The 115892-nt window shown below is 64.1% G+C and overlaps 4 protein-coding genes and 1 long non-coding RNA gene across 20 annotated transcripts; 4 read left to right on the top strand and 1 right to left on the bottom strand.

The window, feature by feature from the left end:
* Nucleotides 1-3783: 3783 nt before the first annotated feature.
* On the top strand, nucleotides 3784-14453 carry LOC131822744 (uncharacterized). The gene is made up of 3 exons (XR_009350303.1): nucleotides 3784-3962; nucleotides 13818-13945; nucleotides 14185-14453. It is a non-coding gene; the product is annotated as an uncharacterized LOC131822744 (long non-coding RNA).
* A 23419-nt stretch (nucleotides 14454-37872) lies between these two features.
* Nucleotides 37873-47313, top strand: TNNI2 (troponin I2, fast skeletal type). 12 transcript variants are annotated; one of them, XM_059151390.1, is made up of 15 exons: nucleotides 37873-38026; nucleotides 40790-40899; nucleotides 41010-41176; nucleotides 41292-41405; nucleotides 41594-41692; nucleotides 41813-41980; nucleotides 42055-42222; nucleotides 42306-42411; nucleotides 42501-42634; nucleotides 45095-45124; nucleotides 45818-45859; nucleotides 45966-46094; nucleotides 46214-46303; nucleotides 46832-47008; nucleotides 47118-47313. In XM_059151390.1, exons 2-15 carry the CDS (start codon nucleotides 40806-40808, stop codon nucleotides 47211-47213), a joined length of 1614 nt encoding a protein of 537 aa, XP_059007373.1. In that variant the 5' UTR covers nucleotides 37873-38026; nucleotides 40790-40805; the 3' UTR covers nucleotides 47214-47313. The 12 variants fall into 12 exon arrangements, with proteins under 12 accessions (XP_059007373.1, XP_059007365.1, XP_059007443.1 ...); XM_059151382.1 differs by having other exon boundaries at nucleotides 37907-38026; nucleotides 40676-40899; XM_059151432.1 differs by having other exon boundaries at nucleotides 38017-38026; nucleotides 41110-41176.
* Nucleotides 47314-55758: 8445 nt separating this feature from the next.
* On the top strand, nucleotides 55759-91100 carry LSP1 (lymphocyte specific protein 1). The gene is made up of 11 exons (XM_059142477.1): nucleotides 55759-55915; nucleotides 79959-80096; nucleotides 81913-82147; nucleotides 83764-84000; nucleotides 84330-84422; nucleotides 84693-84736; nucleotides 84888-84969; nucleotides 85865-85999; nucleotides 86259-86336; nucleotides 86484-86586; nucleotides 90598-91100. Exons 1-10 carry the CDS (start codon nucleotides 55848-55850, stop codon nucleotides 86571-86573), a joined length of 1200 nt encoding a protein of 399 aa, XP_058998460.1. The 5' UTR covers nucleotides 55759-55847; the 3' UTR covers nucleotides 86574-86586; nucleotides 90598-91100.
* Nucleotides 86992-93142, bottom strand: PRR33 (proline rich 33). Its single transcript, XM_059151350.1, has 2 exons — nucleotides 93066-93142; nucleotides 86992-89315 (listed from the first exon to the last, which is right to left on the bottom strand). Exon 2 carries the CDS (start codon nucleotides 89304-89306, stop codon nucleotides 87957-87959), a length of 1350 nt encoding a protein of 449 aa, XP_059007333.1. The 5' UTR covers nucleotides 89307-89315; nucleotides 93066-93142; the 3' UTR covers nucleotides 86992-87956.
* A 2065-nt stretch (nucleotides 93143-95207) lies between these two features.
* Nucleotides 95208-111897, top strand: TNNT3 (troponin T3, fast skeletal type). 5 transcript variants are annotated; one of them, XM_059151309.1, is made up of 17 exons: nucleotides 95208-95330; nucleotides 98289-98320; nucleotides 98487-98500; nucleotides 98955-98972; nucleotides 100207-100224; nucleotides 100377-100391; nucleotides 101332-101343; nucleotides 101572-101586; nucleotides 104140-104158; nucleotides 106646-106691; nucleotides 107329-107445; nucleotides 107566-107643; nucleotides 107882-107995; nucleotides 108072-108181; nucleotides 108304-108394; nucleotides 109416-109456; nucleotides 111682-111897. In XM_059151309.1, the coding sequence occupies exons 2-17, from the start codon at nucleotides 98304-98306 to the stop codon at nucleotides 111734-111736; spliced, it is 780 nt and encodes a 259-aa protein (XP_059007292.1). In that variant the 5' UTR covers nucleotides 95208-95330; nucleotides 98289-98303; the 3' UTR covers nucleotides 111737-111897. The 5 variants fall into 5 exon arrangements, with proteins under 5 accessions (XP_059007292.1, XP_059007319.1, XP_059007283.1 ...); XM_059151300.1 differs by lacking the exon at nucleotides 109416-109456 and adding an exon at nucleotides 110025-110065 and having other exon boundaries at nucleotides 95215-95330; XM_059151316.1 differs by lacking the exons at nucleotides 100377-100391; nucleotides 109416-109456 and adding an exon at nucleotides 110025-110065 and having other exon boundaries at nucleotides 95216-95330.
* The last annotated feature ends 3995 nt before the right edge of the window (nucleotides 111898-115892 follow it).

Genomic DNA, 115892 nt, shown 5'->3' with positions numbered 1-115892 from the left:
GGGGAGCAGCGCCGGAGGGTCGGCCTCGACGGCCCCCGGGGAGAGACGTCCACAGCGCGGGAACCGTGCGTGTAGGAAGGATGGGCTTGGGACACGTCTGCCATCAGCCAGTCTTTCCGTAAACATAAACCCGATTTAGAAATTAAAGTCTCCTAATGGCAAAAGAGGAGCGTCAATGTCTCTTGGGGGAAAAGGATCCATTCGACTACAGGAAAATTAGCAACTTCTGGTCCTTAAAACACACCCTGAGAAGAGCCAAGCCACAGCGAGAGGAAACGGACCCTCACTGCACCTGTGTGGCGGCCGCTAGTGCCTGAGACCCAGGGACCGCGAGCCTAGAAGGCGGGCCACCCAGCAGAGAAGGAAGCGCTCCCCGTGACGACAGGCACGTTGCACCCACACAGAGGAAACCCATGACCCCGTGCTTGTCCTCATGCCCGGCAGCAAAGTGCAGACGCGAGCCCAGGTCTGCACCCTGCACGCCTGTGGGGAAAGCTACGGAGGAGACACCGGAGAACCCCAGCCGGGGTCGGGACCGCGGGGCACTTGGCCCTTGCCAGCTTGCGGGATGGCACTCGGTACCTGCACCAACTCCCAGTGGCCTGTCCACTGAAGCCGGCCCCGAGTTGTCCTTGGCCAGTGGCATGTTTTCTAGGCCCCCAGCCACCCCGTCAGGGACAGGAACGCACATGCGCACGGCTGACAAGAGCTCCCCACCGGAAAGCTCCCCAAAGCCGGGAGAAGCTTGTCCCCAAGGCCCGAGAAGGAATAAAGGATTTGGGACATAAGAGTAGGCTCGCAGCCTTGAGAATGAATGAATGAGCCCCTGGCGCCCCGCCAGGAACCCCGCAAACACGGAGCTGGGCGTCGCGCCCACCTCAGTTCAAGGGGGAGGAGGGTGGGGGCTTCTGGCTGGCCCTGCGCTGCCCTGGTCTCCCTGCCCAGGCCTGGGTGTCGCTCGAGGCTGAGACCCCGACAGCCCTCAGTGGGAAGCTGCCCTGCCTGTCCCTCCCTCTCCTGGCGCTGTGCACCTGCGGCTTCCCGGGTGCCCCAGACGGAGAAGGGGGGTCTGCAGGTCCTGAGCGCGGAGCTCAGAGGGGGACCCAGAGCTGAGGGGGCTCGCCAAAGGGCAGAACCCCAGGAGAGGATGAGGCAGGAAGTGGTTTCTCGCCAGGCCCTCCCACGGAGCCGCAAGAGAGCAGCTGAGCCGCTGCTGAGTCATGCCTGCCCCCACTCCTCCTGCCCCGCCCTCCGCCTGGGCCTGAGTCACCCCAACCCTCAGAGGGAAGGTGGGGGTGCAGTGCCCCGGGGCCCCAGCCACAGGCCCAGCCTGTTAGCTCTGCCAGGGTGCACAGGAGGCCAGGAGAGGAAACTAGCTCCTGGTCAGCTGACCTGGGACAGTGGTGGTGGGGGCCGGGAGCGGCTGGCACAGAGGTGATGGGGGAGGGGTGCCCAGGCACAGGTGGAAGCAGCGGGCTGGGGGTGCCGGGCCCCGGAAGAAGGGCGGGATGTGCCTGGGCACCGTTAGGGTCCCGATGGCTCAGAAGCCCATTGCAGTAGACCCTCCAGCCCCAGGGTGGAGCCCGAGTCATGGTCTTCATCATGACCGCCCCAGGAGGTGGGTAGTGGGCTGGCAGCCACATGAGACCCTAGGGGCCCCCAGGGGCCCAAGGGTCCGGGACCTTCCTCGGGAGCCCAGTACAGGGCTGGTCGTGTCCCTGACCTGGAATGACTGTGTGCTGACTCTCTGGTCCCCAAGCTTGGCTGGGGGCCCCTCTCTTTATTCTTTCTCAAAAGCCGCCGAACCAGAGGGCACCAGACACTGCGCTACACACGGGGTGAGCAGGACAGCCGCGGACCTGCCTTCCTGGGGCAGCTAGACCCAAACCAAGTCCTCAACCAACAGAGAGCCTAGTTACGGACGAGGGCATGGGTTGCGTGACCGTTGGGGCCACTGCTCCAGGATGAGGGGGCAGGCACTGGTTGATGGACAGGAGCCACCCCAGGAACAGCAGTGGGCTGGGGGTTGGAGGCTGGGGAAGGTAGGAAAGGCTTTTAGGTTGGGGACAGCATGTGCAAAGACCCCATATGGGACCGAGCCCAGCAAGCTCCAAAGATGGAGAGAAGCCCCCTGTGGCTGGGGGAGGCAGGGAGCAGGCGTGAGGTAGGGCCAGAGGGATGACAGGGACCTGGTCAGCTGGTGTGCCCGAGGGGGCGCGTGCTGTGGCCAGGCCCCGGGAGCACACGGCTGGCCCAGCTCTGACTCGCAGGGGAGACTCGCCACCCACGGAAGGATGGGGGTCTGCAGGTGTTGAACTCCCCCTGGTGACCCAGGTCCTGGACGGGCCTTGTGGCAGGGGGTGGGGGTGTGTGCTGGGGTGCAGGGACACGGGGGGCCGTCTGTGGGTGACCCGAGATGTTCAAGTGGGTGTCTGGGTTTGGGGTTCCATACAGTGGTGCTCCCTGGGGCTCATTTAGGGCTTTGCCTGTCGGCGCGGAGATGAGGCAGCCCGCCCTTGGGACCTGCCAGCCAGGGAGGCTGTCTGCGTCCTGCGCTTTCTGAGCTCCACTTGGAGACAAGCTGGGGTGTGAATCTGGGAGCGTGAGGATGGAGACCGTCCTGCCCTTTGCAGACCTGCCACCCCAGAAGGATACCAGGGGGCGGATGTGCAGGGCAGTCCGGAGAGCCTCTGTTGGCACAGGCAGAGGAGATAGAAGCCCTGCTCTCGATGGGGCAGTGCAAGGGGTGACTCGTATCAACTTGGCCGGGTCACGGTGCCCAGAGCTTTGGTCCACAACATTTCACATGTTCCCCTGAAGGTATTTTTGGGAGGTGATTCACGTTTCCAGTCAGACATTTGGTAAAGCAGATCACCCTCCACGATATGGGTGGGCCGCATCCAATCAGTTGAAGGCCCTCAGAACCCAGGCTGGGTGGGCCACATCCAATCAGTTGAAGGCCTTCAGAACCCAGGATGAGCACCCCCCTCCCAGGAGGAGGGAATTCTGGCTGCAGATGACCTTGGTCTGGAGCAGCAGTGTGGGCTCTTCCCTGGGCTCCAGCCTGCAGGCCACAGACTCAGCCCTGTGACGGTGAGAGAAACACGTCCTCTTGGTTTTGTTTCTCTGGAGAGCGGGGTTCAGGCGAGCCTTCCTGGGGACGGTGCCCCTGAGATGAGTAGCGAGCCAGGCTGGGGGCGGTGACCGGACTGTGTGTGCAGGGGGAGGCCCCCCACCTGCAGGGGCGGAGGTGACGGGAAGTCTGGTCCACAGTCTCCGGGCAAGGGCCATCAAGAGCAGCGGGTGATGTGGAAGGAGGCAGCGATCAGCTGGCGTTACGGCAGCGGCTGGGGGGCTCTTGGGGGGCAGGTCGGGGTCCTCAGTCAAGTGCTAGGAGGTGAGGGAGAGGAGGGGGACGGGGTTCGCTGTGGCCCTCCTGAAAATAAGGAAGTCAGCCTGGTTGCGGCATGAGTCACCGGAGAAACAGAGCTGCCTGTAGTGGCCCGTGGCCTGCAGCAAGGAACCACGGCATGCGTGACTTCCGACAGCGCCGAGTATTCTCTCCCAGCTCCCGAGGCCCTAGAATCCGTCTGAAGCCAGCCTCGCTGGGTTGACTCGGAGGGGAGGTGTGGCAGGGCTAGTTCCTGCGAATGCGGGGGAGGGGGCCGCATTCTTTGGCTCTGCCTCCACCCTCCCCGCCAGGAGCCTCGCCAGGAGCCTCGCCGGTTCCCTGTGCCGTGACCCTCCCACCGTCCCCTGAGAAGCACCCGCCCAGGTGATGCAAGATAGTCCTGGGATGGAGATGGCTTGGGGGGGCCTTATTCCCTCCACATACGGACACCTGTCAAAATGGGGAACCCCACGGTGCAAGTGGCTCCGTTCGGGGCCCAGAGAGTGATGCTGCTGGCGGGCTGGACCTGTGGGGAGCCGCGTCCCTGAGGTACCTGGACGTGAGGGCCAAGGTCAGAGCTTGGGCAGGGGAGGGACAGTGGTGGGGGTAGGCTGACGGGGGCAGGGCGCTGGTACGGGCACAGGCGTCAAAGGTGCAGGTAAGAGGAGGGACAGAGCCTGAATCCTGGAGCGCCGGCGCCTGAGCGGTCCAGGACGGACCCGGGGGCAGGAGGATGGACACTAGAGGGAGGCTGAGCTGAGGGGTGGGGCTGGCTCGGGTGGGGGCTGGACTTGGGGGGTGGAGCAGGGCTGTGAGAAGGTGGGCCGCGGGGCTGGGCGGGGTGGGGTGGGCGGCTTGCTTGTGGGTGCGGGCTTTGCGAGTGTCAGGAAGAACCTGGCAATGCCTGTGGCTTCCCCTAAGTATCCTTGGCCCCTAAGTGTCCCACAGAACAAAGGTGCGACTTGTGGCCCAGCAGCTGGAGGCTGATGCCCTGGGGGGAGGGGGGCACTGCCCAAACACGGCAGCCGGCCCCACCCCACGGGACCAGAAACTACTTCCAGCAGTTGGCTGCCGCTGACCTCTCTCCGGAGGAGGTCGCGCTGGGCCAGCTGTCCGGTGGGGGGGTGGCCCTCCAGAGATGTCCTTGCAGCAGAGCAGCGGGGGGTGTCCACAGGGGACCACCAGCTGGTGGGTGCACAGGTGGGTGGGGGCCGGAGCCCAGCTCGCTTCCACGGCCGGGAGAACCTGCTCTGCCCCCGCCTGACCGGGAAACAGGCGGGATCACCGCAGCAGCCCTCCGCCCTCTGCCCACGGCCAGCAGGGCCACCCGCCTCGTTCCCAGGGCTGGCTGTCAACTCCTGCCCGCTCCGGGGGATGCCGGCTCCCCTGCGGCACCCAGCCCTTCCCAGGCAGCCGGACGGACGGGTCTGGGGCTGCAGCGCCCCATCCCTGGGGAGCAGTGACTCAGAAGGGCAGGGAGGGTGGGCGGGGGCAGGTGGCCCCCGTGTCCCGTGAACAATGGCCCAATTCTTCCTCCGTGAACCCCCAGCCGGGACGGGGGCACAATGTTCTGGAGACTGGCCCAGAAGGTCCGTGAGCTGCGGGGGCCGAGAGGATGGGCCCCTGCCACCCTGGTCAGTGCTGGAGGGACAGGGACGCGAACCCCCACCCTGCAGGGGACCCAGGGCTGGCCCACACACTTCCCACCACGGCTGCAGGGACACACGCGTTCCCACCCCGCACCCCCTCCGGCAAGAGCTCGGGCAGACCCTCGGCTTCGCTAAGCCTTGGCCTCCTATCTGGGAAATGGGACCGTGACGCAGACCGCCCCCAGCGCCAGGCGCGGCCCACCCCCGTGTCCGAACGAGGACGGGGTCCCCCCTTCCCGCCCCACTCTGTGCTTTCTAGCTAATGAAGCTCCTCGTTCCGGCTCCTCCCGGAACACGGGCAGAGACCCCCGGGGAAGCGTGCCCTGATGGGAACCGCAATGTGCCCTCCAGCCCAAGGACGGCCGAGTCAGCGGGACGCCCGTGCGACTGCCCCCGAGGCGGTGACCACCCTCGACTGGCCACCTGCACAGACCCCCAGCTTCACCATTATATATATATATAATTCACATTACATATATATATTACATATAATATATAATATTATAATATGATATAATATTAATATGTAATAGAATATAGTATAGAATATAATATAATCTATATAATCACCCCACGTTCTCCTCACGTAAAACTGCCGGTGTTTTCAGTGCTCCGGAGGGTTTGAGGGGCCGGTCCGCGGTCCTCCCAGGAGGGGCCTCGCGGGAAAGGAGCCCTGTCTTGTGTCGCCGCCGCTCGTCTGTTTGCCTCTGGGTTCCGTGAGGGGCGAGCCGCTGACCCACGCACTTTGGAGGGCCTGGAGCCGGGGGCCTCTGCAGCCCGCATCCCGGCTTCTCGTCCGCGCTGGCCGCAGGCTGAAGGGAGGACCCAGAGCGGGAGAGAAGTGTGGGGACCGCACTCGGGGGCTCAGAGGCCCGGGAGGTTGGCATCCAGGGAAGGGCAGCGGAGGCGGAAGGGGCTTTGCTGGTGAGAGCAGGCCCCGGAGGGGGCACACCTGGTCGGGGGCGCCGCGAGGGCAGGCAGGTGAATTCTGTGCGGCTCCTGCTGGCTGGGCTGGGGGGGAGCGTGCACCGAGGGAGGGGGCTGCCTACCTGGAGGCTGGGGGGGCGGGTCACGTGGCACTGCGAGGCGCCTGGAGGGCTGAAGTCAGGGGCTGAGTCCGTTTACAGGCGATGCGGGCAGGAAGCAGACCCCCTCTCCCCGCCCCTGCCCACCACTCACCGGTCTGCCCTGAGGTTCCCAGGACAGCGGCCCTCCCTGGGGTGCTCTCAGAGGAGACTCAGGCCCTGGACAGAGGCCTCCGGGGGTCCCCGGGGAGCACCTGCTCCTCCTCCCTCTGGCTGGGCTGTAGGGATCCACCACAGTAGTGCCCTCGGGAAGACCTGGGTCCCGAGAATCTCCACAGGGGCGGCCACAAAGGGGAGAGGGCCTGCGGCGTCCAGGCGGGGGCTGGGGACGCGCCCTCCCTGCGCGGATGGCCTGGGCCGGGGCCGGGGTGAGAGGGATGAACGTCTGAGTCGGGAGGGCACTGCGACTTCAGGGACCACGGAGGGAGGGCACAGGGCTCCGGCCGGGGAGAAAGCAAGCCTCCTGACCGCTGGGGACAAGTGTCCTGGCCGAGGGACATGGCAGCAAGCGGGAAGGCCCACAGTGTTGGGCCTGGGGGCCTGGGGGCCGCCCTGAGGTGCTGGAGCTGCTCCTGGGGCGGCAGGGGTGGCGCCAACCCCAGGGAGGGTGGCGAGGAGGGGACAGAGGAGGGGCAGTGGCAAGGGCTCACTTGTGGTCCCTGGAAGGACGCAGCCCACAGGGATGTGAGCACGAGGCCAGGGACATGGGAGAAGTGTCCCCAGGGAGAGCCCTACAGGGGAAGAGCGAGTCAGAGAGAAGGAGGCAGGTCACCGGGGTGATTGCGGGGTCCCTGGGTGTCTGGCACAGGGCCGCTGGAAAGGCCCTGGGCCCTGCTGACCCTGAGCTCGTGATGAGAGGCCTTCGTGCCGTCGGCTCAGCCGGCAACTTCCTTCCCTTTCCCAGGCGGCGTCTGCTCTCGGGGTGTGTGTTTGGGGGGTGGGGCCGTCCCGGGAGACCAGTCTGGGCCCCAGGGCCCCCTCTGCCCTGCCCGATCCATGGCCGTGTGGCACCGCCTGGGGGAGGCAGCCGGTGCCCTGACCCCAGGGGCCTGTGCCTTTCCGCCGGACAGAGGCTCCCGAGGGCCCTTCAAACAGGCCTTGGCCCATGAGCCCTGCGGCCCCCATCTGGGCCTGCAGCTCCCCTGACAGGCCACGGCCTCCTGGGTGGCCCCGCCTGTCCTCCCCCCTGCTGGGCCCTCGGACATCTGCCCACCCGGCCCCCACCACCGAAGGTCTCAGGACCTGCCCCACAGCACGCAGAGTCCAGCCCTGTACCCCTGGGGGGCAGAGCAAGAGTGCTGCCTCGCCCCGTCCCTGAGCCTCCGACTGTGCAGCCTGCTCTGCCCCTTCCTGCTGCCTAGTCCCTGTGGCCTTGTGCTGGGCTGACGAGTTCTCCCGACCCCCACTGAGAGATGCTCAGGTCTGGAAGGGTCGGGTATGTGGGTCAGCGGCGCTGGGCGCCAGGGAGCCCAGCCATTGGGTCCAGCGTGATTCTGGGTGTGTCTGTGCAGGTGTTTCTGGATGAGAGTCACATGTGGTGGGTGGACTGAGGGAAGCAGATGTGCTGGCCAGAGGGTGGGTGGGCCTTGTCCAATCAGTCGAAGGGTGACTAGGTCAAAAGGCGACCACCCCTGAGTAAGAGGGAACTCCTGCCCGATGGCTTTTCCCAGCCTTCGGACCGGAACTGCAACGCTGGCTCTCCTGGGGCACCGGCTCGGTGACTTGGAGTTCTTGGGACTTGGCAGCCTCTGGAATCATGGGACCCAATTCCTTGTAAGATGGTGGATGGATAGATGGACAGATAGACGGGGAGACAGACATCCTGTTGGTGGTCTCCCTGGAGAACCCTGACTGGCACAGCGCACCAATCCCCAGAACGAGAGCACGTGGCCCCTGGGGCGGAGGAACTTGGCAGGGGAGCCCGAGTGAGGACCGTCCCGGACGGCTTCAGAGGGTCCTCGCCGCAGTCCCTAAGGGTCCCGACGAGAGGGAGGCAGGAAGGCCAGAGACAGGGAGAGTCGGAGGACACTGGCCGCTGCCCTGTGTTTGGGGGATGGGGCCACGTGGCACCGAGTGCGGCGCCCCCAGAAGCTGGCCAAGGCTGGGAACGGGCTGTGGCCCGAGCCTGCAGGCGAGCCAGCCCTGGGGCCACCCATTTCAGTCCAGTGAGACCCACGTCGGATTCCCCGCCCCCAGACTGTCCGGGGCGGCCGGAGTGGCGTTGAGCCCGGACGCCGGCCGAGGGAAGAGGGCGCAGGCCTGCTTGAGGCGACCCCTCCCGGCCGGCCCGGGGCCCCCCGTTTCCACAGGGACCGTCCTCATCGGCGGGGCAGCCAGGGCGGCTGGTCGGGCTCCTCGTCCCTCTGGCGTGCTGACCCCTGACTCGCCGCGGAGAGACGATGGTGCGCACATGCCCTTGCACAACAGCCGATCCCGTCGTCCCCAGAGAGCGGCCCACTGGACGGGGCGGACACCCAGGCACGGACGGGTCAGGCAGCCCCTCGGCAGCAGAGTCGGGGGTCTTGCCCGGGGAGCCTGCCGCCGAGCCTGAGCCCCACGACCCCGAGGGGGCCCACGGAGAGAAGCCTGCCCTCCAGTGTCCCCCCAGGCCTCCGACACTGCCAGGCCCCCGCCACACGTCCTGCTGACCTTGCTCGGTCACCAGTCGCAGCCCCGGGGGAGACACGGGGGGGCCTCTGGGGTCGGTGCAGGGAGCACCCAGTCCCCGCCAGCGGCAGGTGAACCCAGGCAGGGGGGTGTGACAGCAGCCCGCTCCGCCCTCCTCCTGCCCTCCCCTCCCCCGCAGGCCAGTAACGAAGGGTGAGGCACTGTGGCCTCTGCCTTGTGAAGCCCCCCCAGCATCGACCTGCCCCCCCCCTCCTCCGGAACCCGCCTCTGCTGTATCCGTGAACCCTCTTCCTGCGGCGGGCGAACAGCTCTCGGACCCTCGTGTAGAAGGTCTGTGCCCACGTTAGCTCAGAGCCACGTCTGCAAACGCCACGCGTGGGGCTCACACGACAGACGCTCAGTGTCCCTCCGCGCCCCTCACACTGTCCTGGAGGTGAACGCCCAGGATGCAGTTGTGGGCAGGGCAGGGTCCCCCCGAGGGCTCTCTCCTCATGTGCAGACAGGCCTGCTCCCCCTGTGTCCTCACGGGGTCACCCCTCTCTTCCTGGGTCCTGATCCTCTCTTCCCGTAAGGACCCCGGTCACATGAACAGAGCCACCGCAGGGACCCCGCGTCCTCTTAAACACTATAAAGACACCATCTCCACATGTGGTCATGCTCTGAAGTACTGGGGACCAGGACTCCAGCACACGAACTTGGGGGACACAATCCAGCCGCCCCGGCACCCCCTGCTCCCCACCTCCTCGCGTACTTCCCGCGGCACCTGCCCCTCCGTACCCCCACTGCGCGGTGCAGAGCCACAGCTTTCTCCAGTCACACCCAGGGTCCCCAGCTTCCGAGCCCTCTGCGGCCCAGCCCAGGCTGCCAGTCCCCTATTCTCTGCACCCTGGAGCCCTCAGACTCCTGTGCTGCCTGTAGCAGAGGCACTGAGGGGGCTTGTCAGAGGCCATTCCCCTCCCCTGAACACTTGCCCATTGTCCCCAGCGCTCCTGGACGCAGGACCGGGTCTGTGGGGTTCTCCCCCGGCCCCCACACCCCATAGCCTTGCTGAGCTCGCCTGCAGACCGTTCCCCGAGCGGCCCTGCAGGCACCGGCGCTGGCACTGGCTTGCCATCTGTGCCCTCTGTCCTTCTGTCCTGAGGTCCTGCCCCCCGTGCAGAGAAGCCCCCCAGCCCCCGACACCGTCTTCAGGGCCCCTGCTGGGGAGCGGTCACGTGCTGCTGCCTCCGAGTTCCCATTGTCCGCGCCTTCATCAGCGGCGGCTTGCTGTGGCCGCCGTGACCTGTGACCATGCACTCAGGGCCTCGGAACACAAACATGTCACTGCACAATCCCGGGGTCAGAAACCTGGATGGTTCTCACTGGGCCAAACTCCGGGGGGTCACCGGACCGGGCTCCCTTGGGAGGCTCCAGGCTCCAGGGACACCCCAGCTCCTTGTCCCTTTTGGCTGCCCGAGGCCCCACATTCCGTGGCTCATGGCCCTCTCTGTCTTCAGGGCCAGCCACGGCAGCCAGTCCTGGTCCCGTGGCGTCCCTCCCGCCCTCTGCGAAGGCACAGGTCCCACTCCCCCCCACCCCCGAGCACCCGGTGATCACAGGGCTCGGCAGGGTAAGCCAGGGTCATCTCCGCACGGCAGGGCCGGCTGTCGAGCCACCATATTTCCACCCGCAGCCTCGTGTCCCCTCCTGGGGCAGCAGAACCTGGATGCGGTTCCGAGGGTGGGCGCGTGCCCGTCTTCAGGGACACTGTTCTGCCCACCACAATCGCTGTCACGTAGCTTTCCCTGATGACGAGTGTCCCAGCACATGCGTGCGCCACACCTGACCATCCATTTCGTCATGGACACGTGTGTAGGTAGCCAGGCTTTGTGTGCGTGTGCGCTTGTGACTGCCCTGCGTGGCCACCTGGGACCGCTGGGTCCTATGGGAGGCGGGGGGTTTGTGAAGACGCGTCCAGACCGTGTCTGCAGGACGCGTGGGCCCCACGCTGCCCCGTGCCCTCCCCGAGGGCCTGGTTCCCGTCTGAGCTGCTCCACAGGACTCGCGTGGCCTCTCGCTGTGGGTTTCTTCTGCGTTTCCCGAATGATTTATGAACGTGGGTGTCTTCTCCTGCGCTCCTCGGCCGCTGGAGAATCTCCGTGGAGTGGAGTGTGCCTTCAAGCCTTTCCCCCGGTTCTTTATCGGGGCGTGTTTGTTCTGTTACCGGGCGGGGAAAGCTCTTTCCGTATTCTAGCTACACATCCTTCATTTTTTTGCAAAAACTCTGTGTTTTGCAAATATTTTCTCCCCGCTAGTGGTATGTGTCTGCGATCTTTTGACAGTGTCTTTCGAAGAGAAGTTCAAAAAAAAAAAAAAAACCAAACATTTTTGATGATGTCAAGTGTATGATTTTCTCTACCGTCTTTCCGAGTGCTGTTCGGTAAGTCTCTGCCAGACTCAAGGCCAGCGAGGTTTTCATCAGCGCTTCCTTCCGGAAGCTTCGCGGTGCGGCCCCTGCCCCGAGATCTCTCCTCCCTTTGAATGAAGCCTTGTTGGCTGCGGGAGGTAAGGGTTGCGTCCCGACACCTTCTGTTCACAAGGTAATGGTTGCCCCGTGGATTCGCTGTGGCAGTGTGGCCCAACACCGGCCGGCCAGCGTGGGCGGGTCCGGCTCCGGACGCTGTTCTGACACCACGGTCTGGGCTTGGAGGGCGCTCGGACACGAGGCTCCGCGGCGTGTCTCTGAGGCCCCGGCGTTCCTCTTCTTCGTCCTTGTGTTTTTGTATGAAGTCTGGAGTCCGCTTGTTACCTGCTGCAGAAACCCCCCAGTTCTCCCGGTTCTGATGCAGATCGGGACTGACCGTGAGTCCCGCGGGGCCCTCCTGTCCCTGACCCTCGGGGAATTGGGAAGGCTTCACTCCCCTTGTCCAGCCTTACGGTTCTCAGAGAACACGTCTCAGACAGCGTCTCGCAAACGTGCCTGCCGGCGTGTTCTATTGTTTATTCTTCCGTCAAAGGCATTTTGAAACCTCGGTCTCCGAACGCGTGTGCGTAGGGTCAGAAATACAGGTGAAGTGTGCGGGCGACCTCCTGCGCTACCACCTGCGAGACTCATGGGCGGGGGCTCCTGCACCTCGGACATCTTGCAGGGTCTCAGCCAAGACGCGTGTGTCTTCCTCAGTAAGGGAGACAGCATCTACTTCCCTCCTGTTCGGGTGCGTTGTTTTCCTTTCCCGGCTGGCGCTGGCGAAGCCTCAGGTGCCCTGTGGGAAAGCAGGGGTGGGGCCAGGCGTCCGCTGGCTCTCCACTCCCTCCCCCTGCGCTCAGGACAACATCAGTGGGCTTTTTCCTACACTCCTGTCATCAGGGTGTGGGACTTCCCTGTTATGCGCTGTCTTCTGGGAACGAGGAATTAGGGCAAGTCTTTCTAAAATGCTTTTTCTGGGGGCGCCTGGGTGGCTCAGTGGGTTAAAGCCTCTGCCTTCGGCTCAGGTCATGGTCTCAGGGTCCTGGGATGGAGCCCCACATCGGGCTCTCTGCTCAGCGGGGAGCCTGCTTCCTCCTCTCTCTCTGCCTGCCTCTCTGCCTACTTGTGATCTCTGTCTGCCAAATAAATAAATAAAATCTTTAAAACAAATAAATAAAATAAAATGCGCTTTTGGAGCTGATCACATGCTTTTTCTTCTTTTAGTCTGTTAATATGATGAGCTAAATTCACTAATTTTCAAACGTTTAAATAACCTGCCATTCCCGGGAGAAGCCCCACTTGGCCACGTATTATCCGTTTTATGCATTTGGGGATTTGATTTGCTAAATGTTTGTTAAGAATTTTTGCATTTCTCTTTGTGGTGTTTCTTATCTGTGCCCAGTTATGGGATTGGAGCATTGCTGGCCTCAGAGAATGAGCAGAAAACGCTTCGTCCTCTCCAAACCCCCGTACACGAGGACGTCGCTCCTGGACGCCGTGAGGCTTTTCTCAGCAGCAATCTCCATTTCCGCCGCTGGCTGGAGGTTGGTGGGCCTCCTCGGGCGGGCTGCGGGGTCTGTCGTCTCGGCAGGAAGGCGGCCACCACCGTCCCTCCTCTGCGCTGCTTTAGCCGCGTCTGCAGTGCGGGCCGCTGTCCTGCTCCCGACGCAGATGGCCGGGGTCCTGCCCCTGCTGTTTTCGGATCAGTCGGACGCTCTGGAATTGATTAGTTTGTTTGATTTCTAAAAGGATGACGTTGGCTTCACAGATATTCTGTTCCGTACACTTCTGCTCTCGTGATGCTTACTCCCTTTCTTCTGCCGACCAGACGTTTCTTTTTTCTTTTTTTCTGGTTTCTTCAAGTGGAGGCTGAGGTCATTGATTTGGGACCTCGCTTTTCACGTGACGTAGCCAAATCCGATAAATTTTTTAAAAAACAATTTATTTTTCGAAGTCCGGTGCAGTTAACTAACGGTGTTTATTAGCCTCGGGTGTGCAACCTGGTGATCTGCTCATCCCTGCGCAGCTTCTCCGCGCCGGTCACACCCTCATTTCCGCCCCCAGCCCCTCCTGTCTCTGGTTTCTTTGCTCGTTTTGTTTCTAGATTCTTAGATAAGGGTGAGATCACAGGGTAGTTCCTCTCTCTGACTTAGTTCCCCCAGTGCTACACCCTCTAGGTCCGGCCACAAGGTCATTTTCAGGCATTTCCCTGTTGTGTTCCCATTTTCACTCTTTTCGAAACACTCTCATTCTCCTTTTGAGTTCTCTGACGCACGTCGCTTAATTTCTATATTGTTTTCGTTTTCTGTTGCTGCATGAGCAAGTACACATGTGGCGGTTTCCAGCGACACCCCCTGCTCGTCACCGGTGCCAGGGGCCAGGACCCGGCCGGGCGGTGCTGAAACCAGGGGACTGGCGGCCGGCCCCCTGTCTGGAGCCCAGGGTCCTCTCGGCTCATGCCGGTGGCTGGCCGAACTCAGGCCCCTGCAGCTGGAGGACTGACGTCCGAGCGTCCCAGCCCACGGCCAGCGAGGCGTCACTCTCAGGTCCCCTCAGCCCCTCTCAGGCCTGCGGTCCTCCTCCCTGTGGTGACCGAGCTCCTCTCTCTCCTGCTTCAGATCTCTGACCGGGACACTCTGATGAGGTCGGGCCCCACCCCTGAAAAAATCTCCCTATCTTGAAGTCAGCGGAACAGTAACCTTCATGGCAGACGCCGAGCTCCCTTCATCTGGTTGACGTGAAACAGGTGAGGCCAGGGGGAAAGGCCGGGCGTCTGTCTGGGAATTCGGCTCACAGCGCACGGATTTGGGGATTTTCCCCCTACTGTTCTCTTTGACGTTTGGAATTCAGTTCTGTGGTGGCCTTGCTCTGTACGATTTGAATCCTTTTAGAAGTACTAAGAACAGTTTCATGGCCCCAAATATGGTTTCCCTCGGTAAACGCTTCATGTGTAGTTGAAAAGAATGTGAATTCGGCTGTTTTCAGGGTCGTTGATTGGATCGGCGGCGCCGTTGGACGCTCCGCGGTCTTCCTGCCTTTCTACTTCCTTCTCTCCTTGTCCGACAGAGACGTGCTGAAATCCTCCCAGAACTGTGGGTTTGGGGGCACCTGGATGGCTCAGTAGGTCAAGTGATGGCCTTTGGCTCAGGTCATGATCCTGGGGTCCTGGGATTAAGCCTCGGGTCAGGCTCGTTGGGGAGTTTGCTTGTGCACAAGGGTGCGCCGGCTTTTGAATAAATAAATAAAATCTTTAGAAAAGTAGTTGTGGAGTTGTCTATTTCTCCTTCAGTGACAACAATTTTTCTGTGTTGTAAAGCACTCTCATTAGGTGTGCTAACCCAATTGTTCCATTCTCTTGATGAACTGACCCACTCATCATTATGAAATGACCTTTTCATGCCTGGGAGTCTACTTTGCTCAAAATGTACTCTGTCTGAAGTTTTGTTTTTTAATTTTTTAAAAGATTTTATTTGAAAGAGAGAGAGCATGAGCAAGGGGGAAGGGTGGAGGGGGAAAGAAAAGGAGGGAGAAGCTCAGGCTCCCCGTGCTGAGCAGGGAGCCCCACGAGGGGCCTGATCTTGTGGCCTTGAGATCGTGACCTGAGCTGAACCCAAGAGTTAGATGCTTAACCGACGAAGCCACCCAGATGCCCCTGCCTGAAGTTAATGTGAGCAGCTTTTTTCTTTTGATGAGTGTTACCATAGTATATCTATTCCTATCCATTTACTTTTAACCTATTCATGTCTTCAGGTTTAAGCAACTTTATTAAATGTCGCGAATATCTGAGACTTGCTTTCTTAAAAAAAAAAAAAATCCAATCTGACAATTTCTGCCTTTTTAATTGGGATTTTAGATCATTTACATTTAATGTAATTATTGATAAGGTTGGATTTAAGTCCATCGTCTTGCTCTTGGTTTTCTCTTTGCCCCATAGGTTCTTGTTTCTTTTATTTTCTCTCCTTTTTCTTCTTCCAATTGAGTATTTTAATGATTCCACTTTTCCTTTGACGGTTTGTTAGCTGTAACTCTTTGTTTTGTTATTTTGCTCATCAGCTCAGGACTTACACTGTGGCTCTTTAACTTAGCACTCTACACCTCCAAGCAATAGTACGCTACTTCATGCATGGTGTGCAGAGCTCATAACAGCTCATTCTACTCACCTTGCCTTCCTGGCCTCAGTGCTAGGGTCGTCGTACTTCTTACTTAGATCACATTATAAACCTCACAACACACTATTGTAATTTTTACTTTTTTTAAAAAGATTTTATTTATTTATTTGACAGAGATCACAAGTAGGCAGAGAGGCAGGTGGGTGGTGGGGAGAAGCGGGCTCCCTGCTCAGCAGAGAGCCCGATGCGGGGCTTGATCCCAGGACCCTGAGATCATGACCTGAGCCGAAGGCAAAAGCTTAACCCACTGAGCCATGCAGGTGCCCTCGTAATTTTTTACTTTGAATAGCAAATCATCTTTTAAAGACATTTTTCTTTTCTTTTTAATTTTTTTTTAATTTTACTTATTTGAGAGAAAAAGAGAGACCACAAGCAGGGGGAGCCGCAGAGGGAGAGGGAGAAGCAGACCCTCCCCTGAGCAGGGAGCCCGATGTGGGGCTCAGTCCCAGGAGCCTGAGATCGTGACCTGAGCTGAAGGCAGAGGCTCAACCCGCTGAGCCACCCAGGGACCCCACCTACTCATTTTATATTTTAGTTTATTTTCTTTTTGGGTGTCACAGGGCTAGCTCACTAACCTGCCAGTATTCTCGTTTGCTGTTACTTTTGTCTCAGACTAAAATGTCCTTTCTTCCACCTCCAAAGAGAGGCCTTTGGGTCTTTTCATGTCTTTCCTGTCACTTCCACATGTTTATGTTTACACCTTTACACTCCTGAACCGATTGAGCACAAGCACGGTAAGTGTGGGAATAGCCCGGGTACAAATTCTTTCACTTTGCCATTGACGTCTGTTTCTAGAGATTGATTTTTTTCTCCTGATATCCTCCTGCCTGTTTGCATTCTGGTAGTTCTTGATTTGATGCCAGGTCTTGTGAGTTTTAGATGTTGGGTGCTGGGTCGTCCTGCGCTCTCACAAACAGTCATGAGCTTTCTTCTGGGATACCATTGTGTTCGGTCCTCTTGGATCCCAGTCAAAAGCCTTGTTAGACAGAACCAGAGTGGCCTTAGTTTAGAGCTAATTCTGCTCTGCCATTGAGGCAGGACCTTTCTGGATGCTCCACCCAGGTTCCTGCTGACCAGGGTGTTGACGCCGCTGCTCTGGCCGGGGAGGCACTAGCCGTTCCCCGCGCCGTGAGCACCGAGGACGGTTCTTCCCTCGTTGCTGCATGGTTTCCCCAAGTACCGCAACAATCGCCGCTGAGAACTTGGTCGCCCTCCTTCCGGGCTTTGCCATGTACGCTCCGGGGCTCGTGACCCCCCTCGACTCCGGTGGCCGGGCTCCACCGGGGCCCCCAGCACTCCCATGGCCTGAAAGCTCTTTCCAGGCAGGTGGGTGGTGCAACCCTCGCTCTCACCCGTCGGTTTCCTCTCTCAAGGACCCCTGCCCTGTAACTGTCACGCATCCAATGCCCAAGACACATTTTCCCCTTATTTTTAGAAATTTTTGTTTGTTTCAGGATGGAGGGTGAACCTGGTCCCTGCCACTTTGTCTCAGCAGGGACAGTCTCCCCGATGGGCAGTTGCTCTGTTTCTGTTCTCATTTTTATTTCCTTAGAAGGGTCCGACATGTAGGCCACAACTATTTCTAGAGCAGTGAAGCCAGTTTTTGCTGGGGTCTGGGTTGGGTTCTAATTGCGACTTGCAGCAAGAGAACACACAGAGATGAGATTTTGTAGATCAAACGAGGACAATTGTTCCGGGAGATGATGGCGTGTTTCCGATAAGCAGGAAGGGGACACCCGGCGCTCCCTTTGTGCTCAGAGAGGGTTTAGCCTACTGGTGGCCAGCCCTTGAAGCATGTCCTGCCTTCCGGGCCCCAAGTTCACCTCCTGATGTACACCCCCCCAACATAAACCCAGGGCACTCTTGACCCACAGGAACACAAGCATGAGGGGGTCACATCTCTGCCTTTGGGCACTAGATCTGAATTAGTCTGAGAACCAGAGCAGGACTTCAAGGGCCCCTGCTCTCGGGGGCGGGGGGGGGGGGGGCTGAGAGCTAGAAGCAGAACTGACCCGGTCACAGTGACCCTCCTGTCTCCGGAATGTCCCTCAATACGGACACTAGACTTACAGACAAAAGGAGCGGAGGCGCCAGCGAGGCCCAGCACGGGCGGTGAAGGGCTCCTAGCAGCCCCTGCTCAGACACCTGGAGGGAACTAAGGCACAGATCCCGATTCCTGCCCCGATAGAATCCGTGTGCTTCGAGTGCAAGCGGGTTTTGCTGATGGACGCAGAGTGGGGTAGGAAGCGGGGTGGGGGGCGGGGGCTAGGGTGCGTGGCCCGAGCCCCGAGGGAACAGCGCTTCCTTTTGCCAGCCGGGCACAGGAGAGGAAGCGGGTTGGGAAGACAGCAGGCTTGCGGGCCGCACGCAGGCCGCGGAGCGGAGCGAGGGATTCAGGAGTTCAGGCCAGATGTCCGCACTGAGGCTCTGTGGACACGTGGAGTTGAAGGCCACGGGGACCCGGTCGGCTCCCTGGCGACGCAGCACAGCCCAAGGAGAGACGGCGTGGACGCCGAGTCATGAGGCATTTCGAACTGGGGGAAGGTGGAGCGTCGCGGCCAGTGGCAGCGGCCCACGGCTTCCCCGCAGCAGAGGGGGAGCGCGTGTCCCCTGCGCAGAAACAAACCCCAGACGGACGGTTTCCCGGTGGAGAGGGGACCCCGGTGAGGGCCCTGCCCGCGGCGGGCGGCGGCGGCAGAGGCGAGCGGGAGCCAGTCGTCTGGAGGCCGAGGGGCGGGTCCCCATCCTGGCTGGGCCAGCTGTGACCTCTGGGACCCTGCAAAGGTCACGAGCCTCAGGGCCTCCCCTTCCTCAGCTGCGGGTCGGAACAAAGGCAGAGTCACCTCCCAGAAGGGACGGCTGGGCACAGACGCGGCACTACGTGGGAGTCAGTCATTGTCCCCCTCATCGTGGCTCTGTGTTTGTGGCTTTAGCGTCTCGGGGTCGGGGGGGCAGCCTTTCCAAGTGCGATGCTAAAACCCAGAAACCAGAACCCGGGGAGACTCCTGAATGTGGTCACGTACATTTGTTCTTTCATGTTTCATTCGGTTAGAAATTGTGAAGTGTTTCATGAGGTAAAGCCCTGAAGAGGCGAGTCAGAAGGGCACTGGCAGACGCCGCGCGAGTCCCGCTCACGGAAGCTTCGTTTCCCTGACACATGAGGGTCTCCTATAAATCCTCTCTTTAACGAGAATCCGATGGAAACGTTGACAACCGAGATAAGCAAACATTCCGAGGAGAGGAAATACGGTTGGCCCAAGTATTTGCGCACTATAAAAGACAGGTGGACGAGCGCGAGATAGCCTCGCTTTCTCATCAGACGAGAACAAAGCGAAACAAAGCCGTTAACGTGCGCGCGGGTCTGGTAAACCGGCAGGAAGTCAACTTCTGCAAAGACAATTTGACAAAATGCACTGAGTTTCAGGCATACCTAACCTTTGACACAGTTTGCATTCCGCGATTTGTCACGCACACATCCTTGCACACGTGCAGGCAGAGTGTGGACGTCGGTGCAGGACCGTGCGTGTGAGCGGGACCCGCCAGACCAAGTGTGCAGGAACACCCGTGCCACCAACACCACGTGGCCACAGTAGAAGAATGAAGACGGTCCCTGTATATACTCTGGGGAATGATCTCTGGGACATTTGTTAAGCAAAATCCGAAACTATGGCACAGAAAGGTATCGTATGCATAAAGAAGAGGGATCCCATAATATTTTTAAATGTTCCTTTATTGTACGGGATATCTCAGGATGGACACTAATGCATCTGGGGACACGGGCATCTTCTAGGGCGAAGGGGGTGTGGAGAGGGGGGGAGGGGGAATTGTCCATCGAGAGTTTGGGCCGTAAACCCCTCTGAGCTTAGAGCCATGTGAACATATTAGTTAGTCAAAAACAATAAATTGAATTCTACATGTGTTCCCAAAAAATCCATTAACAGGAAAAGAAGGAAAACCATACGATCATCTAACAGGCTGTGAAAATATTTCGTTATAAAATTCAACATCTGATCATTATTTTTTTCAAAAGATTTTATATATTTATTTGACAGACAGAGATCACAAGTAGGCAGAGAGGCAGGCAGAGAGAGAGGAGGCAGCAGGCTCCCCGCTGAGCAGAGAGCCCGATGCGGGGCTCGATCCCAGGACCCCGAGATCATGACCTGAGCCACCCAGGCGCTCTGATACTATTTTTTTTAATGAATGTCATAGCCAGTCAGAAACCAAAGGGAATTTCTTTGAGTTGATAACAATTAGCTACCAGGAATCTACGGCGAATACTATATGGTGAAATGTTAAGTGTCCCTTTCAAACCGAGAATATACCAAGAACACGTGCGGCCCCCTGCGCTCGAGCGCGGCGGAGAGCCCGGCCAGCCTAGAGACTAAGCAAACCGACAAGGAAGAGAGGACGGGAGACGGATGTGGAAGGAGGAACGTTCTGGTCATTCTCAGACGATGTCACTACTAAAACCTAGAGAATCTACAGGAAGTAAAAAGAAATTTAGCAAGGCTCCTGGGTAAAAAAACCACAAAAACGACATGCCTTTGTACAACGTATCAGAACGTACACTTAAAAATGACACACGCCATTTACATTAGTAACAAGAACGTTCCTGACAAACACATTTATGACATTCGTGGGGATAATTATAAACAATGTGTCAAACGACCGAAAGGAAACTGAGTCGCAGAGGGACAGAGCTCTGCGCTAGGATGGCTTGACCCTCTGGGCTTGACCCTCTGCAGACTCATCTGTAACCCGCCTAATGCTGTTCGGCTTCAGGACAGTTTCCCGCGAGGCTAGAGAAGCTGGTTCTAAAATTTATAAGAAAGAGCAGCGTTGTCCCAAGTACCTTGTACTTAGTAACAGGAGAGAGACAGAGGCGGAGAGAGTGTGGGATTGGGATTGGGACCTGCTCCCTGATTCTCTTTCCTCCTTACAGTGCGTCCTACGTCAGAATTCACGTCTTCCAAGCTACAGGTACGCTTGGGTTTTATTGCTCTTTAATTGGTTTAATGTTCTTTTTCTGGGAGCTCGTCCATTCAAACACAACTTCAAATTACTTTGTACGCAGTTTTGACAGCGTTCTGTCCTTCTGAAAAATTCCGGGTGCGCCCGTGTTTGTCTCCTCCTCACGGCGATGAGGCAGGACCCCAGCGCCCCCCACCCCCGGCTGCCCCCTTCATCTCTCTCTCCCTCTGTCCATTTTTCTCTCCATCTCTCTCTCTCTCTCTGTCTCTCTCGGGCCTTGTGAGCACTTCTAATACGTCTTTGTTTTCAATGTCATCAACTCCTACAGCATTTTTGAAAATGTGTTTCTCTCGAATTCTGGGAGGGTGCTTATTCCTGTCTTCTCCTTCCCACGCACCACGACCACCCCTCTGAGGGCAGCCCGGTGTCCTCTCCAGGGGAGAGATCTTGGTTGTCAGAGCCCAGCGCCGGCCACAGGACCGAGGCTCTGCTCCCTAGTGTTTCCTGTTACCATAACTGCTTTGTGCCAAGCTCGAGCTAATTTCCATCATGAGTTTCTCTCTGCTCTCCGGCTATTTTAGAATGTCTATTTATTTCAGACTCAAAAATGCATCTTAGATGCTCCGTTGTTTAATTTTCTAACTTCCTTGTCATATCATCAGAGGCTGGGGTCAAGGAGATGAAATTCACAGAGACAGCTGGGATGGACTCGGGGGGCTCACCTGTCCCCCATTGTCACAAACACATGGCTGTGGGCCAGGGTGATTCTCTGTCGGATACAGGGAACTGCATCGGTCTGTTAGATGGGGCTTGTCAACTGTGTCGCTGAGTCCTTCGTGCAGCTGGGGCTCCAGGAACGGTGAGTAGCTTGAATCAGACCAGCTCTCCGCAGACGACACACGTTATCTTTCCAACTTCCTCAAGGAACCTGGCAGAACCACAAGCAGGCGGAAGCCTGATGGGATTCAAGGCAAGGACAAACCTGGGGGCTCTGATCCTGAAGGTCTCCAGCCCCTGCAGCCGGGCGGCCCCAGTGCCAACAGCAGGCTCCGTCCTGGTGGGCTCAAGGGTCAGAGGGCAGAGTTTGGGGAGAGGGAGGAAACCCCAGGTAGGAAAGAGCCACAGAGATGGGAACAATCTGCATTACCTCCCCCGGATCCAGGGTTCCTGACCCCCTAACCCAAGCGTGTGCAGGAGGAAATCCAGGAGCCCGGATGAGGCGACGGCAGGGGCCCTGAATGAGCTGGGAGCTTTCAGAAGAGGCTCACCAGAGCGTCACCAGAGCCTGGAGTCTGCACCCCAGCAAAGCAGGGGTCTGGTACGCACCTCGGGCATTCATCACAACCCCAGAAGGGCCATGGCCTCAGAGCACAGACTGTGCCCCAAGACGAAGTCTCAGGACAAAGCAAGGTGTGAGTCAAAGGCTTTGCCTGTTCCGGAAGCGTGGGCAGTGAGTAAAGGGTCTGCTCCAACGAAAGCCGTGCCAGAACACCGAGGGCTGCTTGGTCCCCGCAGACTTGACAGATGAGCAGAAGTGGACCCACTCCCCACAGCCCACAGACTACTTGTATTCAGCTGAGACAGAATAGATCATATGAATGTCCCTAAAACTACTGGAATTGAAACTTATTTTACGAAGCCAATATTGTCTCGATATCAAAACCAAAGACAGTGCAAATCCGTTTCAAAACCTTCAGAAGGTGTAAGTCTTCTAGAATTTTTTTATTTGGACCTAAATGGAAATTAGAAAAAAAAAATTAAAAATACGTAGAAAAGTCTCCAGATATTTGATATTTACCCCCAACCGCAAAATAGGACTTATAAGGGAAATCAGAAAACATGGGAGTTAAAGAAAAATGAAAATAAAAACACACCATCATGGGGTGCGGTTGCTGTTTATAAGGAAATGATTCGCTTAGAGGGACTATTTTAGCAAAGAACAGGATTTAAAATACATTCCCACCTAACGACTTCAGTAAGAAAGTCAGAACGGAGAGCAGATGCCGGTGCAGTACAAGCCACAAAAGTAATAGAGGAGATTAGCAAGCGCGCGCAGAGTCCCCGCCAGCGTGACCGAGTGACCGAGGGGAAGGACGCACAGCTCGGGGCCGCCTGCTGCTGGCGGCCCACGGGGACGGCGCCGAGCTCATGGCCTGAGAAGGTCCTTAAGGCCCCCGAGGGGCAGAGGGTGGACTGTTGGCAGCAGCGGGGATCACATCTCCCTCCAGGTGGGTGGGCTTGCTGGAAGCCCCTTACCATGTACCAGGGTGCCCTAAGTTGGGGAGGTGGGGTGCTCTGCTGGGATGCAAAGCCTTGGCACCCAGGAGCCTGGGTCCGCGGGGGAGGAGGAGGGCGAAGTCTGAAGAAAATAAAGACCGAAGGACGTGGAGGGACCGATGCGCTTTGGGGGTTAGGGTGCGGTTGGTGAGAGGGTCCGCCTCACCGCAGGGGCGCCGGGCGGCAGAGGAGGCGGGGAGCACGGGGAACCTGGGTGAGGCCCGAAGCAGCCCTTGTCTTCATCAGCAAATGCTGTAGACGGTCCCAGGAACTTCGGCGTGGGAGTGGACAGCACCCCGAGGTTCGTCCGCGGGCACCCACGGGAGCCGGCCGCCCACCCTGCGGTCCATGGGCGCGTCTCGACTCGGCGGCATCAGGCCCACGGGGGAAGGCTGTTTCCCACCAAGGCCGCACCACATCGCGCCCGCAGCAGCCGGGCTCCAGGGCTCGCGCTGCCTCACCCCTTCTCCTTCCCGACTGTAACCGCCCGGTCAGGTGCCGCGTGTTCCTCCCTGAGGCTCCGACCTGCTGAGGGCGTGAGCTTGCTGGCCATGCTTGCGTCCTCTGCGGAGAAACGTCCAGGACAAGTTCAAGTTTCATCTGCATTCCCTGATCGCACGTGGGGAGAAGAGCTTCTTCATGCCTTTCCTGCCGTCTGAGTTCCGCGCTGGCCCAGGGCTCGCCCTTTCTCCCGCGCCTCTGTTCTGTTTGCTTCCTGGCTTTCTCACCGACTCTGTGCACCGCGTCTTTGCTATTCAAGGGGTTCCAAACCCATTGTCCAGTGTGTGGCTTTTCCTTGAACCCGTTTTTATGACGCCTTTTGACGAAGGGACCCTGCAGAGGTCACTAGATTGAACCGCGGTAAAATTCGTCAATTCTGCTTGCCTTTCAGGTTCGGTTTCAGAGATCTTTTCCTGCCTTAGGTCATGAAAACACTCTCCTATGGTCTCTTTTAAATGTTTGCGACACGGATGCACACGAGGGCCGCGCACATTTCCTTCCGGCCGCGCGGAGACCCTCTTGTCCCTGCACCACGGTCTCCGGTGCCTGGGCTGTGGCCGCGTGGCCCCATGTCCCCTGTTCAAACAGTATGGCCTGGCCTCTGCAGTCCCCCCGACCTCATCAGTCACCCCGCATGCAACTCCCGTGCAGTCCTCGTTGCGACAGCTCCGTGCGATCTCACGGCCGCTTGGGGACGTCCTGGCGCCCTCCGCTCCCACAGCGCCTTGGCCCTCCGTCCCTTTCGGTTGCTGCCCAGATTGCAGAGTCGGCTTCTCAGTTCCCACCAAACACAGGTGCGAATTTTGATCCAACCTGCCTTTAGTCTTTGGGGAAGAGCGGGCATCTCTAGGGCATGGAGGACGCAAACAATAGAGGTGCCTCCATCCGGCCGCACGTCCCTCCGACCGTCGCGATGAACACGGCGCGGTGGAGGACACGGACCGCTGCCCGCGCTCAGGCCGAGTCACAGGCCGCGGCCTTGCGGGTCCCCGTCCCCGCACGCCGCAGCCTCTCCTTGCTTACCAGTAGCCGCTCACCACGGAGGGGGTGATTCTGGTACTCCCCGCGCTGCGTTTGCCGCGACCCTGGTGAGCACGTCACACCCACCGCACCGGAGCAGGTCATCACGTGCGGACGTTCCCGCGGTGAGGAGCGCACGGCGAGGAGCCCCGGGACCCACAGAGGCGCACGGCCGGAAGGTCGCGAGCAAGCACGCGGGGCCCAGGCGGGGGCGTGCGGCAAGCACACGCGCATGCAGTGACAGGGCTGCACACCCGCTGTCCCGCGTGCACACAGCGCCCGCCTGCGAGTGTCTCCGACTATGTTACTTGCAATTTGCCTCTCCCCATCTGCCGATAGGCCCCTTTTTGTGTAACTATTGGAGACTTAGAAATGCAGTTTTGTGCGGAGCGGGTTTCGGTCACTTGCTGACGTTGGGTCGAACCGCCCGCTCTCTCCTCGCTGAGCTCCAGGAGCCCCTTCGCTCGGGGCAGCAGGGGCTGTGCAGCGGCGCGTTCTCTCCTCACTGCGCGCCGGGCCACTCCTCGCCAGCCGGATCGGGGTACGGTCAGCGCAGTCCCGTGCACAGACCTGCGGTGTGCGGCGCCCAGCGGCCCACAGGCACCTCGCGGAAGCCCGACTGCCCTCGGGCAGGAAGCCTCCCCGCCCCTCCATGGCGCCCACTCGGGTCCCTCCGCGGTTGTCACGCCGGGCCGCCTGCCCCCACGCTCCCACGGGTCTGTCCCCAGCTGCCCAATCCGAGTTCCGTCAACAGGAAGTGCAAATGAGTTTCCTTTGCTCTGAATTTCGCGGATGCTCATTTTCACCTGGCTTCGTGCACCCAGAATAACGAGCCCTGGTGTCGGTGGGCACTGCGGCCGGTGATCGGTGGCCAGCACTGGAATTGGGGCGGCACAGTTTGTTCCATCAACAGCCCGGGAACATCTGCGTTGTTCCCCACGTCCGGCCGCTGGGACTCAGCTGCCCTGCCTGTCCGCGGAGGAGGTCAGGAGGACGCGTGTGCACGCATTTCTCCCGTAAGTTTCTAGGATATGCGGCCACGGGAGAGGCGAGCGTGTGACCTCACGGAGAAGGCAAGACCGCTTTCCCGTCTGGTTGCACCGGTCGTGAGTTATTTACTCACTGATTTTCCCCAGCTGCGTCCCGTGTGACATTTTCAGAAGCAGAAAACACGGGTACAGAATGTCCTGGTTCAACTTCTGGAGCTTCTTAGGCAGAGCTTTCCTCCTGCGCACCAAGCTGCGGACACTGAAAGCGTGTGGTTGGCTCACGGGCGACACACCCCGCGCGCGGTCCCCACATGGAGCCTGCCCACCGGCCCAGCGTGTCTCTACGCCCGCGCGGCGCCCACGCCTCCCTCCCAGCCCGTCCCAAAGCGACACCCGGTCTTCTCCGCGTGCGCCGCGGAGGTTCTCGCTGATGTTTTCTCGTGTCCTTGAGGACCATCTGGTGTCTCTCCTCGTGCAGCTCTGTGGCCGGTAAGTCCTCCCAACCTTCATCCGGAAGCTCTGAGTTCACTCCCGGTTTCGAAGGCTGCTTTCGCCGGGCGCAGCATTCTGGTTGGAGACGTCCTTCCAGTGTCTTCTGGCCTCCGTGGTTCAGGTGAGTAGTTGCACGTAGTCTGTACCGTTGGCCCCACGATGCCCTGTATCATTAGATATGATTTCCTTTGTATATATCCTGACTGACATTCACTGACCTTGAACTTCAAAGTCAATGTGTTTCTGTCCGATTGGTGACATTTTCACCCATTTTTCTTTGGCTTTCTCATCTCTTTTCTCTTGAGGACTCCAACGGCTCACACCGGACTGTGCGATGTGTCCTGATGCGTCTTTCTCTCTCCCGATCGTCGTTGCTGGTCTGTCTCTGGCTGCACAGACTCGTCTTCTGTCGTCGTGAAACTGCCAGTAAGGCCATTCGGGAACTGATTCCTTCCGGGTCATGGTTCTTTTGAGTTCTAGAATTTCCACGTGGTCCTTTCCAGTCTTAATCCCTCTTTGGTATTTTCCTTACGTCCTCGTATCAAGACCCCACTTCCCGTCGTGACCGTATTTGTGATAGTTGCTCCAAGTGTGTAAATCCGAAATCTGGCTCATTCTGGACTCTATTCCCATTAGCCGCTCTTTTTATGGACCCTGGGTCAAATTTAAAGTTAGAAAATTTTGAATTTGAGGTCTTGCCTGCCCGAACAATTTTACCGTATACGAGCCTGCGACAGTTGGCGCGAGACGGTTCAACTCCGTTTCTGTGGCGCTGGCTCCGTTGGATCCCCTTCTACGTGAGGTCCGACTGCTCGTTCAGGGTCTGGCTCATTTAATGGAGCGTAACGTCCTCCAGGCTCATCCGTCTCGCCATGAGCAGAAGGACTGCCTGCCTTTTCACAGCTAAACAGTATTCGACTGTGTCCCCGTGTCACGTGTTCTTTCTCCATTCATCCGCCAGTGGACGGTTGGGTTGTTTCCCTGTCTCGGCGGTCGCGGGTAACGCGGCCATGAAGGTGGACGTGCAGATCTCTCCGACATCCTGTTTTTGTTTCCTTTGGGAAAGTACCCGGAAGTAGAACGGGGATCACGTGGTATTTCTGTCTTTAAATTCTTTGAGGACCCTGCGTGCTGGCTTCCGCAGTGGCTGCACCAGCTTGCACCCCCCACCCCCGAGGTGCGCGAGGCTCCGTCCGCACGCCCTGCCCACACGCTGCTCATCGTCTGGGCTCTAGCCGCTCTCCCAGGGGCCGTGAGTCTCAGCACGGCCACGCTGTGAACCTCCTGGGGGCGAATGACGTCCGGGAGACTTGCATCACCCGCTGGCCATCTTCATGCTCCCTTTGGAGGAACGTTCACTCAGGTCCTCGTCCGTTCTGAAATCACGTCCTGCGTTTTCTTGGCGTTGAGTTTTTGCTGTATTTGTAAAGGATACTTTCCGGGAGTATAGGATTCTGGGCCAGGAGATTTTGCTTCAGTCTTTGATGAGATCCCTGCATTTTTGTGGGGTTTGTTCGTGTTTCTGTTTGTTCGCATCCCTGTTGCTCCCATGCTGGTGATCGGCCTTTTCCAGTCGGCCTCTCGAAGGTTTTCTCTGTCGTCGGTAATTGTAATATGTCTACCTGCCACGGTTTGCTCCTTTCTTTCTTTCCTTTTTTTTTTTTTTTTTTTTTTTTTTTTTGACTTTGTAGGGCTTCCTCAGTCTCTGGTCGGGTGCCGAGGTCCGTTTTGCAGAGTCTCGGCCGCCGCCCCTTCGACCGTTGCCTGGACTCTGTCCGCGCGCTTGCACGTTCGACGTCCATCACGTCCCATGTCCGTCCCGTCCAGCTGTTCTGTTCTTTTCTGTGCGCCTTATAGCCATTTCGTCTTTCTTCGACTGTATGAATTCCCACTGAAGCTGCGTCTAACTGCTGTTGGGTTCGTCCAACCACCACTGAGCGGTCTGCGCTCTCTAATTCTAGAAATCCCATTAGAGCCTTTTTCACAACTTCTCCTTTTCTGCTGAATGTCTCCCCTGGTTCCTTAATGTTCTTGAATCTCACAACCTGAGAGTTATCAGTCATATTAGAGACACCTCCAGCGTCTGCTCTCTCACGGGTCTGTTCCGACGGTTCTTCCTCGGCAGGTGGACCCCACAATCGTCCACGAGCGCTCCCTTCCGACCGCGTTCCAGGCCCGCTGCCCGGAACATCCAGCGGGAGACGAGGAGCTCTGGGGACAGCCCCACCTCCGGAGGGGATTTTCTTCTGCAACTGCTGGCGACCGAACTAAAGACGATCACTTTCGTTCAAGCAAGAGCTGAACCGGCGCCCCGTGAGACCGACTCGGGGCGGTCTGCTTCAGCGCATCTCCGTCCCTGTGGGTGACTCTCCAGGGTCCCAACCAAAACCTGCGCTTCTCACTGGGGTCTCTGAGATGCATCTGTCCCTCCCGCCGGGGGCGACAACTCACAGCCCTCCTCAACTTCTCAACGTTCCAGCTGCGGACACCGCCGTCGGAATGCGGAGTCTCCCGGAGCAAAAACGTGGTCCCAGAGTCGACTCACCTGCTTCATCTTCCCTCTTTGGCTCTAGCTTGGACAGATAAATGAATGTGATGAGCCTCCGGTGTCTTGCAAAGGTCATTGAGGGCGTCCCCACCGCCCCCACCGCCAGTTTTTCTAGTCGTTCTCAGCAGCAGAGTTGGTCAGAACGATTTACGTGGCCATTTCCAGATGCCGAGTTCCTCCTTTATTATTATTATTATTTTTAAAATCCTCTGCAGACTGCTCTTGTTTCTGGAAAGCCCAGCTGTCACGTTCGAAAGAGTCATAGTTCCCACGTGTGGCCGTTTTGCGTGGGGAGTACTTACGCCGGCTGTTCTGCATTTTGTTAGGGTAAATGTTTCAGGCGCCGCAGGCTCTGGCGGACCAGCGAGTGAGCCTCAGCCCCATCCAGAAGGTTCCGCCAGGCTTGCTGGTTTAAGGCCTTGCGGGTGGGAAGCAGGGAGGGCCCCTCCCTGCAGGTTCAGGACAGAAACCCCCGCCCCCGAGCCCAGTGGGCCTGTCGGCAGCATTCGGCCCCTCGTAGGCACAGGACCGAGGGCACTGTTTGCCGGCCGGCTGTGAGTGGGGGGGCCTCTCTCAGCCTTGGGGAGGGGCTCCCCCCACCCGCAGTCGTGTCCGGTCTCTCACCACGAACTACTCTGACGTCCTCTTCTGGCACCGGCTGACGAACAACTCTCTGCCGTTAGAGGTCTCGTGGGAGTAGCCTGAGTCCACCTGGGGAATCTCTATTTTTAAGTCGAACTGATTGGCAGCCTAACCATGTTTGCAAAATCCTTTTTGCCAAATAACAGAACACCAGCATAGTAATGATTTTGTGTGTGTGTGGTGGGGGGGTATTCACAGTTCTGGGAATTAGGGCAGGAAATCTAGGCAGTGCGGCCAGGGGGTGGGGGAGGGATCTTAGGGCCCAGCCCACTGCTGCCACTGTACCGCGGAAGAAGCCACAGATGGCGTGTGAACAAATGTGCAGGGGCCCTATTCCAATAAAACTTTATTTACAAAACCAGTGGTGAGCAGGATCTGGCCAACGGCTGCTCTGCCTCGCTGACTCCTGGTCCCAAAAGTGTCACCAGCAGCTGCTAAAACCATGAGAACCCGTGATGGGGGACCTGAGGACAGGCGGCTCTACCTGGCCACACCGCGCCCACTGACAGTGGAGGGGACACACCAGCCCTCAAGTGCCTTCCACCTCTGAAGCAGTCTTGCCGAAAAACTTGACCTCAAACCCAACGGGTCTAATGAGAAACACAGAGCGTGGGAAGACATCCATGAAGTCTGGGATGCTAGAAACTCTGTAAGACCCGCGAGCTTGTTCCTTCAACAAATTAATGGCAAGAATGACGGGGGGGGGGGTGTCTTATTGACCAAAAGGGGGGCCCAGAGACAGAGCAGCTGTGCCCACGCGAGTTCTGCGGGGGTCTAGATGTAAAGCCGCCCTAACCCAGCCGGTGGCCACGTGGGAAAGTGTGATGACGTGTCTGCAGGCAGGATGGTGTGATTCGGGGCTTGCCTGAAAGTCCCCTGGACAGTGAGTCGAGGGGTATAGCTGGGACCAGACTGGCCGCAAGAGGACAGTGGCTGAGTCGGGGTGAGGGTCCTCATGTCGGTGCTCTGGTCTGTGTGCGAGATTCTCTAGCTGCAGCAAGTGGTCTTAGCGGGCCGGCCGGGGGTGGGGTTGTGGCGGCGCTGGGAGTATTGGGGAAGCCAGGCCCACTCTGTTAGAGGAGCCCACGGGAACAAGGGTCAGTGTCGGGGCCGGGAGCTCCCCTGGACCGCCAAGTGTTTATGAGTCTCGGGGACCCCTTCCATCCGTATTGGCCCAAGCTGTTCCCACCCTAGGGATGTCCACGGGCTCCTGAAGCTAGTGACCATCACTGGGGCCTGTGCGGTGGGCCTCTCGGCCCCTCACTGGCTGCGGGCGCCATGGCAGTCCCTGCTCCGCCCGGTGCTGGGGTCCGGGGCAGGCTCACCGCCAGCGCTGTAGCCTCCCGCAGCCTCTGCTCTTCTGGGAATGGCCTGGATGCTTGTGGGACCTTGTCACATCGCACCTGAGTCACCCTGGGCACAAAGCCCCAGCCCAGCCTGGGTCAGAGCCCGGCCTGTGGGCAGAGCCGCTGTGGCCCGTGGATGCTTCCGCGTCCCCCCCGTCCCATGGTGTCCTCTGCAAGGGCAGGTGCTTCCTGCATCCCCTGCGTCTCTCTTGCTGAGTGGGCCAGGGTCTCAGGCTGGTCAGGGGTATTCCCAAATCTCCTGCCTGGCCCTCAGGCCCACACCCCATTCTGCCAGGGTAGAGATATGTCCAAGGGCCTCAGAGCTCTCCTGGTTCTTGGTGAGTCGGGCAGCTGGGCTAGCCAGAACGTGCCCCCCGCAGATGAGGTCCTGCGTCTGCACCTGGCGGAGTCACGGGGGACCGGCTTCGGGAGCCCCCATTCCACAGGGCAGAAGGCCCTGGGAGAACAGCTTGGCAGGGGTCCCTTTTGTCGGGACCCCGAGACCAGAGTCTGTGGGCACAGACTGCCACGCTCTGCTCCCGAGCGGGCCTCAGGCACGTCCACCCTCACCCCTCCTCTGGGCCTCAGGCCTCCAAAACCTCTGGCCTCAGGAGTCGGGCCCTCATGAGACTTGGTTAAGGCTGCAGGGACTCAGACACAGGGGGCGGACTCGGGAAGCAAGGGGAGGCTGGCACAGGCGATGGGGTCTGAGGTCAGCCCTCCCAGGCCTGGCCCCGGTCCCTGTCCTGTGACCCATGGCCTCCCAAACCTGCAGCCTCAGCAGGAACCGGCCCTTGGCTCGTTTGGGTTAAGCTCATCCGAGGCCATCTCTAGGCAAAGCCAGCACAGGGACGAGCAGTGGGGTAGATGGGGAGGGGAGCCAGGCACCCGTCGGGGGCTCCCATGGCCAGACGCAGCCCTGTGGGTCTGCACTGCTGCCTCTAGCTGGGCACCTCCTGGCCCCCCGGCCTGCGGCCCCACCTTCTCCCCTTCACCTGCTCTCCCGTCCGTCCTCTGGGCCCCATCCAGGGCAGGCCAGGCCTCTCCGAGAGCAGGGTCCCCTGCCCATGGGCAGGCTGGGCCCCCGATCGGCTGCCGTGTGGGCCTGGGCCCCAGGTTGATGGGCTATACTGTGGGGTGGGCCTGGTTGGACCCCGGGAGTTCCTTTCCCCAAGGTCAGGGTCAACATAGCAGTCTCTTGACCCTGGAGAAAAGCAGGCAGCTGGGTTCCCATCGCGCCCGGCTGGAGGGCCGCCTGCTCACGGCCGGGGCAGCAGCCGGCGTCTGTGTGTGACCTGCAGCCGGGCAGCGCGCTGGGCCCGAGCCGGAGGCCTTTGTGGGGTCAGGACTCCTGCCGCCCAGAGCAGGGGCGTGTGTCCGAGGCGGTGAGAAGGCAGAAGGGCCCTGGGGGCCGGCACAGGCTTCCGAGCATCAGCTCCCTTGAGAGAGCATGTGCCTGTGAACAGCAGTTCCCCCGTGCCCAGGCTCCGCGGCCCCCGGCCGGCCGCAAGGGGACTCCTCATACCTGAGGGAAGGGGCCCGGAGTGTCTTCCCCTGGTCCTCACGGCTTCCCCAGCCCGGCTGCCCCAGTCGGCCCACCACCGTCCTCACGGCCTCTGCCCCAGGCCACTCTCCGCCTCATGACCCCGCCTGCACCCCCAGAAGCTGTTCCTCCATCTGTGAGCTGATGGGATCCCATCCTGGCTGGTCCGCAGGTCTGGGCCCGGAGAGCATCCCCGCGCCTCCCTGGCTCCTTCCTCCTTCCCTCCCAGCCGCAGAGGGACTCCAGCCCTGGCCCGCGATGCCTCCGTGTCCAGGACATAAGTGGCCCTCGGGCTGGGAGTCTGGAGGGAGGGCCTGAGATCAGGAAATCAAACCTCTTTCCACGGCGACCCAACTCTCCCGGGGTCCCAGCCGGCCGGGCCCTGAGCTCGTCGGGGGGCAGGAGAGGTCTCAGGGTGAAGGGAGGCTTAGGCAGGCTCCGGTCAAAGCTTTCTGTTCAGACCAGGCCCCCAGGGGGTCTGTGATCCGGGAAGAGGGTCCCTGAATGGCTCCTCTACGGGGACGGCCCCTAGGATGAAGAGTTTTGGAGGCTCAGGGTCCCAGGACGGGCCTCTGGGAAGAGGGTCAGGCGCGGCCTGTGCTGAAGGGGCCCAGCGAGAGTCGTGCGTACGGAAGGGGGCGCCCACACGCCTGCCAGGGCGGCCAGGCCAGGGCCGGGAGGCAGGCGGAGTCAGGCTGGGCGGGCAGGGAGGCAGCACAGGGTCGGGCGGGAGCGGGAGGTCAGGCCGCCTCCAGGAGCGGCCATCGGACAGCAGGGGGAGCTTGGAACCTGACTGATCTGGCCCTGCCGGGCCACCGCGCCACCTAAGCCCTGGCCCGACCTCATGGACTAGGGCGCACCGAGGAGGCCAGCATTCTGGGGACTCCGGCTACCCTGGGGGCGCAACTGACAGGCCCGGAGAGGCCCAGGAGGGGGGACCCGTGGGGAGGGTCCCAGGCCAAGCAGCATTCCCCACGCTCACCTGCAGAACGCCAGCCGCGTGCTGGGAGGGAGACCAGGGAGCCCCCGACACGTCTCCCGGACAGCCCAAAGCTGGGTGAGGGCTGGGTGGGGAGAGCTGCTGGCGGGGAAGCAGACGCTCCAGGTCTGGAACGGGCTGTGCGGGGACTCGGGCGGCCGTGGGGGGTTGGGGTCCCCGGCTCATGCCCTGCGTCTGTAACAAGGCGTCACAGTGCTTGCCACGGTCCACATGGCGGAGCTTCCACGAGTGCTAAGGTGTGCAAGCCACTGGAGGTCAGTGTCCCCACCACATGGCGGAGGTCAGTGTCACTATACCCAGCCCACAGGGGTGTCCCAGCAGCCCACAACCCCGGGAGATGGTCCAGAAAGGGGTACACCTGCTGTCAACGTGTCCATAAGCCCCCCCAGGGCCCACGGCTGGCACTGCCCTAGGCTTGGGTCCCCGTGGCCCGGGCCCCCCCTGCCATCTCCCCAAACATTCTTGAGAGTGGGGTTCTGTGCTTCTAGCCAGAAACCCGGGTGGGCCTGCCACAGCCCTGGGGGCTGGGGGGTGTCAGTGGTGGTGGGAACAGGGCAGGTGGCCTGGCTTTAAGCTCCGAGGGAGTGGGAAGGGGCAGGCTGGGACCCACAGAGAGTGAGCGAGGCAGGTGAGGACGGCAGGTGAGAGCCAGCATGCTCCATCCTGGACCCGTGGGGTCCCAAGAGAAGGGTCCACCCAGAGATGCCCCAGAGACTACAAAGCATCCTCCTGCCCCTACTCCCCCAACCCTGGAAACCCGAACCAGAAAGCCAGGACAAAGCTGGCTCACACCCGGAGAACACAGGCCTGTGGGCTCCCCTGCTGACCCCAGGGAGCCTGCACGTCCCAGACCCGGTCTCTCCCACACAGGGCCCCAGGGGGTCTGTCTGCGTCCTGGCTCACACGGGGAGCCCAGAGAAGCGGGGAACCCTCTGGGCAAGAAGAGGTCACATGCACACTCCCTTCCTGCTCCTGACACGCACAGGGAGACAATGAAGGCAGAGCGAGCCCCCCCCCCCCCCGAGACAGCCTAATGAGGACGGGGCTCTGCAGCAAGGGGCCCATCTTCCCGGGGACCCCACAGCCCCGAGGTGGGGAGGTGGCTGACCAGGTGGCCAGGGTTCTGCGGCCTCCAGAGATGATCCCCACCTCTGCCCGAGCAGCCTCGGCTCCCAGCCCTGGCCTGGGACACCGGGCCCCTGCCCCGTGCAGAGGGGGACAAGCCTGGCAGCCAGATTGCCCCCACCCTTCCCGGCAGGAAACGGTGGGCTCGGTGGAGGGGTCTGGAACGTGCATGCCGCCCCTCCTGCTGGCAGCCTGTCCGGGACATGCCCCATGTACGGAAGGCTTTGATCGCACGCTCCCAAACCGAGGGTCCCCACTCTCCCCTCCCCACGGCCACCCCCCGCCTCTGGCCCGCGGGCGGCCAGTGCCAGCAAGACCAGCGTTTGCGTTGGCCTTCGGCCAAACCCTGGAATGTGCCTGCCGGCTGCACGCGGCTGTTCTTGGAACAGGCACGACAAAGCACAGACTGTCTTTGAGACATGGGTGGGCGGGGGCCCAGAGCCACGCATGAATAGGGCACAGACGTGCCGGGACAAGATGAATGGGCTCACACAGGACGGACACCCATGAATGGGCCGCAGGCGTCCAAAGACGCGGTGGAACTTGGACCTGGCTGGTGGGGCCCGGGACCCGGGGACACGAGCCTACGTGAGGTGTGGGGTGTAGGCCGCTGAGGGTACATGCTGCCCAGATCCGCAGGGACAGGGGAGCAGAGCATCCCGACACCCAGCGTCACGAGTGCACAGGATTCGGGCACTCAGCAGCGGGGTGTGACGGCCCGCAGCGCCGTGAGCATCTAGGTATCCATGGTCAAAGGGTCAGTCTCCCGTTCCTGGATCCATGGGGTCCCGGCATCGGCCATGCATGGTCATGGGGGGCCAGGACCCAGACCCTTGCACGGTCAGGGTTGGGCCCCTCAGATACTCCAGGATGTGGGGGCTTCAGACCCCCAAGGAAGGGGCACAGAACCATCAGGGATTCTGCGTGGAGCCACGCAGGAGCCCGGCACGGAGACCCGGCACGGGATGGGGCTGAACGGGATCCTGCAGGCCAGACGCCCATGACGGGCCCCAGACGTCTGGAGATGGGGTCTGAGCCCCAGGATGTGGGCATACATTGAGAGGCAGATGGTGAGGGGCTAGGCTGCCTGAGACCCTGATAACTTTGGGGTTCAGGGAGCCGCAGGAGGGAGCATGTGGCCCAGCACCCCGCCAACCTCCAACTGGGGGTGACGGCCCCAAGGCCCTGGAAATGGCAGAGCTCTGTCAGGTTGACGGTCGAAGTCTCGTTGCTGAGAGGTTCAGAGGAGTGGGGTACAGGCTGCCCAGGACCTGGGCCTTCAGGGGACAGTGCAGCTGGATCGGGAGATTGGGGGACAGAGGGCCAGGCCCATGTTCAGAGTCGGGAGCTGGGGTCCAGAGATTCAGGGTGGCAGGCCCTCATCTGTGTGGACAAGCAGGCTGCAACACGGGCAGCTCCCCAGAGCCACACAGACCCAGGGGGCCGCCGGCTGCCACATGCCCGGATGACCCAGACTGGGGTTGACAGAGCCAGAGGCAGCCGCCTCCGTGAGCCCGCCGTGGCGCTCCTGGAGCCCGAGGCGCCCGGATGCGGGACTCGTGGGATTCCAGGTCTGTTGTCCCCCAGCCTGACCCAGCTCAGAAAGGCTGGGGGGCTTGGACGGCAGAGAAGTCGCCCCGACTCTCCAGGGAACGGGAACAGACCCCCAAGCCACAAGAACAGAATCCACGAGGACAGGCAACAAGCGGCCAGCTGTAGAGGCTAAGGCACGTGGGGTGGGCCGTCCAGCTTTTGGGGGGCTGAGGGGACACAGGAACCCGGATGCTCCAGCGGAGGGCGCTCAGGACCCACATACTGGGTGTGGGACCCAGGTTCTCAGACTAATGGGCTCCAGAGCCCGGGCACTCCATGTAATGGGGCCAGGACCCCCTGTTGAGGCTGAAGGGGTTCAGGACCCCAGGCTCGTCGGGTGGGGGCCCAGCTCCCAAAGCCCTGGGCGGCAGGGCAGACAGACAGCCCAGCACACAGAGGAACAGCACAAGTACCCAGAAACAAGGGTGACATGCACAGGCTGGGGGCGGATGGAACCCAGGGCTCTGTCCAAGCCACAGGAATGAGGCCACCGGGCCTGGCCTGGCGCTCCGGCCTACGGGAGACGTGTCAGTGGGGAATCCAGGCACCCAAGGGGCCAACGAGGGGGTACAGGCTGTCCAGGCACCTGGCGACTGCAGGCCGGAGAGTCCTGAGCCGAAAGCAGTCGTCCAACCAAGTGAGCCACCCAGGTGTCCCAAGGAACCTCAGTTTTCTGACACGGGTCCACATGCAGCCACACAGTGAGAAAGACACGCGCTGACAGGACCTAACTGACCGAGATCTGCCACGGTGTGGGGTCCACGTCCCCCAGAAACCGGGCTTGCTGACAGCACGGGGACTCCCGGGAGAAGACATGGAGGTCTGGAACCAGCACCGGGGCGTCAGCGTTCAGACGCGTGAGGCAGAGCGGGCTACAGGCTCCCGGAGGCTCGGGTGTGGGGTTCGGGCGCCCTCGATGAAGAAGGCATGGGCAGCCGGCCTCTCAGCTCTGGGACACACGCCCGCGGAGAGCCAGCAAACGGGCGCAGGGCACCCCACGTTGCCCAGGGCCACACCGAGGCGAGCACCCCGAGGCCCGGAGGAGTGGGGGGCGGCCGCGGGGTCAGCTTGGGCAGGGTGCGCACGTGCTGTCCTGGCACGTCCCACGGTTCTGGGCCAGCGGCTCCTGGCTACCCCGAGCCAGCGTTTGCCGTGAGTTCCAACCTCAAACATTCCCCAGGCGACCTCAAAGGAAGCTCCCCCGGCCAGGAGCCCCGCCAGGGCCTCCATGTGGCCGCTGGCTGCCAAGCCGCCGTCTCGGGGGCCGCGGGGCTGGCCGGGAGCTGCCAGCTCTGTTTGGTTTTCCCCTTCCCGCCCTGGAGCCTCAGACGCCCGTCTCGCCAAGGAGGCGCCGTATCCTGAGAAAGGCACAAAGACCCTACAGTAGGGCTGGGGAGGGCCGCACGCAGGGGCCATGTGCTCGCTGCACACCAGGACCCCACAGCATGTGCGGCCCCCGCGCTGCGTCCTCCCCCCAAAGTACGGGCCCCGGCCTGCCCCCCGAGCACCCTGAGCACAGCCGGGGCTGCTCCTGGTCCCCGAGGGCCTAGCTCCTTCTGGCAAACCCTCTCACTGGGAAGGACTTGGAGAAAGAGCCAAGCCCCGCACAGGGGGACGCATCCTCAGAGCCCTGCGATGCCTGACCCGCATGCTGTGTCCCCGCAGCAGCCTCCGGGAAGCCCTGCCCGACCAGCCCGGCCTGCCGCCCCGGTGCCACCGGCTGTCCTGTTAAGCATTAACCGACTCCGTGTCCCCCCCCCCCCCCACTGCAGCAGGAACTGGTTCAGAGAGACACCCTGGCCTGGGAGGGCCACTCGGGGCTGGGTGCAGGCAGGGATTGGAGCCGGGGTGACCAGACCAGCTGAGCTGGCCTGAGCCGTGTGGGAGCTGAGCTCACGGCCCCGCTGGCTCTACCGGAGCAAGGGGCACAGGGCAAGGGGAGCCAGGACTTCTGGCCCGCTGGCCCGACAGGAGCCGAGACCTCTGGGGATGGGGCGGGCCCGATGTGGGGGTAAAGTGACCTCCGGAAGGTCTGGAAGCCCAGGCGCTGGTGGGACCAGGCAGGCTCAGACAGTCACTGATGATGGTGCCGCCCGGCCGGGTCCCTGTCCCGCATGCGCTTTACTGTCCTGGCCACACCGTGCGCTCCCGGTGCCTGGTTTCAGCGGCTCCAGAAAGCCGCGCTCCTCCAGACCCAGAGTCCCCATGACTCGGGGCACCCTCGGGTGCAGAACCTTCCCGGGCCACGTCCAGCCTGACTTCCCTGCAGCCGCCTCTCCTCACGTTCAGCCCAGACAGGCCGTCACCCCCTCCCGCAGGGCCTCTGGGAGGGAGAGAGCCCAGCGTCCCCGGAGGGACCCCTGTGGGTGGCCTGGCACCCAGGTCTCGGGGAGGACCCTCCTCCCAAGGGAGTTCCCCAGTTCCTGAGGGCCAGCAGTTCCGGCTCTGAGGTGGGGCTCCCCGAAGCCCGGCCTCTCACCCCCTCCCCCACCAAGACAACGGTCTCTTTCCTGGAGGCCTGGCCACGGCACCCAGCACGGTCCCCACATCCCCAGGGTAGAGAGAAAGGCCTGGAGGCCAGGCCAGCCACAGGAAGAGCGGGAAGCAGGTGAGAATGAGACACACCTGGGGGTCTGCCCCCCCATCCGGCACCTGGGGGGGCTTCCTTTTCCCCAGGAGGAGGGCCCACAGGACAGACAATTCCAGTCAGACTGAAGGTGGAGGGGGTGGCTGGCTTGGCTTTCAAGGGTGCCAGGCTCCAGGCCACCACGGAGCCCCCTCTGCTCCTGCGTCGATGAGGCAGGCTAGGTCCAGCACAACCCCCAGGCAGGTCAGGTCGGAGGGCGGGGAGTGACCAGGAGGGCTTCCTGGAGGAGGTGGGGCTCACGCAGGCCTTGAAGGGTGAGTGGGCGGGGGATGGGAGGGAAGGGCCGTGGGAGCAGAGCCGGGACCATGCAGGGAGGCGGCCAGGAGGCTGTGCGGTCCCCAGGGAGCCACGGGGTTGTGTCTGCATGTGCAGGAGGGAGCGTCCCTGTCCCGCGTCTGGGGCCGGGATTCCATTCAGGAAGGACACCCTGCGGCTCCCTTTCTGGGCGGGAGAGGGACCTCCCCGCGGGGCCACCGGTGCCTGAGCAGAGGGCGACCCGGGGAGCTGCGGTGGGAAGGCGGCCCCAGGCGCTGGTGCAGGAGAGCCCTCAGCCAGGCAGGCCCCCGAGTCGCCGCGGCTTCCCCCCACCCCGCACCCCCGCCCAGGGCGCCCCGCTTCCCCGAGTCGCGGTCTGGGTCCCACGGAGCCCGCGGCGCCACCTGGTGGCTGCGCGTCTGCCCGAACCTTCACCTCCGTGAGGACCTGGAGGTCCTGAGGGACCCTGTGCCCTTCCCCCGGCCTGGGGGTCCCCAAGCGCCTGTGACCGGCACCCCCCCGTGTCCCAGGACCCTCAGGGGCCAGCTCCAGACATGGCCCATGGTCCAGGGGTCCATCTTCCCTGGGGTGGCCGGAGAATTCTGCCAGGCCCCCGGAGTCCGTGCCCACGCTGCCCCGCCGCGGGCACAGGCAGAGGCACGCACACGCGGGCACCCCACCGACCTGTCCACTCTCTCTCTCTCTCTCACACACACACACACACACACACACACACACACACACATTCCGTGCTAACGTGGCTCCTGGAATTCTCAGCCATGAATGTCTCCCATGAAGCGACTTTAATTCCAGAAGACACGTGGGCTCTGGCATTCCAGAAAGTCTCACTGACTGTCGGTTCCATGGGGGAGCTGGGGGCTCTGGGTTGGGCCTCTGGCGTCCTGCTCCGAGGACCCCGCAGGACCCCCACGAGCCCACAGGCCGCCCGCCGCCCCCCGGGGCCCTCCGGCAGCCACCCTGGGAAGCGGAGCCCCCTGCGGCATCCTTCAGAGGACAGAGGCTGGGGGAGGCCTATGGGCCGCCCTGAGCACCCGCACCCCACAGCAGAGGCTCCCCCAAAGGAACCAGAATCAGCTCCTTCACTTGTGGGGCCCATAAAACACGCAGCCTTTGGTTCGAAATGGTTAGAATTTCAAGACAGCCACGGCGGGCGTTAAACCAGGCCCGGGCCCGTCTGAGCCCGGTTCCCTGCCGCGCGGGGCCCGCCTCCTCATTCCTTCTCGGGGCTGCGGCTCCCTGGCCGTCCGCTCCTCTTCTCAGCTGCCTCCTCCCTATCCGTACAAGACCCCATGGGAACAACACACACAGCCCTCCCGGTGACACGGCTAGGCCTGGGACGGGGGACACCTGGGGCCTGGGCACTCTCAGGGCCAAAACTCCCTCCACTGAACTCTGAAGGCTCAGGTTGGTGCTGGGAGTAGGGTGGCCCCTGCCCGACCTGCTGGGGAGGGAGCGTTGGTGCTGTGTGCATGGGTGTCATGGCCACGTCCGGGTCCCTGGGTTGGGGGGTGGCAGGCTCCAACCTTGGCTGCTGGAGGAGGCCAGGAGGAGCTAAGCCGGTGGGGGGAAGGTGCCCGTGGGCCTGGGGTCTCAGTGGGCACCATCGTGGCCTCCAGCACCCCCAACTCTGCGTCCCCGGTCCCTGGTGTGGGTGGGAGCAGCCAGCCCCGGCTGGCCAGGTGTGCTCCCGCCCCGGGCCCCCGGCAGGTAGGCTGCGCCGCGCCCCCTCCCCCCCACCGGCAAGAAGGGTGGCAGGTCGGCAGGTGGGCAGGTCTGGGCAGTGGCTGCTGAGTCAGTCTGCAAGGAATGTTCTGGCCGCTCCCGGCTTCACCCTGTCCCTGCCTGCCCTCACCTCTCCCTGCTCCCCAGGCGCTGCTGGCACCCAGCCCATGCCGGGAATGCATCTCCAGCCCAGGCTTGCTTGGACAAGCTCTCCCCGGCAGCCGACCCCCACTCCTCCCCCATGTGCCCCCGTGACCCCAGCAGAGCCCTGGCCCCCCAGAGTCCCCATCTCCTTGCTCCCTGAGCACTCCAAGGCTGGGGCGGTCCACCTGTGTGACCGAAAAACCAGAGTGGGCCTGAGGTCAGGGCCAGGGATGAGTCAGGACCCCGACAACAGCCCCCAGGCAGGGACCAGGGCCCAAAGGAGGGAGCCCCGGAAAGAATGGGCTTTCCTGGAGGAGGGGGCTCTGTCAGGAGGACACCTGGCCTCCTCGGCTGGGGCTGGGGGCTGGGGGCTGGGGGCTGGGGAGGTGGCCAGGAGGCTGGGCCTGTGGCAGCCAAGCTGGCACTTTGGCCAGAGCCCAATGCCTCCCTCCCCTTGGCTCTACTCAGAGCCCTTGCCCAGGCAGACCCCAGGCTCGCTGCTGCTGGGCAGTGCAGCAGTGGGCCGGGGGCTGAGGGGCCAGCCCCAGAGGTGAGCCAGCCACCCCTGCTGTCTGCTCCCAGCCAGCAGGGAGGGAATATGGGGCCCCCCCTGGGCCCCCACAGCACCCCGGCCCCGGCTGGCACCACGGCTATACCCGGGCTCATTCCGGACCTCATCGCCAGGCTCCCTTGTGAGTTGTGGGATTCCCCAGAGGTGCATGGGGACGGTGGGCCTGGCGGGGTCAGGTGCTGTCCGGGGGGGCATCTCCGCTCCATTCCCGCACCCCCCCACCCCGCCCAGGGCCCCGCTGGGCAATCATTGTCATTGCTGTGGCTGCCGGCATCCTCATGGTCTCCTGCCTCCTCTGTGCTGTCTGCTGCTGCTGCCGCCGTGGCCACAGGAAGAAGCCCAGGGACAGGGAGGCTGTGGGCCTGGGCAGTCCTCAAGGGACCACCAGCTCCCACCTGGTGAGGACACCCGCGCTCCTGGAGCCCTCTGCTCTGGGCTGGGCCATCCCCGAGAGCAGCTCAAGGCCCAGCTTCAGGGCAGGCTCTGGCCCCAGCGATGGTCTGGTCTCCGTAGGAGCAGAGGCAGGGAGGGCCCCCCACCCCCGCCCCCGTAGTAGAAGCGGCGAGCCACGGTATTAGGGAGGCACGTGGGACTAAGGCCTGGAGGCCCCGAATGCCGGCCCCAGAGGTTGGTCCCGGGCCCCAGGGAGCCACGGGAAGGTCTGGGGAAAGGCAGTGGTGCTCGAGGTGGCTCTGGAGGAGACCAGTCCACTAAGCCCCATCTCACAGATGGGGTACGCGCTGAGGGTATGAGCCCTTGCGTGGCCTGGCCTGGGCGTCCCAGCAGCACCGGTCGCCTGTCCCTACTTTCTCCAGGTGCAACCGGATGTGGACACCTCAGAGACTGCCCCGGAGGATGCCCAGCACTGGGGGCGCCTGCAGCTCTCCCTGGAGTACGACTTCTCAAGGCAGGAGGTGTGCGGCCCCGGGCAGGCCCCGAGGGTCTGCGGGTTCAGGGAGGGCTTGGGTGTCAGGCTGGTGCTGGGTGCGGGGCTGACCAGGGAGGGGCCCAGGCTGAGTCCCCTCGACTCGCAGATCAAGGTGGGCCTCAAGCAGGCCGCGGACCTGAGGGCCTGTGGGCCGGGTGGCACGGCGGACCCCTACGCCCGCGTCAGCCTCTCCACCCAGGCAGGGCACAGCCATGAGACGAGGGTGCACCGCGGCACACTCTGCCCCGCGTTTCAGGAGACCTGCTGCTTCCACGTGCGTCGGGGCTGGGGGGGCGCGGGGGGGCGCAGGCTGGGGGAGGGGTGCCCGGCTCACACCCGGGTTCACAGATACCGCAGGAAGAGCTGGCTGGGGCCACGCTGCGGGTGCAGGTGCTGGGCTCCAAGCGCTTCTCTGCCCCCGAGCCGCTGGGGGAGCTCAGCCTGCCGCTGGGCGCCGTCGACCTGCAGCACGTCCTGGAGCAGTGGTACCAGCTGGGCCCGCCGGGCGCTGCGGAGGTGAGGCCACGCGCTGCGGGGCTCCAGCCTGTCCCTGCCCTGGCTGCCTCGGCGAGACTGAGGTCCCCTCTCACCACCCGTAGCCCGAGCCGTCGGGAGAGCTGTGTCTCTCGCTCCGCTACGTCCCCAGCTCGGGTCGGATGACCATAGTTGTGCTGGAGGCGCGAGGTCTGAGCCCGGGCCTGGCAGGTGAGAGCCGTGCGTGTCCTTCTGCGCGGAGAGGGGGCCCTGGGCTCGGCCCTCAGACCTGGGACACCTCGGATCCCTTTCCTGCCCAGACCCCTATGTGAAGGTCCAGCTCATGCTGAACCAGCGAAAGTGGCGGAAGAGAAAGACGTCGGCCCGCAAGGGCACCGCCTCCCCCTACTTCAACGAGGCCTTCACATTCCTTGTGCCCTTCAGCCAGATCCAGGTGGGCTGCCTGGAGGAAGGGTGGGGGGGGCCCTTGGGGCCAAACCGACTGCTGACTTTCTCTTCCCCCATGCACCTCGGCGGGCCTCCGCCCAGAGCGTGGACCTGGTGCTGGCTGTCTGGGCCCGGGGCCCACAGTTTCGGGCTGAGCCGGTGGGCAAGGTGCTGCTTGGTGCCCGGGCCTCTGGTCAGCCCCTGCAGCACTGGGCAGACATGCTGGCCCACGCCCGGCGGCCCGTCGCCCAGTGGCACCCACTGCGTCCGGCCAGGGAGGTGGACCGTGCTCTGGGCCTGAAGCCCCGCCTGCATCTGACCTTGCCTGGCTCCTGGGACTGAGGTGGGGGTGCTGTCCTGGCTTCCCCGGGGGACACCGTAATAAATCCCTGTTCTTGCCGTGGCCGAGTGTCCTTTCTGAGCCCACAGACACTGTGGGGCCAAGGGCTCCTCCAGCACTGCTGCCGGAGAGGACTCCTTCCAGGGTCCTGGGGCCCTGAGGCCTCTGACCCGTGCCTGACCCCTCGGTGGGGTGACGGGGTCCCCTCTGGGGCCGGCAGGGAAGGTGCAAAGAGGAAGGCAGCCCTCGCTGGCAGTGGGGCTGCAGGGTCTGGGAGGGAGGCTGCAGCCGGCCCCATGGGGACACAAGAGGAAATCAGGAGGCAGTTGGAGGTGGTCACAGCCGAGGAAAAGGACCCCAACCCAAGGGGCCGCTTTAGCCGCCCGCAGGGCCCCCCCACTTTCCGACGGCGGCTGCCACGGGCCTCCCCATCCAGACGGCAGGGGGCGGTAGATGTCTTCAGAAGCCGCGGGCCTCGGGGGCTCAGCCCTGGCCAGGAATGCAGCTCTAATCCCCACACATCTGGACGGCTTTAGCTCCCCCTGACCCTCCCCACGGCCCGTGAGGCCGGCGGGGCTGGGGCCACGCGCCCCCAGCTCAGAGGATTCCAAGTCATGGTCCTCCGGATGTCTCTGCTGGGTGGGGGGCCTGGGTGGGGGGCGCAGGCGCGGCCGGGGTGAGAAGGGCAGCAGTCCGGGCCTGCCCAGGCAGCCAGGCGGGCCCCAGGCCCCGCGGGTCAGGGAGAGGTTCCCAGGCGGGTGGTGCCGCCATCCTGGGGTTGAAGGACAGGTTCCGAGGGAGCCAGGAACCACCCCAGGGCCGGGCGTTCCGGCGGCTGCACGGCCAGCACCCGCCCTCCCTCCTGTTCCTGGCTGGGGGGACAGGATCGCAGCCGGGGGAGGGCAGCCCCCACCCAGAAGGCCCTGGCCATGGCTGTGGGCCACATTTGGGGGTCCAGGCCTTGCCCCCAAGCTGGAGCCAGCTTGGAGGAAGGAAGGGACGTGGCTAGCTCATGCCGGGGACCCCTGGCCCAGCTCAAAGCCCCGTGGGAGCTGCAGGGGAGCTGCTCCGGGCCCAGGAAGCCTGCCCCCCAGGGGAAGCGGAGGGGAAACTGAGGCGCACGCCCTGGCTTAGGGCCTGAGTGATCTCTCAGCTGACCCTGAGCCTGTGACCTGTGGTGGCCCAGCCAGGCCGCAGACAGCTGACCAGCAGTTCCTTGTAGGAACAAGGGAGGCTTCTCGAACTTGTCACCGAGCTCTAAATAGAGCAACCCAACCTCGCCACCCCCCCCCCCCCCCCCACCAAGACTTCTTGGACTGGACGACAGCACGCGGCTGGGCCGGGCCAGGCGGCCTGGGCAGGTGGGGAGGCCCCTGTGCCCCCATTGGTCTGAGGAGGGCTCCATGCCCTTTCTGAGCAGGGGCCCAGCCTGGGGGAGGCCATTTATACCCCTCCCCCTGGGCCCACCAGCCCAGCTTGCCGCTGCTGGCCTGACCTCGCTCCCAGTGCTGCTGCCCAGACGCTAGGTGAGGCCAGCCTGGCCAGCTTAGGCCGAGGACACGCGCTTCTTGAGCTGGCTTGCAGGATAACTTCCCAGGGTGGGGGTCCTGGGGGTTGGGGTCTCCAGCAGCCTCTCTGGGGGAGCTCCATGGAGTTGGGAGCCAGGCAGAGATGCATCCGGAGGGGGCGGGGGGTTCAGGGGTCACAGACAGCCCCCGGATCACGGGGCCTCACTTCTGGGCGGGACATGAGGAGGGGATCTGATGGGCCGAGGGACCCCAGCCCCAGGCAGGAGCAGTTTCTTGCATGCACTTGGGCCCAGAGCCGAAGGAACAGAACTAAAAATAGCTGGGTGGCTCTGGTGGCCACCTGCGAGGGCCCGCCCCCCCCCCCCCACGAGCTCAGGGACAGCTGCAGCAGTCCGGGCCCCGCCCAGGACATTTTGGGAACACTTTCTCCTCTTCTCACCCTGGGAATCCCAAGACAGCGCCTCCAAGGAGGCCAGAGCTGGGCAGGGCGACAGGGGGCAGGGTTGGTGTGAGGCCTGGCCCCCCCCACGTGGGCAGCGGGTGTCCACGGAGGGATGGGGACCGTGGCCCTCATGCCCAGACCTTTTCTCTCCCACAGGCTCTAAGCACAGGACATCAGGATGGGGGAGTAAGTCAGCCCCAAACCCAGGGCCCCTGCTGCCCTCCCCCACCTGGGGGGGTCTCTGAAGCTCCCCCAGCCCCCTCTGGCCACCTTCACTAGCAGCGACCCCACCCCACGGCCCCATCCATGTCCCTAACTTCTCTCTTCTCTTCCCCCCACTCTCGCCCCCTCCCTGGGACAGTGAGGAGGTGAGTACCTGCTTGGGGTGCCGGGGGAGGGCATGAAACACAGAGCGGATGGGACCCCCTACCTGGGGCAGGTCAGAGGTCGAAGCTTAAGGGAAGCTGACCAGCCCGCCCCTTGAACGCGCCCCACCCAGCCACCTAGCCACGCAGAGACAGAGGAAGTGGTCTCAGCGCCTCCCAGGGGAGGGGAAGTGAGGCCGTGGCTGGTTTCCAGAATCGCTTCTCCTTTTCCACTGCACCCCCCCCCCCCGGGCCCTGCTGGGTTCCCTTGCCTCTCCCGCTGCTCCGGAGGCATCAACCTTCTCCACCCCGCACCCCGAGCCTTCGGACCTCACCTGCCACGTGGGCACAGGTGTTCTGGGCCCGGGGCCCCCAAGCAGGCCTCAGGAGCCCCAGGTCCAGCTGCCTCCTAGACGGGTCCCACCGGCCCCCCCGGGAGACAAGTGCGGAGGGATGTGGGGGTGCTGGGCACCCAGACGGGCCCTGACTCTGCTTCTTCCCTCCAACCCTTCAGAAACGCAACAGGGCCATCACGGCCCGGAGACAGCACCTGAAGGTAGGTGCTGTCCCCCGAGAGGGCCATCCTGGGTCCTGGGGTGTGTGCGGGGCTGGGCCCCCACCGTCCCTCACTGGTCTGCCCCCTGCGCCCCTGCCCCCTACAGAGTGTCATGCTCCAGATTGCGGCCACGGAGCTGGAGAAGGAGGAGGGTCGCCGGGAGTCGGAGAAGCAGAACTACCTGTCCGAGCACTGCCCCCCCCTGCACCTCCCCAGCTCCATGTCCGAAGTGCAGGTACCCCACCCCAGCAGCACTCCGGCCTGCTGCCTCGGTTTCCCTGTCAGTGCAGAAGGTGGTTAGGGCAGGTGGAGGTGAACCACTGCCCCCCTCCCACCGGCCGCCCCCTCCCCCAGGAGCTCTGCAAACAGCTGCACGCCAAGATCGACGCTGCGGAGGAGGAGAAGTATGACATGGAAGTGAGGGTCCAGAAGAGCACCAAGGAGGTGAGCGGGCGAGGGGCGGGGCCGGGCGAGGGGCGGGGCCGGGCCGGGCGAGGGGCGGGGCCGGGCCGGGCCGGGGCGAGGGGCGCTCCAGCCCGCGGGGGTAGGGCCCTGGCGAGGGGCGCTCCAGCCCGCGGGGGTAGGGGGCCCTGGCGAGGGGCGCTCCAGCCCGCGGGGGTAGGGGCCCTGGCGAGGGGCGCTCCAGCCCGCGGGGGTAGGGGACCCTAGCGAGGGGCGCTCCAGCCCGCGGGGGTAGGGGGCCCTGGCGAGGGGCGCTCCAGCCCGCGGGGGTAGGGGACCCTGGCGAGGGGCGCTCCAGCCCGCGGGGGTAGGGGGCCCTGGCGAGGGGCGCTCCAGCCCGCGGGGGTAGGGCCCTGGCGAGGGGCGCTCCAGCCCGCGGGGGTAGGGGGCCCTGGCGAGGGGCGCTCCAGCCCGCGGGGGTAGGGGGCCCTGGCGAGGGGCGCTCCAGCCCGCGGGGGTAGGGGCCCTGGCCGCCGCTGGCTCCCACTCTGCCGTGCCCGCGCCTCGCAGCTGGAGGACATGAACCAGAAGCTGTTCGACCTGAGAGGCAAGTTCAAGAGGCCTCCGCTGAGGAGGGTGCGCATGTCGGCCGACGCCATGCTCAAGGCGCTGCTGGGCTCCAAGCACAAGGTGTGCATGGACCTGCGGGCCAACCTGAAGCAGGTCAAGAAGGAAGACACGGAGAAGGTAGGCGCAAGCCCTGCGCCCCGCGGGGCTGCCCAGCGCCCGCCTCCCGGGGGAGACGACGGGCCCGCGGGCTCTGCCGCCGGCTCAGCTCCCACCGCCCCCTCCCCAGGAGCGGGACCTGCGCGACGTGGGCGACTGGCGGAAGAACATCGAGGAGAAGTCGGGCATGGAGGGCCGCAAGAAGATGTTCGAGACCGAGTCCTAGGCCGCCCGCCGGCCCCGCCCCCGGCCTGGCGCTGCCCGCGGAGGGGACGAGGAGGACACAGCCCGTCTCAGGGATCAATAAAGGATTCCAATCCCCGTGACTGGTCTGGTCTGGTCCCGCCCGGCCTCGTGGCCCGCGGGGGCGGCAGGGGGGCCCCCGAAGGGCTGCCGGGTCTTCGGGGTGGTGCTGGTGGCCAGGCGCTGGCAGCCACCCAGCCTGCACCCTAGAGCTGTGCGTTGTGGTCAGTGGTGACCCCTCAGCCCCTGGGGTACCGGGAGGCTTGCCCTGGACACGCCCTACCCTGTGGCCTGAGTCCTGTGTGAGCCAGGATTCTGGAGAGCAGAGCATCTGTCCCCTGCGTGGTCCTCTGGGGGAACCTGCCGGGCCCAGAGATCCTGTCCATTCGGCATGATTCCAGGCCGGGGGCCACACAGGCGGGCCCTCCCGGTGCAAGGTGGGCAGCTCCCGTTCTTCCCGCGGGGGACACATGGGCACAGCCCTGGGTCAGAAGCTCCCAGGGTGGCTTCTGCCCACGGAATAGGGACACACCCAAGCTGCAGTCCACGCTCACGCCTGGGAACTGATGTCAGGCCAGCCCAGCCCCACAGCAGGCCCAGGGGGAGGGCTTGTCTTGCCTTCTGCCCCTCCCCAAGACCACGGGCCTCCTCACACATCCAGGAATGATGCCCCAGACAGGCCCCGAGGAGGACCATCCCAGCAAGGTCACACTGTCCCACGTCCTCTGCAGGGAATGACAGATGACCCCCCCAAGGTCCCTCCACTCAGGTCATCGGAGGGGTGCCCAGGAAGGACAGGCTGCCACCATGCCCTTGCCCTCTGGACGTGCCAGCAGCCAGACACGGGGGAAGGGTTATGCCCTTGACCTCGGGCTACCTCAAGGGACCACGTTGGCCTGCCCTGCAGCCTCGCCTGAGTTCAGCTCCGGGGCCCTGCTGCAGCCCCACGGTCTGGGTCCGTCCTGACAGCCCCTCCTCAGAGAGCCTGCAGCCTGGGGCCCTGCCTAATCAACCCTTGGGCCCCTGCGCCTGTCGGCAGGGTGGAGAGGACCCAGGGGTGTTCCGGCCTGGTTCACGGAGCAGGTTTTGGCTGGATAGGGCGAGAGAGGCAGTGCCCTACCACGGACCTAACAGAGTGACCTGGGCAGCTGTCCAGGGCCCGTGTCCACCAGGAGAGGGAGGCAGGGGCGCCGGGGACCTGGCTCCCACAAGACTCCGCTCACTGGGTTTGAGAAGACTCACTGTGTGGGGAAATGAGTTTTTGTTTTTTGTTTAAGTCAAGGAAATGTCAAACACAAAATTCTGGGTAGTGATTCCCCCCGGGGGACCTGAGCAGGAGCGCCCGGAGGGGAAGCATGTAGGTTTGGGGGATGTTGCAATTCTCAGACGGGGAAGCGGATTTGTGGGTGTTTATCACACTCTCTAATGACCCCATGAGTGAGTGGATGAGGGAACAGAGGATGCGGAAAACCAGACCAGACCCTGGAGCAAACACCGAGTCCAGCTCCGCACCAGGCCCCCGTGCCGGCGCCCCATGCCTCTCCCCCGCCTGCCCGGCCGTCCTGGTGCACCCCAGGCAGAAGGGCCTGCAGACCCATAGCCTTTTGGGATTTCTGCCAAGCCTGTGGACCAGCCCCCAGCACGTGGGTGGGGAGGGCTCTGCATTCTGGAACCATCTTTGCGGGGCTGGAGTGGGAGAGGAAACATGGCCGCCCCCCGGGAGGGAGGGCCGTGGCAGAGGGGAGGTGTATGAGAGGACTTGGTGGACAGGGCAGACGGGATGCCCAGGCCGTGCTGAGGAGGACCAGGCTGGGGGCCTCCAGAGAAGGGGGTCAGAGCAGGTGGGGGCTGGCTCTGGGCTGTGGGCTTGCTGGGTGCGGGGGCCCAGGCTGGAGATGGGGGTCTGGGCGTTCTCGGAAGTGAGTGATGCCCAGACAATGGGCAGGCGGGGACGGAAGGAGGACGCCACTCCCGGAGTCCCCAGCCACGCGCTGCCCAGGGAGGACCCCGAAGGGCGGAGGAGGGCAGCCTCGGTGCAGGGGATGGGCCTGCGCAGTGGGTGATGCTGGAGGTCAGGGTGGACACACAGCCCCGGGGGGACCTCAGCTGGGGTGTGGCGGGGGAGGGTGCAGTCTGGAATCCACGTGCTGGAGGTTAAGGACAGGAGGGCGCGGGTGGGTGAGCTGGGCGTGTGTGCAGGTGTCGGGGAAGGGGTGCCCCGGGGGGGGCAGGTTCGTGCCCACAGCCATTTCCCTGTCTCCAGGCCACAAGGCCAAGAGGTGCAGAGCACCCCAGCGCCCAGGCCTTGGTCCCCGACGACACCTGCATGGAGAGCCTTGTGGAGGAGGGGCTGAGCACTGGGCCAGCGGGCGCGGGGGGGGGGGAGGCAGTGACAGAAGAGAGGCAGCAGGTGACAAGGACGCTGTGTGGCAGGGGCAACAGAAGTGGGGTTTCGTGCAGAACGGACTGCGTCCAGGTCTGCGCCTTGGGCAGGCAGGACACCCACGCCCCGTCTCCAGGAAGCAGGTCGCACGGCGCCCGGGCCCCGAGGAGCCGGGGCGGACGGTCGGGGATGTGCGAGTCTCCTCTGTGTTCTCCTTCTTACAATATTTTATTTACCTGTTTGACGGCGAGAGAGGGAGCACAAGCAGGGGGCGTGGGAGACGGCGAGGCAGGCTCCCCGCGGGGCAGGGAACCCGATGCGGGGCTCCACCCCGGGACCTGAGCCGAAGGCAGCTGCGCCGCCCGCAGAGCCCCCGGGTGCCCCTCATCGCCTTCTTCTTCCTGAAGTAGCTTCTCCGACGTGGGACTGCTCTTTGCCCAGCGAAACGATGAAGTTCTTGAGCAAACGTGAAAACAGGTCACGAGGGATGTGGCCATGTCGGGCAAGCCCTGGGGCCAGGACCACAGCGCCAGGCACCCCTCCCTGGACGAGGCGGAGGTGAGGGGGTGAGTGGGGGCGGGCCCAGGAGACAGGGCAGGGGGGCCGTGCCACCTGGGAGCCGGGGGCCTGGGATGGGCGTGGTGCAGGGGCTTTCCGGATACGACCGGACTTGGAGGGGTTTCCCGACCCTCTTCACCTCCACCCCTGCTGGCCCAGGGGAAGCCTGAGGGGGGCCCTGGAGCCAGAGTCCCTCTGTGAGTGAGCGTCCGCCCACCGCGGCCCAGCCTCCCCCCCCCCCCCCGGCCTGCCTCACCCCTGCACACTGCCCTTTCCTTGGGCCCTGAGCACCAGCTCTGTCTGGGCCCTGACCTGCCTTTGCCCCTCATGGGGCCTCCCTGTCCCCCACTGTCCTGTTTCCGTGTCCCTGACTCCTCCAGACGGGCCGCTGGGCCTCAGTCTCCCCCACTGTAAAATCGGACACGGGAGCATCTCATCATTGGCTGGCCGGGTTGGGGGGGCTCCGGAGGCTCACCCCAGCCTCACCCACCTCAGCCCCCGGCCTAGAAACATCTCTGGGCTGTCCCGCGGCCGCCTCCACCCCACCCTCCAATTCACCTCCTCCAAGAAGGCTTCCATGAGCCCTCAGCCCCAAGGGCTGGACAACCATCACTGGAGGGGAGGCAGGCCCCTGTGGGGGACACAAGAGTTTCGGTGTCCACTGTCCAAACTGGCCTCCAGAGTGCACTGGCTTCCTCGCTTCTCTGGCTGCCTGAGGCCCTCTGACATCCGCTAGCGTCCCCCACGGCTCCCCATCTCCCAACCACCCAGATCACCAGCGCCCTTGCTGGACTCAAAGCCTTCATCCTTGGAGGAGGCCCAGCCCATGGGAAGACCCTCCAGACAGCTTCTGCCACCCCCCGGGTCCACCCACGGTCACCTGAGACCCCAGCCTTGGGGAGGGGGCCCTCCTGCCCTGCACCCACCCCCTTGCTCCGGAGGGGGTTTCTGGCAACTCCGGGGACAGACGGGTACCAGTCCACGCCCATGCCGACCCCTACCTCTGCCCCAGCAGGCCCCCCCAGGACCCTCTCACACATCAGTGACCTCAGCCCTCATCCTCCAGATCAGAGGCTGCAGAGCACAACCCAAGGCCTGCCACCCTTCCCACAAGTGACCGCACCCCTCCCCTCCGCTCGGCTGTCCCTTCCGTCCTCACGGGCCCCGGCTCCGGATCTAGTTTCTCCTTCCCCATCTGTAAAATGGGAGAAGAGAACACCTCCTCTGCTGGGCTTCCCCAACGTGTCTGCCCCGGCTCCCTTTCAGACATCCTGTCCCCACCCGTCCCCAGGCAGCCCAGGGGGCCTCCTCCTCACGCTCCTCACACCCAGACTCCGGGACCCAGCTCACCGTGATGGAGGAGGGGGACCCCACAGCAAACCCGCCCAGCGTCTGTGGTGCCCGTGGAGGGACCGGGCCCCAGGACCCTGCACCGTGTGAAAGACACCTCGTGCACCCCAGCCCGGGCGAGCTCAGCGCGCTCACACTGCCGCCCCGGACACATTCGCTTGGCCCTCCCTTGTGCCTCCAGCCCGGGGCATCCGCGTCCGGAGTTGTGTCCCACCCAGGCTCTCCCTGTCTCGTGCCTGGGCTTCCTGACCAGCCCACCCGGACCCCCGGAGCACCCTGGGCACCCTGACCCCTCACCGCCGCACCCCCATATCTCGCCCAGGGGGCTGAGACAGGAGCCACCCTCCCCCTCCGAGGCACGTACCTCGCGGATAGGTGAGGCCCCGACCCTGAGCTCTCGCTGCTGTGTGTCCAGCCTGGCCCCTGGAACCCCCAGCCTTCCTCCCGGGCTTCCGGCCCCTCCCCTGCCTGCCGGGGACCTGAGGTCCTCAGGGAGCAGAAGCCTGGGGTCCTGGAACAGCTGCAGAGCCCCCTCTGATCCCACAGTGGCCCCAGGCCTGCACTGGAGAGAGGACGGAGCCCCTGAGCGCCGTCTTCCCTGAGTGACAGCTCCCCACGGCAGGGTCCCGGGGCAGCGTGAGGCAGGACCACGGACCGGGTGACTCAATTCAGACACTCTCTGTCCCGCGGTCCCGGAGGCCGATGTCCAGGATGCAGGTGCAGCAGGGCGGGGCCCCCGACCCCAGGCCTCTCTTCTCGTGTGTGGACGGCTGTGCTCTTCCCTTGTCCTCACGGGGCTGTCCCGCCACGTGTCCCGATCCCCTCTTCCTGAAAGGATCCCCATCACACGGGGTCAGGGCCCAGGGACCCCGTCTGCCCTCCAGCCCCCACAAAGCCCCCAGCTCCTGTATGGCCAGCCATGCCCCCAGGCCTGGACCCCTGAGGGCGCCGCTGGGCCCACAGCAGTCTGCGCACAGTCACGGTCTCGGTCTTCACATGCTCAGTGCGCCTCCTGCGCCCTCAGAACCCCCTGCCCGTTGCCCCAGGCTCTCACCCGCGGTGCCAGCCGCCCCATCCGCCCCCAATCCCCAGCCTTTCCACATGGCCCGTGCTGGGACTTCTGCCACCCACCCCCCGATCCTGGACACTGGCCCGTGGTGACACCCCCTCCACGAATGGTGGCTTGAGCTCAGGCCTCCGCAGGCCTCATCACACCCCGTGCTCTGCCAGGTCACCCATCCCGACCTGCCTCCGTCCTGCCTGCCTGCCCCAGCCCCGCCCCACGTGCTGACCACGCCCCGGTTCTTCATCTCTGCTCACTCACTCTGCCCACCCTTCCAGCCCCTGTCTCCTGCCTTGTCACCTGATGTCACTGAGCGTGTGGTCCTGGTGCCTCCTTCCCTGGGAAACCCATCCCATCCGGGCCTTTGAGGCCACCTAGCCCACGGATCCCACTGCCCTACGACAGTGGCCTTGGTGTCCCGCCGACAGCTCGGAGTCTGTGTCACCCGCGCCGGACTTCCGTGCTGCCCGCCCTGCACAGACCTCCTCCTGGCCTGGCCCTCGGGGCCCTGGGCTCCCCGGCTCAGCACGTCCGGTGTCGGAAGCCCGCCCAGCTTCCACCGGCTGCCGGCAGAGCTCGCTCCAGCGCGACCTGGGACCCACTTGTGGCTTCCCTCGGCCACTCCGAGTCACTGGACGTGGCCTGGGTGGAGGGTTTGGGCGCACGAGGACAGATGAGACAACGTCTCCTCCCTCCCCTACGCCGTCCTCCTGCACTTTGAACTACGAACAACGAGGGACAGGGAGGCACGGGGGGTCCAGCGGCCAGGGCTGGACAACTCGGGGGCCCCGGGGGGGGGGGTGCTGCAGGGCAGGGAGCAGAGCAGATCTCGGGGCCGGAGCCGGAGCTCGGGACGCGGGGCCAGATGAGTCCCACCCGCGCTGACGTCCATGTCCCCTGTGCAACGTGGGGTGATGGGGGGCCTAGGTGACTCTGCGGGGGGGGGGGCGGCGGCAGTGTCTGAGCCCCTCCCTTCCGGACACCTCACTGGGTGGCCAGGCGCACCCTGAGTATCCCCAGGCTCCACAGAGCATCCCTGGGCCTTGGGGCCCCACCTGGCACCCCCAGAGAAGGGGACCACCTCCTGCCCTTGCGCCCCAGCAGGTGCTGGGGAGGCAGGGGGCGGGGGCGGGGGCGGGGTGGGGAGGGCAGAATCCCACATCCAGTGCGGCTTAGATCGCGGAAATGTCTCGTCCCTCCCTGTCCCGGAGGCTGGAAGGCCCAGCTCTAGGTGTGGGCGGGTGGGTCCCTTCTGAGGCCAGGAGAGACCATTCTGGGTCCGTCCTGCGCTGCTGGTGGTTTCCTGGCTTCTTTGAAGTTCCCTGTCTTGTAGACAAACCCCCCCTCCACCACCCCACCGGCCTCCGCCTCCATCCTCACGTGGCCTCTCCCTTGAGCGAGTCCAACTCAAGTTTCTCTTTCCATAAGGACACAGTCGTATCAGATGAGGGGCGCGCCCCAAGGACCCCACCTGCAAGAACCCTATTCCCAAATCAGGTCCTGTTCTGAGATCCTGGAGGTCAGGACTCCCCCGAGGAATTTGGAATTGGGCTGCCTTTGGGCCTTCGGGGCTGGGGGTAGGCTAAGGGGGAGGGCAGCACAGTCTGGAAGGCCCTGGTCTCTGGGGAGCACACGTGCCAGGCTTGGAGAGGGGACTAAGCAGGTGGGCTGGGCACACGAGGCCAGGCCTTCAAGGCCGGTCGTGGCAGAACCAGCCTCGTGGGCCTGGGAGGAACCAACACTTGGTTTCCAGCGCCGCTGTTTCCCTTTCCAAATTCTTAATAGTTTTTGTTCCGAGGCCCCGCGTTTGCACTTCGTACTGGGCCCCTCGCAGCAGGGCTCTGGCCTGGCCTTCAGGCAGCCAGGAGCAGGGTAGGGAAGCCATGTGTCAGGGGGCGCCCGGCCTCCATCTGTCCCAGCTGTGAAGCTGGGACCAACCTCATGGCAGGCCAGAGGAAGGGACCCCAGGGCCGGGTTGGCCCAGGGGTCGCAGCCACTGACAAGGTGCTGGAAGGGCCTGGGTCCCTGAGGGTACCGCGGGCCAGCCCCCTGCGGACGGACAGCCGGCCTCGCATCCTAGTCCATGCTTGGACAGTGAGCGACCCTCAGAAACCACAGAGCGGCAGGAGAGGCCTGAGGCTGAGGGGTTCCTGGGGGCCCTGGGGGTTCCCCCATGCAGCCCCTGCGCCTAGTCCGAGTCAGGCCCTGTCCCACAACCCCTGGTGCAGGGCCCCGTCCTATGCCTCCCCTCACAGGGGGAGTGGAAGGCTACTTGGTGTGTGTGCGGGGGTGGGAATTGCGGCCTCCCCCCTGGCTTGTCCCTCAGGCGGGCCCATCCTGCCCACCAAACACGCTGGGGGCCCTATCACCCGCCCCGCCTCCCTCTGCCTTGGGAATCTCTGCAGGTCCCGTCCAGCTGGATGGCGAGGCCCATGGCAGAGCAGCGAGACGGCCCCGCACTCCCTGCTTTCCCTCTCAAGGCCCGGGGGCGTCAGCCCTGCTTGCCAGGGCATTCTCTGACGCCTCCATGGTCAATTCTGGGTCCTGGCCCTCAGTCACCCGCCACTCCTCCCTGGTTTCTGAGATCCTGGTCTGGTGACCCCCAGCAGCCGAGGACCATGAAAGGTAGACGTGGCCTCAGTCCGTCCCCTTGTCCAGCCAGTGCCTCCCGGGGGAGCCCCTGAGCCCCCTGCCTCCAGAGCTTGGTGACGCTGGCCGGGCGCGGTCAGCTCCAAGCTCGCCGAGTCTGGAGGTCAGGGGGCTGGGGGGAAGGGCAGCGTGGAAAGTGGAAAGAGCCGGCGGGGCTCTGCGCGGGCCCTTGAGGCTTGAGAACCTCAAGCAGGTGCATCTGTGCTCAGCTCAGCAAACACCCAGGAGAGCTGCGTTCAGAGGCCACGGGGTCTCCCTGGAGGCCCAGCACTAAGAGATTTTGAGGCCAGGCCTGCAGGGGATTCGTGAGGAGTGTGGGGGGCTCCCGGGCAGGCGTGCGGACCCTGCACCCACCTCTGCCTTCCCAGGCCCCCTCTCTCTCACCCCTGCCCTTGCAACTTGCCTAACACTTCCTGATGGCTCGCTTTTTTCCTCCTCTTGCATCAACCGATTAAAAAACAACACCCCAACACCAGCCCCAGTGTGCTTCAAACCTCAACCTGCAGCCGGAAGGGGACGTGAAACCGGCTGGGGGAGGGGTTCTGGGGCCGCCAGAGGAAGCACCCAGAACCACAGCGCAGACACACGGCCCGGATCGGCCCGACGCCAGCCCGATGGCGGAGGCTCCCAGCCACCCCGGCTCTGAGGAGCAGGAAGAGCTCCTGGCCGAGAAAGACTTGGGGTAAGGGTCCGCTCCGAGACACAGAGGTCTCTGCGTTTACGTGGGGGGTGGGAGCGTTTGACCTGGTGCCGGACAGGGCTGTGGGGGTCTCAGGGCAGCAGAGGGGGGCGGCACGGAACTTTCCTGGGACCCCGTCTCACCGCATGGCGACTGGACGCCTCTGGGGCCGGCTGCAGGAAGAGAGGACACCTGATGCACGGGCTCAGACGTGGCCCGGGCAGCCTGGCAGTTGACGGGCCTCGGTCAGCGAGCCCGAGCTCCGAGGGCGGGAGGCGGGGGCGTGGGCGGTGGCAGGGACGGGCCTGGCCAGAAGGACCCGCCGATGGGGGCAGCACGCGAGGCCGGGCCGGGCGCCCCTCCCGAGGCTGCGCCTCTGCCTCGAGGTGATGGAGGAGGCTGAGGGCGCCACTAGGGCCTCTTCTGAGGTGGAAGACCGGATGAGAGAGGGGCACGGCAGAGGCCGCGTGCTGGCCCAAAGACCCACTGCGCCGCGGCCGCCAGAACCGGGCAGCGAGCCCGCGGAGCCATCGGCGCCAGCCCGAGCAGGGGCGGGGACAGGGGCTGCTGGAGGCCGGGCATCCAGGCCGAGCCAGGCCGCGGGGTCCGACGGCTCTAGACACAGCTGACCCGCGTTCTAGCAGGCCAGGGATGGCTGCCAGTGGGGAGAGAGGCCCCCGCGCGCAGGAGGACTGTGGGTGGGGGCTGCTCACCGGGGCGAGCAGAAGGCAAGGAGCTGGCGTCCCAGGCCAGAGGGAGAGGCGGCGAGACACCCAGGAGCACAAGCCTGGAGACGGGAGCGCCGTCAGGGCCACGGTCACCTGCCCCAGGGCAGCTGCTGGGTGGGGCTGGGTGGGGTCCCCAGGCCTGGCCTCTGCAGCCCCAGGGCACGGGGTTCCCCACAGCCCCAGGACCCATTGCTGGCGGCTGGTGGCTGGAGGCTGATCCTGTGATCATAACGAGGGGCTGATCGAAACATGTGCTGTGAGTCTACGTGTGTGAGCGTGTGTGTGAGTGTGTGTGAGCGCATGTGAGTGCGTGTGAGCGCGTGTGAACCTGTGTGTGTGTGAGTGTGTGTGAGTGTGGGCACATGTGTGCACGTGGATGAGGGACGGTTGCCTGCTCCTTGCTCTGTCCCACAGGGCCCTGGTTTGGGGGCTTTGTGGGCCGGCGCCCCGGGACAAGGTATGAGGCTGAGTAGCGTCTGGAAAGAGTGGTCAGGGTCAGGGCGAGTGACCCCGTGAGGCCACATGGCCCCTTGAAGATCGCCAGGGGACCCGTCGCCAGGGCGGGGGCCGTGGGGCTCCTGGTGTTCTTCTACCCTGTGGCAACTGGCGGACAGCTGGGCCCCGCTCAGAAACAGCCCCTTGCGTCAGCACTGTCCTCGTGCTCCTGCGGCCACTGTGTGCCCATAGAAGGGCACGGCTTGAGTGTCCGGCCGCGTCCCCGGCCTCCCTCCTTGGCCCATCCTCGGCCCCCCCAGCTGTCCCGCAGACGGAGGAGAGGGAGGACAGTGTGGCCCCAGCCCAGGCCTGGGCAGGCAGGAGGCAGGGGGCGGGGCTGCACCTGTGCGGCCTCGGCCAGGCGCTCCGGCTGGCTGCCCCCCCCTCAGGGCCTGGGAACCCGCAAACGTCGACCCCCCCAATGTGGTGTCAGAATGAAACCGAGCCCCACGGTGAGGCAGGTTCCCATTTCACAAGGTGACTAAGAGAACTGGGGACTTTCCTGTCCAGGGTGATGAGAAGGCCTGGAACCCAGGGTGGGGATGTGCGGTCTGGGAAGCCCCCACCTGGGAGCCCCCAGGACAGCCAAGGCTGGGCCAGGTCTGCTGGGGCTGGGGCACTGCAGCCAAGACCTGCCACCAGGCCCCACACCCACTGCCTGCGCCAGGACATCACCCCTCCTGCCCAGCCAGGTCACGCTGCACCTCTCCAACTGGGCAATAGGGGGTCCACTCAGATGCCCCAGGATGGGGCCTCCCCCTTCAGACTGTCCCAGGACAGGGCACCCCCTTCAGACTTCCAGGATAGGCTGTCTCCCCTCAGATTGTCCCGGGATGGTGCCAGCCCCTCAGAACCTCACACTGGGGCCCAGGACTGGCGCGACCCCAGCAGCGAGCCCCAGGCAGGGCGTTGGTCCTTCCTCTGTGTCACCTGCAGGCCAGGACAAGATGCTCTCTCCTTGCCCCGGCTGCCCAGCTGTAGGGTTGGCCACGGGGCTGGCCAGGGCCACGGGGGGCTCACATGGCTCTGCAGGGCCTCCCTGGAGGAGCTGAGGTGTGGCCGAGCACCGCACCCTGTGGGGAGGGATGGACCCAGGCCCCTGAAGAGTGCAGGGCAGATCCTCCATACCGGTGCCCGGAGAGAGGGCTGTCAGGACGTCCCAGGGATCCTGGATTTAACAGGTCCAAATCCTGGGACCTCAACCCCTGGGAGGTCCCGAGTGCACCCCAAACTTCACCAGGGCCAGACCATGCTGTGCTGGGTCCTCCCTGCGTCCACACGGCAGAAGAACTGCCCCTCACCAGCAGACAGGCCTCACCCCTGCCACAGCCCAGCCTGCTGCCTAACATGGCAAGATGTCCTCCCCTGGTGGTCTCCAGACCCTTGCCCACCATGCTCTTTCCCCACGAATCCACTAGACCCCACGTGTGGAGCCACTGACCACTGGCCAGCAAACCATCCTCCGGGCCGCCGCTGCGGGCCTGCCCTGGTCATGCCGACCTCACTTCCCCTCCGAGGTCTGACCCATCTGCCACCCCCAGTTCCCGCAGGGACCAGACCACTGCAGACTTTGGGTGCATCCTTCCTGGCTCCACAAGGCTGTCCTGGCCCCTCTCCAGCTTTCCAGAGGCTCACCTGATCTGTCTTGGGTGATGACGGCCCTAGGTTCCCTATGGTCGGCACTGCCCAAGGTCGGGGGCACCCCAGGGAACCCTGGTTTGTCCTGGGAGCGCTGGCTCCATCGCAGGAAACCTGGTTTTATCCTAGGAATCCTGGTTCAGTCCTGAAACTCTGCTTCTGTCCTGGGAACCCTAGTTCTGTCCTGGGAACCCTAGTTTAGTCCTGGGAACCCTGGTTCTGCCTGGGAATCCTGGTTTTCTCCCTGGGAAGCCTAGTTCTGTCCTGGAACCCTGGATCTATCCCAGGAAGGCTCGTCCTGCCTGGGAGTCCTGTTCTAACCTCCCCCACCCCGCCCTGCCCCAGGCTTATTGGGCTGCTCTGGCCCTGGATGACCCTGAATGACCCTGGGGGGGGCAGCAGTTGGGTGAGCAGTAGTCTCCTTACCCCGTTAGGCTTCTGACCCCCTCTACCCTTGGGCAAGGCATGGCTCCTGGTCCCCGGTGAGTCTGCCACGCTGCCTTCCTCACGTCTCCCTGTGCCGAGCTAAGAGGCAGGAGAGGGGAGGGTCGACCAGTGGAGCCGCCCTGTGCAGAGTCCCTTTCCGAGCTCTTTGTCCCTATAGACTCTTTTGGCCTTGCCCTCTGGCTTCAGGGTCTTTAAGAGAGAGGACACAGGTCCCCTCAGAGCTACAGGTGGGTGGCAGCCGAAGTGGGGCCTGAGCTAGCTTGAAGGCCATGAGCAACTTGGGCTCCATCTTCCTGTCCAGCTAAGAGAGCCCGGGTGGGAGGGAGCCTAGACCACTGGAGGGCCGGGACTCCACAGGTCAGATCTCCCCACGCAGCCAGAATGCTGGCAGTCCTTGCACGCACTTGCCCTCCCAGGGAGGTTGGACACCACCTGGTAGAGCCAGGACGCACAGCACTGGGGCAGCAGGCCGTGTCAAAGGCCACTAAGGAGGGAGCCTGGGACCAGGACCCTGCCTTGGTGGCAGGCTGAAGGGCGATGCATTGAGGGTGGCCCTGCCCAGGGTCCACACCTGAAGAAGGCAGCCAGAGCTGGGCCAGGCCTAGGGATGCCCAGATGGGCCTCTCTCTTCCTCCCTCCAGGTCAGGGGTCTCTGGCGCCCGGTAGTTTCCCGGAGAGGGGGGAGGCTGAGCTCAGCCCGGATGATGGATGCCTCCTCCCGTGCTGGGGCTGGCGGGTGTCACTGGCTTCCTCCTGCTTTCCATCTGGGTCCTGTCACATTCCTTCCCTAGGTGGGGGACAGGGAGAAGACACCACCCCACACTTGGGGACAGGGCAGGCCCCCGGCCTGCTGATTCAGGAAACCAGAAATCCTGCCCTGCAGCCTGGCCCCTCCCAGGTCCCCCACCTGCCTTCTCCCGAAAACAATGCTGGAGCCACGTGGGGGCAGTGCCAGGAGGGTCCCAGGGAACAGAATGGGGCAGGCTGCAGACAGGGTGGTGCTGCAGACCCCACCAGCCTGCCTCTGCCTCAGTTTCTCTGGGAGGGTGTCGAGTGGCAGGTGAGCCCTCGGTCAGGAAGATGAGAGTTCCAGACGCTTGGCTGAGAGCTTGGGCTCTGCGCTCCTAGGGCCTGGGCCTGGGTGAGGAGCATGGGGACACAGGGTCCCGGAGACATATCCAGCACCTTTTTCTGGAACCAGGAAGCCCTGCCCCCCGAGGCCTCAGTTTCCCCATGTGCCAGCCCCATCAAGCTCTTCATACAGAGGTTCTCACTTCCTGGCCAGTGAGGCCCTTCACAGGGAGAAACCAAAGCTTCAAAGGACTGAGTGTGCTGTTAAGAGACACTGGTCAGAGCCTGGAGGGATGTGGCTGGCCCTCCCTTGGAGACCTGTCTCCTAGGGTTACTCCCCTGCAGGGACCCTCTCTGGGGAGTCTGTTTACCCTGAGGGCACAAAGTTGGGGTGTTGGGGACCTGACAAGGCCTTGGGGACCCAGGGTGTCTGGGTTGCCCCTTGGAGGCACTTGCTAAAGCCATGCAGCTTGGCCGGATGGCTCTGAACCTGCGGGTTCCCATCAGGGCGAGGGTGGTGATTCCTGGGGCCCCCTCCAGAATAGGCTACGAAGACACCCCCAGAGACCTCCCCAAAGGCAGAAAAAGGATATGGTACTGTCAGAACAAGCTTTTTCCTTCTAGAGACATCTCTCCCAGGCCCCAGCCCGTTCCTACCAAGGAATCTTTCCAGGGGCTCTAACACCTTCTTGGAGACTGGGGATCTGGGACAACCAGCAAAGGGAGTTCTCACACCTCTCCTAGTGGGTGGTAGTGCACAGCCACAGGTCCCCATGAGGCTGGAGAGACGACCCAGGGCCTATGTGGTGTATGGGGTGAGCAGGTGACCAGGGAATTGAAAAAAATCAGGCCTCCTAATCCTGCTGGCCAACACAGCTCTGTGGTGCCAAACACAGGCGACGAGAGGTGATGGTGGGAGGTGAGGAAGAAAGCCCCTCATCCTTTCCTGGGGTCAGGCCAGTCCTGCCCAAACTCCATCTGCTAACCGCCTCCAAGCTGGGAAGTCCTAGTAGGTCCTAGTAGGACCACTATCTGGTCCCGCCGGCTGGCAGGGAGGGGCTCTCTGGGAACACGGAGTCTGCCTACGGCCCCCTCTGAGGCACCCATGTCCCCCAGCAGGTGTGGGAGAGACTTGGGTGTTGGAACCTGCAACAAGGCAGCTGTGTGGATGTGCAGAAGACAGCAGGGGCGTGTGGTGTGCCAGTAATGGAGGGGAGTGGCAGGTAGGGTCACTGCCCTGCTCTGTGCCTGCAGGCAGGATCTCACGTGCAGCTGCTTCCCTGCTTCCCACAGGTGTCTGTACCCCATTCCTGAATGTAACTGGATGTTCTGAGGGTTTTGCTTCTGAGGTTAACAGGCTGTCTTCTCCTCCCCCATCCTCCCCCCACTACCTTGCCTCAACAAAGAAATGGGACACAGGACAAATGGATCTATCCAGTGGATTCTGGAGGAACCTAGAAAGAAAGCGTCAGTCCTTATCTTGGTCTCATTCCCAAAGCAATCCCAGCTTCCTCACAACCCCCGCCACCCCACCACCTTGGGTCCTCTGCCTTTGCTGGGCTGAGCCACACGAAGCAGATGGGGACTCAAGGCATTTGGAGGCTACCTTCTCTGTAAGTCAGAACAGTTCTCTAGGCGTGGTCACCAGGAGCCATGGAGGCCAGCTTCTCTGTAAGTCAGAACAGATCTCTAGGCGTGGTCACCAGGAGCCATGGAGGCCAGCTTCTCTGTAAGTCAGAACAGTTCTCTAGGCGTGGTCACCAGGAGCCATGGAGGCCACCTTCTCTGTAAGTCAGAACAGTTCTCTAGGCGTGGTCACCAGGAGCCATGGAGGCCAGCTTCTCTGTAAGTCAGAACAGTTCTCTAGGCGTGGTCACCAGGAGCCATGGAGGCCACCTTCTCTGTAAGTCAGAACAGTTCTCTAGGCGTGGTCACCAGGAGCCATGGAGGCTACCCCTTACCCTTTCTCCCCACCCCGACCTGGGCCCCACTGCCTATTGCACATTTCATCAAGATACCACTCTGTGAGTGTGTGCATGTGTGTGTGCGTGTGTGTGTGCGTGTGTGTGTGTGTGTGTGTGTTGAGAATGTTTGAACAAGAGGACAGATTCCTACTTATTCAGCCTATTGGGCCATGAGAGTTTTCTCTTTCATGTTCTTGGACTACAAGCTTATGAACCATGAAGGGAGAAAAGACTGAAAGACTTAAAAGGAAATTAGGATACTTCATGATGGAGAAACGTACTAATGAAAGAAAAGTAAATGTAGAAAAGTAGGAAGAAGGAACAGCTGGGTGGATGGATGATGGATGGATGGACGAGTGGGTGGATGGGTGGATAGATGGATGCTGACTAGATTGATGGGTACGTGGATGGAGGGATGGACGGGTGGGCACATGGATGGGTGGCTGGGTGATGGATGCATGGGTGGGTGGGCAGATGGGTAGATGAAGAGATGGACGGATGATGGATGGGTGGGTGTACTGCTGAATGAAGGATGGATGGTTGGGTGGGTGGATGGGTGGGTGGATGGGTGGATGGACGGATGGATGGTTGGATGGGTGGATGGATGGATGGATGCATGAATGGATGGACAGATGGATGGATGGACAGATGGATGGTTGGATGGATGGACGGATGGATGGTTGGATGGGTGGATGGATGGATGGATGCATGAATGGATGGACAGATGGATGGATGGACAGATGGATGGTTGGATGGATGGATGGATGGATGGACGGATGGATGGATGGACAGATGGATGGATGGACAGATGGATGGATGGATGGATGGATGGATGGTTGGATGGATGGATGGATGGATGGGTGGATGGATGGATGGACTGGTCAATGGTCACATGGAATGGAAGTATAGGTAGGTTGATGGATAAATGGGTGGAATACTGACAGATAAATGATCGGATAGACTAATAGAATGTTATCAAGACATATGGGTGGAGACAGATAATGGATTGATTTTTAAATTGACAGATCAGGAAATATTGGAAGTGAGAGATGAAAGGAAAGATGGATAGTGTGTAAATAGACATATGATTGATGCTGGATGAATTACCAAACAGATAGATTGGTGAACAGAAGCACTTAAGTTAGGAATTTTTCACTCACTGTTCTCTCTTTTTACAGCACTTTCTCCCACAAATGTATATAGCCATCTCTAATCCTTCTCAAGTCTTTTTTCAAATAAGGAAAAGATTATTCCTTTCTATGAGGTTTTCTTTGACTATCATATATAAAATATCAATCTCCTCCAAGACTCCATGTCCTCCCACCATGAATTATTTCCTACGGTATTTGCTGCCGTTGGATATATTACAGAATACACTTACTGTTTATTTTTGTTGTTGCTCCCTCTGAAATGTCAGTCTTGTGAGAGCATGGGCTTTGTTAATGCCAAATCCCAGCGCCTGAACAAATGGATACAGTAAGTCTGTTGAAAACCATATGGATAGATGAACAAACATGAAGATAAATGGAGTTATGGATAAATCAATGGTTGGTTGGATGAGGGAATGTATGGATAAAAATAGTATCCCCTATGGGAGGGTTACTAGGTTGCCGCACTATTGTAAGTTTTAACTTATTTGGATGGCTTAATGGGCAATATGTATATGGAAGTATGAACATATATGCATTTATACACATATGTGTGACTTTCTAGATAAGAATATGGGTGGACATATTGGTCAGATAGATATGTGAGTGGGTGTATAAATGAGATTGATCAATAATAAAATATTTGGAGAACTGAATGGAAGTAAGGACAAAAATATCTGCAGAGATAAAAGGATATATGGAAGAATGAATAGATAGTTCACTTGTAGGGTAGCTGGTCAAAAAGATACACAAACGGGTGGCTGAATATGTACCTAATGGTAATTAACATATATTGAGGGGCTCTTGTGTTCCCAGTGGATGGATGACTACCTGAATAGTTCTTCTAAGTGTTTCATATGTATTATAACATTTCGATAAATGGTTGGGTGGGTGGGTGGGGGTGGATGGATGGATGACTGGAGGGATGCGTGAGTGTGTGGATGGAGAGATGGGTGGGTACTTGCTCAGTAAAGGGATGTAACGAGAGATGACTAGACATCGGTATATATGCATTGAAAAATACTTGAATGGATTGATGGAAGGATATACTGTGTTTATATGGATAATTGAATGGATCAAAATCCTGCAAACTTGATGGATTGATAATGATGCGTGGGGAGACAGATAACTATATAAAGAGGATAGATGGATGACTGGGTGGACGGATAGATGGATGATAGATGGATGATGGATGGATGGACGGACGGACAGATAGTGGGTGGATGGGTGGATAATGGGTAGGGGACGGACGGACGGATGGGTGAGTGGACGGACGGATGATAGAGGTAGTTGGATACTGGATGGATAGGCATGTGGATGCATGACTGGGAGGATGGATGGATTGACTGGTGGTTGGATAGATGGGTGGGTAGGTGAATGGTGGTGGGTGGGTGATGAGTGATAGAATGAATGAATGACAGAGGAGGGAGACGGATTGATGCACATATGCATGGGTGAGTAACAGTAGAGTTGGGGACAAACACCCTGCCCTATTGCTCCTGGCAGGGCGTGCCCTAATCATGAAGCCGTGGATGCTGGCCTCTGCATTTAAAGGTCTGTCTTTGCCACCTCCTACGCATCAGCATTTCTGATAGATAATCAAGTAATTGTGTTTTAAGTTCTTAGTGACAGAGAACTCCTGCCATTCCAAGGCAGCCTTCTCCCCATGGGAATATTTTTCCTTCTTTTGAACCAAAATATGTCTTGGCACATTTCCTTCCTGGCTGTCTGTGACTGGGATTCCAGAACCAAGAGCAGGAGGCAAGGGGAGATGGGTGCATTGCAACGGGAATGAGGCACAGGCGCACTTCCCTTGGGCGATCTGGCCCCGCCTGAGGGCCGGCCCCACGGCCCGCACACCTTTCCCTTCTCCACATGCCTCGAGAACCTTGACGCATCTGCAGCTCTGTCTGGATTCTGGGGACGGATGGTGGGCCCAGCTGCTTCCGGGGCACACCCCCACATTCTCTGGCTCCCCCGCGGCTGTGGGAGGAGAGAGCTGGGAACTCCTCTCCAGGGCTGGTCATAGGACACAGCCTGGTGTGTGTGGGTAGAGGCAGGGGGACAAACCAGAGCCAGACTTCATGACGCCCACAAAGTCTGCACCAGCCAGCCACCACCTGAGTCACCACAGACCAGAGCTCGGGCCACGTGGCTGCCGTGACAGGCTTGCAAGTGCACTGCTTGCCCGTCTGATCTTAGCCGCACCCCCATCCAGCCTCACGTCCCCCAGGTCCTCTCGGCACGGGCCCCCTGGCCCAGCCGAGGCCAGGCCAGCCGGGGAAGCGAGAGGGGCCATTCCTCCGTGCTCCGGGGACGGAGGGCAGTGGGGGCGGGCGGTCAGCCCACCGCTCACGGTTCTGGCTCTGCCGGCCCCAGCTCTGCATACTTGGACACGCGTCTGAGCCTCGGTTTCCCCAGGCGGAGCCTGGGTGCAGCGGCTGTGAGGGTGGGTAGCTGGGCCACGCTGCTGGACGTGACTGCTGGGCACTGAGCTGGGCTCGGGGACGCCCCGCAGACACGAGTCCCGTACCCGCCTCGTCCGGTCACTCGCCCGCGAGCCTTCTCAAGTGAGTCACGGCGACTAAGCCCAACCAGAGGAACAGTGGGCTGGGCTGGGCCTCCCGGGCCTTGGCCGGAGCATGAGGGGCAGGGGACCCGCAGGCCAGGGCACCGTGCTGACCTGGTGCCCACCGGTCCCCCTGGGAGCATGCTTTCCGCCACCAGCCGGGGCGGGCCGTGTTTGTCCCTGCCTCTGGGGTCTCCCTGCTCTGACCTCCCAGTGCAGTGTGGCGGGGGCGGGGGGGCGGCAACCTCCCCATTTGGGGAGCAGAGAGGATTCCCCCTCGAGGTGATGCGTGCAGCAGAGAGCTGGGCATAAACAAGGGGAAAACTGGAGAACCAAGAGGGAGGAAGGGAGGGAGGGGAGAGGAGGGGGAGGGGGAGGGAGGGGGAGGGAGGGGAGCAGAGATAGGGGCAGAGACAGAGGGAGAGGAGAGGAGACGGGGTCCGAGTGCGGAAGCAGGGAGGCCGGGGCCGGCGGGGAAGGGGCAGCGGGCCCAGGCCGGAGCGTGCAGGGCAGCGGAGAGGGGCAGGGCAGGGGGGCCTGACCCCAAAGACCCATCAAGGCGAGGACAAGAGGAGGGCCAAAGGGTGGGCCAGGCCAGGCCCAGAGCGAGGGGAGAGGCACAGAGGGACGCCGAGGCCGAGGGGGGTGCCCCGACGCCCCGCCACTGGTGGGGATGAGCCGGCGGGCGGCAGAGTGAGGCCGGAGCGGCCGCCAAGGTGGCCGAAGGGGGACCGTGCCCACCCCAGGCCGCTGAGGTCCTGCTGAGCCCCGGGGCTGCTGGGCTGGAGGGTTTTCCTCTGACATTTTTACTAGTCTCGGAAGGAGGGGGAGGGGGAGGAGGCCGAGGGGGGAGAGGGGGCTGGGGGGGAACAAAACGGAAGCAGCTGCTCAACGTCCTGCAGGAGAGACCCACAGAGTCCGTGAGGCCGCACAGACGGGGACAGACAGACGGGCACCCCGCGGCCCGGGGCGGCCAACGGGGAGTCAGCCCTGGGGACCCCCAGGACGAGAGGGCCCCGGGTGGACAGACGCAGGCCACAGACGGGGAGGGGTGCGGACGTCAGAGAGCCCAGACGGCCAGCCGGACGGAGACGGCTTGGACCGGGGACAGGGACAAGGGGACGAAGGAGGAGACGGGAGGAGGAAGGGGGGGCGGGAGGGGTCCAAGCGGCAGGGGGAGCGGCGGGGGGGCGGCAGGGGCGCGGCAGACAGAGGCTGGCGGCCTTTGAAGAAGGAGCTGCCGCGTCCCCAGGGCCGGGGTCAGGCCAGGTCGCCGGCCCGCGGGCGGCCGCCAGCAGCATGAGCGGCTCAGCCCTCCTGAGGAGTTCCAGCAAATGGGGCCTGGACAAGCTGGTGAGGTAGGTGCCCCCCGGCCCAGGCTGGGGCAGGGCGGGCAGGGCCGGGCCACAGGGCCAGGAGCCCGGGCACCCAGGCCAGGGTGAGGGGTGCACACGTGCGCCGGGTGTGTGCACTCGGCCCGCGCTCTTCCCCACCTGCGTGCCTGCCTGGCCGGCGCAGGACCGCTGTCCTTCCGGATGCCTTCCCCTGACCCCGGGGCCTCTGGCCTGGTCTGCTGCTCCCAGGACGCGCAGGGTGTCCTCGGCACGCTTCCAAGGCCTCGCCTGGGCTCCCCCGGCTCCTGGGGACTGTTCTGTCACCCTTCTTTTTCAGATGATGACGCCAGACCTTGTGGCCGCACTCACCACCCCCCTTAGCACACCAGCCCTGCGTGGGAAGCACCACAGGGCTGTGGTGAGTGCTTGGGTCTCGGAGTCCGATTTTCTCTGGGCTGGAGTCCTGGTTCCCACGTCTCAGGTTTCGGGCCAGGACCATGTCCTCTCTGGGCCTCAGTGTCCTCCTTTATGAAATGGTGGCGTGGTGTCACCCACCTCAAAGGGGAGTAGAGAGAGCAGAAACAAGGGTCCAGAGGCGGGCCCGGAGCCACCGCTCCATACCACCGGCTGCTCGACACGTTACTCTGAGCCGCCCGCAGTGCCCTTCCTCCTCCTCTACCCTTCCAGGCACCTAAGGCCCAGCTGAAACGCTGCCTCCTCCATGCAGCCTGCTTTGCTTCTCCTCCAATGGCGAGGAGCGTGCTGGCAGACTGCAGGCTCCTGGACGGAGGGACACAGGCGTCTCAGCCTCCTCAGCTCCACCCACACCTCGACTCTGGGAGGGAGGAGAGTCAGGGCGTGCAGGTTGGCAGAGAGCCACCCCAGACCCCTCCAGCTCCCGCCAGTCGGGTCCTTCAGAGTGACGGCTCTCTCCCGGCCCCACCCAGGCATGGCCCAGGGGCCACCACTCAAGTCCGGAGCAGCTACAGGGTCTGGGGGAGATCCCTGCTGGCCATGGCCCCCGAACCCCTCCCTGACCACTCGTAAGGTGGACCCCGCTCCTGGGCTTCACCCCTGTTCTTTCCTGGCTCGGCCAGGCCCACCCTGGTGCTGCTGGCTAGGGGACCCCCAGCCGAGGCTCTTCCTCCCTGCCCAGCCGGGATGTGTCCTCCAGGGGGTACAGCTCCTGTCCCTCTGCAGAAAGCCCGAGGACTCACAGGTGCCTGGGGTCAATACCGGAGGCTCACGACTTAACAAATGGGGAAACTGAGGCCTAAGAGGGCAGTCATATGGTCTGCTGGGGATTGACAGGAAGAGTCCCCAGGTGGGCTGCACTCACACTCCTCGCCCCAGGAGAAGCTGGGTCACAAATGTCTGTCCAACAGTGGCTTTGGCTCTGCTCCCGAGCCCAGCGTCAGCTGCTCCCCTGGTGGGGGCCGTGGAGGCACCGACGGGGCATCGAACGTGCAGCCCCAGCTCTGCTGAGGGCGGGGACAGCCTGGGGAGAGAGCCCCGAGCCCCTGGGGGACCTGCAGAGGCAAAACAGAGACAGAAGGACGTGCCTCTCCGAGCTCTGTGCACCGTCTTGCTGCTGGGGACCGGGTGGGGAGCAGGGAGAGTCTCTCCCGAGGCAGCGGGGGGGTCTGCGTCCAGCCCAGGTGGGCGGTCACTCAGCTCGCACAGAAACGCTCGCAGGCGCGGACCAGCCCTGGGCCTGGTGTTCTGCTCCTGCCTGTGGACTCCAGGCCCGGGCGGCTCGTGGCACTCCCGCCCCCTCACGGACGTCCCCACCTGTCTTGCCTCCCACGGGCAGGTGGCCCCGGTCCCTATTGGACAGGCAGAACACCAGGCTCACAGAGGCTAGCGACTTGCCCCGGGGTCACTCGGGGGCTGAGGGGGTCCTGTCAGCCATGCCCTGGGCATCACCTTACTCTTCACCAGGTCCCGCCCAGGTGCAGGGTGAGGCCCCTCCCTGTGACGGGCTCAGGAAGTCAGCAGGGGTGGTGGGGGCGCAAACTGGGTCCAGTTTCAGTAGATTAAAAATGGGCCTGGGCGGGGGCACTTGTCCCCGTGCCCACCTGTGTCCCCATCTCAGCTCGGCACCATCCCTGGGGCTGCCACGCAGGTCCTTGCCGGCTGTCACTGCCCAGGAGGAGGCTTTAGGTGGCCGGCCGGGCTGACTCTTCTCGCTGTATCCCCAGGCCTGGCTCCGTCCCTCTGTCTGCTCCTACGGCGCCTGGCCGTCTGAAGCTCAGCCTGGGCCAGGCCGGCGTTCAGGACGAGCAGGGGGCAGCTTGCGGTCCCCTGGGCTCCCTGGGCTCCGGCTGCCTGCCTGGTCCAAGGCTCTCTGGGGGCCCGGCTTTGGGAAGGGAGGCTTTGTCTGGCACAGACCAGAGGGGCTGGCTGGGTCCCCTGCTGGTGTCTCTCTTGGCATTTGGGCTCCTGGTCCCCCCCAGGGAGCCTTTGGGAGCTGGAGGAGCCCTGAGGCAAACCCCCTCTGCCCGCTGCTCCGGGCGCACGTCCACCATAGGCACCCGGCAATCCCTGTGCCCGGCCTCCCACCCTGGGCAGCCAGGTCTGGGAGGCCTCCGGGGACCCCAGTGTGGCCAGCAGGGCCAGGGACGGGCCAGCCTGAGGAGGCGGTGGGGGGTGGGGCGGGGGAAGCCAGGCCTCCAAACCAGTGTCCAAAGGGGCGTGGCTGCCTCGGGCCCACCCAGGGCCCCAGAGGGGAGGGGGGCTGGCCCTGGCCCTGGCAGAGCCTGGGCGTCTGGTGGGTGGTGCTGCCCTGGGACCAGGCGGTCCGTCCGCCGGAGCTGCCCCAGGAGCCCGGGCGAGCTGGCATCGCGGGGGCGCGAGGACTGAGTGGCCCAACCCCCTGGGCAGGGCGTCAGGGCCGGAGCCCAGAGCCCTGAGGTTCAGGCTCCAGTCCTGTCCCGCCAACAGAGCAGGACAGGGCGGTGAGCAGGCGGCAGCCCGGGGGCACTGGGCACCTGAGGGCTCGCTTCCCTCCCCGTGCCCCTGCCAGAGCCTCGAGAAGGTGGCCCGTGGCCCCCCCGGGCCCCGAGGGGTGGCTGGAGCGGGCAGGGCTCCCCGGAACAGCTCGGGGAGCGCGGAGTGGCTCAGCACAGGTGGGTGGCCCGGGGCCAGCTCGCGCAGGTGTCGGGAGCACAGGTGGGAGCCGGGTGTGGGGGAGGCCTCGGCGGCCCCTCGGGGCAGGGGGCGTGCGGGATCAGACCGCGGGCCACCCCGGAAGGCGAGGGCGCGGCTGGGAGGGGTGCTGTCTACCTGGGAAGGGGGAGGTCCTGAGGTGGCCTTGTGGTGAGGTGGGGGCCAGGGGTTTGGTCCCCAGTGGGCTGCGAGGCTCTCCCAAAGTGTGTTCTGCAGGTAGAGGCGAAGCAAGAGGGAACGGAAGGGAGAGACGGAGGACAGAGAGGGGCGCGGCGGGGTCCCCGTGACGGTCAAAGGAGGGTGCGCGGGGACGGGGAAGGTATGGGACAGGGTCAGGATGGGGACAGGGCAGGGACAGGGTGGGGGCGGGGCAGGATGGGGTCGGGTAGGACAGGGACAGTGATGGGGACAAAGTGGGGACAGGATGGATCGGACGGGACAGGACAGGATGGGGGTGAGGCGGGGGCAGGAGGGGACAGGCAGGACAGGATGCGGACAGGACAGGACGGTGGCCACGGGGAGGGAGAGGCTGAGCGAAGACAACAAAGAGAAGGGACAGGGCAGGACATCGGGGTCGGCTGGGGGCGACGGGCGCTGTGGACACTCAGCAGCCCCGCCCACAGGGTCCCCCCCACAGGGTCCCGCCCACCCTATGTCCCTCACGCCGTCTGCCCCACGCCGTCCCCAGCAGCAGAGGGACGGAGGCCCCAAGGGCGAGGTGCCGTGGGTGCTGAGTGTGGGCGGTGCGAGGGCCCCGTCCACTGCCTGCTCCGGCTCCCCAGGAAGATGGCAGGAGGCCGCGGGGACCCGCAAGAAAGGAGGGAGGGACACCAGTGAGGCCAAGAGAGGGGCAGAGGAGAGAAAACCCAACCCCTGTGGGGACGGGGAAGGGGACCGGGGGGGGGGAGGATGCCCGCGTCTGGACGGGGGGTGGGGGAATGCCCGCGTCTGGACCGGGGTGGGGGGGATGCCCGCGTCTGGACGGGGGGAGGATGCCCGTGTCCGGACTGGGGGGGGATGCCCGCGTCTGGACGGGGGGGGGGGGAATGCCCGCGTCTGGACGGGGGGGGGGGGGATGCCCGTGTCTGGACAGGGGGGGGATGCCCGCGTCTGGACTGGGGCCCATGCGTGGGGCCAGGCTCTCCCGCCCCGGGCCTCCTGCTGTCCAGCACCAGCCTGCGGGAGCTGTGGGGCCGGAACCCTGGCGTACCTTCCTTGTGGCTGGAGGGGGAGCCCCAGGTCGGGCCCCTTCCTGCTAGGCTCCGCTTCGCCTCCTGTGATGGGGTGGCGCACCGCATGCTGGCTGTAGAGGGACCAGGTAGCCCCCAGCTCCCGGCGGGGTCCTCAGGGACAGAGGCCCGAGCCAGCAGACCGTCCCGGGCTGGCCCCGCGTACCCATTTGTGTGCACAGGGAAGCTGAGGCTCAGGCAGTCTGTGGCGTGTCGGGCGCTCAGGGGGAGGCATCGCCCCGAGCCCCTGATGCTCCGTGCAGAGGGGAGGCGGGCAGGGGAGGGGGACAGGGCAGCAGAGGGCAGGGAGGGGCCAGGCTGGGCCCCAGGCTCCTGCGCAGAAACGGACAGCAGTGTCAGGCAGGGGGTGGAGTGGCTCCGCGCACTTGGGGGCCGGGTCTGGAGACCCCAGGATGGGCCGAGAAGGAGAGCCGTGCGAGGGACCCTGCCTGGGCTGTCGGGAAAACCCGGGTGCCCCCCCGCCCAGCCCTGGGCACGATGAAAGTGGGGAGGAATGGCCGAGGCGGCGGCCGGTGCCAGCCACCAGCCGCGTGTCGCGGAACGTGCCGGAGCCTGGCCTCGTGGGCGCAGCGGGGGCTGCCAGGCAGCCCCAGCCTGGCTTGGGAGGGACGGGCTCCCCTGGAGGGCCGGCCAGCGCCAAGAGAGCCTGGGCTGGGCCCGGAGGCGAGGCGGGGGCTGCTAGCATCCGGGGTGCCCTGTGGTCAGCCCCCCGCGCGGTCCCAGAGGGGGTCCTCGGTGCGGCACAGGCGTGGCGGCGGGTGGGGTGCCCGGCGGGCTCCTGGGCAGCCGCGACACTTGGCCCAGAACCCTGCGGCGCTGTGGTCAGGGACCCAGAGCAGGGACAGCGGCGATTGCCGTGCGCGGGGCGGAGACCGGAGCAGCCACGCCAGCGTCCAACGGGCAGGTCGGACCTGAAGAGGGAAGGGGCTTGACCTCTGACCCCAGGCCCAGAGAGGCAAGGAAAGGAGGCTGACCGGGGAGCACGTCCCAGGACGTAGGACCCCCAGCCACAGGCAGGCGATGGGCCAGCCGGCCGGACGTCAGGCTCGGTTCCGCGTCCCACTCTAGGGCAGAGGGGACGGTCCGGGAGCCGGCCTCTGGGGGGATCCTGGGAGAGAGGGCTTGGGGGCCCAAAGCTCTTTGTGGGACCACGGTGCGGGGCTCTGTGGAGCCAGACGGGAAAGGGGACCCCTGACCGGGCAAAGCCCCTCTAGGTAGGTTTTGGGGGCACTGCCACCTTCTCCCTCGGGCTGCAGCTGTCCCCGGTGGGTGGGCACCAGGGGAGCAGGGACCCCACTCCCCCCGCCCCCCGCATGGCCCTCTCCCTGTCGGGCCATCAGAGGAGACGACCAGGGTCTGCCCGCCTGGCCTGGACAACTTCGGGGCCTGCGGTATGATGGGCCGGCCTGGCCTGGGGCTGCCCTGACCAGCATTTGGAGGCTGGTCCCCACAGGGCCTTCACGGGTCCAGGAAGCCAGGACACTGCAGGTCTGGGGATACAGTTGTGGCAGGAAACTGGGGGCCGAGCTGCACAGGGGCTATCAAGGGAGGGACCCATCTGGCCCAGAGCCCTACGGCTGGCGCAGCTCCCACCTGCGTGGATGGCGGGCGGGCCGGCCACCTACAGAGCCGCTCAGCGTGGGGCAGGGAGCAGGCTGGGACTGGGTGCGTCTGGAATGGGATGTGGGGCGAAGGGGACATGTGCCCTCCGCGCGACTCTGTCCCTGAGGGTGCCTGCGTGGGATGGGCCGGGACTGTGGGTCACCCGGGAGGAGCGTGGGGACAGAGAGGAGGGGCGACACGCTGGCTTGCTGCCCTGTCCTTTCTGACAGGTGTCACCGTCCACATCCCCCATCCTTCCAGGCCGGGCACAGGCACAGGCATAGGCACAGGTGCCCTTCCTCTGAGGGGGCTTCCCCAGGCATTCCCCACCCCCTGGCTCCAAACAGGGGCTCTCCTGGGGTCCCTGAGCCTCGCCTAGTGGTCAGCACTGGCTTTCCTGGCAGCCCCGAAGGTCCCGGACCCCACTGTGGGCCCCGGCTCCCGGAGGGATGGAGAGCTGGCTTGGGGGAGGGGGCCGGAGCCCGGGGCGGAGGGGAGGGGCGAATCGGGGGACAGGCCTGCCCAGGCCTGCTAGCGAGGGGCTGGAACAGGAGGGACTTGGGCTGCCTGGGAGGTGATGGAGCAGGTGACACATACGGGACTGTCACTGAGGGGGCCCTGGCCCAGGAAGGGAGGCTGAGGACGGTGGCACCATGGCTGTGGTCTCCTGGTTCCCCTTCCCAAGGGAGACCTCCCGACCCCATTCTTTAGCTGTAAACTGGGGTGACAGTCCCCCCTGAATGGGGTGACAACCAGGTGGCATTTTGAGCCCGCGGTGGGGCCGTCTTGGGCTGAACAGGGCCTGCCCTCACTGCCCCTGGGGGGTCCCTGGTGACCTGAGGTCAGAGGCAGGGGCCACACTCCCCAGTCCGCTCCTGGGGCCGGCCAGGAAAGGGGGCTGAAGGGGGATTCCTTGGCTTTGGGGGCTGTGTGGGGCAGCTGGGGGCTCCCCCCACCAGGGCTGCCCCGCTGTGCACTGGATGAAGAGGCCAGGGGAGGGTCCCACAGAGATGACGCTGATTGAGGACGGGCCGGCCTCGGCTGCGAGAAGGGCCTGCCCGGGCGGAAGGTGCCCCTGGCTGGGGTCCCAGGGCTCCCGTGGAAGGAGAGATGCCAGCACGCCGGCTGCCTGGCCCTTCCCACCTGAGGGACAAGCCCAGAGCCCCTGCCCAGGCCACAGGGCTCTGTTCCCCTGCCCGGGGCCGGGAAGGAGCTAGAGTGTGGGTGGAGTTACCTTAGGATGGCCTGGCCTGGGGCTTAAGGCTCGAGAGCACATTGTCCGGCCAGCTGTGGGCTCCCGGAGGCAGCAGCTGTGCCCCATGTCCCCCAGCACCAGCCCCTTGGGGCCTCACTCCCTCCCCACACCTGAGGGCCAGCCTGTGACTTTTGGGGAGCCAGCCCCTCTGTGGGAGGGGGAAGCCAGCTCTGCCGGCAGATGTCCCCTCCTCCGGGGAGGCTTCTCAGATGAGACCTGCCACCAGAACCAGGAGGGGGGCAGTGAGGGGTGCGGGCCAGGCCCTGCCCCGTGGCACCCCAGCTTCCTCTTGGGGGGCCAGGTCTGCCAATAGCACCAGTCAAGAGGCAGTTGGAGCTAGGGCAGCCCGGGGAGGCGTCTTGTTTGCACCTGGCTGAGTGAGGTCTGGGCCCCGGGGAGCTGGGGAGCTGAGGCTGGGCCCGGCGTCTCACCTGCTGAGGAAGGGGTCAGAGGGACTGAAGCCACAGCCCCACTCCGGGGCGACCTCCTATGTTTCCCTCCACTCAGCCCCATCCTCGTGTCCCCCCACCTCGTGTCCCCTCCAACTGCCTTCCACCGAGCTCCTTCCTGCTTAGAACCTCCCAGAGTCCCCAGGGTCCCCAGCTGCCCTGCCCTGGGTCTCCCAGGGACCCAACATCACCCCCAGGCCGCTGGGGGCTGCCCCACCCGTGCTGCCATTCCGGGAGTGACTGCAGAGGGGAGGGTCGGGGGGGCTGCGCTCCCGCCCCGCAGGGGCAGAGCCAAGTGCTCTGCGGGGACACCAAGGCCCTGGGGTGGGGGTGCAGGCCCAGGCTGTCCCCACCCCTGCAGCGCTAACCCCTGTGAGGCGCCCAGCCTGGAGGAGGAGGGGCGGAGACCGGAAGGGGCCGAGGGGCTTGTACCCCAGGCCTTTCCCTGCAGCCGCGGCCGCTCCCTGGTCCCCCCCGAACCCTGGTGCCCCACGGCTGCCCCTCAGCTCCCTGAGGGGTGACTCGTCCCCTGGGCTCTTCCCTGCCTGGGTCCCTCCTCACCTGCAGTCCCTCCTGACCTTCTCCCCAGGAGCTCCCATGGCCCCCTCACTCTGCTGGCCCAAGCGCAACTTGGGGCCTCCCCCAATCCACCCACCCCCGGAACCCCCCTTCCCTCCTGGGCGGCTGCTGCCCCTTTGCCTGCACCACCTTCCCGGCTGGTAGCTCCCCTCCAGCCCACTTGCGCCCACAGGGGCCTCAGAGACCCTCCTGTCCGTCTCCCCACAGCTGCCCCTCTCTGGCCATGACTGCACCAAGCACTCTGGCCACCGCCTTCATGGCTCTGCTCTCACTGTACCCCCTCCCTGGCCCACGAACCCCAGCTCATCTTTCAGAACCAAGTTCAAGGTCGCCTCCTGGGCTCTCCGGGCAGTGGGGTTGGGCTGCCCAGGGTGCTATCTCCCTGGCCTGCTGACGGCCTGTGCCGTCGAGGAAAGGGGTCATCTCTCCCCATGCGCAGCAGGACACAGGCGCACCCAGAAAGGTGCTGCTGGACGAGGGATGGCCAGGAGCGTGGGCTGGACCCGCGCCAGGGCAGGCGGGTGGGGCATGGGGGAGCGAGGTTCCCGGCAGCTCCCCTGTCCTCACCCCGGGCCTGGGGCGGCAGCGTGTGCCTCCTCCTCGCCCCTCCCGCCAGCTCATCTCCTCCGGCCCCTCCTGCCTCCCCCCTGCCCACCTGCCCCTTTGGCGCTGCCTTCGTACTCCGGACTCACCCCCACAGGGGCACCCTGTGCCTCTCTGCAAGGACACGTGACAGCCGGTCCCCAGGCCATGCCACACCCACAGAACCCTCCCACACAGCCTGGGGCAGGACCCTGCCTTGTATGAGCCGTTGGGGGCACCCTCGTGGTAGCCCAGCCACCACTGCCTTCCCCGGAACTCCCTGACGGGGCCACTGACCTCTGCCCTTGGGGGACCGGCTCTCTGGTAGTTGGGGATCCCCGGAAGCCAACACTAAGAAGGCCTCTCCGTGGGCTCCTTCTTCCCCACACTGTGCCTTCCCTCATGGGCTCTGTGGTCACTTGGAGGACCAGTCGCTCTGCAAGTGTCCACCCCGGGAGACAGTAGGGAGGCAGGGCATGGGGGGACAGAGACCTTGGTGGTCTGCGGGGAGACCTGTGTTCCCTGCTCCTGGCGGGGTGTCTGGTCCCACTCCCCAGGCCTCTCGGGCAGCTCTCAACCACTGTGTTCAGGTCCCCTGTAGCCAAGAGGGTCCCCTGCAAGCCTAAAAGAAGAATTCTCCTAAGTCAGGTGCCCTGCCTGGCCCCCAAGCCCAGCCCCCAAGCTCTCCCCATGACTCTGAGCCCGGCTTTGGGCACCAGAGACAGGTGGGTGCCCCAAAGCCGCCTGCAGGGGGCAGAGTCAAGCAGGGACGGAGCCCACCAGGGCAGGGGGACGGGGGCAGGACAGCTGGCCAGGCTGGCTCAGACCCTATCCCCCATCATCCGACCCGGCCGGGGCGGGGGGAACCACGAGGGGGTGCTGCAGAGGAGAGAGGGGGCTGGCACCTCGAGTCGGGGCTGGGAGACAGTGGACATGGCCAGCAGGGGCAGACCCTGGGCTGGGGGTCCCTCCCCGACCGAGGATGGGGAGCTCTGAGCCTTCCCGGGGCCCGTTGGGGTCTGCCCACACTGCTGCCCCGGATGTGGCGAGGCCCCGTGGCGGACCCCGATGCAGGACCGCGCTCCACGGCCCCGGGGCTGAACCGATGGCCGCATGAGAGCCAGAACAGACACAGGAAACAGCCTAATTGCATTTGCTAAGGAACACCAAATCCCTTACAGCTGCGCTCAGGCCGAGCCAGGGGCCACGGGGCGGGGAGGGGGGCGGCCATGGCCGGCATCCTGACAGCTCCGCGGAGCCTGCCAAGGGGTCTGGGCTGCTGGCCGGGGAAGGGGGGCGCCTTTCCCAGGCCAGAGGCCCCCACCCCACCCCAGGAGAGCCGCCCCCTCTCAGTTTCCAGAACGGAGCCCAGCTGCGGAACAGTGAGGGGCTCACAGGAGGGGCTGCATGACTCACATCCTGGGGCTGGCGGGAGGGAGGAGGGGGAGGGCTCCCTGTCCTCAGGCCGCTGGGTCTCCCCGCGCGGGGCTTTGGGGAGACAGCAGAAGACCCCTGCCCCGCACCCCGTCTCTGCTCCCCCCATGCTCCTGCCTGTGGGCGCCTGGGGACCCCATGCCAGTGGCAGGCCATGAAGGGTGACCCTCGGGGGGGCCACCTCCCCGGGATGCTGCTCTGGGTCTCCCTCCTGGGCCGCTGTCAAGGCGCTGGCAGGGGTGCTGGGCAGGGTGCTGGGCAGGGGGGCTGGGCAGGGGGGCTGGGCAGGGGGGCTGGGCAGGGGGGCTGGGCAGGGGGGCTGGGCCTGCGCATTTGCCCTCACCTTGTTCCCACTTCCGCGTCTGCGTGTGCAGAGGGACGCCCGCCTGTGTGCCGGGGGGTGTTCGGGGCCACGCACGGAGGGCGGGCGTGGGTGCCGACGTTGGCCTGAGTGGCGCTAGAGCCCACAGAGGGACTCTGCGTGTGTGTGCATGCGTGTGTCTGTGTGTGCAAGGGAGGCCCAGCCAGGCACTGCGTGCCCGTGCATGGGGCCCTGCCGAGTGTGGGCCCGCACAGGGCTCTCGTGGCCGGGACCCATCACCGTAAGGGCAGACCCCGGGGGCTCAGCCCCTGCCTGGGTCAGGAGTGACGGGACACATTGGGTTTTGCACTCAGATCTAGTGGGAGGGTCTGGGGAGCAGGAGCTATGGCCATGTTGGGGAGAGGCCCTATGGGAGTTCCAGACAGCAGGCCTGAGGGGGACCTGAGGCTCTGGCTCCAGCCTCGGGCCACCCACGCCCCACCTGAGCCCACGTGTGCGCACCTGTGCACCGTCCATGGGCTGGGACGCGACAACGTCCCAACACAGATGCGGCCACGGGCGTGTGCAGCTGGGACACGGGATCGAGGGGAACAAGATGGCCAGTCCCGACAGGAACGGCCGGGAATTCCTCCTGGGTTGTCCCCAGGGGCCACCCCACAAGAAGGTTGGGGGACCCATGCTCTGGCCCACGGCTGGGATCCAGCACCGACTCCCGCGGCACATGGGCTCCCACCCTCCACCAGGAGGGCCCGTGGGTGTGAATGGCGGGGAAGGACCCCAGAGCCCAGGTCCCCAACAGCCCGAGCGCTCCATGGCCCTGGGGCTTCCGAGCAGGATGGGAGCCGGGTGCGGGCCAGGAAGGGCTCGCTGGGGCCCTGGGGGGGGGGGGTCGATGACACCGCGGAGGAGTGAGGGTAGGCGGACGCGGGTGCTGAGGTCTGAGCACGGCTGAGGTCCCTGGGGGCTGCCACGGTGGGGGGGTGCAGAGCGGGGGCTGCATGGGGCCTGGCTTTTGTCTGGGAGGCTCTGGGAGGACTGAAGGGAGGTTAGATCACGGCCAGCAGGGCTGCCGAGACCATGGAGCCGGCCAGCCTGGCCAAGGGTGGAGGCTCCGAAGGAGAGGGCTGCGGGGTCAGGCAGCGGACACCAGCAGGAAGGACCGGAGACCCCGGCCTGGGGCAGTGGGACCCCTGCAGAAGCAAAGACCAGGACTCCCCTCCCGGGGTCCAGGGGAATTGGGGGAGGCAGGGCCATGTCGGTGGCCAAGGCCTGGGGTGTCTGCTCGCCCCCCCACCCCGCCGGACACCAATAGTCTGAGACCTACCGGGCCAGGGTCAGGGGAAATGGGCCATGGGCCCCCGGTCCCAGGCCCACCTTGTGAGGCCCCAAGGGAGGGACCCTGAGAAGCTGTGGGGTCAATGTGCACTGAGCGAGGGGCTCTGCAGGGGGTCTCAGATCCTCGTCTGTGAAACAGCTCAGAGAGGGGTCAGGCTGGGGCTGGATGCAGCCTCTTCTGCAGGTCTTGGGCCCTCTTGGGGGGCTGCCTTCTTCCAACACACCGGATCCCTGGGGAGCAGGAGGGAGCACCCCAGCTGGGGGGGAGGTGTTGGCTTGGGAGGCAGCTGCCTCACCAGGTCTACCCCGGACCTGACCCCAGCCCAGCCTGGCCGTACTTGATGGGCTGTGGCTGGACCCCCAGATCAGGTAGGCCCCTGACACCTCCCGCCGCCTCTCCCCATGCCCTCTGTGGCCCGGCTCTGGGTGGGCCAAGGAAGCCCAGCTGGTGGAGGGGACCCAGAGGTTGCTGCAGGCCTGGCTGGACCCTGGAGCCCCTCCATCCCCAGGCCTGGAGAGCCCTGGGAGCTCCCCCGGGGCCCTGAGGGCACCTCGGTGACCAGCTCCCGTGACGTCCGCTCTATGCACAAGGAAACCGAGGCCCGGACACGAGGCCTGCTGGGACTGCAGCGGGAGGGCGCAGGCTGCGGTATGACCGTCTCTCGGTGTCCCCCAGGCTCACCACTCAGTGGAGCGTGGAAGATGAGGAAGAGGCTGCCCGGGAGCGGCGCCGTCGGGAGAGGGACAGCAAGCTGCGGGCCCAGGACAAGGACGGGGGCAGCCGGGCCCCCCAGCTGCCTGAGCAGGAGACCCTGTAAGCTGCTTGCCCAGCCCGGCCCCATAACCCCGGGCAGAGGGGTGTGCTGGCAGTCAGGCCCTGGGCGAGGGGTCCCAGAGTAGGAGAGACCACGCAGGAGCTCAGCCCAGCAGCAGAGGCAGGAGTAGGTAGAGTTCTCAGGGTGGGGGTCCCCACAGCCCCCAGCGCCAGCAGAGCCTGCTGGCTGGCCGGCCGGCCGGACTCACGTGCGGCCACCCCTCCCAGCCAGCCTCCCAGAGCGCTGACTCAGGCTCTGGCCGCCCCGCGCCGTCCTGGCCCCTGCTTGGACCGACACTGACCCCAGCTGCGCGGCCCTGGCCCCAGAGCCCCCCGCCCAAGCTCCCCGCTGCCGGTGACTCATGGAGGCCACGTCCAACTTGGCGGGCCGCAGGCCTGCTCGTTTCCTCCCTGGGCCCAGGAGGCCTCCGCGGCCGGGCTGGGCTGTTTTTACAATAATGCCCCCCTTCCTCCCGCCGCTGTTTTGTTCCATTTTCTCCGAGTCAGCAGCTCCGGGCAGGGTGGGGTGCCGCGGCGGTCATGGCCCCTCCAGCCGGGGCCTCCATCTAGATGGCAGGGGCTGGGGGTGGAGGGGGAGCCCACTAGCACCCGATCCAAGGCCTGCCTGGGGGCACGGGGTGCATGGGCTTCCTGGGGAAGGAGCAAGTCACCAGAGCCCTGGGGGCACAGCTGAGGGGGCAGAGGGAGACAACCCCACACACGGGGACCCTAGGGTGACAGACGGGGCATGGCTCAGCAATTGGGGGAGCACAGCCCAGCTCTTGGGGGGCCTTAGACTGATGAGGGAGCCATAACTCATCTCTTGAGAGACCCTAGACTGAGGGGAGAAACATAGTCCAGCTCTCAGGGGACCCTAAACGGATGGGGGAGTCATAGCCCAGTTCTCAGAAGGCTCTAGATTTTGAGGGGAGCACAGGCCAGCTCTTAGGGAGCCCTGGACTGGTGGAGGAAGCATAGCCCAGCTCTCAGGGGACCCTAGACTAATGGGGGAGGCATAGTCCATTCTCAGAAGACCCTAGGCTGATGGAGGAACACAGCCCAGCTCTCAAGAGACCCTAGACCAATGGGGGAGGCATAGCTCAGTTCTCAGAAGGCCCTAAACTAATGGTGGAGGCACACCCCAGCTCTCAGAGGACATTAGACCAATGGGGAAGGCACAGCCCAGCTCTCAGGGGACGCTTGACTGATGAAGGAGGCACAGCTCAGTCTTCAGAGGCCCTAGACGGATGGGGAGATACGCCCCAGCCCTGGGGGAACACTGAACTGATGGAGGAAGCATTGCCTAGCTCTCGGGGGACCCTAGACTAATGGGGGAGGCACAGCCCAGGTCTTAACAGGCCCTAGACTAAGGGGAGAAACATAGCTCACCTCTCAGGGGACCCCAGACTGATAGGAGAGGCACAGCCCAGGTCTCAGAAGGCCCCAGACTGATGGAGGAAGCACAGCCCAGCTCTCAGGGAACCCTGGACTGATGGGGAGGCCCAGCCCAGCTCTTGGGGAACCTTAGACTCATGAAAGAGACAGAGCCTGTTCTTGGGGGGCCCCGGTTTAATAGGGTGAGACACAACCTTGGCCCCAGGCAGCTCCAAACTCTGAGGGAGACACAGTCCTGCCCTCAGGGACTCTCTGACCATGAGGAGGCTCAGCCCAGCCGTGGGGTGCTGCCTCGGCAGACAGGGCCTCCCAGCCCTGGAGCCGGGGTCTGAGGAAGAGAGGAGGAATGTGGGTAGCATGTCTGTGGCCCTGGCGGCCCGGCTCTGAGCGGGGTGGCGGGTGCCCTGTGCCACTCTTTCAGCCTCAGCCTGAAGCCCGCAGAGGCTCCGGAACCGGATGAGGATGAGGGTTTCAGCGACTGGTCCCAGAAGCCTGAGCAGCAGCAGCAGCAGCAGCAGCAGCACCGGGGGGCTGGGGAGGCCCCTTGGGGCGAGAATCCAGAGGGCCCGCAAGAGGAAGAAGACAGGCAAGTGCCGGCCGACGTCTGCAGGCGGGGCTGCCAGACAGGGGCTCTCTCCGAGCCCCCGACCCGCGCCTGAGAACCCGCCGCGGCCCCGCAAAGCGGCCCGGAGCGGCGGCAGGAGGAAGGGAGGAAGAGAGCGAGACGGCGGGCGGCGGGCCGAGGGGCGGCGGGCCGAGGGGCCGCGGGGAGGGCTGGGAGGGAATCTCATTCCTGGGCTCCCCAGGGCCCCTGGGCCCCGTCCAGACCAGCTGCAGCCCCGGCCGGGGTGTCGCCACATCAGCACACATGTGCGGCCGCTGACGTAATGGAGGCCCTGCACCCCTTCCTCCCTCGGGGCTGGCTGATCTCCATTCCCACGGAGGGGAGCAGGTATTTCCAGATGTGCGGGCCTGTGAGCCGGCCGGGAGGGACAAGCTTTCCAGATGTGCAGACGTGTTTGCTGGTCTGAACGGGGCCGGCGGGGCCGGGGGCCGAGGCGCCCCCGGGGGCCCAGGAATGGGATGGGGGGCTGCTCCCGGAGCCTCACCCCCGCCTCAGCTCAGGGGTCTGAGGGCGCCCCACACCGAGCCGTGGATAGGGTGCCAGCTCTGCTCAGGGACCTCAGGCTTGGGGGGCAGGCGCCCCGCACCTGGAGTGTCTCCAGACCCACGCCACTCCCCTCTCCGGGTCACCTCGCGGCCCTTCACGGCCCCTCGGGAGGCTCGAGCTCCAGCTAGCACCCCTCCGGTGGTCCCACCACCCCTTCTTCACCCTGTAAGCCAGCTCCCACACCCCAGGAGCCAGCGGCTTTGCTGGGGCCCTGGTCCTGGCCGGCCCCCTGCCTGCCAGCGCCCCCTCTGGGCCTCAGTTTCCCCCATCTGCCTTTGGGAGTCAGTGCCCACTCTGCATTTCTAGGATGGGTCTGGGGTCAGCAGGGCTGGCCTGTGCACGAGTCTGGGGGCTCAGCCCCGCGGGCTCCCTCCTCTCTCCCGGCAGCCACAGGCCGCGGCTGTTCCCAACAGCAGGGGGCACTTTGGCTCTTCGGTCGGACCCTCGTGCTCCCAAGCAGGCCTCCTCCTGCCCCACACCGGCCTCGTCCCGGACCCGCAGCCGCTGAATGGGCCCTCTGTGTGCTGGCCACTGGCTGGGACCCACCCACCTTGGGCGGTGGGTCTGGGCGGCCCCGGCACCAAGGGGCGTGAAATCATGGAAACTACGAGAAATTCCCATCTTACCTAGGTTCGGTCCTGCTCAACTGCAGAGCCACGCTGGCTGCCAGCAGGCATGGCCAGTGCAGGCCGCCCCTCTCCTCGGGGCCACGAGCCTTGCTGTGGCCTCTACACGCGCCTTGTCCTCCAGCGGAGCAGCCCCCAAACCACCCACAGACCCTGCCCCCTCCTGGGCCTACTTGCCCTCCTCTCAGAGCAGGGCAGGAACAAGTGGGGGCCGAGGCCGGCCGGACGGACACAGACAAGCACGACCTGGACTGGGTCCTACCTGGAAAGCCTGGAGACTGGGTCTGGCCTCAGAGTGTGGGTGGTGGGCGGCCCCCGGTCAGAGCCAGCAGGGATGGGGGCTGGCTCGGAGGTCCTCGGACCCCTTTCCCCAGGGAGGCTGGGGTCAGGACGCCTTGGCCCTCAACCGGGCCGACTGCCCTCGTCTTTCAGATGAGAAACTGAGGTTTGGAAATAGGAAGGGCCTTGAGGCAAGCAACTGAATGACCTTCCGTGGGCCTTCCTCTACCTCCCCAGGCCCCACCAGCACACCTGCGGGAGCCAGGATGGAGACGAGCAGAGCCCGGCCAGCGTCTGCCTGGAGGAGCTGCGTCTGAGCCCCAGCTCCGAGCTCCAGGCAAGGCCGGGAGCAGAGGAGACCCAGTCCAGGAGCCCGGAGGGGACTGTCCAGGGCAGCCTGGGGCCAGGAGACGCTGGAGAGACAGAAGAGCAGGTGGTGGTTCCACCGGGGGTGGGCGCTGTCCGAGCCCCGGGCAGGGTCTCTGCTGACTGCGTGTTCTGCTAGCCTTGCTGGTCTGGCTTCGAGTGGGACCCGCCCCCACTCCCCAGACTCTAGCACCCACATTCTAGGAGGGTGGAGGGCCTCACTGACCCGGGGATCAAGTGAGAACTGCGGAGAGTTTGAGAACCAGAGCATGTCAGGGCTGGAACGGGCCTGGGGCCCAGGGAGGGGAAAGTGTTTGCTCCAACAAGTCCTGGATGGGGCAGGAGGGGTGCAAAGGGGGTGCACTCATCGTGTAACCTCAGATGCTCTCTTTCTAGCACCACAATAGCCAGCAGCCCAGGACACCCAGCCCCCTGGCCTTGGAGGACGCTACCGAACAGAGCTCACCTCCCCTGAGCCCCAGCACCAAAGTAGGTCAAGGCCCAGAGCCTGCTGCCTTCTCTTTCCCAGAATCACGACCGAATGGCAGCCCCAGAGAGGCAGCCACACGTCACCTCCAGGAATAGGGAGCACATCCTGCCCTTCCTGCGCTATTCCCCCAAGCCCAGCACTCAGCCCAACCCTGAGAAATGAATCCGTGGAAGGCTGGACTGGTGGACAGGAGCCACGGGGGCAGTGCGGGGGGGGGGGGGGGGGGGGGGCTCTGGCTGACGGCTCACGTCTCTGCTCGCTCTCTCCAGCTCATCGACAGAACCGAGTCCCTGAACCGCGCCATCAAGAAGAGGTGTGTCTGCTGTTTTCCAGACTAGGACTCGGGGCTCCCCAGGAGAGGGTTGAAGAGAGGGGTCTGGGGGCCAGAGATCCAGGGGCCTGAGGGGTGGGCTGCACCCGCCAAGGGAGCGAGCATGGGGCGTGACCCTCCTCCCGCCCTCCAGTAACAGCGTGAAGAAGTCCCAGGCAGCCCTGCCCATCTCCAAGATCGACGAGCGGCTGGAGCAGTACACTCAGGCCGTCGAGGTACGCTGAGGCCTCGCCTTTTCTGCTGGGTCCTTCTTCCGTCCACACACCATGGTGCCATCCAACCGAGACCCTCTGTCCAGGACCTCTCCGTCCAGCTGGGACCCCTCCACCCAGTCACGACCCCTTCATCCAAACAATGCGCCTCCATTCAACCAACACCCACCAGCCAGTGCCCGTGGGCCGGCCAGGGCTCCTCCGTCCAACCTGCGCCCTCCGACGCGAACGCCCCCCCCGCCCCCCCGTCCAGCCAGCCTGCAGCCCTCCAGCCAGCCAACGCCCACTCATCCAACCTATATTCTTTTAAAAAAAAAAAAAGATTTTACTGATTTCCTTGGGGGAAAGAGAGTGAATGAGGGAGTGGATGAGTGGGGGCAGGGGCCGAGGGAGAAGCAGAGGCCGACGCCCGCTGGGCAGGGAGCCCGACTCGGGGGCTCACCCAGGACTCGGACACCCTGACCTGGGCTGCAGGCACACCTCACCGCCTGAGCCACCAGGCGCCCCAGCCTATACTCTCGTGTCCAGCCGTGCCCCCTCCCTCAGCCGCCGTCACTCCGGTCCCCGCGCCCCACCGCGCAGCGCTCTTCTCTCCCGCCCACACCCACACCCTCCACCCGACCTGGCTCCTCCAGCCCGGCGTGGCAGCTCCCTCTCTGTCCCGACTGCCCCGCGTCCCCTGTGCTCTTCGGGTTGAGAGGCTGTTTCCCAAGGACACCGAGTGGAGGACCGTGCCCGTTTCGTCCCAGCACTCTGCTCCAGCCCTTCGCGGGGAAGGCGCCCCGGCAGAGACGCAAAGACGTGGAGGGAATCGTCTGTCTGTCGGACGGTCTCACGCGGGCCTCGCTGACGCGGCTCCTGCGGCCGCTCACTCACGCAGGCTCCTTCTGCTCCGCAGACCGCCGGCCGGGCCTCCAGGCTAGTGCGCCAGCCCTCCATCGAGCTGCCCAGCATGGCCGTGGCCAGCACCAAGAGCCGGTGGGAGACGGGAGAGGTGCAGGCCCAGTCCACGACCAAGGCCCCCTCCTGCAAGGTAGGGCTCATCCCGGGGCGAGGCTTACCCCTCGGCAAGGCGAGTGTGAGACCATCCAGGCTGAAGTGTGGGGAGCACTGGGACGTTTGTGGGGTGGCCGTCACTGGGCTGGCCCCAGAGTGGAAGGTCATGCGGGACAATGGGTTGGCCCAGGGCAGGTGGACGGGGCCGTCTTCGCCTAGGCCCCAGTCTGGTAAGGAGAGAGAGTTCTCTGTGGTGTAGGGTCTGCACCTGTGACATGTCCTTCCTGTGCCCCCAGGATATTGTAGCTGGAGACATGAGCAAGAAAAGCCTCTGGGAGCAGAAAGGAGGCTCCAAGACACCATCAACAATGAAGGTAGTGTGCAAACGTGCCTGACAGAGGGACCGCAGGTCCGGCAGTCGAGAGCAAAGAGGAGCCGTCCTTGGTGCACCCGGAGGGCTCCCCAGAGGCAACATCGTGGCCCTTCTGCGGCTCTCACCTTTGCTCCTCCTTCCCCAGCAGAGCACCCCATCTGGAAAGAGGTACAAGTTCGTGGCCACTGGACACGGGAAGTATGAGAAGGTGCTCGTGGACGAGGGCTCGGGGCCCTAGGCGGCCCTTCCTGGTAAGTCCCGGGCAGTGGCCCTAGCACAAAGCGTCATGTGTGGGAACGTGGTGGCGTGGACAGGGCCCGCGTGTTACAAGCTGCCAGGGCAGCCTCAGAGCTCCCCGGAACCCGGGCGTGGCTCCGTCTCTCCACCGTGCAGACTCCCCAAACCAAGCCGCATCTTACGCAGATGCTGCTCTCCCGCAGCCGGCTTCAGCTTTTTCCAGCTCCGCGCTGCAGGGGAGCTCGGACCTCCTTCCGGAAGGCCGGTGAGCTCATCCTGGCCACTCACGGGAATGTCCTGGGAGTTGGGTCTGGGTCTTCAAGGAGCAAGAACCTTGGTCTCACTCCCCTGATGGGGGTCCACTCGAGTCTCCACCCCCCGCCCATCCCCTGGTGAAGCAATTCGGCCCAGTGCCACAATGAGACACACTTTATTAGTGGCCCGAGTCTCGGGGTCCACGGACAGTTCCCATCACACCTCGGGTGACACAGCGGGCCGCCTACTGGCTGCGGGTTCCCTTTCTGTGTCCTGCTCCCAGTCACCTCCATGGCCCTCTCCCATCACTGCTGGCCCCATCGGGGCCCTGACCCTCGCCCTGGCTGCACACCAGGGCCTGAAAGCTGCCGGAGGCCTGGGGTCTCCTTCACGGCGCCACCCACCCCGCTGGGGTGTTCTCCTGCCCCAGCCCTGAGGGCACCCTCCTCCCCTGGCCAGCGAAGCTGGCTCCTGACTGACGGTGAGACCGTCCCCCACCTCCCAGCAGCCCGCTCATGCGTTGGCCCCTCGGTGAGAGAATCCGAGGGGGCACCAGAAGGCCTGGGGTCTGGCTCCCTGAAATGCGGAGCCCCTGCCTCAGCTCCTGGTGCCCACCGACGGCTGACTCCCCCGACCGGTCCCACTCTGCACAGCAAATGTCAATCTGTCCCCAGACTTCGGCGGTGGGTGGGGGGCGGGGGGCGCCGCGGAGCTCGCCCCAGAATCCTCCCCGCCCTGACGAGCCTCAGAGATCATGTCAGGCTCAGAGACCCTCCCCGCCTGCCTGCAGCCCCTCGGGAGCCCCTGTTTGCCCCAGGCCCAAGCCTAGGGCCGGCCACGCGGTTCGACCCCACCCCCGCACGGCATGGTACGCTTTCCTTCTCACAGGAGCCTTTCCCCCGCCAGCCCCCACACTCTGCCCCACACGGACCCCTCCCCCTCCCCCCCGCCCCCAACCTCATCGCCCTTCCTCTGCTCTCCTTCAGGCCACCTACCCGCCCTGCCCCCTCCTGGCTACCAGCGTCCGTCCGGCCCCAGTGTCCTCTTCAGGGGCCGTGGCCTCCCCCTGGACCCCCTGTCCCTCTTCAGTCCGCACCATGGTCCTGGACCCTGGGGCCCCCCGGGCCAATCACTGGAGCCTCCAGCCGGCCGCCGTCCGGTTGAAGTTCTTGGGCTTGGGGCTCAGGTCCAGGACGGGGCGGACGGTGGGAGGGGGCCGGGTGGCCGCCTCCTGCAGCTTCCGGGCGTTGAACCGCGGCCTGCACAGGAAAGGCAGGCGGCCCAGGCCAGCCAGGGCACCAGCCCTGTCCTCGGACCCAGCCGGGCCGCTTTGGGTCTTGGCCACCGACATACGATACAGCACCGCGTCCCACATCCTGGAGGCCCGGGAGGCCGGGGGCCGGGACGCTGGGCCCACGGGGGCTGTCACCGCCTGCTCCCTGCACTCCGGGCTCTGCTCCGGCCCCAGCAATAGGGGTGCCTCCGCCTCCTCCACCAGCTGCTTCTTGAGGTGCATCCAGCCGCTGAGCTGGGGCTTGGGAGCCACCCTGGGGACAGGGCACGGGTGCGGGCCTGACAGTGGGACGGGGGGTGAGGCCCCACGGGGTCCGGAGCCCAGCTCGGCCTCAGCGGCAGGCCCCGATGCAGGGAGACCCTCCAAGGGTTCCACAGCAGGGCCCTCGGGGGCAGGATCGTGGGGCGAGGGTCCCCAGGAACAGGAGGTAGGGGCAACAGGCAGCACAACCTGAGTGCTGGCCTCTCTGGGCCCCGAGACCTCAGAGCCCGGGGGCGGCCTGGGTGCGGGGGGCTCCTCAGGCCAGGGACTGGCTGCCTCAGTGGGCAGCGGGCGGATGTGGGCCACAGGAACCAGGGGCTGGGCCCCGGGAGGGCACGGGACTGTGTCTCGGTCCTGCCCCCCATGCCCTCCATTGGGGGCCATCTGCTGGGGCTCAGGGGTCCTGGCCTGTGGGGATGGCACTAGCCGGATGTGCAAGTGGCTGACGTGGGTGACCCCTGCCGTGGGGGCCGAGACCTGTGTGAGGCCGCTGGGGGGCCGGGAGGGGGCTGGAGCTGGGGCTGCAAGCTGGGGCCCTGTGGCCTTGAAGTGAGCGGCCAGGCTCCTGCGCTGCACCAAGCTGAAGGGGAGCGGGGATTTCTGCAGAGGTGATGCCACGTGGTGGATGACGGAGCTGCGGGCAGAGCATGGCCGGGCAGCCACGGGGCGCGAGGCCTCTGTGGGAGGTGGGGCCTCCGTGGGGCACGGGGCCGTGGGCTCCTGGTCGTGGCTGGCCTCGCTCACGGGGGACAGGGAGGTGCGGAAAGCGCCCAGTGGCACGGGAGGCCCGGCCCCCGTCATCTTCTTTCGGGCAGCTTTCCTCAGAAGCTTCTGCAGACGCACATTGTCCTTCCCCGGCTTGGGCAGCAGGGGCGGTGGGGGTCCAGAGGGCCCCTGGGGGCACAGGCCAGCCACGATGAGCATCGGCACACCCTGGGGAGGAGAGAGGCAGCCGTCAGGCTCGCCCTCCCCACGGCCAGCACCCCTCCCGCAAGGGGCACGTGGCTCCCCCATTATGTGGGAGGCCCGGAGGTTCAGGGGTTCCCCGCCTGACCGTCGGGGGCTCTGCTTTCCGACCACTTGGCACCCGCTGGGGGTGTCCCTAGCAAATCCGTCGGCGTCAGCGACTCTGTGGGGCGGCTGCCCCTCATGCTGACTTAGAAGGCCGTCCACAGAGGCCTGGGGCCCTCAGCGGGTGACGGGCGAGGATGCCCCCCGGTGCACAGGCTGGGCCGTGGGGCCTGCGGGCGCGCTCCAAGGGGAGGCACGCGCTGGGCCGGCAGCCGGCCAGGGCAGGAAGAGCGCCTGCCCGCAGACGCGTGAGGGGCGCCGCGCCGTCGCCGGTCAGACCACAGGCTCGTCCACTGCGAGCCAGCGGCGAGGGCGGCGGCCAGAGGCTGCATCATCAGAGGTAGATTGGCCGGGAGGTGGGAGCAATTTTCGCTGAGCTACGCTAAATGGGATATTCCCGCAGACATCCTGGCTGGGGTGGTCCTGGCCAAGCCGCCCGCCCTGGTTTCTGGGCACCACGTGCTTGCGAGGACATTGACAGATGGCGTCTGGGCCAAGCCGGAGGCCGCCTGTTCGTGGGGGGAAGGAGCCTGGAGCGGCCGCCCTGTGGGGCTCTGTCAGGCGAGCGCAGATCTGCCTGGGGCTTACTCTTTGCTGTGCCTGCTTCTGGGGGCCCAGGACCCCAGGAACCGCGGGAGCGCCAGGGTCCACTCTGGGGCTGTGTGGCCGGCGGGCGGGCAGGCGATGGGCAGAACCCCCTCCACCCTGAGTCCCACAGAGGCCCAGCGTCGGGGAGGCAAGCTTCCCAGGTGGGAGCAGACACAGCGTTTTGGCAGCCGGAAGAGGGAGGCTGCTGCCGGGCGGAGGGGGGAGCGTAGGCGGGCCCAGGTGGCCGGCGGGGCCAGGCTGGTGGCACAGAGGGCTGGGCAGGTCGCCCCTCCCTAGACCGCAGCCTCGTGCGCCCGCACGCCCCTGTGCTGCAGCTCTCCTGAGACCACTGGTACCTCTTGGCAGCAACCTCCATGCTCGGTGGGGGGAGTCCAGCCCAAAGCCCACCCCGGCCCTGCCGCGGGAGCTGCTGCCATGGCCCGCTTGGCCTGCCCGCCCCCTCCATCACCCACTCCAATCGCCACCTCTCCGCTCCTCGACCCCCTGACCTCTCCCCCCTCCCGCTCTCTGACGCCCACTGTGCCTCTCGTGGCAGGGGCAGGAAAGGGACTGTCACTGGTGATTGACCCAAGGAGCCACCCGTCACAGAGGCCAAGGGTTCCCAAGGAAGGCCCAGGATGGGCCGAGAGAGAGCACCTGCCGGGGGATCTCCAGGTCAAGAGACAGCACCTCCTGCACCACACGCTCGGGCCCAGCCAGCCCCCAGCCCCTGCTTGCAGCCTCCTCCTCCCAGTGCAATAAAGCCCTCGTGTGTGCCAGACGCTCATTCTGTGTTCACTAACTGGGGGAGGGACAGTGTCAGCCCAGTCGCGGAGCCCTCCCCACCCACCCTGGACAGTGGTAGCACCCAGGCCTCCGGCCTCCAGGTTCCGACACCCTGTCCTGTCCCTGCCTTCGGCAGTGTTTGACTCTGGGATCCGAGGTGTATGGTGGCTTAAGTGCGGGGCTCATGACGGTTGAGATCCGGTCCTCCTCTCCCAGAGCACCTGTGATGCTTCCCGCCTTGACTGGCCTGATTAAACTTTACTGTGCTTGAAACAGTGTGCGTTTCTGGTCTTTGTCCCTAGACCGTGCCCCCCTCCCAAAAGAACACCCCCCCTTGGGGTTATTCCCTATCCTGGCCCCGGGGTGCTGCTCAGTGAAGATTTCGTGGATGGACAGACGTAGGTGGTGGACAATGGGAGAGTGGAGATGGGTGGGTGGATGGATGGATGGATGGATGGACAGATGTATGATGGGTGAAGCAGTGGAGAATGGATGAGAGTTGGAAGGGTGGGTAGATGGACCAGTGGAAAGATGGCTGGATGGAAGGATGATGGGTAGATGGTTGGATGGTGGTTGGATGGTGGTTGGATGGTGGATGGATGGTGGTTGGATGGTGGTTGGATGGTGGTTGGATGGTGGTTGGATGGTGGTTGGATGGTGGTTGGATGGTGGTTGGATGATGGATGATGGACGACGGAGGATGGGCGGCTGGGTGGGTAAGTGAGTGGGTGGGTAGGCGGGTGAAGGGCTGAGGGGAGGAGGGTAGATGGGCTGATGTGTAAATAGAAAGACAAAATGAATAAATAGCGGGTGGACAGCAGCTGGGGGGTGGGGTGAGCGTGCTGGTCGTGAGTGTGCCGGACGCTGCCTGGACGGACAGCGGAAGGGAGGGAGGCAGCCAGTGAAGGTGAGAACGGGTGCGTGGGAACAAATGGTCGGGTGGTCGCGAGTGGACCAGAGTGTGAAGGGGGAGACAGGCTGGAGGCCGCGCTCCCATTCCTGAGCCCTGACGCCCTCACCATCTGGGGAACCCATTCGAAGGGCAGGAGGGCTACACCTCTGGCATTCTAGGCCTGGCTCTGCTCGAATGTCCATTTGTTGAGGTCTTTGGGTCGCAATCCGCCGGCCTCCCCGAGGACGGGGTAAATAGGTCCAAGTCCGGACGGTTCGGACTCTGCGGTCCACGGCCGTCGCGTCCCACCAGAGCCCACCTCAGAGACTACTCTGGGGGGGGGGGGGTCTTCCCCCAGGGGACACACCACTCTCCCTTCTCACCCAGCTGGATGGGACAAGGGCAGCAGCAGAGTTGACCATGAAAGGTCCAGGGCTGGACACAGAGCAGGGACCGGAGTGGATGACAGCACGGGACGGGAGGCAGGTGGCAGATGGTGCCAGCCACGCAGCCCTGACCCATGCGGGCCCCGCTCAACCTGCCCAGCGCCCTGAGGATGAAGACCCAGGGCTTGATGCCTCTGAGCACCGCTGACCCCGCCGCGTTCGCGATGGAGCCGCCACCTCCCAGAGACTTTGGGACAGGGCCGACCCACTAAAGGGTCCCCAGGATCGGAATGGTCTCTGCCCAAGGGGTCCCTGGCCTGGGGTGTCCTGCCTGCCTGAGAGCCCCGTCCGCCCCACCACTCCTCTGCCCCTGACATAGGAGCCAACCTGTCCTCTACAGGTCTTGAAGGAGCACCAGGGTGTGTGGGGTGGCAAGTGCCCAGGGCTGGGGAAGTGTCCCCAAAGTGCTGTGTCAGCAGCTTCTATCTGGGGCCTGGCAGAGCCCAAGCTGGTGGTGCTGGCACCAGCGAGGGCGCCCAGAACCCATTCAATTTCCCTTGGGCCCCGCCACCCCCATCCATGCAAACTGGGGCCAGGACCCAGACTGTGGGGGGCCCTGATCTCTCCCACTCCCGCCGGGGTCACCTCTGAAGACAGCCGGAGCCAAGATATTTGGGGCACCGCCTCTCGTCACAGCCTCCACCCTGCTCTGCGGCCTCAACAGCTTTGCTGGCTTCAGAAGCCCGCACCCCACCATCCCTGGGCCAAGCTTTCCCCGAGGTCCCCCTAGCCAACACCTTTCTGGGGTGGAGATCAGTCCTCCGCTCCAACCAGGGCTGGGCCACCCCTACCCCTTGCTTCCACCCCCGGCCTCCAGACCCCCTCCGGCCCCAGAGCAGGGCCCGGCCCTCTCCGCCCATGCAGACTGGGCCGGGCCCGGTGGACCGGGGTGTGGATTACCTGTCGAAGGCTCTCAGAGGCCTGCGGCCTGTCCAGCAGTGCCGGCTCAATACTGTCCCGCTGCACCACGGGCCTGGTGCCCCGAGGAGGAGGTCACGGATGCCCAAAATAAAACCTGTGCGATTCCTCTGACCTCAGCGCCCGCTCCCTGGCTCGCCCATTCACGGGAGAGCACCTGCCAGGGGCCAAGGCCACTAAGCGGGCAGCCACCCTCCTCTGCTGGCCGAGCAGGGCCACTGCAGGGTTCGGGCAGGGCCACCGCAGGTGCAGCTGCTAAGAACCACGGGCCCCAGCAACAGGGCAGCCAGCAGCTCCCAGGAGTCGGGCATCCGTGGGCTGAGCGGCGCTGGGTGCACGCAGGGCCCCCCGGGCCAGACTCCAGCAGGGCCTACAGACAAGGCCAAATGCTCCAGGATGTGCTGTCCTCACATGTGTGCCCACATCTGTCTGTGTGTATAGGTTCGGGGGCTGTGCTCAGGTCTCCGAGCAGAGCAACAAGAGCCAGTGAAAGCCCCACCATGGGGAGGAGGCTGTCACGGCGAGCCCGCAGGAGCTACCGCGGGGGCTTCCCTGGAGGGACTCTGCGGATGGTCCCACTGGGCAGAGTTGGCCAAGGGTCAAGGGCGTGTGACCCTCCAAGATCTTGCTGGTCCAAGGACCAGGACAGGTGGAGGGAACAGCACTCAGAGAAGGAGGGTAGGGCCGTCCCCAGCAGCTCGGGCCTCGGGGGCAGGTGGGAGAGGGTCTCTGTGTCCCCTCGCTGTATGGCTGTAGGTATGCCTGTCCTGTCTTGGGTCCCTGTGGCCTTATCCCCAGTTTGGGGGGACTGTATGGGGTGCTAGTGGGACCCTTCCAGAAGGCTCCAAGGACCACGGGCCGTGCGGAGCTGGGGCTGGGGCATGAGTCTCCTGCCCACCAGGCTGTCGTCCCTGACTCGAAGCCTCCAGAGGGCAGGGGCCTCGGTTGTGTCTCCCCAGGGTTCACCCTGTCCCAGGTGCTGGGTCACCAGCTGTTGCCCTGGACCAAGCTGTGCCGTGGACCCCACTGTCCGTGCTCGGCAGCCCCTTGCCCGGAGCCCTCAGGTCTAGAAGGAGGTACCCGACGGCTGTGGCCCTTCTCTCGGTTTCCCTCGCTGAGGGGCAAGCAAGGGGACCATCCGAGGCCCGGGCAAGATGTCTGCCAGCCGGACGGTGCCACCTAGAGTCCCGAGGACGGAAGGTGCCACGTGGAGTCCCACGGACAGAAAAGCCAGCCCCGGGGCGCCTGGGTGGCTCAGTTGGTTAAGCCACTGCCTTCAGCTCAGGTCATGATCCTGGAGTCCCGGGATCAAGTCCTGCATCGGGCTCCCAGCTCCACGGGGAGTCTGCGTCTCCCTCTGACCTTCTCCTCGCTCATGTTGTCTCTCACTGTCTCCCTCTCAAGTAAATAAAATCTTTTAAAAAAAAAAAAAAAGAAAAGAAAAGAAAAGCCAGCCCCCCCACCCAGCACAGAGCCGACCGTGCGGTGAGCAGCTCGTGGAGCTTGGCTGTGGGGCCAGAGGCCCTCACGGTCTGGACCCCCAGACGGGGAGCTCCCAGGCTGAGGGCAGACGTATGGCCCTGGCCTTGGGGAGGACCAGCCCCTGGGGCGACGAGGACCCTCAGTGCTCGAGCTCCTGCCTGGACCGTAACTTCTCGAGCCCGTCTGTGCCGCACGCCCCAGGTCTGGGCACTAAGCAGGGCTCGGACCTGACAGACGCCTGGCCGAGGACGTGCAGAGCCCTCCACCCCACGGGAGACCCGGGCCCTCGGGCCACGCGCTCTGACGGAGGAGCAGGTGGGCTGCGGCGAGAGACACATGCCCCCGACGCCGCAGAGGGCGGGCGGCTGAGCTGGGGGCGTCAGAGCCCCAGGCTAGGGCTGGTTGAGAGCCCTGGGCCACCCAGTCCGTCCTGTCAGCCCTCCTCAGCCCGTCAGGAATGTGCCCGCTGTGGGGGGGGGGGGGGGTAAAAATAGAAGCTGACACTTCCTTCTCCTTCTCCACATGTGTCTGCCCATCCGTGCCTCCTTGGGCCCCCTCCTCTGCTGTTCCTATACTTGGTAAGGGGCCTGCATGGGCACAGCCCCTTCCCGCCTGCCCCACGCGCCCGGCCACCCAGTCCCCGGCCAATGGGCTTCTGGGCAAGATCAAATGTCACTATAACATGAGGTGGTGAGCCGGGCGGGCAGTGTCTGAGCCGTCCTGTCCACAGGGAGCCCCAGCCCTTCTCTCCAGACTCAGCCACAGGTTGGTATGGCGCAGGGCTGGGCAGGACTGGCCGGCCACTCGAGGCGCGTCCGGGGTTCTGGGGTGCGGAGGGGCCAGGACGCCGTGATGCCACGTCTCCGCTCTGAGCACGGCAGCTCGGGGAACCCGCAAAGCCGCCCAGGGTCCCGAGGGTACTGGCGCGGAGGGTGTTGCTCTGGGATGTGAACACGGACAAGCTGTCCCAAACCACAGCTGGGCAGCCGGGGGGGCCCAGGGAGGCGGAGGGGGCCTCCCTGGAGGGAAGGGGACGGAGAAGTGGGGGTTGAGGTCAAGAGCCCCGGAAGGCCACTGCCCACAGCTCCGAGGGCCGCCCAGTGCCGGGTCCTGGCTCACCCCCGGGGCCATCTGGGCCTCTCCACGGGGCTCCAGTAAGCGCAGGGGCCCAGGCCACCTTCTCTCAGTCGCCGGGGGCTCTTGGCCTCAAGCGGTCATCGCCTCCAATGCCGCCACGTGTAGAGACCAACGCGAGGGGTCTGGTGGAATTCACCCCAGGAGCGGTTGCATGGAGAGAGCTGGCTGGTGGGGGCCTCAGGGACAGCTCCTAGAGGCCAAGGACAGGAGCAAACAGGGCCAGGCCAGGGTGGACTGGGGACCTGGGATCTATCCCACTGCCCTGGACGCGTCCCACCGCTGCCCATGGGGGAGCAGCACGTGCGCCCAGAGGCCCCGCCCAGGCTTCTCGCCCTCTGCACGGCCTCGCCCGTGCTGCCCCCCCAGCACCCTCACCGGCCAGCTCCTTCTGCACACCCTCTGCCCTCGTTGCGGGGGAAACCCGGGCGAGGTTCCCTGCAGGATAGGATGGGGGACCGAGGCTGTGCGGGGTGACGCAGCCGGGCGGGGACTCCCTCCTCCCCACCCCATCTGGTCACCTGGGAAGGAGGTGTGTGTCTCCAAGGAGGTCTGACCTCAGCGGCTATATTCCCTCTACCCCACCCCCCAACGCCAAGGGCAGAGCATGAAACGGACATCTGACTTCCTGCCCAACTGTCGAAACGCTGTCCCCTGCCCCCCAGCACGCCCCACCCCAGCCCCTCCCAACAGATGGCGAGCTTGGGGGACAGAGCCACTCTGCAGTGTGGCCTCCGGGGCTCCCCTGGACGGAGCGGCAGGATCCCAGAGAAGCCGCAGCCTCTGTGGGGTCAGTGGGGCTTTGCCGCCCTGACTCACAAGGGGCTTCCAGGCACCCCACCCGGGGATACGGAGGTCTTCCTGCGGCCCCCCCGGGCTCCAGTCCAGAAAGCAGGAGAGCAAGGTGCCGGAGCTCAGGCCGGCCTGGGACACCGGCGGGGGCCAGTGGGAGCGGGCCAGGTGGAGACCCGAGCCAGTGGCCGCCCTCAGCCCCCCTCCCTGCATCTTGGGTTTCTGGTCAGAGGCGTCTTGGCTAATTCGGGTGCCTATTTCTGGACACCTCAGCTGCCACAGGCTTCTTAAAAATAACCCACCCCAGGCTCGGGCCACCCCGCCCCCTCCTGAGGCTGCTGACAGGTGTAGGGCCCGGCCAGGGTCAGGGAGGCCAGCAGGACGAGGCCCTGGGCTGTCCCGGACCCTCCCACCCCGGAGAGTGGCCCCAGGGGAGTGGGGGGGGGGGGTGAGGGCGGGGCCCACCAGGAGGCTGAGACCCCCAGCTGTACGCAGAGGGGAGGCTGTAACTTGAGGGGGCAGCAGAGTCCTGTTTCGGGAAAGAGCCGTGTCTCAGGCTGGGGTGTGGGGAGCAGAGATCTGGGGGTTGACGCCGCATGGAGCTTCAACGGCTCTGGAAAAATTAACATTGTGGACGGAGGCTTCAGACAGCCGTTCCCACCTTAGCGGTGTGACGGACACGCATGTTTAAATGATGAGCTTGTGGTTTCCTTGTCCGGAGCTCCTGGGGGGCTGGGGGCCCAACGGTCGCGTTCCACTGGAGCTGCGCTAGGCCGGCATGAACTCTGTGTTTTGAGCCCTGGGCCAGCTGCTCTGAGCGCTCCCAGGCCCCGGGCCGCCCCAGCCGGGTGCGCAGGCCAGCTCACGGAACCGGGGTCCCTGAGCGCCCAGACGCACCTGCGCACGTGCGGCCTGGCCCAGGCACGGAGCTTCCCTGCAGACGTGGACAGATTCAAGAGCATCCACGGGGCCTGGGAAAGCAGGCGGGGGGAGGGGGCGGCCAGACGGGGCTGTCCACGCTGTCCTTTTGCTCAGGACCCTGGGCTAGGGAATGCACAGAGAAACAGCCCAGACCCAGGCCCCGTGAGCTTGGGGCCCCGTCTGCTCCGGGGCGGGGCTGGGCGGGGGGTGGGGACAAGGAGAACGGATTGTGCACCTTGTGATTTGGGGAGGGAGGGCAGCACAGGGGCCGTGGGGGACTCCCAGGGCATCCATGTAGGAGAACATGGGGTCCCTGCAAGAAACCATCAGTTGGGGAAGGGAGCTCTGGGTTCACACCAGGAGGGCTGTCAGGGCGCCGGTGAGGCCCAAAGACCCAGGAAGCTCCAGCAGGTCTACAGGGACAGGGGGGTCCCAGTAAACCCCTCAACCACCTCGGCGAAAGGCAGAGGCTGTCAAGAAATGGGCTCCAAGCCCCACCAGCACAACTTCCCTATTGTCCAAAGCAGTCTGGACCAGCACCGGGCATCCTGGATGACCCCCTCGGGGAACGCTGTAGAGAGGATGTCTGCCCTGGGTGGGGGTGGACGCCACGACCTCCCAACACCCCGTCCAGCCCCGGGATTCCCAGCTCCAGGCTGGAGCCAGGGCCGGAAGGGCGTGTGGGGCGGGGGGGATCCGAGTTTGCCGAGGAGGACGGGGGGGGGGGGCGTTCTGCAGAGGAGGCCCGCCAAGGCCAGAGTGCTGGCCTCCACCCTGTCCCTGGATGTCCCTCACACCCCCAGCCCTAGGAGCTACCCTTTCCAGCACTCCCAGACCGAGGCCATTCTGATTCTGGTCCCGTTCCTACTCCTGCAGAAACCACCCGCCACCATGTCTGACGAGGAAGTGTGAGTACCAGCCCTAGTCACCACCCGCCTCGCGTGGGGCCCCTGGACCTGGGCTGCGTGCAGAGGCCAGAGGACCCAGGGCTCTTGGGGGACACTGAGTGAAAGCCCAGTTCACCCATTTTCTCTCTCTCTCTCTCTCCTCTCCCCAACCCTCGGCCCCCGACAGTGAACAGGTCGAGGGTAAGTGTCCATTGATTTTCCCCTACATCCACACCCAGTGGACAAGTCACACATGAGACAGGCCCATCTGACCGTCGACAGCAGGGCTCTCCTCCGGAACGCCTGGCGGGAAGCCCTGGTGGGAAGCCCGAGCTTTGCTGTGTTCTGCAGTGGGCACCACTGCACACGGGCTCTGCACTCCTGCTCCCACACCCGGGGCCCTCTTCCTCCCAGGACACATCCCAAGATGTGGTTCTCTCCCAGCCTGCCCTACAGACCTGTCCGGAGCAGCCTTTGGCCTGGGGCCCCACCACCCTCTCCCAGGGGAATCTGGCCCCCCAGCCCTCGCCCCGGCAGAAATCCCAGGGTGTCCAGGGCCCAAGGCCCCCTATACCCCATCCTCGGTGGTTTGGGAGTGGGGCGGCTGGTTCCCAGGGCGGCCCGCTAACACGGCTCCTGTGTCCTATCATTGCAGAGCAGTGCGAGGAGGAAGGTAAAGCCCCTGCCCCACGCCCCTGCCCCACGCCCCACCCCAGGCCGCCCCCTCGACCCGGCTCCCAGCCTCAGCCCCACTGCGCTCTCCACTCCCGCGGCCCGTCCCCCTCGTCACACAGGGCCGCTTGCTACCGCACTCATCTCCCATGTCCGCATCCGCTAACAGACACACACTCGTCACTAATCCCCATCCCGGCAGCACCATGTGGACAGAGCTGACGTGTGCGTCACGACTCTCCCTCGTTAACCCCGAGGGCCAGGCTGTGTGGACCCCGCTTGGGTCTCTCTCTGCCTCTGTCCCTGTCTCTCTCCATCTCTATGTCCCCGTGTCTCCCAGCATCCCCGCCTTGGGGCCCCAACCTCCAGGCTCACCGGGAGACCCCTCCCTCGCACAGCCTGTCTTGGGGGGGGGGGTAACTCCCAGTCGCGCCCGGGGAAGGTGTGGGGCGCAGGGGAGCCACCGCACCTGGGAACCGCGCAGAGAGGCGGTTCTCAAGCCCGGTGGGAGGCCCTGGAAAGCCCTGGCATGCGCTCAGACCGGGAGAAGCGTCCGCGCAGCTCCGCCGGGCGCTGCTCCGCCGGGCAGGCTCAGCTGTAAGTCGGGCCGGGTGCTATGTTTTGAAAATATTTTGAAAACACTTGGCTACCCTAACAACGCGAGCAAAGCATTTCTTTTTCTGTGCTGAAAAGGTAGAAAGACTCATTTCTGAGCGGGCCACGTGGTCCTGGGGAGCCGCCCCTTCCCCGAGGGAAGGCCACGTGGTGGGCAGGAAGGGTCCCCTGCCCCCCCACTTTCCTCAAAGACCCTCAGTGTCCACGTCAGCTCGGGTACGCACAGAGACCACGTCGCCCGCCCAGGCCTTCCCCGGGCGCTTCTTACCACAGCGGGTCTCGTGCCCTGTCCTCACCCCCATCCCCCGCAGAGCAGGACTTGGGCTACACCGAAGACACGCCACGCTGGGACGGGCAGGCAGGCGGCGGGGTCCCAAGGCCCATCTGGGGGGGCCCAGTCCCCAAGGAGGGAGAAAGGAGCCAGAGCCCTGGGGTCCCAGAGGGAGTCACAGGACAGAGGTGGGGTCTCGGGCCAGGTCTTCGCAGCTCACCATCTCCGGCCCGGGCGCCAGGTGCCCCTCCTCCCAGGGCGGAGACCTCCTTCCCCGCCACCCCGCGTGAACCCCTAAATGACTGTCTTGTTTCCTCTCTCCCTCCCACGCCCGCGGCTCCCACGTCAGAGGAGGCCCAGGAGGAAGGTAAGCGGGTCCGGCCCCCGGCCCCCACAAGTACTCTCAGCGCTCTGCCTCCCCCCAGTGTGTCCCCACCCCCTAAGGACATGCTGTGTGCTCTTGGCCTAACCTCTCCTCTCTCCCCCCGCCGCCTGTGCACCCGGCCTCCTCCACCGCAGAAGTCCATGAGGAAGGTACGGGTACCTAGGACTTCTGGTCCCCATGTGGGGCCCAGGGCCTGGCTGGAGCCCACGCGGGGTGGGGGAGACGGCAGGGAGGCAGCGAGGTGCCAGCCAGCAAAGGACTCCCACATGTGGCCCTAACATCACCCACTAACCACAGCCAACGCTTGACCAAGGTGGGGGGGTCCCCCAGGGCCAGGCACCCCCTGACTCAGACTGGGCTGCAGACGGGGCTCATGCCCCCAGCACAGGGACACTGGGTCGGTGGCGGGACTGCTGGACCCAAGCTCAGGGTGGGGAACTGAGAGGCCACGGCCGAGTCTGACCCCTGGACCAGGCCAGGGCCCCGGCCAGAGGGCGGGTGAGCACAGGGTGACAGAGGTCCAGCCCATCAGCCCCCAGCAGGGACACTCTGCGACCATCCCCTCCTATCCAGCCCCGTGGGCCCCTCCTCGGGCCCCGGGGTGATGGTGGGTGGGTCGGGGCACCTGTGCTCGGATCAGTGGGCAGGGCAGCCGAGCCCGGCGCCCATGTCTGTGTGCCCCCTGAGGCTAGGACCAAAAGGACAGTGGAGGCAGGAAGTGCAGCGCCCTCTGGGGCTGCTTCCCTGGGCTGTGGGCCCTGCCCGGCCAGCTCCCGTGTCCCCTCATCAAACTGTGGCCAGAGCCCATGAGCCCCTGCCGATACCTCCTGGGGGTGAAGGACAGGCGAGACCCCAGCGTCCCCCACAGAGCCACCCTTGAGCCCTGGTTCCCCGTCAGGTCAGCGAGGCAGGGACAGGATCTGGGGACGGCCGTGCCCGCCCACACTGACCATGTCTCACCGGCTTCCCGCATGCCCCCTATCCCTTGTCCTCTGTCACTGACCCTCCCGAATGGCGACCGGTGCTCCCCTAACCTCGGATCCTCCGTCCTTTGACCTCTTGCTCTGCCGCCCTCCCTCCCCCGTGAAGTCCACGAACCAGGTACGTGCCGTGACTTCAGTCCCATGTGGGCGCCCGTGCACACGAGTGACACGTGTGGGGGTGAGCAGGGGTCTGGGCCACACAGGGACAAGAGGGGCCGTGGGACTGACGTCCAGCGTGGTTCCGCTCGGGCTCCGCGCCTCCGACTCCCACGGCCCCTGCCCTCAGCCTCCGCCTGGGCTCACCGCTGATTCTCTCTCTCCCCCGCCCCACGGTGCCGTCCCGCAGAGGAGGTCCAAGAAGGTACGTCCCGCCCCTGCGGACATCCCCGCACGTCTCCCCCTGCCTCGCTCCCTGGCTGACTCCTGCCACCTTCCCATGGGCTGGGGACGCCGTGGGAAAGGTTGGGTCTGGGCACCCTCGGGGGTGCGGGGGGAGGCCCTTCCGGGGCCGCCAGCAGGAAGGTGGGGGCGGCCGGCCCTGAGCAGGAGCTCGGAGCCCTGGGAGGTGCCGGCCTGGGGAGGAGAGTGCTGAGGTCCAGCAGGGGCTTCCGGACCACACAGGGTCGGGTGGAGAGCAGCGGCCGAGACACAGGGAAGGCGCCTCCACCCTGCCCCGATGGCATGTCAGAGAGGGCATCAGGAGGGGGCAGGGGGGAGGGAGGGGGAGGTCAAGCGGGGTGAAGGGGAAGGTCAGGCTGGGCCGAGGCAGGACTGGAGCAGCCAGGGGCCTCGCGTGCAAAGGAGCCATCGCTCAGGCCCCGCATCCCACCCACTGTCTGGGCCACAGCCGGTCTCATCCGGCGTGAGGAGGCCCCTGGGTGGGCCGTGCCAGGGCGGAGGCAGGGGACACACGGGTTCGAGTCAGGGGCCTTCCGCTCGGCGGGGCTGCGGGGCCTCCGGGCTGGGCCTGAACCGCAAGCGCAGCCCTGCGAGCGTCTTCTCTTCCCGGGGCCCAGAGAGGCCGCCCGCAGGAAGGGATGTGCCGGCCCTGGCGTGGGGTGCTGCGCGCTCGCCGTGCAGGGAGAGGCGTCTAGGACGCTGCGGGCCTGTAGGGGCACACGGTCAGCGGGGTCCCCAGAGCCCACCCTGACGCTGAGAGTCAGACAGGCAGATGGGGCGCGGGGGAAACGCCAGGCTGCCCCCGACTAGACACCGCTGCAGGAGCGCTGGCACGGGGCCCCTCCCCCAGCAGCTCTCGGCCTCCCCTCATGCACCCCTGCACACGGGGCGGCTCCAGCCGGGCCCCCAGAGAAGGCAAGCACACCTCAGTGGCACCCCTCTTCCCCACCAAGCCCTTCCTTCTGCCCCTCCGTGAGGTTTCTGCCCCCAAAGCACCCCCTTTTCTTGCTCGGTTCCCTCACGCCCACAGCCCCCCCAGGTGTGGGGGAAGGGTGCCATGAAGCCCACTTGTAAGAAGCCAAGGTGCTGTCTATGGGCATGTGGCAGGCTCCCGAGCACCCAGGGGGACCCGAGCCCAGCGGGAGACGAGGGGACGCACCCCGTGCACTCGCAGCCAGCCCCCCATCCCCTGCCTGGACGGCTGTGGGCAGAGGAGAAAGGGCAGGAGACCCACCCCGTGTTCCCGGCTGGGCTTCCTTGGGCTTGGAGAGCCGGAGGGCCCAGAGCAGAGACCAAGGGGCAAGGGCAAGACCCTGCCGGGCTGTGCCAACCCCAGGCTGTGACCCGGCCAGCCAGACACACCCCGAGAGAAAGCATCCCCACGTGAGGGCAGCCAGGTGGGGACAGAGGCTCATCTCAGGCCTGGAGGCCTGGGTGCACAGACACACGGCAGGCCCCAGGAAGTGGCCACGGGCAAGCTGGGAGGGCACATCCTAGGTCAGGAAGAGAAGGCTCTTCGTCTCCGGGGAGGTCCAGAGCCCCTTTACCTTCGAGCCGATCTAGCCTGGGCCGCAGGGACCACTCCCCCAGCTCCACAGCTCCCGTGTTAGGGAGGGTCTCAGCTTTCCCGGGGGGGCTCCGCCAGGCCCCCGTGGAAACCCTCGAAGCAGCCAGCTCCGCTGCCCACTCCCTACACAGCAGACCACTGATGGGGTCCAGGCCACTCCCCACACAGCAGACCACTGATGGGGTCCAGGCCAGTGCACACCAAGGGACGAGGGGCCCGGGGCCTGTCCCCACAGTCCCCCCAAACCCCCTCCAGTGCCCCGAGCCTGCTGGCTTCTCTCCTGTGTATGCCCTTGTGCCCACCGCCACTGTGGAGGAGCAGAGGGAGGATTGGGAAGGTCTGGGCCACGGGTCCACTGGCCACAGCCCTTCCGGACTGTGTCTGGATGGCCACGGGCTCTCGGTACCGCCACCGCCCGCCTGTCTGTGTTACTCTTCTGCTCTTCTCCCGGGGTCAGGCCTGACCGTCCCGCCATGGAGCTCCATGGGCCAGGCCTTGCACACACCCACTCAGAAGCAGGGTGCTCAGTGGGGATCGGCCCACAGGCTTGGACAGGCCAGGGGCCTGGAAGGGGCTGCATCCTGCCCTTGCACTGGGTCCCCGTGCCTGCCACCTCCCATCAGACCACCTCCCTTCCTCCTGCCCTGCTGGTCCCTGAGGGCCCTGGCCTCTGGCTGACAGTCCCTCCTTCCTCTGCATTCCCCTCCTGGGCCACATTCTGGGCCACACACCCGGAGCTCTCCGCCTGGGACCCCACAGGCACCTTCTCTTGTCACTGGCAGGACAGGAGCTTGGGCAGTAGGTTCCGCTGGAGAGGGAGAAGCGGGCGGGCGCGAGGCAGGAAGCCCAGCCCCCAGGCGAGGGTGCCCCCAGGGGTCTCTGGGTGGGAGTGGGCCACCCCACTTACACGCTTCTCTTCCCTTTCCCCATGCCCGCTGTGGTGGCCAGAAGAGAAGCCGAGACCCAGGTGAGTGAGGGCCCAAGCAGGGCCGGATGCCAGGTGTGGGAGGCCTGGAGGTCAGGACCAAGGTCACCTGGGACCCTGGGGTCCCACAGAAGACAGCGCATTTGGGTACCATGGAGAATGCACCCCGAACCCCTGAGGGAAGGTGGCCATGCCTGTGCTCCTTGATTTGGTGTTTAAAGCTCTAGGCATCTGACGAAGGGCCCTGATGAAAGTGGGATTATTTGGGGCGGCTAGTGCCTTCCCCCACAGGTGGGGAGCAGAGTTCACGGGGGCAGTTCTTCCCCAGCAAGGAGCAAAGAGGAACTCTGGGGGCCCGGCAGGCAAGGAAGGCTCCCTGCGGGAGGAGGCGGGGGCCCAGGGAGGACGGGAGGGCAGGGAGCTGGCGGAGACGGGGTAGAGAGAACGGGCTTCCCTTGCCCCCTGCGGCTGCCGGCCTGCCACAGGGTGCCCCCAAGTCCTAGCTGAGAGGCAGCCACGAGAGGCAGCCGGAGGGAGGGTCTCGCTCCCGTGGCCCCTTCAGAGCAGAACCACGGCGGACCTGCCATCTTCCACGGCCCCGGGCGCCTCCTCATCTGGGGGGGGGGGCGCCTTTCCCTCATTTTACCCACTTGAGAAGATTTCAGGGATTTTGTTTTTTAACCAGTCAACTCTGACGTCTCGTGCTGGGCGAGCACTTGGGGGACACACGGTGTGTGATCCACGCCCTCACCCCGCAGAGTGTCCTGCCTGCGCTCTGCACAGTCCGGCCAGACCTGGGGTGCCCTCGGGGGTCCGTGGGCCCTGCGGCAAGCCCAGGGTTCGGCCAGCACACTCCCGTCCCCTGCACTTTATTTTTCAGCAATGTTGAATAACGCTGCTGAATCCCAGATATTTTTTAGTTTTAAAAAAATGTTTGTGTTTTCATTATGAAAATAAAACACCTCATTAAAGAAAATTTGGAAAATACGTAAAAGTCCAATGAAGAAAAAAAAAAATCGTCTATAACTCTCCCAGCCCGCCAGCCAGACTGCGGGAAGGCCCGGGGAGGAATTTTACGCGCTCTTTCCGTGCGTTGGGCTCGGAAAAAAAGATTTAAACTCTGAGCTGTTTTTCAAACATCGCACTGTCTATACAACCTTCCATTCTGCTTTTTTTAAATTTAGCACTATTCATAAGTATTTTTCCGTGTTTTTACATAGTCTTCTTAAATATTTTGAATGGCCACATAATATTCCATGAATTGGACAAACCATAATTTTTCTAACCGTCCGTCTTCTGCAGGACATTAAAGCTTCCCCCAATATTTTACTATCATAAATAACGCCGGGTGGAAAGCATTTTCCGTCTTTCGGGTTATTTCCCTAGGCCGTGTTCCCAGAACTGGAATTACTGGGTCAAAGAGTGTGAGCGTTCTTCAGGCTCCTGGCCCTCGCTGCCAAATTGCTCTCCAGGGGCCGTGCCAGGGCGGGCTCCGCCACGGACGTGAGCGGGTCTGCGCCCCGCGCCGCCGCCACCCGGCCGGGGACACTGATGGATGAGGGGGGCCTCTCAGGGCCGCTCTGTTCGCGCGCCTCCAAGGGCTGCGGGAGCGCCTCACACCCGCTCACTGGCCGCCTTTCTTCCCGAGACTTGGCGGCGCACGCCTCCTGCCCATTTATCTCGCGGCACAGACGTCTCCACGTGTTTTCAGCCATCGGCCTGCACAAGGATATAAGTCTTCTCTGTGCTTGCTGAAAATATTTTTCTAGTCTGGGTTGGGGTTTTTTTTCCTCTCCCAATTTTTGCTTTTTTTTTTTTTTCACATACATAAGTTTTTCATTTGCGTGGAGTCGTCTGGCTATCTTTCCCCTAGCGGGACCTTCTGGGGCTTCTGAGCTTAGGAAAGTCTCTCCTGTTCCAGCATTTGGGTCCATATTCAGTTCCACGTCCTTCTGTGGCTTGTTTTGAAAAAACCGTGTTGTTGTTTTAACTCTTTGCTCCATCTGGAATGTACGGGGGCCGATCCCGGGGCTGATAGCCGGTTACAGCCGGCCGGGTCCCAGGGTCTCATTTCTTCCCTAAACTGCCTTCTGCCCAGCCCCACTCCTTCAGGTCCCCAGAAGGAAAGATTCAAGAGGGGTCAGAGACCCGGGAAGGGTCAAGACAGCCGTTCCCGACCACAGAGTCCAACACCCCTCGGGGGCCTGCAGTGACCAGGCTGCCTCTGGCCTGACCTGGCTGTGCTTCTTTGTTTGAGAAAGAAAGCGAGACTGCCCTTCCTGCACAGGCCGGGGGTGAAACGGCCCTCTCGATGTCCAGATGCTGGCTAAACAGAGGGACATGAAGAGACTGAAACGTCCTCAAAGGGGTCGGGCCACTCTGGGGACCGTGGGTTATACATCCGACCAGAATAAAGGTCAGGCAGTGGGTCCTCAACTGGGGGCCCCAGGAGAAGGGCAGGACGACCAGCATCATGGTAGCGTCTCCACCTGCCCCCCCCCCCCACAATGAGTCTCTCTCTTCTTCCAGACTCACTGCTCCTAAGATCCCGGAAGGGGAGAAAGTAGACTTTGATGTAAGTTTATGGGACCTGGATCCACACAGCCTCCACCCTTCGAGCCCTAGCCTTCAGCCTCCAGACCCATGAAGGTCATTTGCTCCCAAGCAGCCAGAGCTAGCCCTTCCTGGTTGCAGGCCATTCTGCCTTAATTTATTTCTGGACCAGAGGAAACACCCACAGTGTCAGACACACGTCTTCCCTCCTCTCCCACCCCCTACCCACCCATCATCCACTCATCCGTCCGTCCGTCTGTCCATCTGTCCGTCCATCCACCCATCCATCACCCAACAAACTACCTCATCCACCAGTTTCCTTCTGTCTGGCCCATGCAGAGCATCTCGGGATGACAACAGAGCCAAGTCAGAGCCCGTCTTTCCAGGGGTGCTGATGACCTCAGAGCTCGGCAGGGCCTGGACTCACCCGCGGGGAGGGTACCATCCCTACCCTGGAGCTAAGGGATCTGGCAGCCTCTGGCCCCCCAGAGCGCAGTGGCCATGGGGATGTGGCGAGGGCCATAGGTCCCTTGTCACCCTCAGCTTTCATGGTGGCCAGAGGAGGGAGGGCGTCCCCGCAGGGCCCAGGAAGGGATTGCCTGCCGCACGGTGGCCCAGGCAGGGTGAGGTGTGAGAGAAGGGGCCCCGTCCACCCACAGGACATCCAGAAGAAGCGTCAGAACAAGGACCTCATGGAGCTGCAGGCTCTCATCGACAGCCACTTCGAGGCGCGGAAGAAGGAGGAGGAAGAGCTGATCGCCCTCAAGGAGAGAATTGTGAGTCCTGGGGAGGGGAGACGGCGGGGGGGGGGCCGCGGGGGGGGGCAGCAGGTGGAGGCGGGGCCGCCCGGACACCAGGGCTGGCAGGGCTGGGCCCACCTGCTCCTCTGGCCGTAGGAGAAGCGCCGCGCGGAGCGAGCAGAGCAGCAGAGGATCCGAGCCGAGAAGGAGCGGGAGCGCCAGAACCGGCTGGCGGTGAGGCCCGGCCCGCGCCCCTGACCCGACAGGTTCCCTGTCCTCCTGAGCGTCCCCCTGGCACCGGCCGGGGACCGGGGCGGGGGGGCGCCCAGCTAAGTCCCCCACGTCCTGCAGAACCTGCGGACAGTGCCCGTCCCAGGGTGGGTCCTCGACGCCTGCCCCGCGGCGGGGGGGGGGGGGGGGCACCCGAGCGGCCCCGCCCGGCTCTGAGGCCCGCGGGCCGGGGTCCCCGCAGGAGGAGAAAGCGCGCAGGGAGGAGGAAGACGCCAAGCGGAGGGCGGAGGACGACCTGAAGAAGAAGAAGGCCCTGTCCTCCATGGGCGCCAACTACAGCAGCTACCTGGCCAAGGTGAGCCCCGGCCCCGCCGCCCGCCAGCCCTGTGCGGGCCCCCCCCTGAGGCCGGCCCCTCTGCCGTGCCCCGCAGGCCGACCAGAAGCGAGGCAAGAAGCAGACGGCGCGGGAGATGAAGAAGAAGGTGCTGGCTGAGAGGCGCAAGCCGCTCAACATCGACCACCTCAGCGAGGACAAGCTGAGGTAGACCCGGCCCTGGGGTGGGCTGGGGCGGGGGGGGGGGTGTCCCGGAGGCCGCCCTGGTTCTCCACGGCAGCTGGCGGGGCGGGGGGGCTGGGCCCAGATGCACCTTCGCCCCCTCCCAGGGACAAGGCCAAGGAGCTGTGGGACACCCTCTACCAACTGGAGACCGAAAAGTTTGAGTTTGGGGAGAAGCTGAAGCGCCAGAAGTATGACGTGAGTGCGGACACCTCGCAGCTCGGCCCCCCGCCAGGGCCGCCCCGCGACAAGTCCCCACCACCTCGACCCTGAGAAGCCAGGGACCGTGGCGGGGGCGCCCTCTGAGCCCGCCGCCGTGCCCCCGAGCAGCTGGCCCTGCTCTGAGGGCCGCAGGAGAGAGCAGAGGCCTCGTGGCCTCGCGGTCCAGTTTCTGAATGGCCGGGGGCTTGCAGAAAGCACCCCCGGCTGTGCCAATAGGTTTCTTGGATGCAGTTTCTCTGTAAAGTAAGGTCCCAGCCGTGCCCGCGAAGACATCGGCTTCCTCAGAGTCCCTGGGGGACCCAGCCTCGGTCCCTGAGCGGTCACCGCCTCGGGCCCCCGTCCAGCAGTTTGGAAAAGGGTCTGGGGCTGGATCATCTCAGGGGTGGCTGCCTAGAGTTTCCTGGGAGGGGCACACAGCTCAGAACGGCAGTCCTGTTCTGATAGCGTCCCCTCGGAGGCCCTGCGGGGCCTGGGGAGCAGGAGAGGTCCTGGGAGCCAACCTGCTCCGTGTGCACACAGACACCTCCAGCTTCCCCAACACAGGCACAGCCCCTGCCCCTGCCCCTCAGTGCCCTCCCAGGTCCCCAGGGGAAGACTGTTCACACCCGAGGGGCGTCTCCTGTGGCCACCCCTACAGGCCACCAAGATAGAGGGTACGCAGTGACTGGTGACTCCTGGCCCCTTCTCAGGAGCCATGCCCGAGGGCAGAGGGTCTTCTCCTGTGGTTTGCTCACCTCTACCAGGGGGAGGACGGTCGTGCCAGCCCCGGCACTGCCCTCTCCCCGTGGTCCTCTGGGAGGGCTGGCTGGCAGATGAGGGTCCACAGGGTGGAGTCAGGGACACGCTGCCTCCTGACACACGTGTACGCAACCCATGGGGGGGTCCCAGGGGGGGCCGGAAGGGCCATGAGGACCCAGGCCTAGGTCAGCCCAGCACACAGCAAGGCCCCGGAGCCTCAGCCCGCCGCCCAGCCCGTTAACAATCTCGGTCTTTCTAGATCATGAACATGCGGGCCAGAGTGGAGATGCTGGCCAAGTTGTAAGTAGCCAGAGCCCACCCTGGACCGGGCTCGTGGTGTGCACTGCGCAGTGAGCCTCCCGCATGGCAAAGCCGGTTCGTTGCGGATGGTGGCGGCGGGCACGGAGACTACGGGGGCCTGCCTCCTGCCCCCACCTCCTCCCCTGCACCTGCGGCCCTCGCTGGCAGGTAGAGAAGGGCCTGCCCTTCCCTGAGCCTCTCCGCAAGGCTGTGGGGAGGAGGGAGTCGTTGGGCCAGGGAGCCTGGGGGCCACGGGGCTGGTCGCTCACAGCCACCAGCCCCAGGGCCCTGCCAGCCCTGCCCGCACCCCGCCTGCCGCAGGTAAGTGGCCGGCTCCAGGGCTGCTGTGTGTCTTGGCCCAGGGCTCCAGCGCGGGCCACCCAAAGTAAGTCAGAGGCAAGCGTCCCCAGGGCCGAGGGCGGGCGTCTCCTGCCTGGAGGAGCCAGGACACAGTAAAGGAGCGAGCGGCCCTGGCGAGGCGGCCGGGCTCCGCTGAAGGAGGGCACGCGGGCCACAGCTGGCCTGGCCCTGCCCCGACCCGCCAGGTAAGTCGCCGTGTTGTCCGCAGATCATCAACCTCAGGAGCCGCATCGATCAGGCCCAGAAGCAGTGAGTAGCCCTCAGGGGTTCTGCGCCGGGCACGTGGCCCCGTGGGGCTGGCCGCCGTTGCCTGCCCCTGGGCCCCGCGATCTTGGCCAGTCCCGGGGGCAGCCGGCCCTCCGCAGAGCAGTAACAAGACTAACCAGCGGCTGAGGGAGGCGACGGGTCCGGGCCCCACGCCCTGCACCGGCAGCCTCCATCTGCCCCTCCTCACCCCCAGAGCCCAGGAGGAGGCCGGCCGTGGGGACGTGGGCAACCCCGGGCCAGCTCCCCCGTGGCTGGCAAAGCCAGATGGGGTGCCCAGATGTCCCCTCACGGTGCCACCTCAGCGGTGAGCTGGTCTGGACCGTCAGAAGGCCGGGCTCTGTCACGGGTCTCTCTGCAGCCCTGGGGGAGCCTCTGGCTCCTCGGGACGTGAACCCTCTGTCCGTAAGGTCACCCCGGGGTCTGCGGGCTCTGTGACAGCACAGCAGCTGGGAGGGGCCTAGAAAGGCCCGCACCTTGCTTGTCCCCAAGGGCCTGTGCTCCCCGCCTCACCCACTCAGGGATGCTGCCTCCCAGCCTGGTCGCAGGGCCGGTTCCAACCCACACAGGGCAGTGTCCCCAGGACTGCTTGGACTGGGGTTTCCCCTCCGTCCTCCCCGGCCCCTGCCCATTTCCTGCTCCCGGAGCTGGACTTCTCCAGCCCGGGGAACGGGTGAAGGTGACCCCCTCCTCCCTGGGCTCTGTTGTGTGGAGTGGACATGGGCCCTGTGAGAGCCCTTCCGGAGTTTGCACATGCGTGCGTGTGCATGTGTGTGTGCATGTGTGGAAGTGTTCTCGGGCTGACCCCTGCAGGACTCGGGCCACGGGCACGACCACGGGTGCCAGGGCTTCTCCCAAAGCCAGCCTTGGGAACTGCATGGCCTCCACCAGCCAGAAGTCGTTCCATAGGTCGGTTCTGGAGCCCACACACCCTAATCCCCACCCGAGGGACCCTGACCAGGCTCCCAGGTGCCTCCTGGCTCCCTGGTGTGCAGAGAGCCTCAGACAGACAGGGCCGGGCTCCTTAGGACGGCCACTTGGCAGGTGCTGACCTTCTCCCTGCTGCATGGTCCAGCTCTAACAGGGGACTGAAGGGCTGGGGCAGAGGCCTCCAGGCCCCGAGTCTGCCAGGCCCTGCCTGGTGGCCAGGAGTCAGGGCCCTGGGCCGCTGACTGTCCAGAGCCTCTCCTGCCCCAGGAGGCTGTAACCTGGGTTGCTTTCTCCAGGCCACAGTCACTGGGGCGATGAGAGCCATCTGTAGAGTCAGCTTCCCTGGCAGGCCTGGGGTCCACCTGAGGTGGGGCCCCGGGAGCCCAAGCTCCTGGCAGGGGTTGGAGGGTGTCCTCTGCTCTCTGGTCCCTCCCCTAACCACACTAACTGTCCCAGCACAAGGCACCCCGGCCCAGCCGGGCCAGGTACAGGTGAGTGACTGGAGCTTGGAGTGTGTGCCTGTGACTTCGAAGCCAGACTGGACGCTTTGCCCCGGTAGTGGCCTGAGTGGGCTGAGCTGTCAGGACTGGGGGTGTGGGGGGGGCCAAGGAGGGGCTGGGCTGGGGGCCCAGACATGCAGCCGCTGACGATCCACTTGCTTCCATTTGCAGTAGCAAGAAGGCCGGGGCCCCGGCCAAGGGCAAAGTCGGCGGGCGCTGGAAGTGAAACCGCCAGAGAAGGTCCCAGAGGCAGCGACCCTTGGCCCACGCAGCCCGTGGGGCAGTGTCCGGCCCCCACGCCTGGGGGCAGAGGCCCCCCCGCCAAACGTCTCTGTCCTGGCTTCCCCCATGTCCTGGGGTCTGTGAATAAAGCTGACGGACTCCCTTCCCAAGTGTGTGCTGGCTCTCAGACACGGGGCTCTGGGGGGCACGGACTGGAGGAAAGGCTGAGCGGGTGGGCTACGGTAGACAGAAGTGCAGGTCGGGGGCCCAAGGGACACTGGGGGCTCCCTTTAGGGGTCAGGGCACATGGCTTCAGGGGACTGGGACGCCCTGCCCGGCTCTGCCAGTGGCTTCCACATCTGCCCGCCCCCCAACCCACAAGGCCCTCTGACCCTCAGATCTGCACGTCAGCCAAGGTCTTTGCCCCCACACACACACACCACTGCCCGAGAGTGGTCCCTCAGTGCCTGAGTGCAGTCTGCAGCCAGTTTGGGGCAGAAGAGCTTTGCCTTTGGAGCCGTCTGGGGGGAGGGGAGTGGGAACACACTAGGAGCGCTTACAGGCGTGCCCTGGAAATGTGGGGGCAGAAGCAGGGTCCAGAACAAGGGGGCGCACACAGCCTGAGGGGCCTCTCGCCTCCAGAGGAAAGGAGCAGGAAAGCACGTGTCAAGAGGCAGACTCGGCAGACACAGACCGCTCTGTCTGTATTGTAAGAGAGCACAGTGCACAGCTGTGTAATAAATGTGAAAATCCTGACCAAACAGAATTATGGAAAATATAAATCACAAAACTTGGATGGAGACGGAGAGCCTCGCACAGCGGACTATTCACGGACGAGGCTTCCAGAGTCGGAGCCGCCCCTCCGGGAAGGCTCTGCGGACTTCAGGGAAGGAGGGAGCGTGCCCTCGGTCCGCCGTGGCGGGGGGGGACCCCAGCAACAAGCGCGAGCCCCCAGACAGCACATGCACACGCGCGAGCCCACCCCAGCACACGTATCTGCACCCCACACGAACGCACATCCCGCGTGGGGCTCACCAGTTTGCCAGCACACACGTGTCCCCCAGTACGAGCACCCCAGCTCCACACACCGCCCTGCACACAGACACGCTCCCAGCCGACCGGCTCAACGGAGGGCATGCAAGGGAGCATTGGCGGGACCCACGGAGCCTAGCTCTCCATCTCTCTTGTTCTGAGAGGCTGCCCTGGGGTGCCTGGGGTCAGGAGGGCCAGCGTCCCCCACCACTGCAGGGGTGAGCTCCTGAGGTATCCGCCAGCCGCAGGGAGCATGAACAAGCCTGGGGTCTCGGAGGGAGCTTAGAGAGCACATCTGCGTGGCTGACAAGCCGGGAGGGCCGGAGGGATGGGGGCCGATTTGAACCAGACAGTCCGGCGGGGGAGACGGGCCTTGGTGGAAGGCCATTCTTGCAAACGGGAGCACACGTGAAGCTTTCCAGGAGCGGCTCAGCCTCAGCCTGTGACCACACGTGGAGCCCCAGGCCAGCCCTCTGCGGCCCGTCCCGGCCTGTGGCAGGGGACTTATCATCATCTGTTTAGAAACGGGAGCACACCTGGGGCCCCGCCTGGCACCTTGCGGCGGACATCAGGAGGCTGGGCAAGAGCCCCAGGGTTTGGGGTGGGGGGAGAGGTCAGAAACCGCTTCGTGATCGTGTTCTTGAAAACTGCGTCCGATGGCCAGTGTCCGGGGGAGTAGAACGCCACCGCCTTGACTCGGGGGGAAGAGGCAGACGTGAGCAGACGGGTCTCGGTCCCGAGAGGCTGAGCCGCTGGAAGTGCAAGGAATTGTTTTGGATGATGTCATCCCCTCTCCCCGGGTTCTGGGGTCGTAGGTGCTTCTAGACGGTTCTAGAGCAAGTGACTGATGCGTCTGACTCCTGGTCTCAGGTCATGATCTCAGGGTCATGGGATCGAACCCCATGTCGAGCAGGGTCATGGGATCGAACCCCGTGTCGGGCAGGGTCATGGGATCGAACCCCGTGTCGGGCTCCAGGCTCCGCGCTGGGTCTGTTTGAGATTCTCTCTCCCTCTCTTTCCTCTCCTGCCTTCTCTCTACAGCAAATAAACAAGTAAAATCTTTAAAAAAAAAAAAAAAAAAAAAAAGAAAAGAAAAGAAAAGAAAAGGACAGAAGGGCAAAAAAGTATTTTGTCTTACCTACTTGTGCCTTAAAAAATTGGCACTATTCCCAACCAAATGATTATCTACAAAAAAAAAAAAAAGAAAGAAAGAAAACGAGCCAGAAAGTCTGCAACATTCTGAATTATCAAAATCAAGAGTTCATGAAGGTACGTGAGAGCATAAGATAGAAGGGCTGAGAGTTAGAGGACAATATTTAAAACTACCGTTTACAACAGAAATGTAAAAACGTACGATAGTAAGGATAAATCCAGCCCAACATGTGCAGGATGGCCAGGCATAAGAAAATCGCTTTATTGAGAACATCTAAAAAGCACCAATACTTGGAGACAGTTTTATGTTCCCTAAGAGAAAGCGGTCCTGTCTTAAAACTGTTCATTTTCCCTAAATTAACCTATGCATTCAGGGCAACTCAACCACGTTCCCACAGGGGCGCGTGTAAATCCACGCGGATCCTAACATGCGTGGGGAAGGAGAGCACAACACAGACCGTGTGAGGGAGACGCCGGCTCCCGGGTGACACGGGCGTGGACACGGAGCCTGAGGACAGCCCCGCACACAGGGCCACGGGCACGCCGGCTGTGCTGGGGCAGGCGGGCGCCGGGGGCCGAGGGACGGACGGACCAACTCTGAGAATGAATAAGGGGACGCCGTGCACCAGCTGCGCACGACGGTCCCGAGGTCGGTCCCTGTTTGAAGAACTGAGCCTGAGAAGGGAAACATCCCGACTTCAGGAAGTGGCCGTGGAGAGCATCGGAAATCTGTCGGAACAGGGCGGTTTCTTCAACCAGGTGTGAAAGCTCCAAAGCATAGGACAAGACTTTGACAAATGCCACGGGCGTAAAGTATGTTTTAAGAACATGAATCTCTCCGGGTTAGAAAACAAGGTCCGAGCGAGCGAGCTCTGACGTCCTCGTCGGCTTCGTGTGGGGGCTCTGGACTCAGGCAGCGCCAAGGCGCCAGCAGGAAGGGGCCCCAGGGAACAAAGGGTGAGGCCGCACAGGGAGAGGGGCAGGCGGGGGGCTCAGCTGCCTGGCGTGGGCTCCAGACAAGGGACTCTGTCTGTCTCTTCCTGCTGTCTCTTCCCACATCTGCGCCAAAAGATGCCGTGAGCCCAGTGGACCGCAAGCCAGGTGTTGGGAGTGGGTATCTGTAGCACATCCCCGATGCAGGCCAGGGTTGGCCGGGTCGGATGTATAGAAGGAACTTCGGGGCACCCTTAGGTGAAAGGCAAGCCGTTGAGAAAAATGGGCAAAGGGGGTGCGGAGTTCACAGAGAAGAGCCCGGACGGTCAGGGAATGTATGGGAAGTGGGAGACCACGTTTACACGGCCACGAAGCACCAGTCCACATCACGAGGGGGGCAAAGGACAGAGGTGGGTTAGGGGAAGGAGGGGCTCATGCTTCTGGGAGCACGCCGGCTGTGCGTGCAGATGAGAGAGGCTGGGGCTGGAAAGGCTCCCCTTCGCGGCCCCAGGTGCCCAGTCGAGGGAGGCGGGAGGCGAGGGTCAGGATGGGCAGGGAAATGCCGGCGCGGCCCTGAAGGGCGCCCCCAGTCCCCTCTCCAGGCAGTGAACGGAGCACCCCTGCCGACGACTTATAAAGCTCAAAGCACCTTGAAAACGGAGAAGCAGCTGACAGCATGCTAGCCAGGCAGGAGCCCCCGGCAAGGGGTCACGCTGCAGACCCCCGACCTCGGAGACAGCCTGAAGTTCAACCCGATTTGATTCATGAAGAAACCGCCCAACAAACCTGGCTGTGGGACCCCCCTTCAAGACATCTGGCTCAGACTCTTCGAAACCATGCCTGACCTGAAAGCCCCCCACCCCCAAAAAAGAAAATTAAAAAAGAAGGAAAGGGCACGAAAATTAAAGACAATGCGTCAACCTTGATCACACGCCACTTCCAAAGCCCCGAGCGACAGAGGACACTTTGCCACCCATGTGTCGGTGGCATGACGGTGGACACACGGTCATGGAGGCAGAGGTCGATGCTCTGAGACTTGTCGC

The sequence above is a fragment of the Mustela lutreola genome, chromosome 1, assembly GCF_030435805.1.
Source record: "Mustela lutreola isolate mMusLut2 chromosome 1, mMusLut2.pri, whole genome shotgun sequence".
Lineage (NCBI taxonomy): Eukaryota > Metazoa > Chordata > Mammalia > Carnivora > Mustelidae > Mustela > Mustela lutreola.
Note: the sequence above shows the minus strand (reverse complement) of the source record. Positions and strands in the feature narration are given on the sequence as shown.

What these genes read in the sequence shown, in the direction of transcription:
- PRR33 (XM_059151350.1), bottom strand. Translation starts at nt 89,306, where the DNA reads ATGCTCATCGTGGCTGGCCTGTGCCCCCAGGGGCCCTCTGGACCCCCA.
- LSP1 (XM_059142477.1), top strand. Translation starts at nt 55,848, where the DNA reads ATGGCGGAGGCTCCCAGCCACCCCGGCTCTGAGGAGCAGGAAGAGCTC. An exon ending in CCCTGAGCCCCAGCACCAAA is followed by an intron (nt 84,423 to 84,692) that starts GTAGGTCAAGGC and finishes CGCTCTCTCCAG; the next exon opens with CTCATCGACAGAACCGAGTC. An exon ending in AACCGCGCCATCAAGAAGAG is followed by an intron (nt 84,737 to 84,887) that starts GTGTGTCTGCTG and finishes CCCGCCCTCCAG; the next exon opens with TAACAGCGTGAAGAAGTCCC.
- TNNT3 (XM_059151309.1), top strand. An exon ending in TGAAGCGCCAGAAGTATGAC is followed by an intron (nt 108,395 to 109,415) that starts GTGAGTGCGGAC and finishes CGGTCTTTCTAG; the next exon opens with ATCATGAACATGCGGGCCAG. An exon ending in GTGGAGATGCTGGCCAAGTT is followed by an intron (nt 109,457 to 111,681) that starts GTAAGTAGCCAG and finishes TTCCATTTGCAG; the next exon opens with TAGCAAGAAGGCCGGGGCCC.
- TNNI2 (XM_059151365.1), top strand. Translation starts at nt 40,506, where the DNA reads ATGGGCTTTCCTGGAGGAGGGGGCTCTGTCAGGAGGACACCTGGCCTC. An exon ending in GGACCACCAGCTCCCACCTG is followed by an intron (nt 41,177 to 41,291) that starts GTGAGGACACCC and finishes TGGTCTCCGTAG; the next exon opens with GAGCAGAGGCAGGGAGGGCC. An exon ending in CAGGACATCAGGATGGGGGA is followed by an intron (nt 45,125 to 45,817) that starts GTAAGTCAGCCC and finishes CCAACCCTTCAG; the next exon opens with AAACGCAACAGGGCCATCAC.